The 144,179-nt window shown below is 40.2% G+C and overlaps 7 protein-coding genes across 16 annotated transcripts in view; 4 read left to right on the top strand and 3 right to left on the bottom strand.

Moving 5' to 3' along the window:
* Positions 1 to 9,147: 9,147 nt before the first annotated feature.
* On the top strand, positions 9,148 to 19,161 carry ocm1 (oncomodulin 1). 3 transcript variants are annotated; one of them, XM_031893686.1, is made up of 5 exons: positions 9,148 to 9,167; positions 13,677 to 13,744; positions 15,860 to 15,992; positions 17,919 to 18,028; positions 18,914 to 19,161. In XM_031893686.1, exons 2-5 carry the CDS (start codon positions 13,684 to 13,686, stop codon positions 18,949 to 18,951), a joined length of 342 nt encoding a protein of 113 aa, XP_031749546.1. In that variant the 5' UTR covers positions 9,148 to 9,167; positions 13,677 to 13,683; the 3' UTR covers positions 18,952 to 19,161. The 3 variants fall into 3 exon arrangements, with proteins under 3 accessions (XP_031749546.1, XP_002931997.1, XP_031749545.1); XM_002931951.2 differs by lacking the exon at positions 9,148 to 9,167 and adding an exon at positions 9,851 to 9,935; XM_031893685.1 differs by lacking the exon at positions 9,148 to 9,167 and adding an exon at positions 10,080 to 10,273.
* A 10,863-nt stretch (positions 19,162 to 30,024) lies between these two features.
* Positions 30,025 to 59,068, top strand: ccz1b (CCZ1 homolog B, vacuolar protein trafficking and biogenesis associated). Of its 3 annotated transcripts, none has more exons than XM_012970351.1 (16): positions 30,025 to 30,606; positions 31,750 to 31,840; positions 33,175 to 33,272; positions 35,199 to 35,292; positions 35,520 to 35,594; positions 36,177 to 36,224; positions 36,885 to 36,968; positions 38,171 to 38,346; positions 44,945 to 45,026; positions 45,500 to 45,561; positions 46,741 to 46,852; positions 47,058 to 47,091; positions 48,843 to 48,960; positions 49,576 to 49,734; positions 55,569 to 55,696; positions 58,703 to 59,068. In XM_012970351.1, the coding sequence occupies exons 2-16, from the start codon at positions 31,751 to 31,753 to the stop codon at positions 58,756 to 58,758; spliced, it is 1,416 nt and encodes a 471-aa protein (XP_012825805.1). In that variant the 5' UTR covers positions 30,025 to 30,606; position 31,750; the 3' UTR covers positions 58,759 to 59,068.
* An 8,627-nt stretch (positions 59,069 to 67,695) lies between these two features.
* Positions 67,696 to 88,139, bottom strand: rsph10b (radial spoke head 10 homolog B (Chlamydomonas)). Of its 3 annotated transcripts, none has more exons than XM_004917978.4 (19): positions 88,035 to 88,139; positions 86,833 to 87,120; positions 86,001 to 86,076; positions 85,377 to 85,445; positions 83,936 to 84,109; positions 82,925 to 83,010; positions 82,540 to 82,660; positions 81,776 to 81,952; positions 80,709 to 80,850; positions 78,782 to 78,906; positions 78,233 to 78,422; positions 75,372 to 75,483; positions 75,108 to 75,187; positions 74,871 to 75,019; positions 74,478 to 74,579; positions 73,946 to 74,119; positions 73,482 to 73,575; positions 68,467 to 68,647; positions 67,696 to 68,189 (listed from the first exon to the last, which is right to left on the bottom strand). In XM_004917978.4, the coding sequence occupies exons 2-19, from the start codon at positions 87,078 to 87,080 to the stop codon at positions 67,973 to 67,975; spliced, it is 2,517 nt and encodes an 838-aa protein (XP_004918035.1). In that variant the 5' UTR covers positions 87,081 to 87,120; positions 88,035 to 88,139; the 3' UTR covers positions 67,696 to 67,972. The 3 variants fall into 3 exon arrangements, with proteins under 3 accessions (XP_004918035.1, XP_012826512.1, XP_002932021.2); XM_012971058.3 differs by having other exon boundaries at positions 75,372 to 75,480; XM_002931975.5 differs by having other exon boundaries at positions 67,973 to 68,189; positions 78,782 to 78,903.
* A 165-nt stretch (positions 88,140 to 88,304) lies between these two features.
* Positions 88,305 to 108,479, top strand: eif2ak1 (eukaryotic translation initiation factor 2 alpha kinase 1). Its single transcript, NM_001045573.1, has 15 exons — positions 88,305 to 88,485; positions 94,782 to 94,937; positions 95,492 to 95,628; positions 96,674 to 96,711; positions 96,833 to 96,932; positions 97,218 to 97,298; positions 97,416 to 97,515; positions 99,071 to 99,119; positions 99,345 to 99,696; positions 100,800 to 100,905; positions 101,076 to 101,182; positions 101,554 to 101,674; positions 101,858 to 101,937; positions 102,406 to 102,639; positions 108,271 to 108,479. Exons 1-15 carry the CDS (start codon positions 88,371 to 88,373, stop codon positions 108,388 to 108,390), a joined length of 1,896 nt encoding a protein of 631 aa, NP_001039038.1. The 5' UTR covers positions 88,305 to 88,370; the 3' UTR covers positions 108,391 to 108,479.
* Positions 108,480 to 109,423: 944 nt separating this feature from the next.
* On the bottom strand, positions 109,424 to 119,518 carry aimp2 (aminoacyl tRNA synthetase complex-interacting multifunctional protein 2). Of its 2 annotated transcripts, none has more exon segments than NM_001004804.1 (4): positions 109,424 to 110,316; positions 112,985 to 113,216; positions 114,473 to 114,676; positions 119,122 to 119,262. In NM_001004804.1, coding segments are annotated over 4 exon segments (936 nt in total). In that variant the 5' UTR covers positions 119,236 to 119,262; the 3' UTR covers positions 109,424 to 109,930.
* A 20-nt stretch (positions 119,519 to 119,538) lies between these two features.
* prpf18 (pre-mRNA processing factor 18) lies at positions 119,539 to 128,112 on the top strand. Its single transcript, XM_002931977.5, has 10 exons — positions 119,539 to 119,703; positions 121,521 to 121,598; positions 123,453 to 123,557; positions 123,770 to 123,883; positions 124,625 to 124,771; positions 125,127 to 125,195; positions 125,741 to 125,881; positions 126,423 to 126,494; positions 127,025 to 127,180; positions 127,875 to 128,112. Exons 1-10 carry the CDS (start codon positions 119,638 to 119,640, stop codon positions 127,953 to 127,955), a joined length of 1,029 nt encoding a protein of 342 aa, XP_002932023.2. The 5' UTR covers positions 119,539 to 119,637; the 3' UTR covers positions 127,956 to 128,112.
* Positions 128,113 to 143,048: 14,936 nt separating this feature from the next.
* Positions 143,049 to 144,179, bottom strand: part of aldob (aldolase, fructose-bisphosphate B) — a 7,327-nt gene continuing 6,196 nt past the window's right edge. For all 3 annotated transcript variants that reach the window (XM_012970260.1, XM_012970261.3, NM_203800.1), the window contains exons 7-8: positions 143,968 to 144,167; positions 143,049 to 143,524 (exon numbers count right to left, since the gene is read on the bottom strand). In XM_012970260.1, coding sequence (XP_012825714.1) covers positions 143,429 to 143,524; positions 143,968 to 144,167 — 296 coding nt within the window. In that variant the 3' untranslated portion in view covers positions 143,049 to 143,428. The remainder of the gene's footprint in view (positions 143,525 to 143,967; positions 144,168 to 144,179) is intronic.

Genomic DNA, 144,179 nt, shown 5'->3' with positions numbered 1-144,179 from the left:
ACTTTAATTAACTGCATCTTTATTTCTTTTTCACCATATTTTGAAGCCCTGTGAGTGACCTACTTTATATGAAGTTCTATATTAATTTTTTTGTGGTGTGCACCCAGGCAGGGGTGTATTTAGGTCTGATGCCACCCTAGAGAGAGGGGAGGTCTGGTGCAGCGTGCGTGTGATGTCACTCCCACAGAGTGTCCTGACCCCTCCAGCTCTGTCAACGGATTTCCTGTGGAACTCCGTGGTGGCAGGGGCTCTTTCAGCCCCTGAGCCACCCAAGGCAGTTCCTGCGATGCCACCCCCTCCTCGCTTACCTTTACAGTGCCGGAGAGGGTCCAAGGGGGGGGGTACATCGCTAGTGTAGAGAGCGCAATCAAAAAACGGAAATTCGGCTCTTAAAGTTACCAGGAGTGGCTTTTTGCCACCCCTGGTAACTTTTCGGGCGCTGCTGCCTGAGGCAAGTTTCTCAACTTGCCTCATGGTAGCAGCGCCCCTGCAAGGCAAAGGCTGTGTGCATTTTCTGAACCCAGGCATTTTCTACAATAAGTATGTACAGCTATTTTTTTGCATCCTATATATATATATATGTACGTTGAATTAAACACCATTGTTTTGCTTCATACAAGTCCTGTGAGTGCTGTTTGTTTGTGCTTACTATATATATAGAGAGAGAGAGAGAAAGCGTACCGCATTCTCGGCGACTTGGTGCAAAAGAAAAAAAGTTTATTGAAACTTTCTTATTTGCATTTGTAAATGTGCTCATTTGTTTCAAGTATATCATTTTTACAGCTGAACCGATGAACTTTATTTATATCCACCTTTAGGTGCACTCACCTGTCTCCTAAGCAATCCAAAGGCCCTGCAGGATCATGTGCAGATGGACCAACCATTCAACCATTGTTTGAATTCACAATTAATTCTTTATAATAAGAATAAAGAAAGGGCAAGCAATATAAATTTCTCACTGTCAGTGTTATAACAACCTATACAGCAGATCATGCGGTCACGGGGGACACGGGGCAACCGGGGGGTCTGGACTGCGGGCTCTGCTTTAACGTATTCCAAATTCCTGGCCCCTCTCCTACCTTTAAAGTAGACTGGTGCTGTGTTGCGAGTGGGCCGGAAGGTGGCAGTCAGGGAAGGAGGGACTGTTCACACCAGGCCCCCTAAGATGTTTGTTTGCAGGGGGGGCCAGCAGTTATGCTACTGCTCACTAGCTATATATTTTTCTAGTCAAAATATATTAGTATATCATTTGGGTCATATTTACTAACAGTAGTCACAGTGCTTATTTCCAAAACAAGTACAACTCAGTGCAATATTAACGATAATGCCGATAATCATGAAGCACAGTGAGTTATTTTTGCTGCCCCTAGCAACTTTTCCCATCAGTATATAATTAAGCTCTGAAATACTCTTTATTACAGTTACAAATAAGAGTACACACACTTAGGGGCCCATTTATCAATGTACAATTGAGTACTAAAAACTGTGCGTATTTTCTGCGACTTTTTCGTCAATTTGCACGACTTTTTCATACTTTGCGATCATTTGTGCGACAAAATCGTATTTGTCGCAACGAGTACAAAAGTTTCGGAATTCATTCAAGCTTCGGTATCTTGACTTTCCTTTGGCCAGGTTGGAGCTGCAGAGTGCCATTGAGCCCTATGGGAGACTTTCCTTGGGCCGGGTTGGAGCTGCAGAGTGCCATTGAGCCCTATGGGAGACTTTTCTTGGGACAGGTTGGAGCTGCAGAGTGCCATTGAGCCCTAAGGGAGACTTTCCTTGGGCCAGGTTGGAGCTGCAGAGTGCCATTGAGCCCTATGGGAGACTTTCCTTGGGCCAGGTTGGAGCTGCAGAGTGCCATTGAGCCCTATGGGAGACTTTCCTTGGGCCGGGTTGGAGCTGCAGAGTGCCATTGAGCCCTATGGGAGAGGGAGACTTTCCTTGGGCCGGGTTGGAGCTGCAGAGTGCCATTGAGCCCTATGGGAGACTTTCCTTGGGCCGGGTTGGAGCTGCAGAGTGCCATTGAGCCCTATGGGAGACTTTCCTTGGGCCGGATTGGAGCTGCAGAGTGCCATTGAGCCCTATGGGAGACTTTCCTTGGGCCAGGTTGGAGCTGCAGAGTGCCATTGAGCCCTATGGGAGGCTTCCAAACACATGCACTGAAGGTTCAAAGTCAGAAAGTTTTTCGCGCCTTTTACAATCGTTCGGATACGAAAATTTTGGAACTTTCGGATCGTACCACGATATTTTTGTACGACCACAATCCCAAATTTTCGTACTATAAGCACACATCAGAAAATATCGGATTTAATCCAAATTTTTTGTATCGTACTTTTAGAAGTCCGAAATTTGGACTTTGATAAATGGGCCCCTTAGAATGAACATTTGTTTTATCAATTAAAAATGTATTCTTTTTTTCAAATGTTTCAAGTACATACAGTAATCACGGGCAAAAAAGAATACGTACAGTCTTTCTCAGGTGCCAGTGTCTTGAGTCAGTTAATACATACAGTAAATATTATTACATTTGTTGGCAGAGGAATTTGTAACCAAATATTATAAAGGCAAAATTAATGAACATGCATATCCTATTTCTGGGGTTGCTAAAGTTTTGTTAACCCAATGCCATGTAGTTATACTGAACTGTTTCTGTAACGGAGCCGCACACACAAACATATGCAGTCGGGGAGCATTCCCCATTTATTATGACCACCTTGATACACGGTTTGGGGGGGATACACCCTCCCTTCCTGAGGGTGTATCCCCCCCGAAATGTTGATCAAGGTGGTCATAATAAATGGGGAATGCTCCCCGACTGCATATGTTTGTGTGTGCGGCTCCATTACAGAAACAGTTTGATTGAGGATAAGGACCTGCCAGTCCTGAGGAAGGCTTGCACCACTATTGCAGTGAGTATAGCAACGACAGGTGTGCGGCTTTAACAAGTATGTAGTTATACTGACCCATGAAGGAACTGTATTCAAGAAAATGGGTGGGTTGGATGAGACTCAGACTCTGGTAGCTTAATAAAGCCTCCTACATTTCCTCTCAAATCCACCCAATGGAGCCATAATAGTTCATGGTTTTAGCTGTTGTCCTTTCAGTGTGTATATTTTAATAGTCTTATACTTACCATGGAGATCCTGTGATATTTGGTTTCTAGGTAGGTGTTCAGTCTGCTAATGAAGGCACCAAAACCTCTTCAGAGATGCTATAATAGCTTGTGTGTGTATACATGGGCACTCAGCTTACAAGGGACATCGGGCTATAAATGCCAGGTTTTGGGAAAGGCTACTTAGATCTGTCTAAAGGGTGGCAGAAGGGCTGCTTTCCTTAATAAAAAACAAAACAATGTTGTTGTTATCGTGCTTTTACCAGTGAAGTTAGGACTGGTAGCTGGTAAGTATTTAATGGAAAACTATACCCCCAGAATGAATACTTAACCAACAGATAGTTTAAATCGTATTAGGTAGCCTAATAAAGAATCTCACTAAACTGAAATATATATATTTTATATTAATATTTCCCGTTTACATCTTTACCCTTGAGCCACTATTTTGTGCTCCCTTAAGAGATCACCTGACAGGAAATAATGCAGCTCTAACTTGAACAGGAAGTAGTGTGGGAGTAAAAGACAGAACTTTGTCCATTAATTGGCTGATGTGACCTAACTGTGAAACGTATGATGCCAGGGGGTGGCCCTTAGTAGATAATTTTCTATTTAGGAGTACCCAATGGCACATACTACTAAAAAATTACTTTACATATGAGCTGTCGTATGCAGTATATTTTTATTGAGTCCTACATTGCTTGGGGGTATAGTTTTCCTTTAATGTTATATTTTTAAAGATAGGATGAGGCATTCATTGAGGCCATTTTTCATTATGTGATTTGTTGGGGTCACAAACAGCAAATCCTCACAGACTCACACCTTCTTTAGTGGAACCTAACTAAAACTGTCAATAATTGACAATAGCTGAAAATGAGTACTGAAAATCAAGACTGAAGATCTTCGATGAAGATTCTCTATTCATCCAGGCCATGATATACAGAATCTAGTAGAATTAAGTCTAAAACTAAGACTTTTAGCTCAGAAGTGATGCCAGAAAATGTTAACAGAAATGGCCTCAAATAACCATCATGTTTTTTTGACCCACTGTCCTGGGCACCAATATGAAGCCAAAATTCTTGTTGATGAATAATTTATGCATTCTCATCCTGGGGTGCCAATACCTCTCCACCACCCATCATGGCAGATGTACACTGGGTAGACTTTGTTGGCAGATAGTTACTGGCAGTCAAATTACTATATTTTGTGAAATGGATACATTGGAGATGTGACTAATATACCAAACTGAATAACTGTAATGGAAATCAACACAGCATCTGGTGACTAACATGGGAAGATCTGCATCTTGTGTTTTGGCCACTGTTGCTAAAATGTCAGGTACCCTCATATAAAGAACTTCTCAGCTAAGCACAAAGGGAATGACAGTAATCGTCTACTGTTACCCCCTGTCAGTCAGATCAACTTTCAGCGTGTTCCGTTCTAATGAAGCCAATTCACTATCAACAGGGGAGTGGCTTAGTTGGATTAGAGAGTGACTTTAATGTAGGAAAGCCTGTTCCAATTTCCATTAGCTCTGTATAACCTAAAGCAAGTAACTTTAGATCCTTGATCTTCAGGCATTGGAATTAGATTGCAAGCTCTGTGGAGTAAAGGATCACTGTTTAAAGCGATTCTATTTATTCTGCAGGTCATTGGTCAAAAAACACAAGTTGAGCCAACTATGATTTAAAAAATATACATATAAAAAAGAATACGCTCAGAATGGAACCACATTAGTTGCAAGCAGGAATTTGCAAGGCCATACACGAGCTGACCCCACACAATATTTGACCAACCGGCCTGTGGGCTAAATGCATGGACACTGTATATAGGGCCATAAACAGTATGTGCATCTTTCTATTCACTTGCTTGGTCCAACAGTTGACGGATGCGAACAGGAGGAAGATTTCCTTACATTTTCTTTAATTTTCAAGCCTGCCTTACCAGTATCCAAAGCCATTGTGCCAACATACATGAACTAAAAATTGTACAAAACTATTTTATCTGTACATATACAGTATTACAGGAGAGGACACTCCAGATCAGGCCCCAGAGTCTGAGTGGTTGTAAGGAAATGGTCTTTCTTAGCCAACCACAAAACTTTATATAAATTATCTTTTGGCGAATCTGCGAGAAACTCATTCACTTTCCAATAAGTACCTTATATACTAGAGCAGTGCTGTCCAACTTCTGTGGTACCGAGGGCCGGAATTTTTCTTGCCTACATGGTGGAGGGCCGATAATGGAAGCCAGTTTTGACCACTCCCCTTTTTTAAACCACACCCACTTCAAACTACACCCATGCTATCACAAGAGCTTTTAAGACCATCCCCACATTAATGGTGGCAGCACAGCAAAAACCCAATGGTTGGTGCTCACTGAAGGGATATCACCCTTCATTTATATATGAAAGAATTATATTATGTCATACACTTAAATCGATATGCCACCTCCTCTTCTGTGGATAGCACAGCAACCCCCCAGCATATAATTACACCCCTTGGGGACCATATAATGACAATTTCAAATGCCAAACTCCAGGAACAAACCCCTGCCAGGTTCACCTTCCACAGGCAGCATAGGGCAGGGAGAGTATGGCACACACAGGCAGCATAGGAAAGGCATAGAGCAGGCAGAGTACTGCTTGCCCTACCCCTCCTATGTGTGCCATACTCTGCCTGCCCTCCCCTGCCTATGTGTGCCATACTCTGCCTGCCCTACCCTGCCTGTGTGTGCCATACTCTGCCTGCCCTCCCCTGCCTATGTTTGCCATACTATACTTGCCCTCCCCTGCCTATGTGTGCCATACTATGCTTGCCCTCCCCTGCCTATGTGTGCCATACTATGCCTGCCCCCCCTGCCTATGTGTGCCATACTATTCCTGCCCCACCCCTGCCTATGTGTGCCATACTATTCCTGCCCTCCCCTGCCTATGTGTGCCATACTATGCTTGCCCTCCCCTGCCTATGTGTGCCATACTATGCTTGCCCTCCCCTGCCTATATGTGCCATACTATGCCTGCCCCCCCCGCCTATGTGCGCCATACTATTCCTGCTCACCCCTGCCTATGTGTGCCATACTATTCCTGCCCTCCCCTGCCTATGTGTGCCATACTATGCTTGCCCTCCCCTGCCTATGTGTGCCATACTATGCTTGCCCTCCCCTGCCTATATGTGCCATACTATGCCTGCCCCCCTGCCTATGTGTGCCATACTATGCCTGCCCCCCCCTGCCTATGTGTGCCATACTATTCCTGCCCACCCCTGCCTATGTGTGCCATACTATGCCTGCCCTATTGCACACACAGGCAGCATACAGTGACACAATGCTGGATGTGTCAGAGGTGTGAACAGGGGAACAATGTGGGTGATTACAGCCAGAGCCTGAGGTGTGAACACTGCAGGGGGAAAACAATGAAGGCATTAAGAGGTGTGAACAGTACAGGGGATTACATGATTAAACAATACAGGGGGATTACAGCCTGAATCTGAGGTGTGAACCATGCAGGGGGGCAGTTAATCTCAGTACTGATACCATTTAAAGGTAATACACAAAGGTAAGCCATCAAAGCAGCCAGACAGGTGGGGGGCCACACAGAGGGGGGCCGCCAGTTGGACAGCCCTGTACTAGAGTATAAGCCGATCCGAATATAAGCCGAGGTACCTAATTTTACCTAAGAAAACTGGAAAAACTTACTGACTCGAGTATAAGCCTAGGGTGGGAAATGCAGCAGCTACTGCTAAGTTTTAATAATCAAAATAAATACAGGTATAGGACCCGTTATCCAGAATGCTAGGGACCAAGGGTATTCCGGATAAGGGGTCTTTCCATAATTTGGATCTCCATACCTTAAGTCTACCAAAGAATCAATAAAACTGCAATTAAATCCAATAGGATTGTTTTGCATCCAATAAGGATTATTTGTATCTTAGTTGGGATCAATTAAAAGGTACTGTTTTATTACTACAGAGAAAAGGGAAATCAGTTTTAAAATTCTGAATTATTTGATTAAAATGGAGTCTATGGGAGACGGGCATTCTGTAATTCAGAGCTTTCTGGATAACGGGTTTCCGGATAAGGGATCCCATACCTGTACCAATAAAATTACATTAAATGAGGCATCAGTGGGGTATATGTTTTTAAATATTTATTTCACATAAAAACTGTAAACTAGCTCTGTAATTGGAGGGTCAACAAAAACAATTGTTTTATCAACAATGATACCTTAAGAGTACTCAGCAACCAAGCTAAAACACAAAGAGTTAAAATCCTTCAAAACTATATATAGTTTATATAGAATATAAAGTGAAATGTCTAGTGCAGAATGGGACAGGTGAGGATGGTAGATAAATTTGGGAGCGGGCCAGGGCACTGGAGGGCCTGGTTGCGGGTGGTCTAATTTGCACACAAAGGACAGAGGGTGCTAGTTTGGAGGGACCCATGGCACCCGTCTTGAGTATAAGCGGAGGGTGATTTTTTGAGCACATTTTGGGTGCTGAAAAACTAGGCTTATACTCGAGTATATACAGTATGTGCCATAATGTTAGCTTAATGACATGGGTTATACCTTACATACCTGAACAACCTTGAGCTAATATTTTTAGGATGGGCAAAAATCCCCCATAAACAATGTGCAAATCTGATACATACTTACACCATGCGAATATTTATGCATATAAAATGACATAAAACGATAGGGGTCATTGGGTGCAATCGCACTTTACACACATCCTATACTTGATGCAGAATTGTAGCAGGTCTTTGCAATCCAAAACCTGTGGCTACCCCAATGAATAGGTGCTAAGTGGGGTGAGAAGGGGAAGCACATAGATGTCTGTCCTCTTGCACCCAAGCTTGCACAAAGTAGGCAATGGCAGATGAAGGAGGGCTTGACCTTATAGCCAGCCCTATGGCCAGACTGTGCACTTGACACTGCATTGCACACCTTGTCTGGAAAAAGAGACACAGCATAGTCATTGCCCTGGTCAGAAGTGCTCCGTGGATGAGCACAAAGGGACGTTCTCTTGCACTTCTGCAAACGGCAATAGTATATGACTCCTAATGTCACATGTAACACCTACAACTGTGTTTCAGTGACCTGAAATAAAAAAAGAAAAGACACAGAAAACAACATTTTAGTGAGAGAAAGACTGGATGACGGTATACAGTATATGTATGTATATATATATATATATATACATTTACAAGATCTGGAAGCACTCACTGAGAAAGGGGAACAACCACATCAACGTGTTTTGGTTCTCACTGAAACGTTGTAGGTCTATATATATATAATTTATATTAGAAGTGTTATTTTATTCCATTCACTATGCGCAGCAAATGGAAGAACTTAACACTACTGATAAATTGGTGTGCTGATCCTTCCTACAGATATCTACAAGTGTGGATGCAATATATATGTTCAAGGTGAAGTCTGCACTCTCCAATTTGGGTGCTCAGTCAATTATTAATTATACAAGAAGAGAGAGGATCAGCACCCCATATTACGTGAATAGTAAATATATTTTATTTCACCATCATGCTGTAAATTCCAACATTTCAGTCCCATTGGGGGACCTTTACCTCTACCTATATATAGAACCTTCCCCTGCCCTGTCACAAGTGAAATGATTTATCGTGGCTCCAGCGGGCCCTAAGGGGGTGCAGGCCTGGTAGTTACGCCATAATAATCATGGAACTCCTCTGTAACTTACAATGTCCTTATACTTTACAACAGGGGGTATATTATTCATTATATGTACCTACCTGAAATACCTATCTGTAATATTTGCAGACACATGTAGATCTATATATGGGCTAGATTTAGAATCCTGTTGTTGTGATATGACTGAAACCATTTAGCATGCAGTGTATGATTTAAAAAAGTGTTTAATCAGTTGTTTAAGAACCGGTGTGTTTTGTTTTTGTTTCTCCACGAGAAAACTCCATTGAACCCTGATGAGCGATAGGAGGTGGCGGCGCAGTTCTTTAAAAGTGCTGTGTCCCAGTCTTTCTCTACAGTTGCACTGATACCTCAAGTATTGCCTGAACCTAGCAGGTGAGAAGTGAAGGTGCGGCTATAGCCGCCGGGTTGGGGGGGGGGGGTTAAGACGGACAAAAATGTTGCATGTCCTTGCAGTAAACTAACAATGGTCAGTTAAAGATTTTCAGTTCTAGTTCTAAATCTTAGTTCTAGATTTGGAAAAATAAAATATTTCATTTCAACACCATATTCAGTCATCAGGGCTACATGAGGCATTAGAGATTATCAGCAGAGGCTTCACCTTCAGTGGGGAATGCTTTTTACTATGGTAAGGTATTAAGGCTTTTTCTTAAATAATATTGTGAGGTTGAAAAGTGAAATACTTTACTGCTATTTAGTACCTAGGTACATGCAAAATACTTACAGTAGATTCAATGTTCCAAAAAAAATATTCAGACTTCCTGCTGGCACACATTTGGGTCTGAAAAACTGAATATATTCCGCGTGTAAATGAATAAACGTTCATTGTAAAGGTAGTGTACTGCATAATATTCCCTATAGGTTTCTCTGCATAATAGATGTGTAGATTTGTGACTTTATCTAAAAACTGATATTCTTATGTAAATTCCAGATAGTTAAAAATAGAAGAGGTTGATTAGTTAGGCAAGAAATTTGAGCCGGTCACCAAATAATGCACTTGATCCCTGAATGGGTAACCCAAGTAATGCTTATTGTCACCTTTAAGATGCTATATAAACCGGGCTATTTCACCCCTTGTCACAGCTCTGTCACTTTACATGTCTGCTGCTTTTTCACCTGTACCTTCTTCATCCCCTACTCAAGGTAAGAGCTTGTGGATTCTCATCATTTAGCTTTTGTACACAGTTGGGGGGGGAGGAATTTCAGAATACATCATTTTGCCTCCTGACTAAAAGGTGTAATTAGTCAGACAATTCACAAGATACCGCTCCATTCATGAGGATCCTTGAACAGAGGAAACAGTGGACAGTAAAACCTCTTTCATTATAGAGGTGATAATCTAATAGCCACTAAACCTATATTTTCTCTCCGCTGCAAAATACCTTGTACTGTACATACAGCAGCAGGATAAAAAGAATAAGAATTTTTTGGTAATTTTATAGAAATGATTTAATCATTCAGCTCTGAAGACATCATATTTGGTAAGTTAAATAAGGTAGGAAAGTGGCATATGCTTAATGCTTAGGATCTGTTTGGCCTTGCACTAGCTTCATTTTGCCCTCAGTGTTTTAAAGTAAAATATTACAATTTTATTTGAAATGTGTGGATTTTTAACAGGCACTTAACTGTAGATCTTAAGTTCAAAGCAATATCCGGTCTAATGTTTTTTAGCTTGTGATAATGTAACTAATATAGATAATCATTTCACTACATACATTGACTGATAAGCATCATAATAAGAGCATGCAACATTACATGTTCATGTTAATTTTTTCCAGAGTATTATATATCACAATACTCTATACAGTCTATCCTGTAATGAAAAATTAAATCCCACTGGATTTCAATCTGCTTGATGGTATTAGGACTGAACTTGTTCAAGGAAAAACAAAGGGTATTTAAATGAACAGTAAAAACTGTAATTTATATCAGTATAATATTCAAAGGAACCAGCATTTGCTTGCACTATAGGTCAAGTTAATAATGTTTTATTCAGTGGTTCTTTAATATTAAACAAATAAACAGTGTTGATGAAAATGCTCTATGTGCCATAGCCTTTAAAAGACTCCTATAATTCCTGTACTGGGTCCTAAATAAGCCAGTATTAATTTTATAAGAAATACTTCAACTGTTGTTCCATTAAGCAATATTTGCAGGTTATCTTTATCAAAATGTAAAGCAATATCAGCCTTTCTATGTGTGGTATAAGGACAATATAGGAAGGGCAGATTGCAGATCTACACCAAAGGTTGACTATCCATGATTTAGAATGCTGACCATTCATGGGTAGAACCAGTAGAATCAGAAGTAATCACATACAAAATGAAAAGTGATTATATGATTTACTGTAAGCAATGTATTATATTTCTAGCTTGCCCATTTAGGGTAGCGGGCTTCCCATACCCAGGGTGCTTGTGCCAAGGTAAGCTAAGAAAATTAATGATATCTGCTCCTAGGAATGGCAGGGACAGACCTGAAAAAATAGGACATGCCTTTACTTTCAATAAATGCACTTGTGGGGTACCATTTGAAACCTACCATTGCTGCATAGGCTTTGTTTGGAGGAGGCTCCAGTATTAGGACGTCCAAGCTGTGCTACAACAAATGTTGCTGAACTACAATACTACTATTCTCAGCATCCCACCTAGAGCTGAAGGCTGATGGTTTGCTGGCAGCTGTTCATCAACATTTAATGCCTAAAAATTAGACATCAATAAGTAATAAATACAAATATCAAATGGCATGGGAATTGTGATTTTTATGTGATTTTCTGATTCTCTTTTTTTCATAGTATTCTCATTGCCAGCAATAGAGAGAAGTAGATAGCAATTTTGACACTGCAGGGCTCAGGCTATAAAGCACTAACAATGATTGGAAGGTTGGATACCATACGGGATTTACTACTGTATGGCCACATAAATTGGCACTGCCTACGCTGACACTGGTATTCTCCATAAAAGCCCAGTTCTAAATAGCACACAAAGAATTCCTTGTGCCACTGTCTAATTCATTTTCAGTTTTAGTTCACTCAGTTTGAAATGACTTTCACCTAAGGGTCGTATTCTAACATTTCAGGGAGAGCATAGGAAAGGGCATTGTGTTGCTGTGTCTACAAATTACCCAAAGATTTCCCGATAGTGAGCGCTAAGAAATCTCTTTCCAATCTTATAAACACTGAGTTCTCACAATTAATTGATTCATGACATTTAAGTTGTATATGTAGTTAAACAGGCTTGACAGTCTTGGCCAGAAGATGCCAATATGTTGTTCAGTATGAGCCAAAGACAGAAGTTGTTTTATATAAGTTCTTCTATTGGCAAGCAGATTTTTTTAAATGCATTTTTATGTTGCATGTTTCATCTTAAATGCTTCCTTTATTTACATACCAAACAGTGGAGCATTCTGCTGTATTTTATATACTGAACATTCCCCCGTATGTAACATAGTAACATAGTAACATAGTAAGTTAGGTTGAAAAAAGACGTACGTCAATCACGTTCAACCATAATACCTCTATATAACCTGCCTAACTGCTAGTTGATCCAGAGGAAGGAAAAAAACCCCATCTGAAGCCTCTCTGATTTGCTGCAGAGGGGAAAAAAATCCTTCCTTACTCCAAGATGGCAATCGGACCAGTCCCTGGATCAACAATGTTATAAAAGACACTAAGGGGCATATTTATCATGCTGTGTAAAAAGTGGAGTAAAACAGTACCTGTGATGTTGCTCATAGCAGCCAATCAGATGCTTTGCTTTGGTTTTCTAACTTTTGAAAACTTATTGCTGATTGGATGACCTGGGCAACATCACCGGTAACACTTCACTCCACTTTTTACACAGCATGATAAATATACCCCTAAGTTTGCCCAGTCGCACTAACCCATAGCAACCAATAAGATGTTGGCTTTTAAACAGGTGATCAGTAAATGCTAATTGAATTACTACAGATTACTGCTCCTGGGCAAACTTAGTGCCTTTAATTAGATGTTCAGCACCCCTATCCTTGTCTTCCATTGTATCACAGTAGCTCCCCAACTTATGATCTTGTTAGGCCATCTTTTCAGGGCCAGAGACCCTGCACATGATCAGTTTGTTCTGAGCTGCTGTGGAGAAACTACGGTTTGTGGGAAATCATAACAACCTTAGCAGAATGTGAGGCTACATTTGTTACAGAAGCTACAGGGCTGTTTATTAATCAATTCTAATGAAGAAAACTCCCTTGCCATTGAATGTGAATTGAAATGTATTACAAATCAGCGTTGTATTGTGAATTTGATATTGTATACATACTCTGTCATCAGTATGTGGTTTGTGAGATGAAATAGCATCTTCAGAAGTACAGATTTTTACAGCTAAAGGATTGTGGTCTTGAGAAGCCAAACATGAGATGCTAAAGCGGAAACCTTAGGAGCTAAATTTTTAGCTTGAATCTTTATTGGGCTTTATTCCTCTTTTAAGTGCCTGAGTGCACTGTATTATTGCCCCAGGATAATCTGGTAAAACTTTCCCCACATTACTCAGTAACTGAGAATTCAGGGACATATTGATTGTGCAATGATTGTGAAGTGATTGCATTTTATAAATATAAAAAAGTTGGGGAATAATGTAAGCATGAAAATAATTTCTAGTGGGTGACCAATGAGGGTTGTGATTGGTTATTTGGTAGCCCAATGTGGACTGACAGACTACAGGCCGCTCTGTTTGGCAGTAAACATGGTCGTTATGCCTACAAAAATTGCCTTTAAGTCTGAAATTCAAAAATGCGCTCCTGCTTTGAGGACACTGGGACCAACATCAAAGGGGTTGGGGGGCTCTCGTGAGTAACAGGTTGGGGATAACTGCCTTAATGCAATGTTCTGATGATGGGTTCTGTTTCTATTAACAGCTTCAAGATGAGCATCACAGATGTCCTCAGCGCTGCTGATATAGCTGCTGCTCTGAGGGAGTGCCAAGGTAATGTAACACTTTTTCAACACCCGGCATCATGTGTAACACAACTCACATCACTGGCCACAGTGTGAGCTCTGCAGTTCCTGTCATAGTCTACTGTTTCTTTATCGCAAAAAATAATATCACACATTGGGAGCTTTAGTTGTCTAACAACTCAGTTCAAGGTGGTGACATCCACAATATGCCATCTCTGAACAGCATTAGCCACAAGGAAGCCACAACCAGGCATGCAACCAGAGTGGCCACCACCTTCATCTCAGACTTGGTTCACACTTCACAGGGTGCAGTGTGGTATCAGAACTGCTGTCAGGGGGTCTGTCCATTATTCTAATGTCTAAAGGAACATGAGTTAATCTTTTAACTGACACAATACACATTGCAGCAATCATTGCTGTACACTGTCACACTTCCCTGCTGTGTGTGGCCCAAAAGATTAGATATCCCCTAAGGGCTGTGATAGACAGGGAGATTAGTTGCCGCAAGACAAATCTCCCCGATATGCCATCCCACTGGCTAGAATGTAAATCACCAGTGGGATGGCATACGCTGCACCGCGATTTGCCGAAATTGCTGAAGTTGCCTTGAGAGGAAACCGTTGATTTTGGAGCCGCGTATGCCATCTCACCAGCGATTTACATTCTAGCCAGTGAGATGGCATATCGGGGAGATTAGTCACCCACGACAAGGGAGATTTGTCACGCGGGGACTAATCTCCCCCTCTGTCACAGCCCTAAAAAGGCAGAGAATGGCCACATTCTTAATGAGAAATAACTTGGCCTCACAGCAAAATCATTTTAGTGTCCCACTAAACAAGAAAGCCCCTGCCTTATTTAGGCTGACTTTTTACAAAATGTAGCAGAAAGTCCTGGGGATATATATATGCACAGAAAACTATTCATATGTTTTTTTTTATTTTTATAAATTCCAAAAAAGTGAACCAAGGCTGAATTTTCCAGAAAACAACTGAAAAAGCCAATTGTTAGAGATACTGATACATAAAGATACTGAAGTGAATTCCTCCAATATATAACAAACAGCCAACTACCTACCATAGGAACCTAAAACCATTGCTGCAACTGATCAGATCAGGCCTTCTATGGCCCACCTGTGATTCAGGGCCCACTCTCACAAAATTTAAATGTGGGGCCTAATGTTATAGGCCTTATGTAGGCCTACAAGCTTGCTCTTTATCATTATAGTATGCCATTAGTGGGGAAGGAAATTAAAAATAAACTAGATTGTGTCAACTGTTGGGCCCCCCTCCCCCCAGTGAATAAAATTGCTTAGTTTTTATTCTGGAATTCAGTTCCTCATCATTGAAAAAAACACACTGCCTCAGGGTTCTACCAATATCTAATTTTCTGTCCTTCTCCCAAAGATCCCTTGCACCCACATGCGCAGTCATTTTAGTAAGTTTTCTTTAGCATGCGTACAGCAAGTGATCCCTAGGAGAACTATGATTTCTCTTATCCCCTCCATGTGCCAACAATATCACATTTTTCTAAAAATAGCCATTTCCCTTTCACACATCTTCAGTGACATTTACATTTGCAAACAGCACATGCAATAAAGAATGCAGGCTTACACAGGCAGAACCTACTTTGATAAAAAGTCCTGCTTGGATTGAGGACTGTAATGGTTAAGCAGAGCTCAGGAGAGGAGGTTAAGAGAAAAATATGTTTCTTCATCTCCAGCTTCTATGGAAACCAGCAATGCCATCTCTTTATTAGCTGCTAGACTGGAGGGTTTGTTTGATAACCTGAGTTGATAAAAACTGAGCACGCTCAGTTAGCCAAGAGCCAAAGTTCCTAAGAGAGGGGGCCAAGGAACTTAAAGGGGTAGAATGAATCCCAAGTAATTAAGGGGATGCTGCAGCCTTACTATTAATCTTTGAACAACAGGAGTGGCAGGTATTTAAAGGTTTCAAAGAGGCCGTTCACTGATTACATTTTTTTGGGGGGAAGGGGTTTAAATGTCCTTTAAGTAGCCTTAAGCTATAATGATTACGAAAAACCCCTTACCAAGAGAACCCCAAGTCCCAAACATTCCGAATAATAGATCCCATGCCTGTAACTGGAAAACTGCAATGTGTAAGACTGTTCCATTTTTTTTCTGTAGCTCCTGACACTTTCAATTACAAGAAATTCTTCAAGACTTGTGGTCTAACTAAAAAATCCCCTAATGAAGTGAAACAAGTTTTCGGAGTAATGGATAACGATGAGAGTGGCTATGTTGAAGAAGATGAACTTAAGTAAGATTTTATATCCTGTATGATTATTTCAATATGATGTGGAGAAGGTGTAATGCATTAAATAAAGTTTTATAGAACATTTACATTAAAATGACCTAAAGGTCATTTCTGGTTTCTAGGGATGAACCCTAGCAGTATCCTAGAATTACCCTAGCAACCAGGAAGTGGCAGAGAAGTCAGAATAGAGATGAAATAAATTGCAGGCTCGAATGTAGCAGAGTAATCATTCAAACTAAAAAAATGAATAGCAACTGAAAAATTGGTAAGCTTATTTAAAAGGTAGGCACCCTTAATACACTTGTCGCCAGCATTACAGAGTTATACAGCTGGAGCATATTCCCCAAATAACCTGGAACTGTGCACTCTGCACTGGGTATTATATTCCCAATTTATTTGTGCATCAGGAACATGGAACTCAATACACATAAGTAGCCTGCTTAAACTTGCTTAGTCTGAGCTTTCTTACTTTTATTCTATTTCAGTTAAGAACCAATGTTGGTGGCCCATATTCCAAGCTGCTTTTCTGGCTGTCTGGGAAAGCATTTTTCCTTAAATGGGAATTAAACCCAACCATAAAGCTGTCCCACTGTGCCCCTAGTTCTATATAGAACTATTGGCTTCATTATATTACGCTGTTATCAGACATTGGAAGGAAGGACAGAATTGTTCAGGGCTAGAAAAAAGGCGTCCTTCTGTGTTCCTCTTCGGGGCGTTCTCCAGTGTTCCACCATGGGGGAGTGCAGATAGTATAGAATGCCATTCTTCCGTATGTGCCTATACTCACACAGGTGTAAGCACAGATTGCATGAAATGCAGGAGAACGCCACCACAGGGGAATGTAGAAACAAATGCTTGTGAAGCCCTAAAGCTTTCAACTGAGAATCTCATCGGAGGATTATTTTGCATTTTCATGCAGTTATGGGCCCCGCAGAGCTGCAGAAATGTTTTATTGAGCAATAATGCATTAAAAATATGATCCTGTTGTTGCTAGACTAAACCCCCAGAATGCCTCAACATGGTGGCTGAGGGGGCACTTCTGCCTTGCAACACAGTTTTGTTTCAGCTTGGTCACCATCTAAAATCACTTTGTATGGTCTTCCCATGTGTGTGGGTTTCACTCCAAATACAGGAAGTTTAAAATTAACCAATGTGACCATGTCATTGAATGATAGGCAATCTGTGAAAATGTGCTGGTACTGTATAAATGAGTACTGGTCTATGCATTCTGCACATACACAGTGCAGACCAACTGGAAGATTGGGCTTTGCTCTGCTCCATATAGCTGTACTTGGGCTTTCATGGTATTGCTGTGTCTTTGTTTATATTTACCAATGCTATGATAGCTTTAGACAAAATAGAACACTAAGCATGGTAATGATCTGGGACCCCATTATTCCACTACCACTACACTGCCTTCCGTCAACACATACAAACCTAAAAAGGGGAGACTTCCTTAGGCTTCACATCAAGTTGGATCCATATTGATGGTAGGAAGAGTATGAAAAAGTAGAAAGCAGGACAAGGTTATAAAGTAATACTTTATATCAGTGATGCACAACCTAAGCTTTCAGGTATTAAAGTATAATTCCCAATATTTCAGCAAAAAACTCCCTTTTGTTATGCAGCTATGATTGGGTCTGCTAGCTCTGGTAGGGTTTTAACAATGGGACGTGACCCAGCAGCCTATATGTACTCAATTATGATTCTTGTATATTAATTTGGCACAGCTCAGTAAAAAAATGTTATTGCTGAGATAGTGTTACAATGATTAAAGCAGGCATATTAGAAATGCAGAGAAGGTTCCCATCCAAAGTAGTGTGACCTTTCCAGGGATTGGCTCCAGAAAGGAACTGATAATGTTGTTGGCAATGCACACCCAATATTATGCCAAAAAATGATTATGCCAATGTTTGCCATCCCGCTTAGGTATATTCTTCAGCGCTTTGATCCCTCAGCCAGAGTGCTAACATCCTCTGAGGCAAAGGATTTCATGGCTGGAGTCGATCATGATGGAGATGGGAAAATTGGAGTTGAAGGTAAGTGACAAAGCAAAGTAAACCTCAAGTAAACTCATTATACAGAATCATCACTCTAGCTACTGTCCAACAATTCCACAGGGAAACCAGCAATACAGAAACAAGCTTAATGATAAATCAGTTCTGTAAGCTTCAGACTTAACCATAGGATTAGATGGATTCTTGGCAACTGTGAGAGTGGTTTGGTAGGAGTATACAGTAAATGGTGGTGGTGGTAAGAGGTTTCAATGGCATAGGTGGAACATACACAGGACTTTCAAAATGGGCGCCTATATGCAAAATTAACAAAATTATAACTTGTAAATAAAGCATTTAGGCCAATAGGCAAATCTTGAGAGTGGGGATTCTTTGTCGTTAAGAAAATACATGCCTAAGACATGGCAAAAAAGATTATACAGCCGCTGTGATTTTTCAAGTATCTGTTACATTAATATAAGGCTAATGCCCCCAGCACATGTTGATTTTAGCATGAATCTATACTATTTGGCTGCACATATGGATGCAAAAGGCTGTAAAATAAACTCACTAAAAGCTGCTGGCTGCTCACCCCCTTCCATTATGTACTAACAGAAGTACAGGTATGGGACATGTTATCCAGAATGCTCAGGACCTGGGGTTTTCCGCATAAGGAATCTTTCCGTAATTTGGATCTCCATATCTGCTAAAAAAGCATTTAAACATTAAATAAACCCAATAGGATTTTTTTTTTGCCACCAATAAACATTAATTATATCTTAATTGGGATAAAGTACAAGGCACTGTTTTATTATTAGAGAAAAAAAATAAATATTTTTTAAAAATGTAAATGATTATCCTTCAATGTTTCTACTACATTAACTGCAATGTATATTTTGTCACTTACTGTCTGATGTTTCTTTCACGCAGAGTTTCAAGCAGTGGTTCATACCTGTGCAAGCCAGTGATGAGTAAAGCCTGGTGATATTTTTTTGGCAAACCACATTTTAGACTGAAAAGCCACCCTCAAAACTCAAGTGACATTTATTCCTCATCTTAAAATGTGAATTATTGGGTTTAAAACAATGCACTAGCTGTGGGACCTTCTTAAAATGTGCTGTTTTATGTGCTAACACTGCATGTGTTAATTATCCAATAAACAATAAACCACCAGAAAACTGTGTTTCTTATCTGTATGAAAGGTCATAGATAGAAATAGAAATATAAAAGCTTGTTCTGTAGAAGCATTGCTCAAAAAAGAACAAGCCCATACCTTCACACATTGGAACAAAAGAACAATGATATATACACCAATGCAGAGGGTAAAACTATAAGTCTAAGCCTACAGTTGTACCCTAGCGCATGGATCCACACTTTATCACTTGTGAGCAACATTTAGATATAAAAAGTGTTGGTGAGCCACACAAATATGGAAAAAGTTCTTTGGGGATGCAAAATAAGGTCTGTGATTGGCTATTTGGTAGCCACATGTGGACTGCTGGCCTGCAGGAGGCTCTGCTTGGAGTAATATTGTGTATCTGTGCTCCCAAAATGTGCCTCCAAGCTAGAAATTTAAAAATTGGCACCTACTTTGAGGCCACTAGGAGCAACTTTAGGGGGCAGTGATCAACATGTTGCTCACAAGCCACTGGTTGGGGGTCACTGTCCTAGTGAGTCAAGTCTTGCATGTGGATCAGTGGTTTGTTGCCATAAGGTGACTTAGCTGCCCCACCTTCTATGTCATGTTAGTGAGAATTAGTCTGCACACACAGTACACAGGCAAAGGCAGAAGGGGGTAAAAAAGCATGCCCTTATTTCACCAACAAGCTTGGATTGGATACCAGGAGAACCCCTCGTGGGCACCCAAGCCCTTTAGTCTAACTAGTCAATTCCCTACCAGCAACATGGTTCTCCTCCTTGGGGTGCAGTAAGAGTTTTAAATTTAGACCTTCTGTCCAATAACAGTGTGGTGCTATTAACCTTTTAGGACCCTGCACAGGACACCCTTTCTGAAGGATTCTTGATGTTTCTTTTTTAGAGTGATGGTATATTGTAAAATAACACACCTTGCGTAATTTTTATGGATGCTCTACCCATCATGCAAGTAGGAGTTGGAAAAATAGAGGGCAACAGACAGAGAAAATGAGTGAAGAAGCAAAAGACATAACAGGACTAGGAGCAAGATAAGAGAGAAAAACAATAAGAGAAGACAGGAGGTCAATGAAGAAAAAATGCTAAGGAAGCCTCATATCTAAGACTTTCTCATTTGCCCCTTCCAATCAAACCCAGTCCTAATTTAATAGAAAAACTAAACTTAAATTGTTATTAGTGGGGTCATTTCAGAATTATACAGCTATAGAGATTATAGCAAAAATGTTTATAATGTAATAATACAAAATGAAGCTCCACATCTCTGAGGCTAAATAAACCCACATTAGCGCAAGTTTTAGGATCATTTACAGGATAAACTGTGCCATCAATGACTAATTGCGGCAACCAGCTGAACAAAATGCTTCCACTATATGGGCACTAATTAATAACAGAAAAAAGAGAAAGAGGTACCATGAGCATGGGAGCTCCAATGAATATTTTTAACTGAATTGAGCCATTTTGTGACCAAGTAAGGGAAGAGAATTATGGTACAGTAGAAAAGTCTGCCACACTGGTTAAGCAAAGAAGATACAAGGTGATCTAATTGGGCAACATACAGTGTATAAATAAAAACAGGATTAGGCATTTGCATGCATACAACTTGACCACCATCACTGCCAAGGGTGTGTCAACTTGACGTCAACTTAATATATATATATATATCTCAAGGGTCATCAGTATTGTCCAATCAAGTAATATCCGTATTAGTATGATGCAATAAATTAAACTATGCATGTGACAATTTCCCAAAGATTTATATCTATTTTGAAAAAGATTATATACAGGAATGGGATCCATTATCCAGAAAGCTCAAAACTACACAAAACTAAAGGAAAGCCATCTCTCATAGACAAAATTTTAATCAATTAATTCACATTTTTAAAATGTATTTCCCTTTTCTCTGTAATAATAAAACAGTAGCTTGTACTTGATCTCAACTAAAACATAACCAATCCTTATTGGAAGCAAACCAATCCTATTTCATTTATTTCATGCATAAACATTTTTTTTACTAGAGAAAGGATTGTGATCCAAATTATGGAAAGACCCCTTATCCGTAAAACCCCAGGTCCCAACCATTGGATAACAGCTCCCCTATGTATATTACACTGTATTTGATATACCTATACCCCCCAAATGTAATAAAAGGGGGGGTAGATTGCCCAGGTGCAGCAACCTGTAACCAGTAAATGCTACAGACTAATTGCTGTAGGAGACTAGACCTGTAGTGAACTTTACACCTTTTATTACATAACCTAATTTCTGGCAATTTCTGCTCCCAGTGTTATGGAGAGGTTTGGTTATAAAGAATAGTGTTACAGTGGTATTTACAATGGCAGAACTAAAAGCTATTCGGCACCACAGCATTTTAGGTTGCTCCTAAATTTTAAAACAGATGCCACTGGGTATTGAGGACTTAAATAGTGGTAATGTGTATCTTTAGTTCCAGCCTTGGCTGTGGGGCCAAGTAACATATCATAAAGTCACTATCTGATGCACAACTGAGTTTGTTATGTTGTCTTGTGTTGTTAAGTGTAAGAGATCATTGCCTGGTAGTGAATGTTCTGTCAAAACAGGGTACATAGAGGAGCTTTTCTAATTATAAGGCACTCTGTGTTAAAGGAACAGTAACACCAAAAAATCAAAGTGTATAAAAGTAACTAAAATATAATGTGCTGCTGCCCTGCACTGGTAAAAGTTGTGTGTTTACTTCAGAAAGTCTACTATAATTTATATAAATAAGCTGCTATGTAGCCATGGAGGCAGCCATTCAAAGGAGAAAAGGCACAGGCACATAGCAGATAACAGATAAATCACCATTGTATTCTACAGAACTTATCCGTTATCTGCTATGTAACCTGTGCCTTTTCTCCTTTTTTCCAGCTTGAATGGCTGCCCCCGTGGCTACACAGCAGCTTATTATATAAATTATAGTAGTGTTACTGTAGCAAACACACCAGTTTTACCAGTGCAGGGCAACAGTGCATTATATTTGTATTACTTTAAAGCTTTTTCATTTTTTGGTGTTACTGTTCCTTTAACTTCACTCACCAAAGACTTAAATAGATGGTTTATAACAGGGGTGGGCAAACTACGGCCCGCGGGCCACATCCGGCCCGTTGGCCTTTTTAATCCGGCCCACCGACTCCGGGTCCCTTTAAATAATTTCTGGGCCCTGATTGGTTGCGCTTCGTGCGTGCTGTATACGCAGGGGGCACAACCATAAAAAAGGATGCAGCGGGGAGCCGGGAAACAGACGCAGCCGAACGATGGAGGGAGCCGCAGCAGGTCGGGGAGATGGAGGATGCTGGGGGGGGGGGGAGCTGGTGGGAGGACGTTGGCCCGGCCTGGCCCGCCTGTGAGTCAATGTGGCCCCCGAGCCAAAAACTTTGCCCACCCCTGGTTTAGAATATGTAGCTCTCAAACAGGTTCAGACTACTGGGACGCACAGCCAAAATTTAGCTGAATCCAAGTGCCTGGCCAAACAGAATTGGAACCCTTAAAACCACATACAAAAATTGGCAATTATTTACAGTGCACTTGGCTTGTTGCTCTTCTTATCCACATCCTACAAGTCATTTTAAATTACAGATATGAGAATGCTCAGGATCTGGGGTTTTCTGGATAAGGGGTCTTTCTGTAATTTGGATCTCCACACCCTACGTCTGCTAAAAAATCATTTTGACATTAAATAAAACCAATAGGATTGTTTTGACTCCAATTAGGATTATTTATATCTAAGTTGGGGTCAAGTACAATGTACTGTTTTATTATTACAGAGAAAATTAATTTTGAATTATTTGGTTAAAATTGAGTCTATGAGAGATGGCCTTCCCATAATTCAGAGCTTACTGGATAATGGGTTTCCAGATAACGGATCCCATACCTGTAACAATAGGGCTGAGCCGTGCATACAGACATTGTGCTCTTAGCCAGGCATTGGATTTTTTATCCAGTGCTCAGTGCAGAGCTCAGTATCCTCGGAGGTGCAAGTGCACTAAGGGAATTGCTGCCCCCCTTGGAGGACCAGCATTTAGTCAGGGCCCCTCTTAGGTCATAACAAGATTACAATAAAAGTAATCATTGGTATATATTGACCATTCAGGCTTGGCCTAATAATATATAGAACAGCAAATAAATGTTCACCCCAAAAATTGCCCTCCAGCTGAGTTTTCAGATGTATCTAGGAGAGCAAATGGGCACCTGAATTGTCCTTTAGCCGAAGCCCCCCTGACACTGCTTCAGGCCCCTCATGGGAGCCAGCCCAATGCTGCCTAAGGGGGTTATTGAAATTGCCATTTTACCTTCTACTAGTTTTCATGTTGAACAGCTGCCATTCATAAATTTTGGTAGGCCCTCCATAAATATATCCAGTCAAAGTAACTAAACAGAATTGACTTGCATATATAATACCAGTGTAATTATTTAATATAAAATGACATAAAGGGGCTGCTTTAAAAACATAGGTGCTAAACTGCACCAGTATAGCTGCCAAGAATAATCAATTAGCAATTCTGTGTAGCCTACTACATGCTGGGAAATTAAAGCAAAGCACTGATTAGTTTCTGCCACTGACTAGACTGGTGCTATTTAGCACATCTGTGTATATAGCAAGGTAGAACCAGAAACCAAAGAGAAAGGTAACTTTCTTAGAAAGTTATTGCTGACCCCTATCTTAAGTATATCCCAGACAACAGGCTGTCACTAAGTATCCCTCTATCAGCAAACACTCATGTATATTAAATATGCAAGAACTCTATACAGATTAAATTTACCTCAACAAAGGCAATTTATAGGTTGTTAGGACTTCTCCCTGCAATGAGGTAAAGGGGTAACTCTATGCGGAATAACGGGAACTACAGTATATGAATGTTCACAAAGCAGGTGGAAACTGTTCAATGGGTTTAAATTTCACCCATCTCTTTAATTGTATAGACAGTAACCACACACCATGATATGTTCTGACGCTGCACTTAATTGTTGATTCAGAGAAATGTGACTCTTCTCATCTACATCATACAAACTGACACCACCACACAAAAACCCATTTACATTATTTATAAAGCAGGGAAATCCCTTACATGACCCAAGGAAGCACTGGGTAATTCTGAAAGGCAAAACTCCATCACTCTCCAATAATATACAGGTATAGAACCTGTTATCCAGAAACACTGAAAGCCCTGAATTATGGAAAGGCCATCTCCCATTAACTTAATTTTGATCAAATTTAAAAAAAAACGATTTCCTTTTTCTCTGTAATAACAACACATTACCTTGTACTTGATCCTAACTAAGATATAATGAATTCTTGTTGGGGGCCAAACAATCATTTTGTGTTTATTTAATGGTTACATTTTTTTCTAGTATGGAGACCTGAATTATTAAAAGACCACTTATTTGGAAAACCCAAGGAACCATACCTGTACTCCAGGTTTATCTAGTTGTCTTCCTGGGCTGTTATACTGCACCTTCAAGCACTTACTTACCCATATGCACTCAAGTGTAATTCAGACGGTATACAAGGGGTGGCTAAACTGGGTGGCCACAAGCAGTTTGCCTTTATGAGACCAGAAAAAGATGGCATCAATTCTGGAAAAACCCTTACATCCGGGAAAGTAAAAACACAGTATGAAACAGAAAAGACAGCACCAATTCTGGGAAATCATAACATTCGGGGAAGCAAAAATCTAAAATTCAACCCTTCCAAGTAAACCCATCATGCACAAACCTATACTGATCTATCTATACACTCACACACATAAACTATATATACAAACATTAATACCAACTGTAGATATTAGTATCACAATAGCCTTGGATACTATGCTTGTTCAAGAACTCATCCAGACCCCTTTTAAAGGCATTAAAGGAACAGTAACGCCAAAAAATTAAAGAGTTTTAAAGTAAATGAAATATAATGTACTGTTGCCCTGCACTGGTAAAAGTTGTGTGTTTGCTACAGTAACTCTACTATAGTTTATATAAATAAGCTGCTGTGTAGCCACGGGGGCAGCCATTCAAGCTGGAAAAAAGGAGAAAAGGCACAGGCTACATAGCAGATAACTAATAAGCTCTGTAGAATACAATAGTGTTTTATCTGTTATCTGCTAAGTGCCTGTGCCTTTTCTCCTTTGAATGGCTGTCCTCGGGGCTACATAGCTGCATTCTTTATATAAACCATAGTAGTGTTTCTGAGGCAAACACACCAGTTGTACCAGTGCAGGGCAGCAGTACATTATATTGGAATTTCTTTCATACACTTGAATTTTTTGGTGTTACTGTTCCTTTAACAGAATCTGCCATTACAACATTACTAGGAATGGCATTCCCCAACCTCACTGCCCTCACCTGGAAGCTCCGTTCCTCTAATCTAAAGGGGTGACCTCTGGTGCGTTGATCTTTTTATGGGGAAAAAAGAACATCCCATATCTGCCTATAATCCCCTCTAATGTACTTGTACAGAGTAATCATGTCCCCTCGCAAGCGCCTCTTTCCCAGAGAAAACAACCCCAACCTCGACAGTCTAACCTCATAGCTTAAATCTTCCATCCCCTTTACCAATTTAATTGCAGTCTCTGCTCTCTCTCCAGCTCATTAATATCCTTCTTAAGGACTGGAGCCCAAAAATCCCTTGAGTCAATGCCCTTTTTTATACAAGGCAGCACTTTATTTGCTTTAGTAGCCACCTAATGACACTGCCTGGAATTAGACAACTTCCTTAATGTTTAAGGATACCCCCAATAAATTACCACTTGTTTCTCTTTTATTTATTTATTTTTCACAAAGCAGCAGTTTTGTCATGCCTTATAGTTGTTTTTAAAAGTATTCATACCACAGCACCAGAAGTGCATTAAAAGGGACATTTGGGGATTACAACATCCCTTTTAACATTTGCTATCTTACGTGATGGTCATTAGTATACTGTATTCTAATTTAGGGCGATGACACATGAGGGGAATAGCCCTAAAATTAATATTCTCTAGCAGAGGCGACTAATTTTCAGAAAGGATTTTTTACTGTGAGAGCTGTGAAGTTGTGGAATTTGCTCCAATGAATCATTTGTACTGGCTGATACATTATATAGCTTTAAGAAGGGGTTGGATGGCTTTTTAGCTAGTGAGGGAATACAGGGTTATGGGAAATAGCTCTTAGTACAAGTTGATCCAGGGACTGGTCCGATTGCCATCTTGGAGTCAGAAAGGAATTTTTCCCCTCTGCAGGAAATATTTTGCCTTCCTCTGGATCAACTAGAAGTTAGGCAGGTTATATATAGGCATTATGGTTGAACGTGATGGACGTACGTCTTTTTTTTAACCTAACTTACTATGTTACTATGTTATCTCTGAGAATGTAAACAGCCAGTAGGAAAACATACATGTCGCTTCAGCTTTCCAAAGCTGTTTTCCTACCAGCAATTTACATTCTCGCCGGTAGGAAAGCACCGAGGAGATTAGTTGCCCCCGCTAGACTAATCTCCTTATGTGTCATCGGCCTTATAAAGGATGCAACCCTCAGCCTTGCACACATTACCAACAACTCCCTTAATTTAGAAATGGGATGTGTTGGCACTCCAGTATTGACCCCATAGACACATAACCACGCTTACAAATCTTTTAATAGAGTAGGAAGCGTGTTGCTGCCTTAGAAGACAAAAAAAGAAATGGAATTTACAGGTAACAAATACCCACATTCCTTCTGTCTTCTGGCAACACACTAAGAGAATTATTTAGCAACGGGAGAGAGGAAAAAAAAGAAATTAGTAATATTAAGTAATAACTTTTTGACCAAAAGCAGCTTTCCCTGTTGAAATATCTAGGCCAGTGCTGTCCAACTGGCGGCCCGCGGGCCGCATGCGGCCCGCGACCCCCCTCTGTGTGGCCCCCCACCTGTCTGGCTGCTTTGATGGCTTACCTTTGAGTAAGCATTAAGTGGTATCAGTACTGTGATTAACTGGCCCCCTGCATGGTTCTCACCTCAGATTCAGGCTGTAATCCCTCTGTATTGTTTAAATATGTAATCCCCTGTGTTTTTCACACCTTTTAATACCTGCATTGTTCACCCCCTGCAGTGTTCCCACCTCAGGCTCAGGCTGTAATCACTCCCATTGTTCACTTCTTCACACCTCAGACATAGGTACTGTAGGCAGAGTATGGTACATACAGCCAGCATAGGGCAGGTAGAGTATGGCACACACAGGCAGCATAGGTCAGGGAGGGTATGGCACACACACAGGAAGGGTAGGGCAGGCAGAATATGGCACACAGAGGCAGCATAGGGAAGTCAGAGTATGGCACACACAGGCAGGGTAGGGCAGGCAGAGTATTGCACACACAGGCAGGGTAGGGCAGGCAGAGTATGGCACACAGAGGCAGCATAGGGAAGGCAGAGTATGGCACACACAGGCAGGGTTGGACAGGCAGAGTGCTGCCTGTGTGTGCCATACTCTGCTTGCCCTATGCTGCTTGTGGGAGGTGAACCTGGCAGGGGTTTGTTGTGGGAGTTTGTTAGCAGTTGGAAATAGCCATTAAATGGTCCCTAAGGTGTGTAATTATGTACTGGGGGTTGCTCTGCTATCCACAGGGGAGGAGGAGGCATATGGAATTTAAGGGTATATCTTAATATGACATAATTCTTTCACATATGAATGATGGTTGATATCCCCACAGTAAGGACCAAGCATTTGGGATTTTGCTGTGCTACCACCATTGTGATAAAATAGGTGTGGTTTGAAGTGGGTGTGGTTTCAAAAAGGGGAGTGGTCAAAACTGGCTTCCATTAGCGGCCCTCCACCATGTATGCTAGAGAAATTCCGGCCCTCGGCACCATAGAAGTTGGACAGCACTGATCTAGGCAATTGTTCCTTGCAAATGAACAGACACTTCTCCAGGTGGCTGCCTTGCAAATCTGCTTCACAACAATCTTCACCTTTTCTGGCCAGGAACTTGACAAAGATCTATTTGTATAAGCTTTGATTTCCTCTGGAGGTTGAAACCCAGATGAAGAGTATGCAAGTGAAGTGGTTTGCTTAATCCTCCTGGACAGTGATGGTTTTGAGGCCTTTACTGTGAGCCGAAAGAAGAACCTTGCGTTATAGTCCCGCCCCTAGATTTGCTGATCTAGGTATCAAATCTACTAAGAATCACTTTTTGTATTCTTAAAGCAGAAGAAAAGTTGTAAAAACATAAACACTATGTAGTTTAATCACATTGTTGTCTACTTTGTCCCCTAAAGCTGGCCCCTACTTATGATCTCTATCTTTAAAGAGCAGCCACTTCTTCTACCAGTTCTTTGCTAATGCGCATGCACTAAGCTTTTTTTCCCTGCCCCCTGTCCCTTAGTGATATGAGGGTTGACACACCACCCACGGGTTTACCCTTAGGTCAAATGGGTTAGGGTTGAAATCTGGGTGACCATTGCAGGTTTGGGTTGGGCGCAGGTCAGACTGGAAAGTACATTCTTCATCTGCTCCTGAAGTTTCCCTATCTTGGAACCTAAGCACAAATAGAAGTAGCTTAGAGAGTGAAAAGAAACACAGATTTGGGTTGGGTCCAGGTGCAGTTCCAACAATGGCAACAGTTTGCTAGTTAGGGTCAGGTGCGGATTAAAGTTTTGTGGGTTAGGGTCAGGTTTGGCTCAAGTTTTTTCAACTTGTGTAATCAGCTTCCTATGTTTGCTCTACTCAACAAAGTATGCTTATTAATACAGCTTGGGAATGCAGTGTTGGTCCCAGGCCATCAGGTAAACGAACACAGGTACTTTCAGTGCTAGCAATTTCCTGTTTCTCAGGCAAACTTAGTAGCGCAAAGCTGCACTGGGGGAACATATTCTCCTTTAAAGGCAATTGAAATGACAGAATGGGGACACAAATCCCCTCTAGAGACGACAGTAGTACAGAATTAACACTTGCCCCCTTAAGCTAAAACCAAATATTCCATTCAAATTGTACTGTTGACAACCAGAAAAATTGTCTGGGAGCCTCTAACATCTACAAACTAAAGATTACTGTTGATACCCATTAGATTCTCCTATATTAGCACATATATTGTCCATAGATTGTGAAAAATATTGTCTTAGTCTTCACATAAAACTCAAAAATGCTGTCTGTCTATAGGTAACAGTGTGACAGCCAGTGTGGCCTAACTCCTCTGTGAATTATGGAAAACCCCTTCCAGCACCAGTCTTCACCAAACCCAGGACTTTCTGCTGCGGAACTGAGAGGGAACCTTTACACATCATAGTTATAAACAGAGGAAACAAAGTATAAAAGATTAATTTGGTCAATTTCATCCATTGTCTTCTCTTAAAAAAGCCGTTGTCCTGCCCGTTGCTTACACAAAAATACTGGTACCCTCAAAGTACATAGCAAACTAAAAAAAGGTGTCTTAATTTCACCTGGCCCTAGTTTGCTCAAAAACTTTCCTTTTTAGTCAAATTGGATGAAGAGGCAATAATGACAGGAGGCACTGCTGACAACCAGTCTTTTTACTTATGAAACAGGAGACTAGGGAATTGATCAAGCCCCCTCTCTCTTTTGTATGTTTGTAGACCCTCAGACAGGATGAACAGTGTAACTGCTCCTGCAGCAAAATCTTTTGGGAGGGTCCGGCCTGATCAGTACAGCAGACCCCGTGGTCCAGGCCACCCCTTACCTCAGGGTCTGCCATCTATAAATAGCCATGATTCTGGAAAGGACTACCTGAGGGACACCTGGCCAAAAAATGACATGTCCACTGGCAGGTTTACAAATCGTATCAGGACAGGAAGCGCATCAGCTCATTAAGGCTCATTCTTTCAACACAAACCAATGGTTTGGTCCAATAATCGGGTCAATCCAATATCGCCCAGCTCAATGTAGGCATATTAGAAGCACTCATTTGGCAATGTCGCCAAACCCGTGGCTCTTTCAACATATAGCCAGTTTTTCTCATAGCTCTAAGCAAAAAATATAAATGACTTCAGAAATAAAGAGAACTGAGGTGGAGGGAGACTTTTTTATTTATTTTTTCGTTCTTTAACTGAAGTATAAAGTGCCAGCAGAAAAAAATACAGTGTGGGGCCTCAGCGTCATTAACACCGTGCGCTTGTGTGGGAGACAATCTTTTTTTATTTATTTTTTCGTTCTTTAACCAAAGTATAAGGTGCCAGCAGAAGAAAATACAGTGTGGGGCCTCAGCGTCATTAACACCGTGCGCTTGTGTGGGAGACAATCTTTTTTTATTTATTTTTTCGTTCTTTAATCAAAGTATAAGGTGCCAGCAGAAGAAAATACAGTGTGGTGCCTCCGCGTCATTAACACCGTGCGCTTGTGAGTTACGCCGTGCTTCTCGTCACTCACACAAGCCGGCTACGTGTGCGTCATTACGCTTACGTAAAGTCGTGACGCCCCGGTCTCGCGTGATGAGACTAGTGGCGTCGGGATTTTGTATATGACAGGAAGCGAGGAGCCTGTAGTTGACAGCTTTGCGGGTCGGGTATGTAGCCAAAAGCCGGATTGTTAAGAAATTGGATTAGCTGCCTCCTCTGCTGTCAGTAAGGCGCAGACCTCTGAAGTGTGGTTGGGATTTCCCCTATGCAGTCCCTGTACGTCTCTGCAGAGTCTAAAACTTCTGTGACAGAACAAGCAGTATAGGGAAACTGTATAGGGAAAAGAACATGTAGGCACATTACTTTCCACAATTCACTTGAAGGTTTGCAGTCTCTGGCAGCTAGGGGTCAGGTAATTCAAGTAAATGCAGCGCAGCTGGATTCTCCCATAGAACAACCCCCCCCCCCCCAATACCTGCCCTGTTTCTAATTCTTGCCCCCATTCACAAGGCTTACATGCCCTGCTTCTGTTGAGAGCTGAGATTATTTGTGTCGCTCTGCTTTGTTAATAGGCCCATTAAAGTGATACTGACACTAAAAAAACACTTTTTAAAATATGAATCTACATAAAAAGCTACCTATAGGTCATGTTGATCATTTTTTGCTGATATGGCTGCTTTTGTGGGTAATTGTTACTTGAAATCCCAAAACCTGACTGTTTTGCCAGTCTGACTGTCCCTTCTCAGCCTGTCCGTTATAGCTTCTAATGCTAACGGCCTACTGCTGCACAGATATGGCCGCCCCCTCATAGAGGAACATGGGGGATCAGAGAAGTAATGTAAAAGCTTGGACAAATACTTTTATGGCAAAATTATAAATAGCATGCAAAGACAATGTTATGACAGATGTAAAAAAGGTTTCATTTCTGGTGTCAGTATCTCTTTAAAACTTGTGTGTTCTTGCTGAGGTTATTTTACCTGGTAGAAGCTACTTATGTTTTAGCCTTTTCAGCCTGTGGCTCTCCCAGCATCCCTTAGCATGAGAAAAAGCTTTGAGGCAATCTATTAGTCGGACGCGTACCTAAATGAATGAAAGAAGCACTGTAAGGTGCAGATCTTACAAGCTAAGTTCCCAATCACATACACTACAGTGAGTGTTAGTAGGAGCTAGTTAATGTACCTGTATGATTTGTGGATCCATTTATATTGTTCTATGATCATTTAAGCAGGTGTAATGATGTATATTGCACAGCACTGAGTAGAACTGTTTATCTGACACCTGTATTTATTTTAGCGTTTGTGTGTCTGCAGGATGGCATATGCAGTCCAGGATAAACGGTTTGCTCCATCCTTACTAAGCTTCTTCATATATAACCCAAAGTTTGGCCCACGAGAAGGAGAAGTAAGTGTAACGTTTTATTTGCTTCCTCTTTGAGAGTATTTATGGAAATGTTGGTATTGGAAACGAAAGTAGACTTTAAATTATGTTCTCACTGGTGTAGCTATAGAGGAAGCAGACCCTGTGCTCATTGGGGACCTATAAGGTACCAACATATATACTACAGAGTAGTTGAGGCTGCTGTCTGCTGTTTTTTTATGCTTATGTCACCCTGAAAACTATATTTGTAATGTGAGTTCTCTGTATTCTCCTACATGGATATCATAAAGCTAAGCTAAAATAATTGTAGAAGCAGCCTTTCACTAGGAAAGCCCCAGTTTGCATCCTGAGCATAGGCCAGTACTGCTCCAACACTCTCTTGTTCTACCAGTGCTTACATTTTCCTTAATGTCTGATCAAGCTTTACTCTTTCAGAGACATTGTAGAGATTCTGATGCCTGCTTAAACAAGCCAGATCCTGTGTAGTAGAAGGCATAGTACCTGCTTACTACCTGACCCAATTTTCAGATAAAATATGTAAGTTACTGGTTACTGTGGGTCTGTCCCCCAATGGTGGGCAGCCTGGAGCTGTAGTTAAGGTGTCCAGCTTAAAGACCATTTAGGGTAAGAATAATTAGATTTTGGGTGAATGCCTGTTTTCTGTCCTAGATATTTTTGGAACTATGGCTGGATAAGTGACTAAAGCTGGCCATACACGCACCAATAATATCGTACGAAACCTCGTTTCGTACGATATTCGGTGTGTGTATGGCTGCTCAAGAGGCGACCGATATCGCAAAAGGCTGCGAATATCTGTTTTTCTAAAGAGAGGCCTGGCCAACTGTTGAAATGCAAACAGAGGCTTTAACCAAAAATGTCCAAATACCACTGCTGTAACTTGAGCTATTATGTAGTACCATGCAAACTTCTCTCTGGTATAACATAGCAACCAGTCAAATTTTAACCTATCTTCTGCTACTAATTTGCTTGTTTGTTACTGTAGCTTGGATGAGCTTTGTTACTGTACTTCATAACCCCCAAAACATGTAATTCTATTGAGAAAATAACCTGTGCTACATCTGGCTTATGGAATCAATATCAATTGAGCTTGGTGCCATGTATGAGAGGGAAAGGATCTTGTGCTCTTAACAGTAAGTCAAGTTCATTTGAGGTGTGAGATTTAAAGTAGTAGAGGAAGTAAAGGAAGTAGCCCAATAGGATTACATTGAGATAAGAAGCAAAGTGCCCTTCACATGTGTTTAATGATTCTTAACCTAGCAATATCTGCACTGTACATTAATGTCATGTTCCTTGTTTGTTGCTACAGCCCTGACTTTTATTTTTTTATTTCCATGCAGGAAGAAAAAAAGATTCTCTTTTACCACCCAAATGAAGTAGAAAAAAATGAAAAAATTAGAAATGTCGGCTTATGTGAAGCAATCGTGCAGTTTACCAGGTATTATAGCAGTTGAACCAAACCTTCACTTTGTAGTAACAGTGTTTGTATGAAAATGATTCTTAGGCAAGGTCTAACTAACCAAGAGGATGGGGTGGGAGGGACAGACCACCTATTGTTGCTGGAAGAAACAAAAAAACAAATATTTGCTTTCAGTGCAAATTATAATCAAAGGTGTATGTGCTCCTGTAAGTGCAAAGATATTTTACAAATATTTTTGTATTTGTGGCCTGTTTGCGGAACACAAAGATGGGCGACTTACAGCAGGTTTTTTTTTTTTTAAGAAAAACTATACCTCAGAAAGAATACCTAACCAACAGATAGTTTACATCATATTAAGTGGTCTATTTAAAGGAGAAGGAAAGTCAAAATCACTTGGTGGTGCCAAAATGTTAGGCACCCCCAAGTGACTTCAATCGCTTACCTTCTACTCTGGGCTGGTGCCCCTGTTCAGAGAGAACAGCACCAGCCCGGGGTAGCTGCAGCGCTTCCTCCTTCTTTGTTCGCTGCGCGCACATGCGCAGTAGAGTGAATAGCGGAACTTTAAAGGGACAGTAACACCAAAAAATTAAAGTGTATAAAAGTAATTACTATATAATGTAATACTGCCCTGTTCTGGTACAACTGGTGTGTTTTCCTTAGAAAGACTACTATAGTTTAGTAGCCACGGGGGCAGCCATTTACAGGAGAAAAGGCACAGGTTACTTAGCAGATAACAGATAAAACCCCATTATATTCTACAAAGCTTATCTGTTATCTGCTATGTGCCTGTGCCTTTTCTCCTTTTTCCCAGCTTCAATGGCTGCCCCCGTGTTGACACAGCAGTTCATTTATATAAACTATAGTAGCGTTTCTGTTGCAAACTTACCAGTTTTACCAGCGCAGGGCAACTGTACATTATATTTTAATTACTTTAAAACACTTTCATTTTTTGGTGTTACTGTTCCTTTAACAGAGAAGTCGGCTTTTTCACTCTACTGCGCATGCGCTTGACTCACAGTCAAGGCTTAACGAAGGAGGAAGCGCATCGTCCCAGGTGCCCCGGGCTGGTGCTGTTTTCTCCTAACAGGGGCACCAGCCCGGGGTGCAAGGTAAGTGATTTAAGTCACTTGGGGGTGCCTAACATTTTGGCACCCCCAAGTGACTTTGACTTTCCTTGTCCTTTAAAAAACTGGATTACAGTAGAACCCTGCTTTTATGTAACCAGATTTTACATCTTCCCGCTTTTGATGCCGTTTTTTTTACTGCAGTCCCATGCTGGCAAGCTGCTTTTTTTCCCTCGGGAGGACAGAACTTTGTCCGTTAATTGTCTGACGTGATCATCTTTGTGTGCACTGTGAATCGTATGATCCCAGGGGGTGGCCCTTGTATTTAAAATGGCAATTTTCTTTTTAGGAGTACCCAATGACACATACTACTAAAAAGCATATTTTTAATGAAAATTATCTATTTGTATGACGCAGGGTTTCGCATATGAGCTGTTCTAATACTATTTATTAGTATAAAGACCTGCATTGTTCTGGGGTGTAGTTTTCCTTTAACAAAAATGCCTAAATCTGGGTATATTAGGAATTATAACTTAACTTAAGTGGGAGTTGATAAATTAACAACTTACCTCCTGGCTTAACCAATGGGAAACGTAAGATAGTGGACTTTTGACTGTCAATTTTGTGCAAAAAAATCTCGTATAATGGTTTTTAGTCTGTAGTAGATCTCCAAACATCAACAGCCCTGGTGGTTTCTGACTATTCCTCTGTATTATATTAGTTGAACAAGACATTCTTTAAAGCTATGGTTGCCTTTAGAAGCACTGGTGTGCGGGGCAGTCTTTTCTTACACAACGACAAAGTCAGAAAATAGCAGCCAGGTAAATCATATTAATGATAGGTGCTATTTATTGAACTGTTTGCTTTTTTTTTTTTTAAGGACCTTCAATCCAACAAAACCTGCTAAATCTTTGCATACTCAGAAAAACAGACAGTTTTTTCATGAGCCAGAAGAGGGCTTTTGGATGGTCATGGTAAGTAACTCAAAGTAATAATCTCACACTCTTGCAGAGTTATGCCCATAAATATTATACACCAGTCAACATGTCTTGTCATCCTTCATCCGTCAGATGACTTAATGCACAGCATGGTTAAAGCTTATTTGGTTAAAACAGTGTTCGGGTACAGGTTTGGGGTACTTTTGTAGGCATATGCATGTGCTATCTCTGTTGCTTACACTGGTATTGCCAACCGTCTTTAGGTAGTGAAAAATCCACTTGCAGAAAAGCAAAAAGAAGGCAAGACAGTGTTGGAATACCAAGAAGATGAGTTATTAGTGAGTATGACCTGGTTTTATTTTTTCCTGTGTTACATTTATTATTATTATTTAAGAAGTGTATAGGATTAAGAAAAAGTGTCACATTTACACAAAAGTTTGGTACCATTCTTGCAGCAGGAGAACACTCTCTCCCCCCATATCCTACATCCACCTGACATTATTTTACTCCGTTTTCAGTCTCTGGGACCACCTTTACAATTTAGTGGCTTGAAATTCCTCAGTGACTGTATACTGATTAAGATTTGTAGGTCCCCAAAATGCCTAATACAATTGTAACCCCTACCTCCTTGATGACTACCTTATACATACACAGATTCTATAGGCTCAGATTGTATCAAAGTATGTAGCTTGCTTGTATTACATTTCTGTTAGTGGTGCATGATTGGTGTTCCACTCTACTAACTGTAACTCTCTCAGTTTTAGTTCAGTGTAGTGTCAGAAAAAAAAAGTTTTATATAATTACTGTGACCTCCCATTCATTATTATGTATGAATATAGCAGTTGGTGAAACTGAATATGCACTATTATAAGCACTAGATTGTAATTTGACCTAAATGTTTTTTTTTTTTTCACCTGCAGGATAAAGTTTATTCCTCAGTGCTTCAACAGTGTTACAGAATGTACAAGGTAACTATACTTTGCCCATACTGGGAAAATTTTGCCTCAAACAAATGCTCTTCCATTCTATTCTTTGCATATTGTTAAGAGTTTTGTGCTGTCTGATATATCTTCACACTGCTTTACCACTAAAAGCTAAGAAATCTAGATTATATTCTTTAACATCAAAAATATTCTTCATCAGAATATAAAACTTTGTTATATGCACCTATAGCATTGGCTTGTTGAGATTCAACAGTAAGAGGCCAAATATTTGTAATATATACAAGATATAAACCCTTTGGTATTCTAGGGTATATTAAATAGAACATCTGTCCTGTGAGTTTTTAGATAGCGCTGTCTTAAATGGGTAATTAACAATAAAAAAAAATTACCTTTGTGCCTTCCAGTCTTTTATATTTATCCTTCTGGTGGTCCTTTTACCTGGATTCCTGGCCTAGGTATCACTATCCAGTTTCCAAACAGGGCTTAAAATTCAATTATGAAAAACCCATTATGTAAAGGTCAGTTTCACCAATAAAGCTAGGCCTTGAGGATGCATGCCTTATGTTGAAATCAAGTGAACTGTTTTGCAAATCCTGTTTTAATATTTATTAGATGTAGTCTTTTTTTACCTAAACTGCCATTTCACATCATTCTGCAATGTAATGGTCTCTGTTCTCTGTCTAGCTATTTAATGGCACTTTCAGCAGGGCAATGGAAGTTGGGCAGGTTGAACTGCTTAAGGACAGACTGGAGAAGTTCTTTCATCGGGTCAGTATGTTCGACTATTGTTTTATCTATAACAATTCTGTATAACAAATTATTTTTCTTTCTCTGGCCTTATTTCCTTGTTGACCTCGGTATTTACAGATATTCGCTAATAATATTTATCCTTATGCCAGTTTACCTTGCAGCCATGTTGTTTGCATAATTCTATGCTTTGTTTATAACCAATGCAAATCAGTCTTTCTAATCTGTTACTCAAATCAGTGATGCCTGCTTGAGTACAATTTCTGTTAGTTGCACTGTCATTATAGTTACGGGGTGGTGTTTTTGAAATGCTTTTGTTCAGATAAGGAATATTTGGCATATTTAGTCAGCACATTTTAAAAAAAGGAACAAAGGTTATAAATATCAGATGTGAGATTTTAACCCATGACTCCAGGAAAGAAGGTGTTGTTAATGGTAAACATGCCATGCTTATCACTGTTATTTATCATTCATATACCGTGAAATATGCCGGAAAGTGTTAACTCAGCAATTTTTATGTCCACCAAACGTTCTGTTTTTGCCACTGTATGCTAAGGTACTTTTACTGGAGTATTCTCCATTGAGACTATCCACACAGTGTTCTCCAACTTTATACCCTTCCGTTTAATAGCACCGTCAACCTTGCCTTACTGTGTAAGGTCTATTTTCCTTGACAAATGTTTGTTAAATGAAATCTGTTGAGTTATAAGTCATTGCAGACCAGTTTATAATAATAACTGTGGGTTCTATTTTAAGCACAGAGCAGTTGGATAGAAACCTTGGATGATTTTCCCCATTTTGTTAATAAATGCAGAAAAAGCATCCTGTCACATTAAGTTGTCGGTAATACTTTATTATAATACTTTATTTGCAGCCCCACAGTATGCCTGAGGGATTTAAAAAAAAAATCCTTTTTAAGCAATGACCCACAGAGATGCTGCAGGTTCAAGAGCCACATTGTTAAATAGGGCCTAAGGCAGCACCCAGTAGACTAATGTAAATCCCCTGAAAACTGCTTTTTTCAGTTATTTTTGGGCAATAGTAGCCTGGAAATATATATATATATATGCTTCATATCACCAGACAAGTGCCAACAGAAGGCATACAGTTTTATTCTGGTTACTGCCACAATCTCCCATAACTTGTAATGCTTTACTTATTATCTTTGTTGTAGGTAGTACCCTGGATCAGATTTAATGCCATTTTCTATCTTCCTCCCTCAGTATTTGCAGACATTACATTTGCATTCCTGTGACCTTCTCGATGTTTTTGGCGGCATCAGCTTCTTTCCACTGGACAAGATGACATACCTAAAAATCCAGTCTTTTATTAACAGAATAGAAGAGAGTCTGAACATAGTGAAATACACAGCTTTTTTATACAACGACCAGCTTATATGGTAGGTACCAACTAGCAGTGCAAATCTACTTATAATGTGTAATTTGTGGAACAGTATTCCTTGCAGAAGGCATTTAACCTCCGGGTCCATAGAGTTTACAGTCTAATTTTGGAGACTAAAGCTCTGGAAAATATGTTTTCATGGTGCCATCAGAGAAATCAAGCGATGCATTACAGCCTGAGTTCACTGCTTAGGCTAAATATAAGACTTCTAACAGACTTCTAAACAGGTTTTGGCACAGTGTAAAAGAATACAGTGTTCTGTACATAAGTGTGCAAACACGTTACGGTATTCATTCAACTGCCATGGTATGATAAGTGTTTTAGTGCAACTGTAGCAGTTTTCTTTCTCAATCTTTTTGCTGAGTAAGTGTATATATTGTGGGAAAGAACACTAGGAAGTTTTAGCATTAATCGATGCCAGCCTAACACTGACAAACTTGCTCCCTGCTGTGGAGGTAGTTGTGTAAACCGCTGTAGAGTATATAAGATAACCAACTAGTTGCTTCTAGAACTTTTTAAAAATTTAATTATTTGATTAAAATGGAGTCTGTGGGAGATGGCCTTCCTGGCTTTTGTAAACCTATTATCCAGAAGTCTCTGAATTAAGGGAAGGCTATCTCCCATAGACCACATTTTAATCAAATAATTCAAATTGTTTTAAAGAAATTCCTTTTTGACTGTAATAATAAAACAGTACCTTGTACATGATGGTATCTAAGATATACTTAATCCTTATTGGATGCAAAAGAATCCTATTGGGTTTATTTAATGTTTAAATGTTTTTTTTAGTAGACAAAGTATGGAGGTTAAAATTATAAAAAGACCTTTAACTGGAAAACCCCGGGTCCTAGATAACAGGTCCCATACCTGTAATAATAATAATAGCTTTTTGTGCCATACATCACACTTCAATTGGTTTTAATGCAATGCAATCTTCATCAAAAATGTTGATAAATGCATGATCACAGTGTTTATTTATGAATGTGTGATGGAAAGCTGCTGAGAATTGTAATTTCTTTCATAATGCAAAATAATGTTTTTGGGTTTGCATCCCCTTTAACAAAGTGAAATCACATATTTGGGCACCCTTGGCTGACTCAGAGCAGTGCTGGGGGCCTTAACTCAAAGTACTTTTTTGGCTTTAGCCTTTTAGACAAGTACCTCTGACTTCTAGAGTCTAAACAAGGTTACCTGGCAGCTCACCCTGTAATTTACATTGTCAGGAGAACGTTAAAAAATCAGTTTATAATGTTGCTATATATCGACAGCCCTCAATCCAGCACTAGGTGCTCATGTAATTTTCTGAAGTACCTGCCTGATCAGACCAGAAATATCAGCCTTTGCTTATCAGGGGAGATCAGTCAAGTCAAGAGACAAGTCACCCAGGTCTTGTGCCGGTCAAAAAATTACATGTGTAATATGTGTGACTTCTTCAGGGCCTTTTACTATGCACAGATTTCTTGTTGAATCCAAGAGATAGCAATTTCAGTGGCTATAAAGGCTAAACTGAATTTAGTAAATAACTGCTAAGAGGAGTCTGTCCTTCCATTAAAGGGAAACTACAATTTATCAGTAAGTGTGTTCTGTTTGTTGACTTTTAAGGAAAAACTACACCTTCAGAATCAGTACAGAGTGGCCTATTAAATAATGTTACCATACTGGAATATATATATCAGGAAATAATGCAGCTCTAACTGTAACAGGAAGAAGTGTGGAAGTAAAAGACAGAACTTTGCCCATTAATCGGCTGATGTGACCTAACATGTATGTGTGCCCTTGGTTTGTTTGTGTGCACTGTGAATCCTATGATCCCAGGGGTGGCCCATAGTACTTAAAAATAGGATTACCCAATGGCATATACTGCTAAAAAAGTATATTTTTATGAAAATTGTTTAATTAGATAAAGCAGGGTTTTACATATGAGTTGTTTTATGCAATATATGTTTATACAGACCTACATTGTATGGGAAAATAGTTTTCCTTTAAATGATTGGTGCATATTTCATGTTTGCACAGAAGATTTTTGAAAATGGAATTATTTCTGTCAAAATGGCACTTAAAGTAAACCTGAAAAATGACTTTATTCTGTGATAGCAACATATCCCTGATGGCTGTTCCCTGTGAAGCCAGTGAAATTGTGCCAGCTGGACAGTTTCTTGCCAAGGGTGAGCCTGACATCACTTGGGAATGCTCAGAACATGGTCTGTGACTGATTTTCTTAATCATCATAAGCCAATCATCCCTAACATGAAGCTGGCTGGCTATGGAGGGGATCGTGAGGTTGGCATTGCCAGCCAACTTGCCTAGTTTGTGATATTTCACTATGAGACTTCCAAAATGCCTTCCCTGGCAGGAATGAACTGAAGCCATTGTTTTTCCAGTCAGCTACCAAATCCTCCCACAACAAAACTGGCCTAATACCAAAACAAATCCTTTGCCTATTGAAGTATTCAGAAACAGGGGCAAATTCATTCAAATTTGAAATTGGGAGAGTGCCAGGATTCAGAGAAACTGCAGTGTAAAATAGCAATCTAGACTTTTCAAATTGTCAGTGTAAAATGGGTTTTCAGCAATCAAGCAAGTTGTTCATTGTCATATATATTTGCAGTTTATTTTCCACCATTGCATTTTTTTGGCACTTTTTGCCATCATTATGCTTTTTTTTTTTTTTTTTTTAACCTGATAACTCTACTCTTAATAAAAGCACCCCGTAAGGATTTAGCTTCGGCATCAGTTAACTTTTAGCATGTTATAAATTTGCCAATTCTAAGCAATTTTTTTTTCATTTTTTTTTTTTTCATAGTTTTTGATCTATTTGCCTTTTTATTTAAACTCTTTGCAGATTTCAAAGGGGGGACACTGACCCCAGCAGCAAAAATGCTATTGCTCAACAAGGCTACAGTTTTATTTTTATTCTTATTTTTTATAACTTGTTTTTCTGTTCAGGTCTTCTCCTAGTTATTTACTATCCCCCTCATTCAAACTGCTCCCTCGCTAAGGTAATTTGGGCCCTAGCAACCAGATAGCTGCTGAAACTCCAAACTGCAGAGCTGCTGAACAAGAAGTGAAATAAATAATAAACTAAAAATGAAGACCAGTTGCAAATTGTCTCAGAATATTACTTTTTACATCATACTAAAAGTTAACTCAAAGGTGAACAACCCCTTAAAAAGTGCTGAGATGTGTCAGGATCCCAGACCAAATCCTGTATTACTGGATTTTTTTATTCTCTTGTTATTGTTTAGTAAAACATATGATTGTTAATCATTCTGCTGATAATGAATGTGTATTTATATGCAGGGGTTGATTTCCAACAAGGCTTCCTCTGCCAAAGTCAATTACCATGCAAACTGCAAAGATACAGCACCCCCTAGTGGGCAAATGTCATGAAAACTTATTGAATACTTCCCGCAGTTTTACTGTTTAACCTTTGGTTAATTTAAATATTATTTTTAAAATGCAGTTTTTCAGTGAAGTAATTGTTTTGGTAAAAAAAAAAGAATGAAAATATTATGGAACCTCTGTGTCTAGATACACCATAAGCCATGCTCAATAATTTATGTTTAAGGGAAATGAAATTAAAGGCAAACTGTACTCATGAATAGGTAATATGTTCTCACAGTAAATGCAATGGTTTATTTACATTACTGTAGAGGGATCACAAGGGCACCAGCTTTTTAAAACCTTAAACCAACATGGTGGGCCTATCTGACTCGCTTACCCACTCATATAAAGACACTGAAAACCATGAGCTAAATATATAGGAATCAGAAAATGTTTTAGAGTTTGGTAACTTTAATATGTTTAATTGTTCAGGTAATATTGAGAAAAATTTGCCCATTTTCTTATACAGGTATGGGATCCCTTATCCGGAAACCCGTTATCCAGAAAGCTCCGAATTACAGAAAGCCCATCTCCCATAGACTCCATTTTAATCAAATAATTCAGAATTTTAAAACCGATTTCCCTTTTCTCTGTAATAATAAAACAGTACCTTGTAATTGATCCCAACTAAGATATAAATAATCCTTGTTGGATGCAAAACAATCCTGTTGGGTATAATTAATTTTTTATTTATTTTTTAGTAGATTTAAGGCATGGAGATCCAAATTACGGAAAGACCCTTTATCCGGAATACCCTTGGTCCAGAGCATTCTGGATAAGAGGTCCTATACCTGTACTGCATTGTCCCCCCCTGCTGGTGTTATGGTTTATTCTAGGTTTTCTTCCAGGAAGTAAAATGCTCTTTTCAAGATGGCTTCCTACAATGGGGAAAAAAAGACAAATTACAATTTGCTAGCAATGTGTAAATATTCACACAATATATCTGTTAGTGAGGTTTTTAAATAGATGAGTAAGATGTTTTTAAGCATTCCTTTCAGAGGGGAATGTTCAAGATGTGATTTGTGTTGTTTTGTTTCCTGTGGTAACGGTGCAGGTCACTCAGTGGGAATGTACGTTTGTGCATGCTAATCTCTTTTCTTGCAGGCTAAGAAATAATAAGGAAACTTGTCCTTGTGTCCCTGCCTGTCACTCCTGTCATCACAAGCCACTTCATTCTCCCGCTCCCTGTTAACACTCCACAGGATGGCAGTGCGCAGCTTCAGTTTCACGTTGTAGAGATCCTCCTCAGATTACAGCACACGCTACAGAGTAGCTCAGTTACATGCTGCACTTGGATATAAATAAAGTCCCAAACTGCTGGCCTTGTTTGAGGAAAACATCTCCCCCCCCCCCCCCCCCCCCCCCACTAACCCTATGGGGGCCCTTTCAGATTTTCTGATAAATGTCAGACATTCGTGGAAGTCAGTTTATTCAAATTTTTAAAAATTAAAAAATGAGAAAAGTTAGAGTTTTAGTAAATCTGCCCCATGAGCTACAATACAGTTTCCCATCTATGCTTTTAACACATTCTTTATCTGCACCAGGCTTATTCACTTTTCTGCGATGACTGCAGGCTTTTGTACCCGCTGCTTCTGCCATTGCATGCCTCATTTTATCTTAATAACCCCCAATGAACTTATCATAGATAGTAATTTAAATATAACACTAATGTACTTTACTCTCTACATACAATTTTTAATTGATACCAGGCATGTAATAGATGTAACTTTCAGCTGTTGCAGTTAAATTTTCTTATTAAGCAAATTAAGAAGTAAAAAAAAAAGTTACTCATTAAAGGGGAAATTCAAAATGGTTTCAGAGTCTCTTTCCTCAGCAGCAAAAACAGCAGTGTGTGTGTGTATATATATATATATATATTTAAAAAAATGTTTTATACCTTTGGAATGGGAGTGCTGTTTCCTATTCCAATATATATTTATTGTTTGTGGTGCAAGAATTATTTTTTTTTCTACATTGTTATATTCCTGTTTTTGAAAAAAAGCTGATTATTTTTACACCATGCATGTATTTAATTTAACGAGCATTTGGATTGCTAAATGCAGAAAAGAATATCCCTGCTTGGCACGGCAGTGGAAACTGTACCTAAAACAATAACCAAAAAGCCATCTTTATTATCTGCATAGGGCACATAATTCCTCACTGTCCATGGGGATTTTCTGCATGTTCAATTTTGCCATGTCTCCCTGGTGGCTATTTTAAATCGCTGTTCAGTCACTGGATACTTGCACAGAGCAACGCGGGGTCAGAATGTTAGCTGTGTTTAATATACATTTCATCTAAAGTGCAATCAATCAAGTTTGCATTGAAGAGACCGTTTTACCAGACTGCATTTTTGACATAAAGAATCCATTGAGTTTGCTGCACCAATGTAATTTAAGATGGATTCACAGCAGTTTTTCTGTGGAGAATCTGACTAGACGCAGCTGTATCTGGCTTAATATTTCCTTCACATGCAGATAGCAGGCAGTACCTCTATTTAGGGAAAAAAAACAAAAACTTCTTAGCTACATTTTTGAAAATTGGCTTAAAGAGAGATATACATCTAAACATATTTATGCCATTGTTAAACCTTCTGCTGAGGAAAAGCAATACAGCTTCTTGCACATATATGTATAATTGCAAATATTGATATTATGAGCTCCCCTTGTATTTGTCTAGCAGAAATAATAATCCGGGCTACTTAGTTATGGTTTATATTTCATGACCAAATAGAAACAATTGCAGTCTGCAGCATGAATCGTAGCTGATTAGTAATGGACCTTGCAGCAATGGGGATTGTAGTAGTTATTTGATTCAAAATAGATACAAAAAAATACCATTTTGGAGCACAGAGATCTGTGGACTGTGATCTAAATGGAACACTGCCTGTGTTAGGTAGCACTCCAGTCAAGAGTGGCAGGGGGATTTCACTGAGCCCGAAGGTCCAGTGCTTTTATACAGGTCATAAAACTCTGAGGTGACTGATATCCTCATATTTTGCAACAGAAGGTGAATTATTTATTATAATACAAGTTTTAGTGAGTCATGTGACGTCACTAAGCACCGATTATAACTGATAACATCACGTAGCCTCATTTATAAGGATATCATTTACTGGATATTCATGGCTCTTGTGTATTTTATATATTTCCTTGTATTATCATTTGGTTTTTAATCCATTTCTAGAAGTAAAGGGCTATTTTTTTTTTCAGGAGCGGGTTAGAACAAGAAGATATGAGAATCCTTTATAAATACCTCACTACTACCCTTTTCCCTAGGTATACGGAACCAGAGGTAAAGTTTTTTTCCAACCTCTTTTGGCTTTGTAGATGGTTTGGTGGGGGCTTATATAAAGAGATGCTTCTGTTGCATTTTAGAAACTGAATTATTTATTTGCCAGTTTGTGTGGATAGTTGTGTGGATAGTTGTCACCTTCAGATACAATTTGTGTGTTCAAGTATTTAAAGACAATTGTGGGGGATTACTTGGCTGAGCACTTGATAGCTCCGGGAGCAAAATGCTGATAATTGGTGGCGATATTTTGGACCCTCAGTGCACTTGTGGGTCATCCACCCTTCCAAAAATGCGAGTTGGTGCAGGTTGGCATACTCTATTTTAACTTTGAGTGTGTGTAAGTCCCACATGTTTGAAGTGCATGAGGGGGAGGGCCAGCATTTAAGATGGAGCTAAATTATGTTGACTAAAGAAACAGCCATTGAACATGGAGAAACACTAATGTTTTTTTTTTCTCTTCGTCCCTATTTTAGCTAGCAGGTAGAGATTCACCCATACGCCCTGAAATGCCTGGCAATTTACAGCATTATGGAAGGTACGCTAGATATTTTCAATTGCACAACAAAACTGCTTTATGTTATGGGATCAGTTATCTGGAAACCTGTTATCCAGAAAGCTCTGAATTACTGGAAGGCCATCTCCCATAGACTCAAAATAAAAATTTCTTAAAAAAAAGATGACCTTTTTCTCTGTAGTAATAAAACAGTACATTGTACTTGATCCAAACTGAAATATAATTAATCCTTATTGGAGGCAAACAATCCTGTTGGATTTATTTAATGTTTAAATTATTTTTTTTAGACCTAAAGTATCATGATCCTAATTACGGAAAGATTCCTTATCGGGAAAACCCCATGTCCTGAGCATTCTGGATAACAGATCCCATGCCTGTATGTGATTTTAAATTTTTAGTAGCCCAACACTAATGGGAAATAGGATGAGATGATTTTATTTTTGCTTTAATTAAGCACTTTTGGCAGGGCCACCATCAGTCATTATTGGGCTCCATACTAATAAGTTAAGTGGGCCCTTGCAAAGTCACCTCCAATTATTAGGTCATTAGTCACCCGGTGAGTGGACCCTGGAATTAAGTAGAATCGGACCCCAAAGAAAATAAAAATTCCCAACTTTGTCATGTTCATTATCTGACCAAATCCTGCACACTTCCCTGCAGGCCCTCTCTTTGCCACCCTTAGATAACACTTTCCTGTCTCTGGAGGCCCCCCAATCTGCCTTGGGCCCCTGACTGAGTACTGCCTGTATCCCCCGATAGTTTAATGGTGTAGTACCCTTCCTCTTTAAGGATTCCCATTTTACATCCTGTCTACCTGAGATCTTCCAATTAATACACCAATATTATTATTATGGGCATTTCCACTATTAGATATCATTACAGGCCCAATCTCCTTATGTGTTCATTTAATCTTCAGTAGGTATTTGCTTACAACAAAAACTTGTGCAGCTATGAATATGCACCATTATCAGCCATATTTCATCTAAGTAAAGCAGTATGGCATCATCCATTACATTGTATGGATTCAAAGAGGTCAGTATTAGATTTTCTCCACATTTTTGGAAATAGCACTGTAGAAGTACTAGGCTTGTTAGTGACATGTAACTGAAAAGGTGTCATTGCTAAAAGCATCTTTTAAAGCATTTATTAGAAATCATTAATAAGATCAGGCTCTGAACTGTTGTTCTCAATGTTTTTTAGGTTTCTCACTGGACCCTTGAATCTCAGTGATCCCGAAGTCAAATTTAGGTTTCCAAAAATATTTGTGAATACAGAGGACTCTTATGAGGAACTTTATCTGATTGTTTACAAGGTGACCTCTTGATAAGTGATCCGTGCTGCTGAGCCTAAACTGTTGTTACCCAAATGGATGTGTTCTATAATATTGATTTGTCATGATCGATGTTTTGGCTCACATATCATATCATCCTATATCTTCTAGGAGACCACTACAGTACTAAAGTAATACTTCTCTTCTAATTGTTCTGCTTACATGACAACTTTTTGTTTATTTTTAGGCCATGAGTGCCTCTGTGTGCTTCATGATTGACGGTGAGTATTGTCTGTCACTGAAAAGTAATGGGGAGAGATGTGTGTGTCTGTGTATGTGTGTGTATATATATATATATATACCGTATATACTCGAGTATAAGCCGATCCAAATATAAGCCGAGGTACCTAAGAAAACTGGAAAAGCCTATTGACTCGAGTATAAGCCTAGGGTTATTTGATCATTAAATCAATTTCAGAGCATGATTATTGAGACTGACTCGCGGGAGCCAATTTGATATATTTACACTATATATATATATATATATATATATATATATATATATATATATATATATATATATATATATATATATATATATATATATATATATATATATATATATATATATATACACAATCAGGGGAGTCTTAAATAGTCACATTCAGTATGTATATGCTTATGGAGGAGGGACACTGGTGTTAGATACAGGGGATGGTCGTTATAATTAATACTACTGTACGGAATTAAATTATTCATGGATAAATTGTGCACATAAACATAGTGCACTCGATCATTGGGAGAGAAGAGACAAAGGGCCGCATTATTGAGTGGTGCAGACTCAAAGGATGCGGGACGTACCTTTAATCCAATGCTGTTGCTGATTTAAGTCCCAGAGCGCAAGCTCCTCTCCCTGACCGCCACCCCACCGCTGATGCCGTCTATTAACAAGGGGGCTGCCCGTTGCACTTCAGTGTCCACTGCAGCCGCTTCTACTTCCCCAGCTAGACACCGGGGCTAAGGGCTCTCTCTCCACCCTCCCCATTACACACATAGATAACGTAGCAGAGAGCGTGTAACGGCACTTCGTCACACGCAAGGAGCCAGGAAGGAGCGGCGCACAGGGAATCGGGTAGCAGAGGTTCCTAGCTGGTGGGACTCGAGTATAAGCCGAGGGTTAATTTTTCAGCACATTTTGGGAGCTGAAAAACTCGGCTTATACTCGAGTATATACAAAGGCCCAAGATGGGGGCCGAAACGTTGACCTATTTCTCCATGTATTAAGTTTTATATAGTTCAATAAAAGCTAACTTTTAAAGGATTCCCAGTGTGCACCGCTATACCTGTGGACTATATATATATATATATATATATATCTATAAACTATAGACCAGCACACCATTTCAAGGTCCTTGATAAAGGTCCCAGGAGGGGGACCGAAGAGAATTGCTGTGAAATGGTGTGCTGGTCCTGTTTATAGGAATTTACATATTTTGACTTCAGCACCCATCTGGTTTAGAGTGCGGACACACAGCTTGACTTATATATATGAGGCTTAGCTTCAATATTGCTTGCTTTATCTGTGTTCTCCATACACAGTGAGGTAATGTCAGACTCTATCGATTCAATTTGCTTATTCTCACTAAGCAGCAGCCTAAAGTAGATTAGGGATAACTTTAGGAATAAGTGCTTTCTATTTTCTGTACCAAGACCAAGATTTATATTTTGTTTAGTTTGGCAGTAAGAATCAGTATTACATTTGTCTTCCAAGGAGGGAAATGACAAGCTGAGTCTGCGGTTCTGCTGAAGATATAGATATGTGTAAGGGAACATTTATGTTGCTTGCTTTTTCTTAGATATTATTGTGTAAAGGAAGGTAAGCAATATAGCAGCTTCCTCACATTTATCTGTATCAGAGGTTCCCAAGTTCAGTCCTTGTGAGCCACAAATAGCCCAGATTTTCTAAAAATGTTTATAGTTTGCACTGTATTTAACCAGTGGCACAGTCCATATTAATTCAATGCTATCTTAGCGTCTGTGCAGCTAACAGTGGATTTTTGTCGAAAATTGGACAGCCTTGTTGGACCTCAGCTTACAGTGCTGGCGTCGGATATATGTGAGCAATTTAATATCAACCGACGGATATCAGGGTGAGTGACATTCACCATTCTGTTGTATGCAGCTGCATGGAGACATTGTACGTTCTGTTAATGTTAACATAAAGATAAAACGCTGCAGGTCATTCTTGAGGAGCATTGTGATGTGTTGTGGTTGCCATGTGCGGCTTTTCTAATTTAGAAAGACAGCACTCCTATGTTTCATACCTACATGGCTCAAAGGATATTGCTTGGTATGGTAAATATACTGTCTGCCATTTTAATTGACAATTTGCCAACTGTGGGCCTCTTATTCATTGGAGTCTGTAAATTATATTTCACATTACCTTGCCGGCAGTCAGTGCAGAAGCGATTTTTCTTCATACCTAATTAGTTGGTGGCCTAGTAACTAGACTAAGTAAATTAGAGTTGATATCACCATTTGATTCAGACTATGTCTGTGTATACAACATCATGCAAAGTACAATAATATAGCCTGTCTTTTCGCTAGCCAGATAATTTTCATTCAAATGACGCTCTTTATTGATTCATGCTAAATCACAAGCTTCTAAATAAAGTTTCCTGTTCACAGACTTATAGATCGTACGCCATAATCTACAAAATGGAAATATGGTAATGCACTGGTATCTGCTCTGCTTTTCCTTTTAGGTCTGAAAAGGAACCCCAATTTAAATTTATTTATTTCAACCATATGAATCTAGCAGAGAAAAGTACAATCCACCTGCGGAAAACGCCAAGTATGTCCCTGACCTCAGTGCAGCCTGAACTAATGAAGATTCTAGGAGACATCAACGGTGATTTTACAAGGTGATTTTATCCCATATTCCAAAGAGAACTTCTGGAGAGCTGCTGATCCCAGCATCCACTGTTTGTAGAGTTTCTCTAAAAGCTGGAGTGCCTAAGGTTTTCTTATCCTTCTTTTATAACCGTTATGTTATGACAAGGAATAATGGTATTAGAAATTTGCCAGATTTGCTCCCACATTTCACGATCTAAAACAAAAAAACATTCACAGGCCCTGATCAGATACCAGTTGGCAGCTAATTAAGTTAAGAGGTATATTGGCAGCCAGTGTCTGCCCATGCATGGGTGCCTTAAGCCCTATTATATTTATCTGCTTTTTAACACTAGGGACATAGGGTGGGCTTCCATGCCAACTTTGTGGCTGCATTCTATGCACTGTATGTGGTGCCCTCCACTTGTCTGGCCTTGATGATTTCAAGATGAGATGATTTCTAAGCAATTTTCTGTATCCATTAAAATGCTCAAACAACTTGCTCTCATACACGCACACAGACACAAATTGATTTGCAACTCTATGGGGGGAATTCACAAAAGTGATGATATTGAGACAAAATAAAAGTGGAGATAGATTTGTCGGATTTACCACCTAATTCACAAATCTCTATTTCCACTTTTGTGACTTTGTCTTTTAAACAGTTTTCAGATTTTGTCATTTTACCGACATTTTTTTATGAATTGCCTTAGTTCTTAGTAAATGCCTAGCTCTTAGTAAATCTGTCAGTGTGCCACCAAACCCAGTCCCACAGCTACATGAGCCTAAGAATAATGATTTTACCAGCAGGGTTTTGCATTTCATTTGCCATTTCACTTTAGGGGCATTTCCTGAAGGGTTATTTTACTTTGCTAAGGAAATCTATACATCATTTTTTTTTAGGACAAGCTGGGCTTTCTGTTGTCTATACAGGTATTGGACCCCTTATCCGGAAACCCGTTATCCATAAAGCTCCGAATTACGGAAAGTCCGTCTCTCATAGACTCCATTTTAATCAAATAATCCAGAATTTTAAAACTGATTTCTTTTTTCTCCGTAGTAATAAAACAGTATCTTGTAACTGATCCCAACTAAGATATAAATAATCCTTATTGGATGCAAAACAATCCTATTGGGGTTAATTAATGTTTTATTGATTTTTTAGCAGACTTAAGGTATGGAGATCCAAATTATGGAAAGATCCCTTATCTGGAATACCCTTGGTCCCGAGCATTCTGGATAATGTTTTAAAAATAAAAGAATTTTCTTCTATTTTACATTATTTTACAAGGTTCAGTGCATTGTTAAAATTTATGGTATATGTCCCCTTTAAAGAGGGGGCACTGATGCTAAAACTAAAATTTTGCCTTGGAGGCTTTAATTTTCCTTGAATGAATGAATATATTCACTCAAAATGTTATCAAAATGTTGTTATTGCCTCATTCATTAAGCTGAAACTACCATATGTTTCAAATGTGAGGTAAAAAACTTTTTTTATATAAAACATATCAGTTCAACTTTTTGTTTAATCAGTGTTTTACTTGTTTATAAAATGTCAATAAGGCTTTTTGCGCCTATTGTTCTAAGGTTAGAAAGAGACCCCCCCCCCCCCCCGGGGCTTACTTATCAACTTTCTCAGAGAATGTTGATAAATGGAGGATTCATTCTCCCTACTTATTAAACAGTCCCCCTAGTTATATAGGTCTTGAGCAAACAGCAGGCTTTAACTCTGAATGTTTCATTCACTCAGTTAGGATACACCAACTGCCACTATGTAGCAAATAAAAAACAGCCTAAAAGTGGGAGGAGGAAGGATAGCCTAGTGGTTAGGGAGACCACCCTGTGACAACAGGGTTAGGGTTCGATTACCTCCACCAGGGTCCGCCTCATGACTGCCCTGGGCACAGTCATATAACCTCTCAACGTTGCAATGATATCAGCCTTTAGAAATGGGCTGGTTGAGCGTTGTCCAGATTTTTTTTCAGTGGCTGCATTTACATTTCCCCACAAATCCTCTCTTTGCATTTTCAATGGCAGCTGAAAGCAACTGTCACGAGAAAAATGTGTTTCTTATCACTGGCAATAAGAAGCCAATTGATAGGTGAGCTGAGCTACAGCACAGGGGCAATGGGGCCACCAATGCCGCTAAAATCAGCAAGTGCATTTTAGGGTTATTTTTGGGAATTTGATTAGGATATATGGAAATAATCATAGAACAGAATCTACACTGGGGAGAGTAATGGAGATATTCTCTGAGCCGTATAATAGTGCCCAGCTGGTATGCGATACAGGAGATATCCTGTGAGCGCTACTGTTATCCCCTGCTGGTATATGGTACAGGAGATTCCCCCACTTCTATGCATCAGTAACTCTTCAGCCAGTATATAGTTCAGCAGGGGGTACGCCAAATTTGTCTTTTAAGCAGACCATTTTCAGATTTTGTCATTTTCCCGACTTTTTTTTTATGAATTTGCCTTTAGCTCTTAGTAAATTTGTCAGTGCCTTCAAACCCAGTCCCAAATCTACATGAACCTTGGAATAAGGATTTTACCAGCAGGATTTTGCATTTCATATGCCATTTCACTTTGGGGGCATTTCCTGAGGTATAGTTTCCCTGTGCAAACTAAAATTACCCATCATTTTTTTTCAGGACAATCTATAATTCTTTTCTATACAGTGGTGTGAAAAACTATTTGCCCCCTTTCTGATTTCTTATTCTTTTGCATGTTTGTCACACAAAATGTTTCTGATCATCAAACACATTTAACTATTAGTCAAAGATAACACAAGTAAACACAAAATGCAGTTTTTAAATGAGGGTTTTTATTATTTCGGGAGAAAAAAAATCCAAACCTACATGGCCCTGTGTGAAAAAGTAATTGCCCCCTGAACCTAATAACTGGTTGGGCCACCCTTAGCAGCAATAACTGCAATCAAGCGTTTGCGATAACTTGCAACGACTCTTTTACAGCGCTCTGGAGGAATTTTGGCCCACTCATCTTTGCAGAATTGTTGTAATTCAGCTTTATTTGAGGGTTTTCTAGCATGAACCGCCTTTTTAAGGTCATGCCACAACATCTCAATAGGATTCAGGTCAGGACTTTGACTAGGCCACTCCAAAGTCTTCATTTTGTTTTTCTTCAGCCATTCAGAGGTGGATTTGCTGGTGTGTTTTGGGTCATTGTCCTGCTGCAGCACCCAAGATCGCTTCAGCTTGAGTTGACGAACAGATGGCCGGACATTCTCCTTCAGGATTTTTTGGTAGACAGTAGAATTCATGGTTCCATCTATCACAGCAAGCCTTCCAGGTCCTGAAGCAGCAAAACAACCCCAGACCATCACACTACCGCCACCATATTTTACTGTTGGTATGATGTTCTTTTTCTGAAATGCTGTGTTACTTTTACGCCAGATGTAACGGGACACGCACCTTCCAAAAAGTTCAACTTTTGTCTCGTCGGTCCACAAGATATTTTCCCAAAAGTCTTGGCAATCATTGAGATGTTTTTTAGCAAAATTGAGACGAGCCATAATGTTCTTTTTGCTTAAAAGTGGTTTGCGCCTTGGAAATCTGCCATGCAGGCCGTTTTTGCCCAGTCTCTTTCTTATGGTGGAGTCGTGAACACTGACCTTAATTGAGGCAAGTGAGGCCTGCAGTTCTTTAGATGTTGTCCTGGGGTCTTTTGTGGCCTCTCGAATGAGTTGTCTCTGCACTCTTGGGGTAATTTTGGTCGGCCGGCCACTCCTGGGAAGGTTCACCACTGTTCCATGTTTTTGCCATTTGTGGATAATGGCTCTCACTGTGGTTCGCTGGAGTCCCAAAGCTTTAGAAATGGCTTTATAACCTTTACCGGACTGATAGATCTCAATTACTTTTGTTCTCATTTGTTCCTGAATTTCTTTGGATCTTGGCATGATGTCTAGCTTTTGAGGTGCTTTTGGTCTACTTCTCTGTGTCAGGTAGCTCCTATTTAAGTGATTTCTTGATTGAAACAGGTGTGGCAGTAATCAGGCCTGGGGGTGACTACAGAAATTGATATTGAAATTGAAAATTGAAATTGATAAACCACAGTTAAGTTATTTTTTAACAAGGGGGGCAATCACTTTTTCACACAGGGCCATGTAGATTTGGAGTTTTTTTTCTCCCTTAATAACGTAAACCTTCATTTAAAAACTGCATTTTGTGTTCAATTATGTTATCTTTGACTAATAGTTAACGGTTTTTGATGAGCAGAAACATTTAAGTGTGACAAACATGCAAAAGAATAAGAAATCAGGAAGGGGGCAAATAGTTTTTCACACCACTGTATTTCTGTGTAATTCCACTTCTGTAACAAGATTTAAGGGTCTAAATACAGTCTTCTCTAGCCCCTACTCATTACTGGGCAGCAGCAATCCGGCCCCCATACCAACATGCCCGGTGAATAGAGCTCCAACAGGACTAGGGCCCACCGGGTTTTATCCAGTGCCCTGTTGGGGCCAGTCCAACCTTGTACCCCAATATGCCAGTTTGGGTGCCAGTGTGCCTGTGCTGCTTGCTGAGCCCCAAGATGGCTGCTAGGAACAGGTTGGGACCAATGCCGTCAAGCAGCTCTGTAGTTCAGGACATGCTATGGGGGCACAGATAAGTTGCGGAAAGTGTCAGTGAAGTGATTAAAGAGGGGGCACTGCTGCTGCTAAAACTAAAAATTTGCCTGGGAGGCTTTACTTTTCCTTTTAATAAAAATGTTTACAATATATTCACACAAAATGTTATTATTGCCTCATTCATTAAGCTAAAATGTGCATAATTATGTAAATGTGAGGTAAAAACTTTTTATATATATATAAATATAAATAACATATTATAAAAGTTAACTTTTTAGATATAAATTGAACTTTTTTTAATCAGTGTTTTACTTGTTTATAAAATGTTAATGAGGCTTTTTGCACCTATTGTTCTAGGGTGAGACAGAAACTTGTCCCCTAACAATGAGTCTGCTAATCCCCATTAATATGTTAACGATCCCCCAATGGGGCCTAGTGCTGGGCGGTATACCGGTATAAACCGAACACCGTTTTTTTTAAAAAAATGATATAAATTTTTAACTTACCGGCATACCGGTGTGCGCGCCTCCTGGCAATTTTTCTTACTATTTCCGGGTTGTGCGCGCTGACGTCACGTGCGCGCTGACGTCATGCGCACAACCCGGAAATAGTAAGAAAAATTGCCAGGAGGCTCTACAAAAGCGCCGTCGCTAGGACGCATACCAATGTGAGCTGTCGGGGGTGCCTGCGGCTGCCTGGCAAGTCATTTATATTTATGTGAAGGGGATGGGGGGGTGTTTGGGGTGGGGGGTGCGGATGGGGGGGTGTTTGGGGTTGGGGGGGGGTGTTTGGGGTGGTCACCTAATCATGCATGGGGAAAAAAAAATACCGTCAAATACCGTGATACCGATAAAATTTTGAAAAATACCGTGATATAAATTTTTGGTCATACCGCCCAGCACTAATGGGGCCCCCTACCTTAGGCCTGAAATGGAGACTGGGTGAAACAAAACAGAAGAGCTTAGAATTGATCTAACAGAGTTACAACTGAGCTTTACTCCATTTTGAAAATGTCTGGAAAAAATGTCGTTAAAACGTTGTATAAATGTTGTTTAAACGACAAATTCACAAAAGTGTCTGTAAAGTGTCTTTCTTTCACCAAAAACGGAAAAGTGGCGGTTGAGTTGGAATTTAGGCGGATTTCTGTTTGTGAATCTGGAGAAAGTGTTTTCCACCAGTTTTTCCACCACTTTTTTCCAAAAAAGGACTCTCTCCACTTTTGTGAATTCCCCCTTATATATTTGCCTTCAGTTTTCTTAACTGACTGATGTTGTTCTAGAGTGGATGAAGACGAGGAGATCATTGTAAAAGCTATGAGCGATTACTGGGTTGTTGGCAAAAAGTCTGATCAGCGAGAATTGTACGTTATATTAAACCAGAAGAACTCCAATCTAATTGAAGTAAATGGTAAGTCCTTGGATCACCTTCTTCAGAAATGTTACCTGTACATGTTACCTGCCCATGGCAGCACCAGAAATCATACTTCCCTGTGGAACAGCTTCACAGTATCCAAAATGTGAATATTGTGTGATGCTTGTATATCGGCAACTAATTATTGAGGGCTAATTAAAATTTATAAAGGACAGTGTGACCATTTACATGTCTAATCATGCTCCAGCTGTGCCACAAAGTAAATTCTATAGCCCTTCGGTACCTCTGCATACCTGCTGTTGGAGCACCTATGGTCAAAAAATACAACCACATAGCAAACTGCATTTTAATGTCAATTTTAGAAGGAGATAATGGAATTACTTGTGGGATAAGGTTAGCAAGATAAAAATTCTATGTGCCTCAGACAAGAAATACAGCACACATTATTGAAGTAAGTGGGGCAACACAACGAAAATTGTTGAAGGTTCAGTCATGGAGAATAGGAAGCTCTCCTGAATTTGCTTTCCAAGGAGATGATGTTTGTGTTCCTATGTAGTGCATGCAACTTTAAAAGTTGTACTTTATGGTTGATTGCCAGTCCTAGCCTGGGGTGAACTTTTCAGATCCCCCTTGGACTTCACTAAAGTTTTATTTGTACGCATTTATACTTGCTGCACTGGTAGAAGAAGGATGAGATGCCACCTATCGAGCACTGGCAACCAACAGCTTGCAGATAAGAGTAAACACTATGGGGCACATTTACTAATCCACGAATCCGAATCCCGAACAGCAAAAATTCGTATTGGAAACGAAAATTTCTGAACTTTTTCGTCGCCTTCACGACTTTTTCGTATTTTTCACGACTTTTCGTCACAAATTTTTCATATTGAACGATCGTAAACGCCGGGAAAACCTTTCTGACTTTGATCCTTCAATGCATGTCTGCATGGGCTCGATCAGTACACTTGCGCACGAAAGAACGTTCGTTGTGCAACGAACGTTCTTTCGTAAAATCTGAAAATTTCGGTAAGGTGACGAAAAGTCGGGGAAAATACGAAAAAGTCGTGACGGAGACGAAAAAGTTGCAAAAATACCGATCATTACGAAAAAAACGCATTCGGACGCCTTCGGAGCGTTCGTGGATTAGTAAATGTGCCCCTATATGTTGGTGCTATAGGAAATGGGTTCCCCCTTCATAGTTAACCCCTTGTTAAAGTGCACATTTGTATACGTTGCCTTTTCTGACCAACAGAAGCAAGGAGTCATTGCAAACACTGATAATGCTAAGTGCTCAGAACCTTTCCTTTATTTATTTGTTGTCCTTGCAAAATGCCCTTTGATATATTGCCTTCCTATATTTTCATATTTATCCCCTGCCATGACTGACTGATGGGCACACTCTCATTTTTGTCTCAATGCAATTTGTTGCTCCTCCATTACCTTTGCACCATTTAGGTGCCCGGATAGTTATCTGTCTATATGTCAGGGGCAAAGCAACCTCTTTGTGTTTCTCCTAATCTCTTGTGTCAGGTCATGTTGCTTTTAAGGTGTCTTGTTTCGGTTCCATAGTAAAGTTTGGAACAAGTCCGAGACGGCATCAATATTCAGCCCCTCTTTTTTTTCAGCGAATTGTCTTAATAATTAAAGTGTAACCACTATCTTGCACCTAGCCATTAATAGCATTCCTGCGGGTGGGCCTCATTTCCCATTTCTATTACAATGAGTTAATGGCCTCCTCAGAGAGCAGCTGCCATTATTAATGCCTTAAGTGTTAACATTTACATTGCAATATTACCAGCTGCCGGTGATCTTGTAGCGACAGCTCGTATCATCACGTTAATAGAAAAGGTGTGCAAGTGATTGGAAAAACCGTGCAGCGGCAGCATGTCCACCTTAAGAAGAATCAAATTTTAGAAGAACAGGAAAACTACAGTACTATGTAGCCCTGGGACCTTGCTGCAGGGTTAAGACAGAACCGATGAAGTGTGAAACATTATATAGATTGGCTTTCTCATTGTTTGCTTATGCCAAGCTCTGATATAATCTTCATATGCAGTTATGTACTGACATAGCTCCCAGCTGTCTGAATGTCACCCAGCAATAAAGTAAAGCCGTAACAGGAAACAACAGGTTGCCAGTGTATAGTCTGGGCCAAAGGCCATTGGAATGCAGTTGAACATAGCGCATTATATTATTTTGGCTGAAAAATGTAACTCAGTGTTTCCTTTTTAAGGGTCTTTTTGTGCACCTTTGCAGAATGGAATGTGAACAACCCTTTGCACTAATACTATTTACACAGTAGCAGTAAAAAGAAAGGAAGTAATTAAAGTTGTGTTATTATGGCCTATTGTTTCCTATAGGGCAGGAGAAATCATGCTGGATCCAAATTGTGGGATCCTGTTTGCCTGTTAAAGGAGAAGGAAAAGTACAGTCACTGGGGGGTGTCAAAATATTAGGTACCCCCCAGGTGAAATTACCTTTCCTTTTCCTTTAATGAGCAACATCCTGGGGGGAATTCACAAGAGTGGAGAAAGCAAAGCATGGGGCCTTATTTGTTTAAAAGGCAGTGCACAACATTTTAGGGTGACAACCCTTCTTTAGGTAAAAATATAAGAGGAATTTATAGTCTTAGTCTTAGCACCATGTTTCAGGCACAAGGTCCCCTCCCCAACCACATCACTAACACTTGCCCCAACATATCTGTCCACTACATTTTTGCTGCCACCTTCCATCACGCAGTTACATTTAGATGTGACCTTGGCTACTGTGTATACTTCTGGTTGTGATCCATGCTGGGACAGGACATTACGTGGTCAAAGGTGCCGGTTTAGCTCTTACTTGAGGACAACTGGCCCTCCTCCTTCCTCGTGTCCATTGAATGAAGAGAGGATATAAACTATAACTGGACAAAACATGTTGGCTAGGCTTTGTTAAATCATGCAAAAGTTCTAACCTTTATATAAGATTAAAATACCATGGCAATATCTAGAATAATGGAGGCACGTTTTAATCTATACCTTGTTTTTTTTGTTTTGTTTACAGAAGAAATCAAGAAACTCTGTGCAACCCAGTTCAGTAATATATTTTTCCTGGATTAACCTGCATGTGTTCAGCAGCAGGGTGGCATGCAGCATTTTCAAAAATGGCCCGCATCAGCCTTTTTGTGTTCCATGGACAGAATATTGGTCATATTATTGACTGGAATGACTGTTGTAAGGCAATACTTGCCTTGTAAGACTCGCATTTCTATCCTTAGGTTCAACGAGCAGACTGTTTTAGATTTTAATTATTTATGTGAAATGTCGCAGAAGTCTCCACGCTAAAACGGCTGTACCATTCCATTTCTGTTACTTTAATACATGACTGGAAAAAATAAATCCACTAACTGTTGTTATACTTTTAACCAGACTTCATGATCTTCTGTATCTTCTGTGCCATGTTTCATACATCAAAGATTTACGTATTGACCTGTGTGTGCTGAGTACTGATGGGCCGAGGTATCTCTACTGAAATGCTGCCGAAGATAAATGACATCCAGTGAAGACAGGCGATTCCACCCTCATCAGAGCTTTTTGCTGTAAGGCCAGTCACGATAAAGAACAAGGTTCAAGATCATATTTTCTTATGTAATTCAGTTGTGACTAAAAACATATCTTGAATTTTTTTCTAATTTGAGTATTGCGATCTCAAATTATCAGGATTTGTCAGTCAAAAACTTCTGAAAATTTGACCTGGTGAGCTTCTGTAGAAGGGGGAGTGTGGTTTCAACATTCAAGCTGTTTTATTTTTTGGATTTGATTTTAAACAATTGGGGTTAAACAAACAAATTCATTTTTCCACTAGTTTTTTGCAAATGTGCTAGCCATTGAGCAAGAAATAATTGCCCCGTTCTGGAACCCACTATTCTTTATTGTTGGCAATGATTTTTCTTTGCTAGGTTAATGACTTCGCTGTATTTATATTTTGCCAGTTGGTGAGTATCTCAGTCTTACTGATGCCAAGTGCAGTGGAGCCTGTACTGATGCCATGCAACATCACTGGGCACTTACGCAGTTTACGTAACTTATGCAAAAACTTGCAGCACCTTCAAAGAAACTTACTTATAAACTACACTGACCCCCTAATTAAAATACTTATTAGCACATTCATTATTTTTAATATTGACTGAATACTGACTAGTTATTTGGCCCCACAGCAATATTACTTGGCCCCTAAATTTACGCAGTTTACGTTACTTATGCAAAAACTTACATAACTGCCATATAAAGCAGAGCAGGGGCAGGTAGATGAGAAGGGGTTAAAATTTGGGCAAAGTCCGCTTACACCCAATAAACTGACTGACTTATTAGCACATTAATCAGTGGAACTCTTTATATGACCGGCTTATTATAGAGTAACCTCAGCTGTTCATATTGCACACACGGGGTGTAGCTACATTTTTGGTACTGTGCGCTTGTGTTCATGGGGGGCCCATATAAATAACTTGTACAGGGCCACGAAGTCTCTGACACACATTCCCAGTCCATAGTGTGAGCATTACCATAATTGTAACAACTGAGAACATTCGTTCTCAGTTTGTTACTAACAATGAGCAATGATACACACTAAATGAGAGCAAATATATGCAAACTTCCATGTATCTGTATATATTTCATCAAAAGTGAGTTGTGTTGAAAGATTAATTTGACTTTTCCTTTGAAAGGCTCAGTGAAACGGCAGCTGGCAGCTAAGTGTCCTCTTGAGACTGAATGGTATTTTATTGGAGTTTAATGACTTTTCTCCAGAGCTTCTCTTCCATAGTAGCTAGCAGCCCTGGCGGGGAAGAGGAAGGTCCATTTTAAGGTATCAGCTGGACCTGGGGAAAATTTTAATGGTGGGCCCCCACTGCCCCAAGAAATTTGTAATAGAATAACCCTCAAGTACTTAAAGTTCAATATAGTAATGCAGGCAGTGAGGAAATGTTCTGCGCTTACTGAAGTAGACTTCATCCCCACGTGTGCTGTTCTGGAGCAACAGCCCTGGGAGCAGAAAAATAAAGAAATGGCAATGAAATGAAAATAACCATACTGTAGAGCTCTTCTGGTTGATTAAAATGAGGAGTCTGCCATCTCTGCCAAAAGTTATCCCAGGTGAAGGTGCGCTATCCTGGTGGGTTCTGGGCAAATGCCTCTTTTGCCCATTTATTAAAATGGAACTGACCCCAACCTAAGAAACCTGAACCTAAAATGGCCAGTGGATATTCCTGAGGATAGAAGTGATGTTGCTGGTTGAATTTGGCAAGGCGTTGATTAAACGCCTGGTTTGTGACAGTTACCCCAGTTGAGGGTAGGTTTTCTATCCCTCCCTCTTCGCTGTGGGAGCTGTCTATTGCTTCCACCAATGTATTTAATTAGTGGTAGTTGTATGCAATAGTGGTTCACAGTAAAGACTCTAATGTTCCAAGAACATAATAGAGTTGTTACAGTAAGGGGAATCTAGAATGCATTACAATGTATGGGCACACAGGAACCCACACCAGGTTTGACTGTGGTGTATGGAGGCTTCATTGCAATACATAAGCGTGAGTTGTGACCAATCACCCGAATATTCCTGCTGGAGCAGATAAAACTACTTGCTGACATCTGTAACCTTAACTGTAATTTCAGTAGTGACATTTTAGATGGATGAGGCCTTGCTGCTGACTATTATAAGCATGGGAGGCCTTGGAGGGGGTGGCGGAAACCACTGAAGTCTGAAGTGCCATCTGCGAGAAAATCTGCCACTGGCCACACTCTTACTCTTAATAAGCCTGCATTAGGAAAAAGTTGTTTTGTTTTTTTGAAATCCCAAAGTATTAAAGAATATCTGAATTGGACTTCTTTGTCCTTTTAGCAAATTCTTTTATAATATTTATTTTAACAGGGATCTAAACCCCTCCCCTCCAAATTGTGCCTCTGAACGTAACCAAAAGCAATTATAGATGCAAGAGAATGCACCAATGAATTTTGATCCGTCACACATACACACAGTGGCATAACTATGGAGAAAACAGGGTCTTTAGCCACTTTCTAGCCCCTGAAAATTTGTGCATCTATTGCAAACTATCTGCAGTGGGCGGGGGTAGTAAGAGGGGGGTGGGTAAGTTGCCAGTAGTTGGGCCCCTGGCAATCAGTGGATTCTGGCAAATACCAGAGGGGCTGCTGTAAGATGCCATAGACAGTCACTATTTATTACAGCACTTCTGCATTCCTTCTGCCTTGCAGTGCTAAAGTATATGTTCAAAACACTATTGCAATCTACTTGTATTTTCTACTTTTAGTGGTGGCTAAGATATTAGCAGTTTCTGACTGCTAATACCAGGCTTTGGGCTTAACTGGTCAGTATCAGCAACTGAAAATAGGAAATGAATGTAAAAGTGCCCTGATTCAGCTTCTCTGGGCTTTGATCCCCTTTACAGCCTTATGGTTGAAACCATGCCTCCCTGCTGTGCTTTTAGGTTTTTTTTTCTTCTGCGTTGTCCAACAATTACGTGTGAGCTGGGCACGCACAAGTGCTGTGAATATTTTACTAACTGACAAGGTGAAAGCAGATCTGCATCTAAGGACGCCCTGCACTCCTGCAAATTGTGCCATTCCTTATGGGAAAGATATAGTGGTTAGAAGGAAAAGTCCCAAACTGTAGTTGTCCCTTATTTAAAGAGACCTGCAGCTGACAGTTATACACAGGCCCGGACTGGCAATCTGCGGATTCTGGCAAATGCCAGAGGGGCTGTTTGGGCCTCTGTGCACATGAAATTTGGGGTCTCAGCCTGGACCTGGTTATACAAGAGGCAGTCCCACTATAGCCCTTGTGCATGTAGCAGATTATTTTATAAGCAGTGTTGCTTTTCCAGGTGTTTATTACCTCATTTTCCAAATACACTTCATACATTTATATGCCCCTGGCTCCCCCCCTCTCCCCCCAGTCTTTCAGTAAACGGCGGTAATGTGTAAAATAGCTGCGCTGTGTATTTTGTGTTAATCCTTGGTCAGCAGATCTGTAGCCAGGCAGCTGCTTCTCTTGGCTATTTTGGCAGCTGTTACCCTTCTGGTGTTCCAAGCGCGCTGATGAAAATGTTACTATGTTCAGCCCCCCACGCCCGTGGCCCATTTATAGAGTCTGGATATTTCACAAGACTTGCATAACTGCTGATAAGTTCATTACGAAATACAATTCACTGGTATCGCCTTTTTCTTCCTGAACTTAGAACCTGCTCAGGTGATGCGCCGCTCCACTTCTATCATTCTGTCATTTGGGTGGCGGAAGTGATGCACCTTGGGAAAAAAAACATTTCATTTGGAACAAGTTGCTCAGAGCTGTGCTTGCAGGGCCCAACTCCAATCTACACCCCCAAAATTACAGTTAAGTCTTATTTATCAAATTTGTGAATTGTAGAAGTTTTTTTTCAATTTGAATAAAATGTTACCAAACGCAAAGTCGTCTTATTTTTAAAAAAATGTTAATACAGGTATGTGACCTGTTATCCAGAATTCTCTCAATCTGGGTTTTTCTGGATAAGGCATCTTTCTGTAATTATAAGTTTACTAAAAAAATGTTTATACATGAAATAAATGATTCTGCCCCCAATAAGGAATAAGTATATCTTAGTTGGGATCAAGTACAGGTTCTGTTTTATTATTACAGAGAAAAGGGAATCATTTAACCATTAAATAAACCCAATAGAGCTGTTCTGCCCCCAATAAGGGGTAATTATATCTTAGTTGGGATCAAGTACAGGTACTGTTTTATTATTACAGAGAAAAGGGAATCATTTAACCATTAAATAAACCCAATAGAGCTGTTCTGCCCCCAATAAGGGGTAATTATATCTTAGTTGGGATCAAGTACAGGTACTGTTTTATTATTACAGAGAAAAGGGAATCATTTAACCATTAAATAAACCCAATAGAGCTGTTCTGCCCCCAATAAGGGGTAATTATATCTTAGTTGGGATCAAGTACAGGTACTGTTTTATTATTACAGAGAAAAGGGAATCATTTAACCATTAAATAAACCCAATAGGGCTGTTCTGCCCCCAATAAGGGGTAATTATATCTTAGTTGGGATCAAGTACAGGTACTGTTTTATTATTACAGAGAAAAGGGAATAATTTAACCATTAAATAAACCCAATAGGGCTGTTCTGCCCCCAATAAGGGGTAATTATATCTTAGTTGGGATCAAGTACAGGTACTGTTTTATTATTACAGAGAAAAGGGAATCATTTAACCATTAAATAAACCCAATAGGGCTGTTCTGCCCCCAATAAGGGGTAATTATATCTTAGTTGGGATCAAGTACAGGTACTGTTTTATTATTACAGAGAAAAGGGAATCATTTAACCATTAAATAAACCCAATAGGGCTGTTCTGCCCCCAATAAGGGGTAATTATATCTTAGTTGGGATCAAGTACAGGTACTGTTTTATTATTACAGAGAAAAGGGAATCATTTAACCATTAAATAAACCCAATAGGGCTGTTCTGCCCCCAATAAGGGGTAATTATATCTTAGTTGGGATCAAGTACAGGTACTGTTTTATTATTACAGAGAAAAGGGAATCATTTAACCATTAAATAAACCCAATAGGGCTGTTCTGCCCCCAATAAGGGGTAATTATATCTTAGTTGGGATCAAGTACAGGTACTGTTTTATTATTACAGAGAAAAGGGAATCATTTAACCATTAAATAAACCCAATAGGACTGTTCTGCCCCCAATAAGGGGTAATTATATCTTAGTTGGGATCAAGTACAGGTACTGTTTTATTATTACAGAGAAAAGGGAATCATTTAACCATTAAATAAACCCAATAGGACTGTTTTGCCCCCAATAAGGGGTAATTATATCTTAGTTGGGATTAAGTACAAGGTACTGTTTTATTATTACAGAGAAAAAGGAAATCATTTCTAATAATTTTAATTATTCGATTAAAATGAAACACATGGGAGATGGCGAGGCCTGGGACTAAGGCGGCAGAAATTAAAGGGCAGCATGCCGCCCAGCTGCGGTGGTATTTTGCCCGCATACGGAGCATTGGGGATCGGACGCGCAGAAACATTAGCGCATCTGCTCCACGATGCTCCGTATGAGTTAAGTGACGCACGCGCACGAGGGATGCGGGTTGGTCAAGGTGGGTGGGAGGGTGGCAAAAGGGGCAGCCTCGGGGGGCCCTATTCAGAAATCCGGCCCTGGAGATGGCCTTTCCATAATTTGGAGCTGTCTGAATTTATACTAAATAACAGAATTCCAAATAACGGATCCCATACCTGTACAAAAAAAATTGATCGAATTAAACTGTGTGAAAGAAACAAACTCGAATACATGGGGATATATATTCTGCTCTACCAAAAAAGATTCCATTCAAAAAAACCACATAAATTTTTCCAAACTAAATATTAGTCATACTACAATATTGTTAAAGTTTGACAACTGTCATTTTATGTTATTTTATTAATATATGTGCTTTTTTTTGCTTTTTTTTATGTAAATATATTTACCCTTTATTTTCTTTCTTTATTTCTGTATCCTTTAAATACCTGTTGAAAAAACAATAAAAAGTAAATTGCCTATTACAACTCACATTGACATTGAGTTTTAGCCCCTAAAAATTCAAATTGTGGCAATAATTTAAATGTAAGTGTTGATAATTCACCCCGTTAGAGTATTTTCTTAAGGGTAAGGACCCACGGAGCAGATAAGTTGCCCGCATTAGATCTGCCCTTTGGATTGCTTCCGTAAAATCAAAGTGATGTGAAGGGCTTTCCACTGGTGACCCCTATTGTTGCCAGTGGAATTTTAGAATTTACTAACTAATCTACCGATCTACTGACCAATTGTAGAATTTGTTTCAAACGGCTTGGTCAGTGACACAGGGGCGGTGCATGCTTTCTAAGCTATTGTTTACTACGGATGAAATCTCCCCTATTTTCCCATTAAAATATATTTATAATAAAACTAATTGCAAGGGCTTGAATGAGTATCCAGCTCCCACCCTCTCCAGAATCAGGAGCTATAAGCCATGTCCAAGTGAGGTTGATTCCATCTGTACTGCCTGATCGTATGGGCATGTGTGGCACCTTGCAGGGCCAGTTGGACAACTCACGTGGCCCGTCCATACTGAAAATGTGCCTCTTTCTGGCAAGTAAATTGAGCATTAGCACGACTGGAAGTGAGCAGAGTCCTTAATTTGACTCCATTCATATAAGTTATCAGCCTAAATGAACTGGACAATGCTATTTGGCCATCCAGTGGGAATACATAGAACATGCACATTTCTTTTTGGAGGAACTTCTTGTATTAAGAGGGCTGCTGGCCCTGGGGAGCTGGCTAACAGGTGAATTAGACAGCTTTATAATCTGACTCTGCTGTTGGAAGCTGTAGTAGAGCAAGAGCATGGCAGCAGAAAAATAAATGTTGAATTCTTATTTATAATATTTTTTTTTGTCCAGCCCAGGTGAGCCCTAGGAAAAAAACTACTTGTCAGTAACAAGGTGGCAAGTTTTTATCCCAAAGTGGCCTGCCCAGATCACATTGTAGCATTAGAACCACATGCTGATCTGGAATAACCACAGCGCCATCTGTCCAAAATTCAGTGGCATGACACTATCCTAGCACAATTACTTGTTGCAGAGGTGAATTACTGGGGCTGAGTTACTAACATAGATTTTAATTGGCACCAGTGTAGTGCTGTGCGGCTGGCCCGAGACCTGTGGGTCAGGGTTGGCAAATACCCCCTGTAGCGGGTAGTGAGGTCTTCCCCACTGATGACATCACTCCAGTGTCCCAGTTCTTCTAGTGATGTTGTCCTACCCTACCCAGCCACTGAGGCTGTCCACATAGCTAACACCTTTGTACAATATTACCAACAGCTCTATACCAGTAATGCCAACTATACCCCTCTCATACTATATGGACTCTGTGCCCATCCCTAAACTGCCCCCCTTATTTATGGCCCAACTCAATAGCCCCATCACACTACAGGAGGTGCAGGAGGCACTCACTCCAACCTAACAAAGCGCCAGGATCAGATGGACTTCCAGTCAACTGGTACATGGCATCCACTGAACTCCTCTCCCCCTGGCTTCACAAAACTCTGCTTGATGCGACAGAGAACAACTGACCACCTCCCTCCTTTAACACTGCTCCTAAATGTGGATACAAAATTTTTGTGAAACTCCTCTGTAACAGATTGAAACTAGTAACTGAGGAATTAATTGGGCTCGTCAGACAGGCTTCAGGCCAAATAGGTCCACCAATATAAAGATCCATAGGTTATTTACTAATATCCATTCAAACCATACCAACAAAGGCTTTGAATGGCCCAATCGCCTGAAACTACTAGAGAAGTTTGGCCTTGGCGAGCAGTTCATCAAATGGGTGGGAATGTTGTAAGGAGCACCAGCAGCAAGAGTCAATGTAAATGGCCATCTCTCTCCAGAGTTTTCTTTATCCAAGGCTGCCCATTATCACCTGACTCCCTTATGGCTACACCGCACGGGAGATTTGTCTCGTTGCCCCAAGGCCAATCTAATATGGCTATGCCCCCAAGTATACCATTTCTGGGAACAGGTTATAGACGATATATCAAAATATCCATCCCTAAAATACATGCCCATGGTATGCCTATTTAGGATTGTGGATTAAATTGTTTTTGACTCTGCAACACGTATCCTTTTCTGAACCTTACTGTTCTACGCCAGGAAGTGTATCCTCCACCAACGGATGGCACACCCGATACTTACCAGGTGGGTCAACAAACTCAGAGCCCTTTTCCCACTGATACAACTACCTTACACGGCAAGGGGGTGTCCCCAAAAATATGACAAGGTGTGGGGAGAATGGGCTGGAGCTATAGACTAACATTATCTTGACACCCCTCTGAGAATATGACCCCTCCCTCAATTGGGAACCCCAAAGTCCCCCATCTTTTCGAGCGGCAGTTGAATAGCAATCCGAGTAGGGAGTCTCCGACTGATTAATATTGGTGTACTTGATGTAACAGGAATGAAACACGTTTGTAGAACCAATGCTGTTCTGTTTATTGTTGATTATATGTTATAAATGCAAAATAAAAACCTTTGGAAAAAAAATAATAAGGTAAAGTAATCAGAATCCTGGTTCATACAAAAAATGCACCAAATGATCCCGGTTCCCAGTGTTGTACCATAAGCAGGATAAGGGGCGGCTAAGAAAGGACTTAATCCCCACACGGGGTAAAATTTCTATATATGCATATATATATATTATGTATAACATTTTATATTTTAGGTGCTCTAGAGCCATAATTTGAAAGCCTTATTTTCTCTTCTTTTTGCTTGCAGTTGCAGTCTTTGTGCCAGATGGTGGTGGGATAATGATAGCGTCATCATGAGGAGTGACTGGAGGCTGAGGACTTTTCTGTTCTTCTTCTTGTGCCTTTGCTGCCTGTTCTGCTTCCATTGCAGCCATGGCCTTTTCCAACAACTCCTGTTCAACCCTTTTGGCCTCTTCTGCCTCCCTTTCTGCTTTAAGCCTAAGCATAATCAAACAGGGAAAAGGAAGAAACATGGATTGACATGATTTTTCCATGTGGGTGTATTCTGCAACCAGGGTGGGACTGGCCTGTCAGAATACCAGAGGATCTACCAGTAGGTCCCAGTCTGGGATGGTTTCCATTAGCCCTTTCCTAGTTCCACCATGAATCTATATAAACTGTATGTGCCATCTGCCATTAAGTCCATCTGGGTGTAAGGTTCTTTGGTGGGCCCTAGGAGACCTCTACCAATACCAAATACCTAGTAATATCATACCTTGCTTCTTCCTCTTCTCTAATCTGCTGTCGTCTGGCTTCTTCAGCCTGCTTCTCCCTGATTTTGGGAATTTCTTCCTTCAGTCGTTCTTTGTGTTCATGTGCTGGAAAGAACTTCTTCAGGAAAAATATGTCAGTCTGATGGAACCACTTCTCTGCCCTGGCCTCTCTCTGCTGCTTCTCTGCAACAAAACAGTCACTGCTATTGTAGGAAAATACTATTTAGGCCCTTGGGGAGGGTTCGATGTGGCTTCTCTTGTTCTCCCTCGTGTCTCAATTCACAACTATGCAGAATTAGGGAACCAACCTGTGTTTGGTAAGATGATCTTTATACCAGGCTCCAGTCTACAACAAGAGTCATTCTACTGAAAAGCTTCAAGTATACCATATCAGCAAGAGACATATTTACAGGGTAGATATGGCATTCTGCTGTGTGTATAGGAAAGAGTATATATGGAAAGAACCTATCTCAATGTCACCAGCTTAATCAGACTCTGTCTTCTGCCCATGATATTGCAGATCAGTCCCATACATATCCCTGCAACCATTGCTGAAAGAGCAGAAAAATAATGTAATTTTTAATTATGAGCATTACCACTGCCAGCGAGCAGGGTCTAAGAGGGGAAAAGCACCCCTTAGCAATATGGTGAGTTTGTTTCTGCATGAAGTGATATGACAGCCCCATTATATAATAGAAAGTTGGAATTAGGTCAGAACTGGGGCAGAAATGAGCTGTAAGTTTTATGGGAGGTACAGAACCTGCAATGGGTCAGCAAGTGCTGTAACTGTGAGTACTGGGACTACAGGGAGAGGTGTTGGTGCCAAGGTCCTAACTTCTATAATAAATCAAGAGCTTCCAAATATCAGTCATCCTGCTTTGGTTGTACTATAACTCCCCTAATACCCCGAGCTAGCCAGGAGCTGAGGATAGGTAGCTTAAAACTTGCAAATTCTAATGGGATACAGGTCTGTGGAACTGGTGACTTTTCTGTTTCTGCTGCCCTCCAGTGGTGAATATAAATAGGAATAAAAGACGACCAAGAACAGACTGTCACAACATGCCGCACTGTAAATGCAAGATGAGCCTATAAATTCCTATATATATATATATATATATATATATATTCCAGATTAACCTCCATATTTAATAAAAGCCACTAAGTTTGCCCAAGAGCAGTAACACATAGCAATCAATAAGATGTTTGGTTTAAAACATGTGACTGGTAAATGCTTCCTGCTGATTTGTTGCTATGGGGTTACTGTTCTTGGGCAAAGTTAGTATCCTTTATTACATAACTGCTTAAATCCATTACATGTTGGACCTGGCAACACTAGATGGACCAGGTTCCATTAGTCACTGGACATAGATCAATCTTATCAATGCTAATATTTTGAGCAGAGCCTTCTTTACCTCCTATATCGGATAATATTTGTGTGTAATCTGTATACTTGATTTGTATAGTGCTGTGGAATATGATTGTATATTCTAAATGTTACAATGGTGCAAAGTATATTCAGCATTACTTCTATTCACTGAACTAATTTTGAACAATGCGCTATACTGCCCCTTTAACCAACTTGTGATTGTATTATAATGCCCCCTAATGTTAGAACCTTGGTACTTATATGCATTAATAGCCAAGTATGAATATATTGCATCCAAACACTGTAACTGTTAAGTATAAAGTACATGTGCTACATATGGGGGAGACTAGGCATGTAACATCAATGGCTGCTAGGGAGTTCACGTCCCAACAAAATATGTTATCCACATATCTGAATACAGAGTTTATTTCTGAGCCAGAAGAGAGATCTTACAACGGGCAGTGTTTGCTGTATGACAGTTATGGTTTATGCAGTTTATATGGATGGAGTTTGGAGTGGTAGGGAACGCAGAATACTATAGCCTACAATAGCTGTGTCAGGGTCAAATATCAGTGCTAATTAACATTTACTCAAATACACTAGAGGTTATTGATGGGGAAGCTGGGCTAGCACCAGATATTGTAGGAGAATATATACACGCTGGAGAAAAAATTCTGACAGCCAGGCAGCTTGTTGCTGTTGAAAGAGGGAGTAAAGATTTAATGGTGATAATTAAGGAGGTATGATAACTAGGTCAGTCCCTGACATGTTCACATTCTGTTTGTCACTCTGCCGCCCAGGCTAAAATTACCACAAGACAATTTGTAACCTGAGAATGAGCTGAAGGTGACCTGTCGGTCAGGTGTGGGGAGTTGGGTGTCATCTGCGTACAGATGTTATTATGAGCCAAATCAACTAATGAGTTTGCTAATGGAGCGTCAGGTTTAGGAACATGAGAATAACCCCAGGACTGAGTATTGGCAGGGGGAGAGGTCACTACTGGAGGAAAAAGGACTCTGTGGGGCCTTTAATGTTACACAATATATTAGGACAGAAGTCTAAAAGGACAAGCAAGAATCCATTTCAGAAGCAAAGTACTGGAGTGGATGTAATGGGACAGATAACTACCATACTGAAGTGTGGAATGTTCAAACAGGGGTCCTGCCTTATGGCTACAAGTATGGCAGCCTCCCTATTTAGCTTTGGCACAGCTCCCCCCCACGGCTTCTACCCTGCTCCCACCTACAGTTGTGTCTGAAACTTCTGCTCCTCTGCTGGATGCAGATCTGCCCATAGCGTTTCATTACCAGTCAACAGAGGTTCTAATCTTTCTCTCCCGATTTTTAAAGCTGGGTATCTGGTTCTGTAGCCAAAGGGATAGGGATAAGGCTAATGGCACACAGTGTATTTAGGCACCTGCCGTACATTGAAAAACTGTGGTGCACAAAACACCACATGTGCCATTAGCCTAAGCACTGAATTCAGAATAACAGGTCTATCCTTATTTCTATCCTTATTCAGCATTCTATCCATTTATATACTCACCCACAGGGAAGCACAGTTTGAATACAACCACACTTTTACATAGAGCAGTACTGAACTCATGCTGTACCCAGATTATACTGTTTGTGCCTGGGATACATCAACATTTCTCAGCTTTAAAGACAGTATGCTGTACGTTCCTTTTCAACATGAGCTCAATGAATATGGCTTGTGGTTAACTTTTTGCCTATTGGTTTAATTGAGGTTGAGGTTGTTTTCTCTGGAAAAGAGGCGCTTGCGAGGGGACATGATTACTCTGTACAAGTACATTAGAGGGGATTATAGGCAGATGGGGGGTGTTCTTTTTTCCCATAAAAACAATCAACGCACCAGAGGTCACCCCTATAGATTAGAGGAACAGAGCTTCCATTTGAAGCAGCGTAGGGGGTTTTTCACGGTGAGGGCAGTGAGGTTGGGGAATGCCCTTCCTAGTGATGGGGTAATGGCAGATTCTGTTAATGCCTATAAGAGGGGCCTGGATGAGTTCTTGAACAATCAGAATATCCAAGGCTATTGTGATACTAATATCTACAGTTAGTATTAGTGGTTGTATTTATAGTTTATGTATGTGAGTGTATAGATTGGTAGGTGTGGGTTAGGTGTGCTGGGTTTACTTGGATGGGTTGAACTTGATGGACACTGGTCTTTTTTCAACCCTATGTAACTATGTAACTATGTAATTAAGAAATAACTATGTTTTTTTTTTTTATTTCTGGCACTAAACAAGAATACGAAACCAGTTTTACTTTAGCACTTCCTGTCACTTCCTAATCCACCAGAACTTCAAAGAAGCTGATAAAACCAATCACCTGTCCACTGAAAAGCTTCTGATAATGAGCTGCTCAAAGGCTGGTGCTTAGAGAATGGAGGGGTTTGTATGTTGAAAGGTAGATAGAAAGCTCTGAACTGCCCTGTTTATAAAGTAGGGGTGATAAGTTCAATGAAAATAGCCCAACTTTTAAATGATTACTCTATGATGGCAAAAAAATAGAGAAATGTGGATTTTCCAAATTAAAACTATAGGCAGAATGTGATTTAACACAAGGCCTTTTAACAAATGTGTTTAAGGGCAAGGTCACATGAGGTGGATTGTCAGATCAGATGCGGATAAGCACAGACTGACAATCTGCCCCTAATATGTTTTAATTGTGCCTGCACCAGGAAGCATTGAAGCCACCCAGGTACAGTTATACACAGCCGATATCCACCAACAAATGCAAGACTTGGTTAGTTGGTGGATTTTGGCAGCGTGTGCCTGCACCCGGCAGATTCAGTTCTTCTGGGTGGAGGCACAACAAGAAAATCAACAAGTGTAGGGGCAGATTGTAGGCCTTTGCTTATCCACAGGCTGACAATCCACCTTGTGTAACCTTGCCCTTAGGTGTATACTGTCCATTTAAAGGAACAGTAACACCAAAATATGAAAGTGTTTAAAAGTAATAACAATATAATGTACTGTTGCCCTGCATTGCTGCAACTGGTGTGTTTGCCTCAGAAAGACTACTATAGTTTATATAAGTAAGCTGCTGTGTAGCCATGGGGGCAGCCATTTAAAGGAGAAAAGGCACAGGTTACTTAGCAGATAACAGATAAACCCTCATTATATGGGGCTTATCTACTAGTTATCTGCTATGTAACCTGTGCCTTTTCTCCTTTTTTCCAGCTTGAATGGCTGCCCCCATGGCTACACAGCAGCTTATTTATATAGTAGCTTTTCTGTAGCAAAAACACCAGTTTTTTGCAGAGCAACAGCACATTATATTTTAATTACTTTAAAACACTTAAATTTTTTGATGTTACTTTTCCTTTAATAGTAACAGTGAATCTGCTGTATTCAGGCCTAGAAAGGTCTGGGAATGGTCTATACACTGTACACATTTACCCACTGGCACACTTTCATACTGTACATGTCTGTGCATGGCCACAACAACACTTCCATACTTCTGTGATGAATGCAATTGTATCTGGAAACTATTTGGATCTCCCCAAAACAGTGGATTGCTTATGGCAAGTATGGGCTTGCTTATACTGAAAACAGCATTAATAAATGAGCTCAGCACTGCTATGTGTTATTGGAACTGGAAATGCGACTGTGTCATGAAAACTCACTTATAGAAGAGACTGGAATAGGTGGGCTCTGTCTCTTATCCTTAAGGTTCATGGAGCTTCTCAGAAAGAGGTCCTGCGGTATGTCAGCTTGGGGCTGGTTAAATGAATAAGAATAAAATGACAGCTATTAGTCACATTTTATCTTAAACTGGACAGTGTAAGGCGGATTTTTTTTTCAAAATGCCGCAGGCCTCTTCATTCCATTTTGGAGCACAAAGACCTGCCACTTTTCCCTTGAATAAAGCACTGACGGTGTTAGACAGCTCTGTCTTTAACAAGAATCAAAACCAAAAATGTTCCTAAGGATGTTCCTTTTCCAAAATTCTAGAACTATAGCCTTAGATATATTATTATAAACACTTTGTGAGGCATTGGTTCTTTGATGACAACTGCTAAATGAAGTTCAAAAACTGGACAAGGAATAAGGAGATATAAGTTTTATGGCACCATTTGACAGCACTAACCTGAAAAGCATGCTCTGGTTGGCCTTCTTTTAGATAAGCTGTGACTTCCCCAATCGAGCTCCCCTGAGACTCTTCTCTCTTCAACAATTCGCTCTCTGACTGCTTTATCTGCTCTTCAGTAACACATATGGAAGCACAGCCAAGGAGCGCCTCAAAGAACTCGAGAAACGTTAGCTAAATATTAAAGAACAAAGTCATTTAGATGGCTGTTTATAACAATGGTCAGAGACTTGCGGCTGCCACTAGAATCATATCATGCAGTGATCAAACCCGATACCAATGTCAATTTATTAGAATGTGTTTGGCTGCTCTGAGCATTCAAATGCCATTCTGATCTATGGGGAGGCAGTGCTGTCCAAATTATTTTCCACACTAGTTCCCATTAGTTCCAGTACAGCAAATAGTCTGCTGAATCTGGAACCCTCAGTACTGGCTTACTGAGCAGTAGCTAGTGATATTACTTGGTAATCAAACCTTTATTTTTAAAAGATCTGTCTGCTTTGTCATAAGTTTCTTTTAATGTAACTATTACCTCCAATTCCAGGTTCACTTCCTGGTCAATACGCACACATGGGTCATCTGCTGCCAAAATGTCAACAATATTTGTAGCTGTCAGTCCTGTGATTTTTAAATCCTGTTTTCATAAAACAAGCAGACACAGCATCCAAAAGGAATGCATTAGTACAATCCTGAGCTGGCATAGTCTTGTGACACAAATTACATCCACTCTAGGTAATGATATGACTAAACATTTATAGGATATAAATGTTTAGAATAATCATGGCTTTCTCACTCTCTCTCTCACACTCTCTCTCTCTCTCTCTCTCTCTCTCTCTCTCTCTCTCTCTCTCTCTCTATATATATATATATATATGTTCAAGGACAAGTTCAGGAGGAAAATTACACAGCATTAATAAATAGTTACATTCATTAGCAACAGAAAGTGCCTCATTTTCATGGTCGGTTCATAGGGGTGGAAAGTGTTTGGCATGCAGTAGATTCTGTAGATATGCCAAGACTTTTCAATATAAGAAATGGCGTAGGAAGCCTTCTGAGCATCAGGAAATAGAAACCCTATCAAAGAAAACAGATGAGAAAAGTGAATTCAGTTAATGTAATGACAAAAGGATTATTACACAGAGAAGCCCACTGAAGCACAAACCTTTGATATTAGTTGCATGGGGAAGTATATTCTGCACCATGACTTTAGTAAAGCAGTCAGCAAGGGACATGTTCTTCTCTCTACGGAGGATAAGGTGGTTGGTCAGTGCTTTTATAACAGTGCATAGGCTGGCATATAATAATGGATGTCTACTTAATAATCTATGGCCACCTCCACATGCTTGGTTAAGTGGACGCATTGGTGTCTAGCAAGCTTGGCCCAAGGCCCAGTAGCACCTACTGTAACGGAGGTTTAGGTACTTACTGGTTTTCTGTTTGACAGATGTGGTATGCCAAGTAGATAATATTAGTCAAAAAGGTTCGAAGAAGCATTGTGGAATGGGGCGAATGAACCTCTTCAGCATCAGTATTCTCTACTGTAAAAAAATATATATTTTATTTGTAATCCAGTTCCTATGCAAACAACCAGGTCAAACCAGTAGAAAGCTAACTGCTGATTAGCTGCAATACATTATTATAAGCCAAAACCATTTAAGATTTTACCATTATAACTTCATAGTCCTTATTTTCCCATGTTGAGCAGACAATCATTGGCTTTTTAAATACTGTTATCATTTATAACCTTAACTGGTAAAAAAGACAACAACCAAGCTAAAAAGCTTGGGCCGCATTTCTAACCCTATCGTGACAACCTAAGTGGGTCACAAAGTGGTTGCTGCCATTGTATTTGCCAGTCACACTGCTCTTGTAGCTGCTCCAGTAACTGACCATTTAATGAAAAGCATCAAAGTACAACAGCACCTCATTCATTCCTACACCCTTTTATACTGTGATATATATTTACATATTACAAAATTGCCAAAGCAAAAAAAATATAATGTGGCTATAGCCTCCCTGTATGTAAATGTATATATGTATATGTATAATGGTTGCTCTCCTTTGTGCCTTTATATCTGTGCTGTTCAACCAGAGGCCCAGTAAGGAGTGGAGCAGTGGGGAAGGCAGTATATTGCTGGTTGGCTCATTAGTCTAAATCTATGTGCAAGCATCACAAGCATGGAACATCGGCCCAGAATATTTTTTCTGCTGGGGCCCACAATGTTACACCCCTGTATTCAACCTTCTAAATGAAGTGAAACAATTCATCTTTTTCAAGGGCAGATTATATTAAAATATCATAAAGAGAGGTCTAAGGAGCCCTTGAGTGTACTGGGGGCCATAAAAATCTCTTGGAGGCCTACATCCAGCCAGTGGACCTCATTGGGTAGCTCTGCTTAATATAAAGAAGGAAATAAAGGATCATGTTGGGGCATATTTAAAACTGACTAAAGGGTACCTGTACTAAAAATTAACATCATCTGGAGGAAAATGTTAAAGGAACAGTAACACCAAAAAATTCAAGTGTATGAAAGAAATTCCAATATAATGTACTGTTGCCCTGCATTGGTACAACTGGTATGTTTGCCTCAGAAACACTACTTTGGTTTATATAAAGAATGCAGCTATGTAGCCATGGAGGCAGCCATTCAAAGGAGAAAAGGCACAGGCACATAGCATATAACAGATAAAACACTATTGTATTCTACACAGCTTATCTGTTATCTGCTATGTAACCTGTGCCTTTTCTCCTTTTTTCCAGCTTGAATGGCTGCCCCCGTGGCTACACAGCAGCTTATTTATATAAACTATAGTAGTGTTACTGTAGCAAACACAAAACTTTTACCAGTGCAGGGCAGCAGTATATTATATTTCATTTACTTTAAAACTCTTTAATTTTTTTGTGTTACTGTTCCTTTAACAAAATTGCATTAAAGTAAAAACCTAAGCATTTTTTTTCATGCACAGAAGAGCTCTGCTACTTAATCCCCACAACATGCTTTCCTGTACAATAGTGCTGTCCAACTGTAGTGGGCCAGGCATTCCCTATCCCACATGTTCAGGGACAAGATTGTTATATGATGATGGCAATGTCATCCAAAAAGATCACTCAAGCTCTCGAGCAGTGTGAGGGCCATAATAATCTCTTGGAGAGTCACATCCAGCCTGCACACCTCCGAAATGAGCAAAACTAGGCAGGTGCCTGGTTAAACTTTATGTACCAGATGTTTAATGATGTGTATATTCTGAGAAGTTTTCTTTAAAGAAGGAAAGGTAAAAACTAAGTAAGCTTTATCACAAAGGTCTATGTAAATACAGCCATAAGCACTCACAGAAACGCTGCACTGACTTTTCTGTCAAAAGATTTCTTGTGTCTGTAATTCATGTGCCAGAGACACGCAGCTTTCTGCTGTCTCCTCTCTGCTGCTCCCCCCTCCCTCAAGAATGCTAAGAACTCACTCCTCCCCCTTAGGAATGTGGATCTGAGCCAATCAGCAGGAAGCTTCCTCATAGTCTTACAAACTGAGCATGTTCACTTGGTCTGGGTGTCTGTGCAGGAGTGAGGCATTATGGGAACTTTCTTTACACAGCTCAGCATTTTTTCTTACTGTTTGGCTTCTGATCATCTGAACAGGAAATATGGGGAGACTTAAGGGCACTATTGAGACAACTGAAGGTATGCCTGCAGCTTGAGATTAATTTTAACTCTTTATTAGCCTTTCCTTCTCCTTTAAAGGAGAAGGAAAGGTAAAAACTAAGTAAGCTTTATGAGACAGGTCTATGTAAATACAGCCATAAGCAGTCACAGAAATGCTGCACTGAGTCCTCTATCAATAGAAACACACAATTTCCTGTCTCCTGTTTTGTAAACATGTTCTATGGTATTAGATTTCCTCTCTCAGAAAAATGCTTCATTCCCAGAGCCGGAGTCTGCACAGTTCTCTCCTCTCCCTTCTCCTGCTCCCCGCTCCCATAAGAATTCAAAATAATTCACTCCCCCTCCCATCAGAATGTGTGATCTGAGCTACCAACGGCTAGAGCTGCAGCAAGAAGCTACGGAGACCAAGCTAAAATGGCAGCTGCAATCTTAACAAATGGAGGGAGCTTCTAGGGTTCAGATATGGTAAAGCTTTCTGCAGAATAAATATAGTGTTATAGGTGGCACTGTAATGAATCTATTGGCAGTAAAATGTCAAAATGACTTTGTGCATGTGCATCTGTGTTAATGCTTTGTATACCCACCATCTTACAGTGCCAGGTCTTATAAATATATATATATAAACTAACCGGTTAGGATACGGTCCATTTCCGAAAGTGTGATACTGTAGTGATGAAACTTGCAATCCTTCAGAAACCTCCAGAACTGCAGCTTTGTCATGAGAAGGGTATTGTCAGGGGAGCCATCACTTCCCAGCTGGCTGTACAATTTGTAGATCTTACGCAGGACAGTGAGGTTCCGTAGAACGGCATATTCCACCTGAGTTATTGCACATAATGCAATGTACAAGCATTTACCAGAAGTCATTTAAATGACACAAACATATTTTTGTACACAACCTATGCAAAAAAGGCAGATAAACTCAATAATGATGGATTATTTTAAAGGAGCTAAAAATAGTAGCTATCCTGAACCTCTATGTTATTGTGTAAACCCTATCCTTATTGCACTTACCATAGCACTATACTCTGGTCAGAAATCACATGTGCACCATTTGTTTTCCTTCTGTGCATTTGTGTTTCTACATGCACTGCAGTATATGTAACCAATACAATAGGCAGTAGCAGACTGGTGTAAGAGAGTTACTTTTCAAGGAATTTACAAAAACACACATATACCTGCTTCAGTTCTTCTTGCCTGTCCTCCTCCGGGAATGAGTATAATAGTGCTGATAAGTCAAGCTCAATATAAGACCCTGCTAAACTTGGAATGCCAGTATTGTATCTGGATGTACTACTTCCTGCTGAGAAAAAAACAAAGGTACCACTGAGTTAGGTAAACAGAAGAGAAATTCAGCCTGCGCCTTATTATGGGTTGATTAAAGTTGTAGTACAACAATATTAGTGTTTTTATAATAAGTACTGTCCATAATGCTCCCTATTGGCTTATTGGATGCATTTTGGGATGCTGCCACCACTGCAGTTTTTCTACACATGAAAATTACTAGAAGTAATTTACTACCCCTGGGGCAAAAATGCAAGAGTACTAAGGAGCACAAGAGTTCTTAGTGCTCACTTTCAGATAACTTGGATCCCTGTTGCTGGGTTGCTATTCTCTGTGCCAGATAAAAAATCAGGCGCTTGGTGCAGATGTCGCCAAGCGAGCGGATCTTCCCCCGATATCCCCACCTACGGGTGGGCGATATCGGGTAATATCGGGTGGGGCCAAACGATCGGATTACATTTGCGGCCATGGGGCAGTCGGTTCGGGGACCGCATCGAGCCAATGCGGTCCCCGATCCGACTGGATTTTCTAACCTGGCCAGGCCAGATATCGGTCGGCCAGGCCGCTCGGTTCTGCCCATACACAGGCCGATTAGCTGCCGAATCGGTCCAAGGGACTGATATCGGCAGCTATAATCCGCCCGTGTATGGGGACCTTAACACTGTCAGTGCTCCAAAAAATGAGGCACAGACGCATGCGTCCATCCTTCACATGCTCCAAACAGTGTGCAAAGTGCAAAAAAATGGTTAATTTGGGCCTTTTTGTGAGAGGGGCTAAACTAAGGGAACTATCTGCAAGTAGATGATATGTTTCCTCTATGTGGCATATTTATCAAATGGTAAAACTATAGCTCACAACAGTTCACCATATTTATAAATGGGTGAAAGTTAGAGTTCACCATTTGATAAATACGCTTCTAAAAATCCCATAAGAATGAAAAGAGAGTGGGTGAATTTTTCTGTGGTGAGCTCAAATTTCACACTTTGATAAAGCTGCCCCATAGAGACACATATTAACTCCATTAAGATATTGTCCTAAAGAGAACTGAACCCTGGACCCCATTGCTGCAACTGTGTGCATCATAGTTAAGATGTTCTTTCTATTGTGTTGCTAGAGCTTACTGAGCCATAGTAGGGCTCATTTACACGCAATGTGTATAGTGCAAATAAGGTCCCACCAACTGGCCTGACAAAATGTGATGAGCACAGTTTCAACAATAGTTTCACTATTTAATTAATATGCACATTTGTTTCCACAAAAACAGACAGGATAACTGAAGCGGTTTGAAGCTGACCTTACTTGGGGTGTGATAGGGACTTTAGATTGTAAGCTTGACTGGGACATGATCTGAATGAAGAACAATTTCTTTATATACTTTCTTTTATACACTTTTTTTTATACACAATTTTTTGGTGTTACTGTTCCTTTAAAGAAAAGGTGAAATCACTGGGGGTGTCAAAAGTTAGGCAACCCCCCAGTGATTGTAATTACGTACCTGATACGGCTGGTGCTCCTGTTAGTAGAAAACTGCCGTGGCCTGGGTGATCCTCTAGTCTACACCAAAGAACCAAAAAGCAGCAAAAGAGGATCACTCCATGGTGCTTGCTGAGAAGTATCCCAGGTCAGTTTCCTGCTAACATGGCACTGACCTGGGGTATCAGGTAAATAAATACAAGTCCCGCCCCCCAGTGATTTCAACCTTTCCTTCTCGTTTAAGAGAACTGTTATATGAACTGCTGTTTGGTTGCTATTGCAGACATTTCAAAGGATAGCTGGAAACTAAATGTGTATTCCTGGCCTAATGCTGCCTACTTGAATTACCCAAATTCATGGAACTCTGTGTCCGGATGCCACTTAGATCTGGAGTATTCACTCGATCGTACTTGAAATTCGGATACTCGGCTATCTGATCCTCCACAAACTCTCCAACATAAATCTGCCCATTCTTAAACACAAACTTTCCCTAGAAGAAAAAATGATCACTGAATTTAAGAAAACACAGATGTAAAGACAACTTTTAATAATGTTTATTGAGAGCCTGCAAAAATTATATAGAATATTATAGAAGTTTATTAGGGAAGTTTTGCATTCAATAATAAGGTATTATTTACCCCCATAAGCCTAACTATGGGCACAAACTAGAGGCCACATCTTTAGCTGGACATACACAGGCAAATCCACCAAGCATGCAAAATAATCAACTGGCCAGTCTGGCAGCATAGATGATGTTTGTTTGACAAAGGGTTTGTGGAGCTCAAAACATGTTGCCCTAAAGTAATTCTTGCTGTTAACTATTCTCTTTATGTGCTTCTCATAAGTGATCCAGCACACATGGTGGCCCAGAGGACCAATATATGCTATTCCGTCTGATAGATTTCCAGAAGATTCAGATTGTTTTAAGGCCAACACACATGCAGGCAGATGTCAGGCAAGTTTGGTAGAAAGTGCTGAGCTGGATGATATTATCTGTCCAGAAATCAGAAAAGGATTGGAACTCATATAATGCCCTTCCAACTTACCTTGGGTATATACAGAAAGATAAATAGAGTTGAACCAGAGCCTTTTTATATAGAATGTTAGCTAGAAAGTCCAAGTGGGAGTAATCTAACCAACACTGACAAATGCTTCAGTAATAAATGGTCTTAAGTTTGCTTCTTGTCTAGTAACCTATAGCAACCAATAAGCAGGTAGCATTTACTGGTTACCTGGTCAAACATCTAATTGGTTACTTTTAATCACATTATGCCCTTCATGTCTATCCAGTGGTGCTTGACCTGAGCCATGCTAATGGTCTGTTTTTAACTCATGCAGGTTGCAGCAAGTTATTTATATGGCTATCAAGTTCCTTTCTCCTATGGATAAGTGTTCAGCAATAGAGCTAAACTTACCAGTCCGTGTTTCTTGTTATTCTTCCACTCTCCATCATACATAGCACCATTTGCATAATAAAACTGCCCCTGCCCTTGGCGTATGCCATTGACAAAGTTTCCAACATATTCATTCCTCAGCGAGTACTGTGTACCTGGAATCCTCCGTAAAAACCAAGTGTGGGTACCAGAGCCGTTCTGCACAATAAGCAATTAAAAATACAGTGAGATATACTGCTGAGAATAGAAGGTATCACTAATAGAAAAATAAATAAATATTTCCATTAAAGTATGAGAAGTTGTAGAATATTCATATTCTATCATGATTCAGTAAATGGAAACAGGAAGGGTGACTCACGAGCAACATGTTGCTCCCCAACCCCTTTAATGTTGCTCTCAGTGCTCCCAAACCAGGTAGTTATTTTTGAATTCCTGACTTGGTGGCAAGTTTTTGTTGAATAAGAACAAGATTTACTACCAAATAAAGCCTCCTGTAAGCTGATAGTGTGTATTGAAGCCACCTTATAGCCAATCACAGCCCTTATTTGGCAACCCCATGAACTTTAAAGATGCTTGTGTTGCTCTCCAAGTCTTTTGACACTTGACTGTGGCTCAGGATTAACAAAGGTTGGGGACCCCTGGATTAGGGTATTGTTATATGTACATTAAGCTCTTCTTACTGACCTTACATCCTATTCAAGTGCAGGAAGAATACAGCACCCTGCAAATAAGAGGAACCCTACTATCTCACTGCAAGACTGCTGCTTTTGTTTAGTAAATCCTACCTGGATGCCGTTTTCCCACTGCCCTGCATACTCTTCGTTTGATGTCAGCCATCTCATTTTCCCCATCCCATGAAATATATTGTTTTTCCATTGACCTTCATAAATGTTGCCAGAGATAAAGCTGTAAAAATAACAATATTTACAAAGAAATAGACATAAAAAATGTTCTTCTCTTAGAAGCAATGAAAGTATATACATTAGATATGTTACTATATTTTGGTTGTAAGACAAGCACATTTGGTTTAGATTTCTGGCAAGAATTTCCATAGGAAGGCCATGACCTGTTTAATAACCATAATGTAAATAAAATGGGATATCTTGGAGTAGCTGTATGTGCACACCTAAGTGCAGCACAAGCTGTTCCAATACCCTGTATAGTACATACCACTGCACTCCCCAGCCCTCCTTCTTGTTAGATATCCAGTCTCCTTCGTACCATGAGGTTCCCTCTTTATTATAGTAAATAACTCCCTGCAAGTACAAAAAAAAAATCAAATAGATTTGTGGTTAGTGATTTGCAGATGTCAATGCCCCCTCTCTCTGCCTGTATACCCATTCCCAACATCCTGCATTAGGATAACAGATAATAGAAATAGTTCAAGATATATGAATATGAGTAAACTTGTTATTTATGATTTGCTAAAAGGTTTCAACTTTTCCTCAAACCTATTTATTGTACCTATCAGTAGGAGTGCTTTGGGAAGTGTAATCTACAATATTCTGTTGTCATTGTGAAGGCCCCTTTTAATGTCTAAATATCAGTAGTTCCTTTTAATCACAGTGAAACACTCTGTAGCCTCTAAAATGAGAGTGTATTATCTATAACTTTTCACTGATTGTTTTCCCCACTACAATTTACTTGAGGGTGAATATCTCAATTGCAAGTTTATTTATGCCACACCTACTACTAACCCATATTCTCCAACATGCATATGCAAGAGTAATATGGGTTGGTAGTAGACATAGCATTAAAAAACTTGTAAATGAGATTTGTTTTTAGGCAGTAACCAAAGACTCATCAGGGAATTCTTAAAGGGCACCTATCACCCCTATATTGTTTCCCCCACCAGAGGTGCAGGCTAATAGAGCCCACACTCCAGATAGGGCAAACCATAGTTTTTTCTTTTAAAAAAAAAAAAGCCCCTTCCAGCACATGCGCATAGTAAGCTAGTGGATAGATCTGCTTATTATGCACATGCACGCCAACCAACATGGCCGTCCACACTGGAAGCTCCCTCCCGCTATGGTTAGCCCAGCGCTGGCTGTCTCCCCCAACCGGAGTGCTGGCCCTATTAGCCCACACCCCTGGTGGGGGAAACAATATAGGTGTGATGCTATAATAACCCAATCCGAGAGCAGCAATCAAGTTTCCGACCAGAGAGCAACAATCCTTTACCTTCCCATGCCGAGTGCCTTTATGCCAGTCTCCAACATACGAAACCTTCTGATTACTGGATGTGAAAATGCCATGCCCATGTCTTATTGCCTTATACACTTCTCCTTCATATTGGCTGCCATCAGACCATTTATATATACCGTGTCCCATGGGAAAGTTCATGTAAAAGTCTCCCTAGAATAACAAATGCACACTTTGGTTAAAGTTGTAGTGAATGATGACCATAAGTTCTTTGATAGAACGAAAATAGTAAGTTAGCATTTATGATGATATTTTATTTTACACTAAGGGGCCCATTTACTTACTCACGAACGGGCCGAATGCGTCCGATTGCGTTTTTTTCGTAATGATCGGTATTTTGCGATTTTTTTGGAAAATTATCGCGACTTTTTCGTTACCAATACGATTTTTGCGGAAAAACTCGAGATTTTCGTAGCCATTCCAAAAGTTGCGATTTTTTTGTAGCGTTAAAACTTGCGCAAAAAGTTGCGATTTTTTCGTAGTGTTAAAACTTGCGCAAAATGTCGCGCCTTTTAAGTTTTAACGCTACGAAAAAAGCGCAACTTTTCGCGCAAGTTTTAACGCTACGAAAAAATCGCAACTTTCGGAATGGCTACGAAAAACTCGCGTTTTTTCGCGCAAATCGTATTGGTAACGAAAAAGTCGCGATAATTTCCGAAAAGTCGTAAAGGCGCCGAAAAAATCGCAAAAAATACGAAAAAGTCGCAAAATGTTCGTTTTCCAATCGGAATTTTTCCAATTCAGATTCGAATTCGTGGGTTTGTAAATCAGCCCCTAAGGGGGCATTTATAACATTCGTATTTCTTTTTTTCACAATTCGTGTTTTTTTTGCATGGAAACTAATTTTTCGTGAAAAAACTCTGTTTATCTTCCATTTATTATGCATTAATATTGCGATAAACCGAAAAGTAAAAAGAATTACAGAAAGGCCATCTTTTATAGACTCTTTCATAGACATTTTACTCAAATAATTCAAATTGTTGAAAATGATTTCCTTTTTCTCTGTAATAATAAAACAGTAGCTTGTACTTGATCCCAACTAAGATATAATTAAGAACAGCCCTACTATGTTTATTTAATGTTTAAATTATTTTGTGGTAGGCTTAACTTATTAAGATCCAAATTACAGAAAGATCCATTATCTGGAAAACCCCAGGTCCCGAGAATTCTAGATAACAGATCCCGTACCTAGGTCTATAACAGGGTAACCATTATCACCCTATTTACATACATCTGTAGCCATGTTAAGGCTAAGGCAGTGGTCTGTCTTCATTTTGGCCCATAAAGGAGTTCATGCATAGAAAGGCTAAAGTCAGGTTTATGGGAGTTGACGCTGATGTATTAATGAGGGACTGTATTATCGTTTTTTTTTAGATCTTGAGCTCTACTACCTGTCCATGGAGTGAAACTAGAATCTTACCTCATATGTCAGTCCATCTTTCCATGTGTATTTTCCTTTGCCATGCATCATCCCTTCAGAAAACATTCCCTGCATACATAAAGAAGCAAAAGTTATTGTCACAACATGGAATCGCACTTATTCAATGAGCTGTAAGTCAGTAGTATATATATATATATATCAAAATAAAACAGCCAGCACCAAGGGTCTTTGTGTTTCAAAAAATCTCTCGTGTATTATAATTGCATGTACAACCGACGTTTCGGTCCCTTTTGGGACCTTTTTCAAGGTATCAAGATATTCAAGAGATTTTTTGAAACACAAAGACCCTTGGTGCTGGCTGTTTTATTTTGATATTTATATGATATCCCGTGCACAGGGGCAACTGCAGAGCAGCAGATTTTGGAGTGTGGTGCTGTGGTGTGGACTGTTTTATATATATATATATAATACACAAACGCCATAAATATCCTGTAAATTATATCATTATGGTAAGGTCATCAGTTACAATCGGTGCTTAGTGAAGTAATTTCTGTCACATGGCTCAATTAAACTTGTGCATTATAATAAATAATGTACCCCTGTTGTAAAATATGAGGATATTATAATAAGATATTAGTTTCCATTATGGAATGATATACTTACTCTATAAATATTTCCATCTTTAAAATATGCAACACCTTCCCCTTCATACAATCCATTTAGCAATTCTCCTTCATATCTAAGAAATTAATAAAAATACAGTCACAAATTTTTACTTATATCTTTTTGTTACAAAATGACCAAGTCAGTGGAGTAATTACACCCATTAATGCTGTTTTGTTGAATCAATGGTGTTGCTTGACTCCACCCCAAACTTATAGATTGATCTGCTTCTGTTTCAAACATAAATGATTATTTAATCACTGCATAAAGTATTTCTTTAAACACCCAACTGGTGGTTCTACAGTAAAGATTCAACACAATACACCTTATACTCATGATGGGGGGCTCCAAGCTGCCTGCAGGAAAGGTAGCAGGGGGCAGTTGGGAACTTTAACTTTAGACAGTCTATTGGCTGGACTCCCCCTGTCAGTAGAGCTTCACTAGAATTAAACCAGCATGTACCATGCAACTAAGGGCACCATTATCTATACAGTCTTGGATAATAATGTCTTTATTCATATTCAGCACAATGCTGTAATCTTAGTACTTTTTCAGGTGTCAAGTGCTAAACAGTCTATAGACCCGCCTGCCGGGGTTAATGCCTTGATAAAGGGCCCAGTTTGGCCCGAAAATTTGCCAGAATTGGTGTCATGTTTACCTTCTAAGTAAGTCTTAGTTGCTTAGCAATAGGCATAGTGGTGCCCACCCTATTTCCTTGCATTTCTCATACATGGGATTTAAGGAGTGGTACCTATGGGCAGGTTCAAGAGGATGCGCTACCCTGAAAGCTGCAGCTGTTACTGATAGGGAAAGCACAAACTATTTGACATACTTTTCAACAATAAGTTGAGTTAGCACAGGTTCTTCATACACATCTGTTGCAGGAGTCACAACAGGAGGTTCAGTCTGCTTCATGTGTTCTTCCTGGGGAATGGATTTCATGGAAGAGGAATGGGAATGTTGTTCTTCAGATGGAGTGATGGAAACTGGAGATAACTTAAAGCTGCATTCCTCAGGGGTGTCTTGTGCAGATCTCTCCCTCTCTCCCTTTTTGCTGTCTTTTTTCTTCATTTTTCCCATACTACCGCAGCGGTATTACACAGACAACTGGGAACACATGCTGAAGTATGGAAGAGAAGCGTAACTACTACACAATAGTGTAACTACTACATAACAGTGTAACTACTACATAACAGTGCAACTACTACATAACAGTGCAACTACTACATAACAGTGCAACTACTACACAATAGTGTAACTACTACATAACAGTGTAACTACTACATAACAGTGCAACTACTACATAACAGTGCAACTACTACATAACAGTGTAACTACTACACAATAGTGTAACTACTACATAACAGTGTAACTACTACATAACAGTGCAACTACTACATAACAGTGCAACTACTACATAACAGTGCAACTACTACATAAAAGTGTAACTACTACACAATAGTGTAACTACTACATAACAGTGTAACTACTACAATGTCAAATAAATATATATTCTATAGCCTGAGAAATACCAGACATTTAATGAGCTGCAGTAGACAAATCATAATCTTCCTGTGACAAAATTCACAAGTGCACACCTTCCGTAAATTCCACAAACAGGCTGCAGGACAGTGGTACTATCATATATATTACATTCTAGCAATTCTAGGAATCCCCATTTATATATATATAGAAAGGGGGCTTTAAAACCAATGTAGCAGTCAGTTCTCCACCAGGTCTGTTAATCTTACCCTACATTGTGTCAGGGGTCAGAACAAGTAGTGCACAAAATAGACAGCCTGACAGATACTGCCCCAAAGTACAAATACATTTCACTGAAACTATGTAATACACAAGACTGTTGTTTAAAATTCCATTTTCTATCACTACAAAAATAGGGGGTCGAGTTCCCCTTTAAAGCATTGCCCAAAGTCTTAACTACATACTAGGTCTCCACTTGCGAAACCCCAATGACCTGTGCATGCAATGAGATGTAAAGAACTGAAATCAGAACGATTCCGCACAAGAAATTACCTAGTGGAAAGTTCATCAGCACCAAAAGCGTCTCGGAAAAGGCTGCGCATCCATGGTAACGGATAATCACGTGATCGTGCTGTAATATTTAACGTAATTCTCACCGCCATGTTGTGATTGGCGCTTTTTCTCCGAGTCTCATTGGCTTTCCTCTCTTTGGCACGACACTAGGGGCGCTGGTGTGTTTAAACATGGGATAGGGGCGGTGTCAGACGCTCTGTTTATGCGCTTGTACTCTATGGCGTAACAAAATCGTTCTCATGTGTAGGGGAACGTAATGAGTGCTTGTAATGAGTGAGAGTTCCTAACATTGGCCGGCCATAGTAACCGAGAGCTATGGCAGGCAGCCCGCGAATGGCAGCCGGCGGAGAACATGGGAACAAAGTCATGAAGAAGTCAGAGGGAATGCCCGAGTTCGAGTTCCCTGCGGAGGGCGACCTGGGGTTTGACGGTACGTAATACTGAGGCAATAGAGTGCAATAGCGTTCAGTACTAGCTCGGGCATGTCCTGAGCCTGCGGACATTCCTTGCCTATATATGTCCCACAGCTGCACTGTCTGCCTATGGCTGTCACTCACCGCTCCCAGCATCCCCTCACAGCCAAAGCCTGCTCACTTATATCATCTGGCCGCACAAGCAAATATTCCCAAATAGCATTAAAACTGTTATATATGTAATATGAATGTATTGGAAAGTTGCTTAAACTTAAATATTAAGAAATTAATAAGAATTAAGAAATATTTTATTTTTGGGTTTACATCCCCAGCCTAGCTGGCAGTATCTTCCTGTCTGAAACGTAAATGGCTGAATGTATTTGGCCTGAAGCCTTTTATTGATATGTTTAATAAGGTTTGCATGTTCCAGTGAAACTACTATTAACTACTAATGTCTGACTTGTGTAATTCTCGCCCAGGCAGGGTTGCCAGATATTTTAACAAACTAGCCAAAGTCAGTTCTAAAACCAGCCCAAAACTAGCCAAACGCTACTTTCAAAGTAGCCCAAAAATAGGCCAATATGTGCAATGAAAAAAATTCTAAAAAAATAAAAGTTTATATGGTAAAACCTGCCTTTTTAAAGCATATAATCACTACCCAGTTACTGGGATGGCTGATAATTCCCTGCCCTCTGTGCCCAGTCCAGCTGGGAAGCCACTACAGAAATAGATTCAGAATGTTGCATTAACCCCAGACATGATATACATATGGGTGCGCTGAACTACAACTATAACAGTGCCAAGAGTTATAGCTTAATGATCAACTGCAGAACTGCCCCCACATCCCAGTAGAAAGTAACGGTACAATCACATACCCTATAGAGCAGGGAGCAGGGTGTAGAACTGCCCCCACATCACAGTAGAAAGTAACGGTACAATCACATACCCTATAGAGCAGGGAGCAGAGTGTAGAACTGCCCCCACATCACAGTAGAAAGTAACGGTACAATCACATACCCTATAGAGCAGGGTGTAGAACTGCCCCCACATCACAGTAGAAAGTAACGGTACAATCACATACCCTATAGAGCAGGGAGCAGGGTGTAGAACTGCCCCACATCACAGTAGAAAGTAACGGTACAATCACATACCCTATAGAGCAGGTTGCAGAACATACAAGTTGAGCCTGAAAGAGCAAAAAGGAATAGAAAACAGAGCCTCCGTCTATACTGTCCAATTGCATGCTGGGTATTGTAGTTTTATATTAATTCTAGCTGTAGGCTAATTGTTAGATACAAACTACATAACCCAGCATGCAGAGGAACAGGCACACTAGAGGGAAAAAACTTTGGCTAGTTTCCAAACTACAAACCCACCAAAGCTCCAAAAAATAGCCCAAAACTGTACCTTGGCGGGTTTGTACTTTGTAAAGCTGCCAGGGCTTTAAATTAGTAGCCCAATTTGGCGGAAAAAACGCCAACCTGGCAACCCTGCACTCAGGACTAGAATGGAATTCAAAATTGCCCCCCCACCAGTAGTGACTGTCTATGGCAGGGGTGTCAAACTCAATCACATAAGGGGGCCGAAATCTAAAACACAGGCTAAGTCGCCGGCCAAATTTTTTTATTAATATACTTAGTAAGATACTATGGGGTATATTTATCACAATGTGTAAAAAGTGGAGTAAGGCATTACCGGTGATGTTGCTCATAGCAGCCAATAGATGCTTTGCTACTGTTGAAATCTGATTACTGATTGGTTGCCTTGGGCAACATTACTGGTAATGCTTCACTCCACTTTTTACACAGCAGGATAAATATACCCCTTAGTCTTAGTTACTATGTGAGGAAAATGGAAATTGATCAGGCTGGATGGTCAGACACACTCACCAAGGGCCACATAAAACAGCCAGGTGGGCCGGATTTGGCCCCCGGGCCTTGTGTTTGACATATATGGTCTATGGGATCTTATAGCAGCCCCTCTGGCATTTGCCAGAACCCACAGATTGCCAGTCTGGGCCCACTCACAGTGAATTGTTTTTAATTTAAAAAGTCACAGTTGTTTCCTGTCTTTTTTTTCCTGGACATACATGTATAGATCAGTGTTTATGGTAGTCAAGATTGTGGGCCACAGCATTTGAAATGGTTCTATATTACATATTTAAAGGGCCAGATGAAAAGCCATTGCTTTGAGATGCTACAGTTTTATTGTTATTTTTTAATTACATACATTTCTCCTCTGTCACTCTCCTGTTTATCTTCCAGTTTTGCTTTTCAAACCACAGTCTGGTTGCCAGCTGCAATCCTGGGGCTGTTGCCGCCCTGTCTTTCCCGCTTGGCATTTATACTTTTAGCATTGGAGCAGGTACGAGAGGCGGCTTTGTGCCACCCCTGGTAAATGGCTGCTCCCTGCTGCCAGAGGCAAGTTTCTCACCTTGCCTAATGGCAGGAGTGACTGCTGATTGCTAGTGTAAATAGAACCTTAGCAACCAGATCGCTGCCGAAATTCCAAAATGGAGAGATGCAGAACAAAAAGTTAAATGATTGCAAAATCACAAAGAAGTCCAACTGCACAGTTTGTCAGACTGTCACCATCTACATCATATTAAATGTAAAGGCGAATGGCCCCTTTTAAGAGAGTTGCTATGTTATTTAGCAGCTGAGTTGTGTCTTCTAAAATCTAACTATAGATACATTTAGTTGCAGTATTAAAATAGTTTATTATGAAAACCTAGAAATATTTGGTCACACACATTTATAATCAGTCATTTTTTTTTTCATACAGCTGCAGGTTAAACAATGCAAACAAACATGTTATTGGTTGCTATCAGTTACTGCCAAGGTGCAAATTTTCCCAGTGTTTATAAATGACCTCTGCTCAGGTTTACCAACTATCAATTTTAATATCTTTTGTATTTTTAACCAGGGTAGGGCAAACTGAGGGAGGGAGTGGTAGGGCTGAGCTTGAAATACCACATGTGCATTTCATGGCAGTTTATCAAGTTTCCATTTTCAATTTAACAAAGGCTGAAAAATCACAGAATAATCATGTTTCTCCTGCTGTTTTTTTTTTTACATTTTTATTGCTGCTCATGATGTCTTACCAGTGTATTTTTGTACCACAATTTTCAGGAAATCAGATCAGGCCGAGTGCAGCCTCACGGAGCAGATTTCAGCACTAAAACATGCAGTATGGATTTATACACCAAAATCCACTCCGTGTGCCTGACCCAAACTGACACATAGGTTCCAGGTGCAAGCCACATTAAAGTGCTGATTTGGGCTGATCCTTGGCTTGTGTTTATCCGCAGGCTGAGAATCAGCCCAGTGTGCCCATGGCCTAAATGGGTGGGTAAAATTACAGACACAAATAGGAGTATAGTAAGTGCTGCAGGTTATAGTAGTTGCCACTGCACTATTAGTGCCAGTCTTTGACCTTATATTTGAATAGAAACCTTTTTGTCACTTCACATACCGGAGAATTTTCAAGATTTCTTTGGTTGCTTAACCATTAAAATCCAAGGGAATGATGTGCAATATAAACATTAAATTGCAGTTTGGCATGTTTACTCTGCTGATATGCTAAATACCAGAGAATGATAAAATCCTGTGTAAGCTGGGCCGATAGAAAGTAAGAAGAATGTTGATAAATGTCCTCCTTTGTGATTATGATGATATAAGGCAAAATATACAAACCTGAATATACTCCGAGATGGATCCCCTTTTAGATAGGATCGGTTATTCAGGAACCCGTTATCCAGAAAGCTATAAATTACGGGTACGCCAGCTCCCATAAACTACATTTGAATCCAATAATTCACATTTTTAAAAATGACTACTTTTTTCTCTGTAATAATAAAACAGGTTAATTAATAGGATATAATGAATCCTTATGGTAGGCAAAACAATCCTATTGGGTTTTATGTAATGTTTAAATTATTTTTTTTTTCTTAAAGTATTGTAATACAAATTATGGAAAACCCCAGGTCCAGAGCATTTTGGATAACAGGTCCCATACCTGTACTATGTTTTACTGAATTGCAGTACATGTGCATGTCTCCTTTAAATTTGGGAGTGAAGCTGTTCTACCCTTCTGCCCAACCTCTGCTTCAAACAGCCGCCCTTTCCCAGAATGTTGCAGCCTATAGATATCTGCTATCTGCATTGTTGCACAGGCTGGCTGGTAAGCATGGGACATACAGTGTGGCACAAAAAAACACTGAGCTTCTCTATGTTTTCTCCTGCACTTGTTCTGCTTTGATCTCATTAAAGGGAACAAATGATCTGTAAGCTGTGAGCCTCTTCCTGGTGTCCTTGTGACACACGGGGAGATTAGTTACGCCGCGACAAGGCTCCGTTGTCTCCCCACAATGCCATCCCACCGGCTAGAATGTAAATCGCTAGTGGGATGGCGTATGCGGCGCCACGATTTGCCGAAGTTGCCTTGAGAGGCAAATTGCGGCGCCGCGTATGCCATCCCACTGGCGATTTACATTCTAGCCGGTGGGATGACATTGTCATCACGCCGCAACTAATCTCCCCATGTGTCACGGCCCTTAAGGTGGCCATACACGTGGCGATCCGACGATGTTTCGTACGACCATCGGTCGCACGAAACATCGTAAGATCCGCCACACACCATTCAGGGCTGAATCGGCAGGTAAGGAGGTAGAAACAATAGGATTTCTACCTCCTTCTGCCGATTCAGCTCTGAAGGGAGAATTTTGGTCAGGCGCCTTCTATGGCGCCCGATCAAAATTTTCAAACTTGTCCGATCGGCGAGTCGTCCGATATCGGCAGCTTCCTGCGATATCGGTCGACTCGCCGACATGCCATACACGCACCGATTATAATATCGGTGCGTGTATGGCCACCTTTAGGGTGAAGACACACAGAGCTACTAGTAAAAGCTACTTGTCGTGGATACAGAAACAGACAATGCTGATCATTTAGTGATAACTGTCTCTATGTGTGTTTTAGCAAAGGCAATTCTCGGTATTGTCTATGGCAGGGGATTTTGTGGCATTTAGTAGTTGTGACAAGTAGCTGCTGCTAAGTAGCTCCTTGTGTCTTCACCATTCACTATTCACTATGGGTAAACTCCACCTTTTAAGCAACTTTCCAACATACACACTGATGTTAAAGTTATGTCTAAAGGTCATTGCTACTGACAGCAGTGTTTTGTTTATCCCTTGCTGTTTTCTGGTGCTGGCACTTGGAACAATAGCAGAAGTCCGTTCCCTTTTGGGTTTGTTAATGAGCTGGCTTCTGCTACATTATTTCTAGAGTCAGAATCAGCTGGGCAGAGGATAGAAAGAGGCAGACAGACACTGCTTTGTTACAATTACAAATACATTTTAAAAACAACTGGAAAGTTGCTTACAATGACATTTATTTCCACTAAACAAAAATAGTTTTCAGACGGACTTTCCCTTTAGTAACTGGAAGATATGCGGTATTTCCTGCTCTGAAGAATGACACTACACCACATGAAACGTTTCTACCTATGACCTAATAAATATAAGTAAACTCACTGCCTTAATATAATTAATCAAACAAAGACGTTTTGGGTATGGATAAAGTGATGTGAGTGATTGTTTTGCCTTCAATATGGATTCATGCAACTTAGTTTGGACCAACTACAACAGGGGTGGGCAAACTACGGCCCGCGGGCCACATCCGGCCCCTTGGCCTTTTTAATCCAGCCCGCCGACGACGCTAAGTCTCATCACGCGAGACTTGGTGTCATTGGCGGGCCGGAATTAAACAGACTAAGGGGGCGTAACGCTGGCCTGGCCCTGCCCAAGTGACTTTAATCGCTTACCTTGTACCCCGGGCTGGTGCCCCTGTTAGGAGAAAACAGCACCAGCCCGGGGTAGCTGGAGCCCTTCCTCCTTCTGCCTGCGTTTTGGAATGACTTAAGACAGGCGCATGCACAGTAGAGTGAAAAGCCGACTTCTCTGTTAATGTTCGGCTTTTCACTCTACTGCGCATGCGCGCGCACTGGAGTAGGAAGGAGGAAGTGCTGCAGGTACCCTGGGCTGGTGCTGTTCTCTCCATACAGGGGCACCAGCCTGGGGTACGAGGTAAGCGATTAAAGTCACTTGGGGGTGCTTAACATTTCGGCGCCCCCAAGTGACTTTGCTTTTCCTTCTCTTGTAAATTATTTTTTGGAAGATGTGGATCCAAATTACAGAACAAACCTTTACCTGGAAACCCCAGGTTCCAAACATTTTGCATAATGGGTTCTATATCTGTGCTGTGAAACCTAACCATTTGCTTCACAAATGCTTAATCTGTTTTCTCTTGCACAGAATCTGATTCTCCTTCTGAATTGAAAGTGCTAAAAGGCCAACGACGGTTCCCAAATGTGACAACAGTCCCCAACCAGCTCCTTCTTGTGTCCCTGGTTGAACACCTGTGCTATGTTCATGAGCAGAATCCCCAGCGTGCCAAGCACCTATTTAAATGTAAGTGTACATAGTGTAGTGTATGAATTAACCGCTATGAAAGGGATATTGTCATCTCTTGTTAAAAGGGATTTGCTTGAGCATTAGCAGAAATAGATTAGCTGCTTGGATGAATGCTTTCTCTGTGCAAGCTGTCTCTTACCCACAGACCAATGTGTTCATTTTCTATGTGAAAAGCACTCTTAAATACTGATGACTATACAGTAGGATTTACATGCAAGAAGTTGTCTTACATTTTTAAAATTAGCACTATAGGGCAGTTTCAGATTCTTTGGGTTCCGGTCCAATATATGGTTATAATTTTAAAAAAAGCTTAGAAAAAAATAGCTTTTCTAGGATCATCTTGGTCCTTAAATAAGCATTTCCCCAAATCTCACCCTGTGCTCAGTGGTGCTTTGTGTGTGACCCCAATCACTTTCTTGGAGCCCCACAAGAGAGGGCAGGGTCGCAGTACAGAAGCCTAGCTCTAAATAACTTTAAATGACTACACTGGAAAGTGAGTTTTTCTGTGATTCTCTGTCTGAGCCTTGATTTGCCATATTCTGTCTTTTTAGTGTTATGCCACACTTTCACCAGAATGGGCCTGTTAACCCCTTTTGCCTTCAGCGATGAGTTCAGCACAGTGAGACTGCAGCACAGCACGGCTGTCACTGAACTGCTTAAGGCAGCCAAACGTCACATGTACACAGAGGTAGGTGATGCCTTTATCCTTTTATCTACAGTGCGCAGCTGGCTCTGCCGTGTAGTAATGTAACTGCATGCTTACTCGGCACTAATGCACAGCACTGTTTACTTGCCAAAAAACGCTTGCCTAGCAAATGTCTCTCACTGGCAGACTGCAGTATAAAAGTCTAATTATCCTGATTGCAATAGAACGTATGGATTATATCCACTTAATGAAATATGTATTTTACCAAGTAGCACTCTTGGTATTTGATATTCTTCCATTAAGGAAACTATCTCTGCTTTTTTTTTTTTTTTTTTTTTTTTTTTTTGTAGGCTGATTGAATCGTATCTGCTCCCTTATGCAGCTCTGTATAACTGCACTGAAAAGTACAGCTTAACCCAAGTGCAGGTACACAGAGAGGAATGGATGTCAGCCTGAAAACACACTCAGGCAAAAGCTTGCTTTTCAGTGCAGGTATATGGAGCCGCATAAGCCAGTGGATCTGTTTCTCTCTGCCTGAAGAAAGAACGCAGGCTGAGAGATGCCAACCAAATGCTCTGTTTTCTCAGGTCCTTATGGTGGCCATACACGAGCAGATCCGCTCGCTTGGCGATGTGGATCTTCACCTGATATCCCCACCTACAGGTGGGCGATATCGGGGAGCATTTAGGTAAAAAAAAAAAACGATCGTATTATGTGGGCGGCAATGGGGCAGTCGGTTCGGGGACCGCATCAACGAGCCGATGCGGTCCCCGATCAGACTGGATTTTCTAACCTGGCCGATTGATATCTGGCCAATTTCAGGCCAGATAACGGTCGGCCAGGCCCCTCCACGGACCGATAAGCTGCCGAATCGGTCCAAGGGACTGATATTAATTACATTACATTAATTTACATCATCTTTTGCCATTTTTCAACTTTCAAGTCGGGGTCACTGACCCCAGGACATAATTAAAGTAACAAAAAATTGCAAGATTTAATGGGAAATTGATATTGATGGAAGATCAATGTGTAAATAATCAAGAAATAATCCTGTGTGTTAAACATGTGTTACTTTCTATATTTACAGGAAATAACCAACGGGGATTTGAGTTTTCACATAAGCAGGTATGTGGCAATGGATAAACCAGAGTGTAGAACCATAATAATAATGTGTTTCGTATCTGTTGCTGGAGATATTTTATACACCTAATGGCTGTTTTTTTTGTTTGTTTTTTAAAAAAAAAAGGGCTAAGAAAATGCTTTCAGAAACCCAAACTTCTCGCTACCTCAATGAGTTTGATGAAATTGCTCAACTTGGGAAAGGAGGATACGGGAAAGTTTATAAGGTGATTGTCTTTACATTTATACTTCATGGCTGTTAACGCTCCGAAAGCTGGTGGCCTTGGTGGCAAGACTGATATCTGGCTGAAAATCATATAGATATCTATCTGGCACTGGTCCCCTCCTGGCAGGTCTTAATTGACTCCTATTGTGGCCTGATTGTTGGCCACCTCTGCAACCAAATGGATTTTGTGTAAGAGATGCCATTTTGCTTCCTCATGGTCCCACCTAATGGCTAGTGTTGTGATCACTGACAGACCCATAATAACCTCATGCTATTTCTACCTCAGGTGAGAAACAAACTTGATGGGCAGTTTTATGCAATCAAAAAAATACTCATTAAGAAAGTGTCCCGCCGAGACTGCAGAAAGGTACGTTTTTATGTTTAGTCTTGTTAACATTAAATAGATTCTGTTAGATGCTGTTGCTTATCCATTGTTGCAATGCCTCCAGTCATGCACTGAATAAGACATTCTATATGTACCCAGGTACTTCGTGAAGTAAAGGTCTTGGCAGGATTGCAGCACCCAAACATTGTTGGTTACCATACAGCTTGGATGGAACATGTTCAGCCTCCAAATTCACAATGTACGTGCATTCTCACACATCACTGACAGTTCATACAACTTCTTGAAAAACTACAGTTCATGTGTCATGGCCTTTTTGATTGAGTTATATTACTAGGAAAATAAAAACAGTAGAACCCCAATTTTTACATTCCCAAATTTTGGGCCCCATTCAATTAAGAGAGAAAAAAGTTTATCGTGTGAAGTTTATCAGGTGGAGATTCAGTTTGAGATTTAATATAGAGAAACTTATGTCACTGGTTATAATGTAAAAAGTCTATTGGGGAAAAAAGCTGGAATTGAAATAGGAAATTTTTTTTTCTCCTTGAATTAAATCTCGTTCATAAGTTTTCACGTAATCATAATATAAGTTTTTTTCACTGAATAGAATCTGGCCCTTTATTTTTCCGGAATCGACACCATTTTTCCATACAGGCAAGCTGTGTTTTTGTTTCCATATTTAATGTTTTTTCACAATTCCCGTAATTTGGCACTGCCCCCTCGGAATCGTAAAATATATTCTAAATATTTTATAATATATTCTATAATAATATTCTATAAAAATATTCTAAATATTTTTCTTGGCCTTTTAGGTATTGCTATTTAAACTAATCTAAGTTAAATTCAAGAAACCTTTGGGTAGGCTTATAGTTCCTGAATGAATACAAGGCTGTCAGAGCTTTGAGTTTATGAAACTGTCATTGATCAGGCATTGTAAGGACGCAGGTGATTTCAGAAGCCAAGCGAGTAACTTAAAGGGGTAGTTCACCTTTTACATTTAGTATTTTTAGCAAGTTTTAAGTTGAACTTAAGGTTAAATTATACCTTTAAAAAGACAATGTAAAATTGCTCAGTATGCTTTCTAAACAATTTTGCAGTTTTTATTCTTTTTTTTTTTTTCAGTTTCAGAGCTATTTAGGTTTTTATTAGCTGCTAATATGATGAATTCGGTTTGTAACAGCAGCAACAACTGCTGGTCAGTTCCTCTAATTTTAAGCCAAAAAGATACATTCAGAATAAAACAGCAGTGTTCTGATGTTGCTGTGCTCAGGAGAGAGATCAGAAGCCTGAGATTCCCTTTGCCATCTCCCTCCTGAGTTAAGCAATATGTTAGCATGTCTCTGGTTCCTTCTGAAGGTTTATTTTTCTGACTGCAGTTACAGGAGCTGACCAGTAGGTTGTGCTGTTATAAAATTAATTCTATTGGCAGGTATTAAAACTTTAAATAGACCTTAAACTTAAAATATAATTACTGTAAATCACAAGTGCTTAGCAAAGCACCTCTCCACCTCTTTTCAACTTTCAAACTGGGTCGCGGGTCATCCCAGCACCCATATTATTGAGGCAACCTTTCTATTGTCATTTGGTTCCTTTTAATATCTGTCTTTCTATTCAGACCCTCTCCTGTTCATCTTCCAGTCTCTCGTCCCCATCCAGATAGCTTTTGAAATTTCAGACTAGAGAGCTGCTGAATAGAAAGCCAAATCGTTTCGTTTATATACAGTGAAGGCTTTGAGGAATGTTTGCTCACAAATTAGGTTTCCTTAATGCTTATTTATATGTGTTTCTTTTGGTAGGCAAGCTGCTGAAGGCTGTTAAAGGTTCTCCCAATAACAAAGCTGAACAGTAAGTAATAATAAACACAGCACCTCTTCATCTTGCATATCTGTATGTTCCCCTTTGTTTTTTTTGTGTATATTTTAACTGTTATTTTCTATCTTGATAATGATAATTAGCTAGAATGTATAAACTGCCTGTCAAAGAGAAGAAAGCTGCATGGCTTGACCCAGCCTCGCTTGTGAGACACTTGGCTTCTGTTATAAATACGATCATTTTGTTCTTTTTGCCCAGGGACATGAAAGAGGTACGAAGTGTTGAGAGCAGCGGCTCCTTTATTATGTTTGAGGATTCTGCCCACCAAGATCCCAGTGCGCAGTCTGTTTCGGAAAGTGTTAATATGTCTGTGTCCTCACCTGATAAGCCGGACCACTGCATTGAAAATGCTGGGAACAACTACAAAAAAGACTCAAATGCAAACGTTGCCAAGAAAACAAAGGCTTGTAGTAAAAGTTACCAAAGCCAAGGCCTTGTCTGTCAGCGCGATAAGTGTCCCTTCAGTTCAGAGGACGATGTTGATAAAAGCGATTCATCGTGTGATGAAGAATGCCCACAGAAGGACTTGTGCTTGCACAGGCATTTTGAGGTAACTTGCAGGCCATTTTCTTTCTATGCCTTAATATTTTTGTGTATCGTGCCAACCATAAAAACTCAACCTTTATCCCCTCTCCATTCAATTTATTCATTCTCTTCTCCAAGTCTTTCTTCTTGACATACTTTGATTTATCCTTCCCTCCATTCCTCTACTTTGGTATAATAAGGAAATTGGGAAAGGCTGGGTACTTCGCCTACTGCATGGGGCATTGGTGCCAATAGCCACAAACTTGAGCACAGAGACCTGTAGTTTGGGAGGCCTGTATTTTACAGGGGCGACAGGGGGGGATGGCACATAAATGTCTTCCCCTCCCGCCCCTAACTTGCCTCCTATTATGCACACTGGAAGTGGTCTGTACCCATTCCCAGTGAGTTGCAGCAACTGCTGTTTGGCAGAAAGGCCAAGGAATACAACAAGCCAGTCAGCCATCTGGTGTGACCCTAAAGCTGCTTATACACAGGGACAATCTGATGGATATCATTTGTTTTATATTACTATATGCCCACTCACATCAAAAGTCTAGTCACTAGTGTGAACTAGTCCACGGTCTTATCAGTCAGATTTATTGTAGGGGTAGAGTGCAGGCTTCTGTGGTTCTGGGTTGACTGATGCCCATATACCTATGCTAAATCCGGTCATCAGTTGGTCTGGTTCTCCATTAATAGATCAATGTAACTAAAGCAAAGATGTATTGACCAAATGAATCAATATTAAGGAGGGGAATGGACATGATTTGGCCAGATTGTGGGCATTCTCTGGTGTGGTGGATTGGGGGCATGGACAGGCATGGTATTTAGTTGCCCATTTTTATAACTGAGGCCCCATTTTTCTTAGCTGTCAGGTCCCCCTGCCCATGTGGCAGTTGGTGGACTAATTGAGGATCCCCATGATTTCTGATGGCAGCCCTGATCTCTGTTGCTGATTGGCTGTCATAGTGAGTTTTCATTGATATGCATTATTCAGAAACCTCAGAAATAGGCTGTGAGGTGATTTATTGCCCTATCCACTGTCGCTATGTTTTACTGTGTGTTTAGTTGTTAATGGAAGACTATCTGTGACTAAGCACATATTTATTAAATTAACTCTTCCACTAGATACAATATCATCTCATGCTTCACATCCAGATGAAACTCTGTGAAAAATCTTTATGGGACTGGATTGTAGAAAGAAATAATCATTTCCAGGAAAGTGGGAATTCAAGTAAGTGATTTAAATGCAATAGCAAAATGTCTTTCATATATATATATATATATATATATATATATATATATATATATATATATATATAATACTGTGTGTGTGTGTGTGTGTGTGTGTGTATATATATATATATATAATATATATACTAATCCAGTGCAATTTGTTCACAGACCCATATGATTTTGTGGATGTCCGGATCACAACAAGGATACTGTATCAGATCTTAGAAGGGGTCCGTTATATTCATTCCATGGAGGTCCTGCACAGAGATCTTAAGGTAAATTGGTACTATTACAGATAATAGATAAAAAATGCCAATGATTGGCAGTGTCAGGGGTTTTGAATTCTAGTCCGTTGATCTGCTATGTGCATAGGCGAAAATTGTGTACATGCCGTATTTAGTTGTGCCACTATCATGGCCTGTGTGCCAGTTTGCAGTATGATGTAGATAGTGCTATTCTCTGACATTTTGCAATTGGTCCAGTGGGCGTTTTTGTTTTGTGTTATTTTTGTCCCTCAGATTTAAATAGTTGCTAAAGCAAACTGTAAGTGTATGATGATTCCTTTATGAACTATGGCGCAGCGTGTCCCCTCCATACATTTTTTCACAGTCTAATTAAGGTTAATTTCCTCCCCCCAACCTTGAAGCCAAGAAATGTTTTCTTGCATGGCGCAGACCTGCATGTACGCATCGGAGATTTTGGACTTGCGTGTAGAGACATATTTCAACAATCGAGAGACTCCTGGCTACAAAAAGACAGATCCAATGGTAAGTGCATTCTATCCTTATTGGTGTTTTGTCCCCAAAAGCAAAGCACATCACTCATTAGATCCCCTTTACAAAGTCAGAATATGGTTTACCCAGCCTAGGTTTTACTGTCTGTGGAAAACTACTTATAGCCACCCTTTCATTGGCTGAAACGTAATTTGGTTTTCTTTGAACTTGTTTTAGGATTGACGCACACAACAGGGGTAGGAACTTGCCTCTATGCGGCACCTGAACAACTAAAAGGCTCTCACTATGACTTCAAGGTAATAACCTGCTTACTAAAAAAAATGCTATAGTACATTGTACCTTAGTTGTATAGCATGGCACTGTTCCCTTTCCAATACTAACACTTCTTAATGGGGAACTCCACCCAAACACAACTTGAGCTTTTTGAATAGTAAACATGATTTCAAGCAACTTTACAATATACATAATTTACAAATATTGATGTACATTAAATAATGTCATGATTTTTAAAGTAATAATATGGTTTGGAACAGTTACCTAAGCCGGGCCCCCTGTTCTACTGCTGATCCCCTGCACGTGTAATGTCAATAAGGAAGGGAACATCACAGTACAATGCATTGTGCCATCAATTTTTGGACATTCTAACTCACCTGATCCAAGTGGCAGCATAGAAAGTTCCCTTGTGACAAAAACTGTGAGGCTCCTGTACTTTACCTTTTTAGAATACCTGCAAACTGCTACCTGTTTTTTGTTTTTTCTTGCAGTCTGACATGTACAGTATTGGCATTATTCTGTTGGAGCTCTTCCAGCCGTTTGGAACAGAGATGGAAAGAACCCAGGTCCTAACGGCCTTGAGAAACGGAACTGTCCCCTGCTCCTATGAGAGGCAATGGCCTGTGCAAAGTAATTTTGTAAAACTGCTGACCAGCTCTGAATGTTCAGAACGCCCATCGGCTTCTCAGATGTTGGAAAGTCAACTTTTCCACCAAAAGGAGAATGTAAGGGCCTTGCCAGCTGTATTGGGCTGAATGCTGTTCTGTGCAGAGATTTTAGCAGCTGCTTCCCCTTTGCCTGAATAGGACATGTGCACAATGAGATTGCTCAGTAATGCTAGTGTCTTCCTGTCAAGTAGAACTATCCTTGTTATAGCTTGTTGGGTGTGTCAAGGAAAAACTGTTGGATAGGCCAGTTTGATTGTAGCTACATTTTATTCGTACGTACGAAGGCAGTATCCAGACATTCTTAAATGAGAATTGTCTCTGAGCTGATACTACTTTGAATAACCCAAAGCATGTTTGTCTTATAGTCCTGAAACAGTCTTATCAGTAGTTACCTTTGTTATCTCTAAGAACAGAACAGGCAAAGAGGCCCAGTTGACTAACACCCAACACACCCAATATGCCTCTTTCCACAAGATTGCGGACTAATCATAAATGTTTTTACAACAGCAAACAGAAACATTCTTACACAATGTATTTCACAACCCCTCTAATATTAAATGATATGAACAAGATGGAGAAAAGAAACAAGATGGTTTCTTTTTTCTCTAACATTCCTCCCTGTTGTTCAAAATCTTGAACATATATATTCTTCTTACCCAGAACTCTATTCCGCTCACCTATAAAAGGTTAAGTGGCAGTACTGAGTTGCCTATCAGGGTTCCCATCTAAATCAGCAATTTCTTCCTTACCCTATTCATACAGGAATGGGATCCTGCTATGGATAAGGTTGGCCAAACACAGAAGGTTCCTGATCAGAAGAGGCTGTTGTATATTTGATCTAGGAGCTAAATGGGTGAGCACCCTCCCTTCAGCTGCCCCTCCATGTAACCTCTGGATGAAATACTGTATTTGCAACAACACAAAATCAACCTTGATATAATATAAACCACAAGGCCTATTGCAATCCCACACATTCAGTACCAGAAAAACTTTTAAACATTTGATAACCAAATCCTTATGATTCCCATAAATGAGAAAGGGTTCTGTAGGGCTCAACTGGGTCATGTGAGTCCCCAATCCAGGTACAACTCTCCTTACCTGTGATTGTATAAACCCCACCCTCATCTATTAGTAGGTAATCTAGGACCATTCTATTCTATAATGCCATCTTCCTGACTTATTTCTCATTTATTATTTTGATGGAACTTATAGTTTCATTTATTATACCATCCCTTATACTAGTATACTTAATTAATCTATTGACTAATTCTATTCCCCATCCTATCAAGGCAGGGAACCACATCCATCCTTTATCTGAGGTGGAAAATAATTCCTTTTTTTGTTTATTACTATGGAATGAATACCTTGATTGTCTATGTATGAGATGTTCAGATATTGTCTGATAGTAGGTACAACTCTTCCAATGGTACAATTTCCCTACGCTCCCATAGGGAGCCATGAGTAAGCTTAGTTTCCAAATATAATATAGTTCTTATCTAAGTACCCTAGGAACGATTGTACCCTAATACCCCAGGCAATATATGAAACCATCTCATATTATCTGTCACCTTAAACTTAAAACTCTTATCTTCATCTTCTCCTCGGTCAGGGCAGGAACACCTCGGGACATAAGAAGTATACATTTTTCCCAAGCCAACATAATCATTACAATTACCCTGCATCTTATCACATTTCTTTCCCATATAATACATGTAGAAATTCAGAATAGCATTTTCACAATCTGTGTTTCCCACATGAATCTTATTTAAGTACATTAAGTGATTGTATGATTAGCAAACATGGATCCTACACATATGGTGGGTGTATCTAGTAACCCTGTTATTTCCAAATATGTTCCCCAATCACTAATTGCATTTTGATACTTATAATTTGTGTCTATTGCAACTTCATAGCTATAATCTGTAAGAATAAGATCATTGATAGAGATAGATATCCCTACTAAAGGTATCCCCTTGTGGTTGATGGAACGTGTGAACATCTCCAGCAGTCAGTAGTATGTAACTGCTTTGTAGCCTGCTGGTGTAAGAACCATATAGAATTTGCCAATCCCCCTTTACTGGTGTAAAGCAATGATAAGGACCTTTACCCAGAATAACAAACACAGAGTCATTATTTTATAAAAGTCCTTTTCTTCCTGATGGTGATCCTCTTCACCCAAAGTAGGCCCACGCTTAGTGTCAAAACCTGTTGGTTAACAGACTAGTGGGATTATTATTACCACTCTCGTCTGACTTTAAAGATGCTTTTTATCCTCTTGATTCTGGAAGGACTGAATCATTCTCCTTAGTTGTCTTTCTGTTGATGTGATCTCGTTGGGGGGGTTGAGTGTAGGGACAGGCTCAGACTGTCACTGGAGATAACACTCTGCTCAGGCTCTCAGTCACTGGAGATAGCGCTCTGCTCTGACTATCAGCAGGACTTTGTATGGGAAATACCTTCTTACAGTGTCAGATGTGTATTCAGTTTGGCTCACAAATCTCTTTATCACCGCCCAATCTCCTGATTGGAGAGAGTGAGTTCCAAATACAGTCTCTGAATCTGATAAAGAATATAACACTTTTCCATACAAGTTAGTTAGCTGCTTAAACAATTGCTTAACATAGTCAATAAGAGAAACATATTGTTCCTACCAATATTTGAATAAACAACCCAATATTTGGTGGTCTACCAAAAGCAACATAAAGGAAATAACTGTTGGGGACCCTTAGGGGTGTCTCATAGATGACAATGCAAGGGTTAAAGCTTGTACCCAAGTTCACTTTACCTGTTATTAGTTCTGTGGCTTTTGTTACTGGCCATGCCTCAAATCACCCTAAAACATATCTATGCATACAAATACATAAAAACATTTAAATAGGTGAATACAATCTATCTGTAACCTTTGAAACTGATAGAATGGTTTAACCAGGTGTTATAAATATGATTTTTTTCACAAATCCAAAAGCAACCCATAATTTGTTTACCATAAATATAATTCCCCCCTTTTGGAAACATGAGATGGGAGGTGCAAAGTGTTTTACTAACAAATTAAATAAACGGGAGGTGCACACAAACAACCATAGTCATGTTTCCAAATATCATCTTATCTCTTATAACATTTACTGGTCCATTTAATATGGACTTGTGCTCCAGCCTTACTTTTGCAGCGTTTTAAAAATTACTAAAGTCACTGGTGTATGTGGCTGTCAGTTGGTGTATGTGGCTGTCAGTTGGTGTCCCTGTTAGAACCATACAAGCAGCCTGTTTGTCAGCAGCTTTATCTGCCTTATCATTCCCTGCAGTAATGTTATCTTTCCCTTTGAATATGCTTACAGCCTTTTCTAACAATTACTTAAAGTGACAGTAACACCTTTAATTTTGTGAATCTATACTTACTTTGATAGCAATAAAAACTGTTATCCACAAAATCACTGACAAACATACCAGTTTAGCAATATATATATATATATATACCCATACATACACTTTCCCCTTTATATGGGTGTCTATATTTCCCTTTAACCAACTGAGTGTTAAAGTTTATCCCACTTAGCCCTCAATCTGGTTCTTAAAGCTGCTACTACTACTGACAGAACTACTCCCTTTATTTCTCTCATTTGGTCATAACCCTCTACTTCTCCCTCACTCCGTGTCTTCCTAATCTTAGTTACATTGATCCCTACTGTGTGTCCCAATTCTAATATAATTTCAGCATCCATCTGTTCCAATAAACTTTGACTGAATTTGTATAGGGTATCCCATTTGAGTGTACACCATCACATGGGATAGCCATACCGGTCTGTCTTGTTAATTTAGCCCATTTGTCTATTTAGCCACTTACCCACTGGCCATCTTTCATCACTGCCTCCCGGTGACAGTGATGACTCAGGAGCTCCTATTCTCTCTGTTCCCGGAACAGAAAAAAATCACAAGTCGGGGTCTGGCCACCCCTCGGTTTTGGGTAAAATGTTCCCCATATGGAACTGGGCTGGAGACGATCACGCTCCCCCCTTTTACACAAAACAAAAATCTATATATTCCCAATATACAGATTTTCACAAAAGTGGGTTTCGGTGGCTAAAATTCACATACAGGTTAACCCTTCATTTGTTCCCGCCAAAATTTCCAGAACAGATAGATACAAACAAATCCCATAAGAACTGTTAAAACTAATTTCATTTATATAACCATAACCAATGACTACACTCTATATCTGATGGTAGGCAATCCTTACTAGTATCATTCTACAGTAAATCCTTATTAATATAGTTACACAGTGAGAGATTAATTAAAGAACAATTATCCCATAAAGGGCAGAGAGAGAGTTCTTATCATTAAACAAAAAACACTTTCACTGACACATTAGTACATTCACAGTTACCTAAACATGAACACAACATGTAACGGATTATGCACATCTGTTACACTAACTTACAAGGGTTAGACACAGACTAACAAAGAGACAAACAAACAACTTACGGCTGGCCTATCCAAGGTTCGTAGAGCGGGTTACTCTTGTAGATACAGCCAAGCGAGGGAATGAAAGTGATAGCGAGAGCTTATCAGAGACAAATCTTTGGTCTCACCTTTATTGGCGCCTAAGGTCTCGGTATCCAATCATCTCCTCCTGTATGGCTGTCCTCCAATTTCTCCACTCCCGGGTTTACTTCGGCACCAAAGCTGTCAAGGAAAAACTGTTGGATAGGCCAGTTTGATTGTAGCTACATTTTATTCGTACGTACGAAGGCAGTATCCAGACATTCTTAAATGAGAATTGTCTCTGAGCTGATACTACTTTGAATAACCCAAAGCATGTTTGTCTTATAGTCCTGAAACAGTCTTATCAGTAGTTACCTTTGTTATCTCTAAGAACAGAACAGGCAAAGAGGCCCAGTTGACTAAAGCTGGCCATACACGTGGCGATCCGACGATGTTTCGTACGACCATCGGTCGCACGAAACATCGTCAGATCCGCCACACACCATTCAGGGCTGAATCGGCAGGTAAGGAGGTAGAAACAATAGGATTTCTACCTCCTTCTGCCGATTCAGCTCTGAAGGGAGAATTTTGGTCAGGCGCCTTCTATGGCGCCCGATCAAAATTTTCTAACTTGGCCGATCAGCGAGCCGACCGATTTCAGCAGCTTCCTGCGATATCGGTCGGCTCGCTGACATGCCATACACGCACCGATTATCGTACGAAACGAGGTTTCGTACGATAATATCGGTGCGTGTATGGCCACCTTAACACCCAACACACCCAATATGCCTCTTTCCACAAGATTGCGGACTAATCATAAATGTTTTTACAACAGCAAACAGAAACATTCTTACACAATGTATTTCACAACCCCTCTAATATTAAATGATATGAACAAGATGGAGAAAAGAAACAAGATGGTTTCTTTTTTCTCTAACAGGTGCCATCAGCTGGCATGTAGCTTGGGCTTCCAGGAATATCAGTACAGTAAAGACATTCTTTTATATATCGCCCTATTTGGTCTGTTTGGGTTTCCTAGGCCTAAGGGATTAGCAGCAACTTTTTGAAACTATGGGCTGACCTTATTTTGTTTAGGCTTAAATTAAGGCATTTATTGTCAAGTATTGGCATCCAATTTGTTTTGGCATGTATTGTAAATCTAGTTTAAATGTTATTAAAGGGGTTTATTTATTTATTTTTAAATTGCAGCTTGTACAGGACCTTCAGAAGAAAGTGCTGTATCTAGAGGAGGAAAATGAGAGGTTGAAGAGGAGTTTGCAGAAATTACAGGAACAATTTTCAGGAACAGAGGAAAGTCCTGCCTCCTGAGTCATGTTTTACTTGCCCCATTGGACACTATGCCTATCTGCTAAATTATCTTTCAGATTGTTACAGTTTAATAAAGTGTATTTATATAATATGTTTGTGCCATTCATTTAATAGATCAGATGGTCTGGGGGGGTGGTAACATTGGGATGGGGCCCTAGGATGGAGAGGGCATTTCACAATGGAAATCTAAAGATGCTCTGCAATGCACTTCCCCACTTATCTGGGATACCGACTAGGTGTGTCTGTATGGAGAAACAGTTTTACAGATTTTCTTTTTAGTGCAGCAGAATTCGCTACACACAGACAAAGCCCCTCCCCCTGGAACTTCAGTGTGTGGAGCAGACTATGACTTTGCTTGTATAAAGTAGAAATAGGTGCTACACTACCATGTCAGAGTGATGTAGGTACAACTAAACACTGCTTCTTTAAACAATGCACATCACTGATAGTAGCATATTGGAAGCAAAAGAATAAGTAGAAAGGAGTATGGTATGTGAAACCTAAATACTTCCAGAAAGGTTCTAGGTTATATTTAAAGAAGCCTAAATATATACTAAGCCCTAGATTGAGTTTCAGTTGGGAATTAGCAGTTTGCCTGAAGGCTCAAATACCTAAGTAGCTCAGTATGCAAAGCCCTAGCTACTGGCACAAGCAGCCATGTTTGTTTTACTAGGAATGGGTAGAATTAAGGACCTGACTAAATTCCAGCACTTCTGGCAGAACAATGGACAAAGCAATGGTACAATTTGAGTTATCTGAATGAATATGTATATTAGCGTTTCAAATCATATTCAAAAATTGTTTGGTGCATCCCTATTTTTTACCCACAAAACAGACTTTCCCAAAATAATAGAATAGAATTTGCCATTGCTAATCTACATGATTTCCCCACATAGCAGCACCTACCCTATGTGAATCTAGCCAGCCACTTACTGTCTGCCCACTAAGCATTTTTCCTATAAAAATATAGGATATTTGAGCGTTTGAGTAAATAACTGCAAAGAGAAAACGGATGTAAAACTTCTTTATTTTAAATGTCTATGATTTAATTTAAGATTTTTAGTACATGGACAAATAACTTGCCTTTGATTCCCCCTTAAGGCAGCAGCATTCCATTATTGGTCTCAGACTATGTATTTAAACATGCTCGGGCTTCTTGACAGTAAAAAAAAAATGGTTTCTTTTAAGTAACCGCCAAGTACAACTTTAAAGTCAGATTATACCCACCACAAAAACAGGCTTAGATAACACAGAACCCCCCTCCTTCAGATGCTTGAGAAAGAAAAACCACATCATCCCTGGGAGCTGAAAATCCTTAGAACTACAGCATATATGGTCCAGTGGCGAAGCACCCTAAGTGGCATATGTGTGCCAGTATTGGTATACATTTAAACAGTTGGCCAGCTAAAATTCACTAGGGCACAGCAAGACCTGCATCTGATGATATTACGAGGGTTGTGTGTCAAATAAACCTTTTTTTTTGGGGTGGGTGGCTATGACTGACTTTAAAAGCAGCAACTCCTGTTTACCGCCATCTTTGTCACTTCAAAAACCTGAGCACACTTTTAAAGGAAGCAAGGTTCTCGCATGATTTCATCCACTTCTGAACACTGGGCGGGACGGCGGTGGAGTTGCCGCACTGCTGAACGGCACACCAGCTCACAATGTCGGCTACTGTCAGTTCATTTCCCACCAGCCACGGGGACTTGCCAAGAGCAGTGTTCATGGCTTTCAGAACAGCCGCTTTCTCCTTACTGCTCCCTTCTCGAAGTTGGAAAATGGCGGTGTCGACCCAACCGTCTATCAGCGTCGCATTGATTGCATTAAACTTACATCCTAACAGCGAGAACAGGAATCTGGCAATGTTTCCTTCTCCTTCAATTGGACACATGTTTTGAATGCTGAACTTCATTTGCGGTTTGGGCACTGAGAGCAAAATAAGAAGCTGATTAATAACAAACACTTTAATTAGTAAGTATAGCGGTTCTAACATAGAAGCAGGCAGCCATAGGGAAGCTTATATAGATATACACAGTGGCTTGCAAAAGTATTCGGCCCCCTTGAACTTTTCCGCATTTTGTCACATTACAGCCACAAACATGAATCAATTTTATTGGAATTCCACGTGAAAGACCAATACAAAGTGGTGTACACGTGAGAAGTGGAACGAAAATCATACATGATTCCAAACATTTTTTACAAATAAATAACTGCAAAGTGGGGTGTGCGTAATTATTCAGCCCCCTTTGGTCTGAGTGCAGTCAGTTGCCCATAGACATTGCCTGATGAGTGCTAATGACTAAATAGAGTGCACCTGTGTGTAATCTAATGTCAGTACAAATACAGTTGCTCTGTGACGGCCTCAGAGGTTGTCTAAGAGAATATTGGGAGCAACAACACCATGAAGTCCAAAGAACACACCAGACAGGTCAGGGATAAAGTTATTGAGAAATTTAAAGCAGGCTTAGGCTACAAAAAGATTTCCAAAGCCTTGAACATCCCACGGAGCACAGTTCAAGCGATCATTCAGAAATGGAAGGAGTATGGCACAACTGTAACCCTACCAAGACAAGGCCGTCCACCTAAACTCACAGGCCGAACAAGGAGAGCGCTGATCAGAAATGCAGCCAAGAGGCCCATGGTGACTCTGGGGGAGCTGAGATCTACAGCTCAGGTGGGGGAATCTGTCCATAGGACAACTATTAGTCGTGCACTGCACAAAGTTGGCCTTTATGGAAGAGTGGCAAGAAGAAAGCCATTGTTAACAGAAAACCATAAGAAGTCCCGTTTGCAGTTTGCCACAAGCCATGTGGGGGACACAGCAAACATGTGGAAGAAGGTGCTCTGGTCAGATGAGACCAAAATGGAACTTTTTGGACAAAATGCAAAACGCTATGTGTGGCGGAAAACTAACACTGCACATCACTCTGAACACACCATCCCCACTGTCACATATGGGGGTGGCAGCATCATGCTCTGGGGGTGCTTCTCTTCAGCAGGGACAGGGAAGCTGGTCAGAGTTGATGGGAAGATGGATGGAGCCAAATACAGGGCAGTCTTGGAAGAAAACCTCTTGGAGTCTGCAAAAGACTTGAGACTGGGGCGGAGGTTCACCTTCCAGCAGGACAACGACCATAAACATAAAGCCAGGGCAACAATGGAATGGTTTAAAACAAAACATATCCATGTGTTAGAATGGCCCAGTCACAGTCCAGATCTAAATCCAATCAAGAATCTGTGGCAAGATCTGAAAACTGCTATTCACAAACGCTGTCCATCTAATCTGACTGAGCTGGAGCTGTTTTGCAAAGAAGAATGGGCAAGGATTTCAGTCTGTAGATGTGCAAAGCTGGTAGAGACATACCCTAAAGACTGGCAGCTGGAATTGCAGCAAAAGGGGGTTCTACAAAGTATTGACTCAGGGGGCTGAATAATTACGCACACCCCACTTTGCAGTTATTTATTTGTAAAAAATGTTTGGAATCATGTATGATTTTCCTTCCACTTCTCACGTGTACACCACTTTGTATTGGTCTTTCACGTGGAATTCCAATAAAATTGATTCATGTTTGTGGCTGTAATGTGACAAAATGCGGAAAAAAGTTCAAGGGGGCCGAATACTTTTGCAAGCCACTGTATATATCCTCAGTGGTTACTGAAATTCCTTTTTATGGTTTAGGTTAAAAATATAAGTGGATAAAAGTAAAATGCATAAATATCAAAACAAAAACATTGTGCACAATGCTGGAGTGCTCTGTTATCTCACTACCTTGTCAGGTGCTTAACATTTTATAAACCCACCTCCCCAGGGTCAGAACAAAACACTGATCTGTTATTGGGATTCCATAAAGTGGTAAATTGGTATAATAACTAGACATCAATTCTGGCAAATGTTTTGAGCCACTATCATGCCTGAATTTTACACACTTAGCACTGGGTTAAATAGTGTAACCAGGAAGTAGAGAGATGGCTGGGGGTGGAGGAAGAGTAGGGGAATGGAGGGGGCAGGGTGAATGCCATAACATATGTTCGGTAATAATCACATATACATGCCATTGTGAAAAGTTCTTATCTTGCCGTATACAAAGTCTCTGATAAGGGCCCTTTGATTTGTGTATTTAAAATTCATGTATATACAAAAAGTTCCATGACCTTCATTTAATACGTTTGGTTACAAGTATCTATGCATTATTACACTCCTTACATCTCAGAAAAAAAAAGTTGTTAGTAATATTAGATAAATCTAAGATGCATTAGTACCCGTCATACAGTACCCATTTGGGTTTCCTGAAGGCACCTTGTGGTATGCCGATGGTAGCTGAGAATTCACCCCTACACTTGAATCAGCGCTCTTCTATGTCTACACTCGAAGCCACTGTGATGGCTCTGAAATGTGTGAGTTTGCCTTTTTGTGCAGAAATCTGCTCTGTGTCCCCGCACCTGGGTCGACACAGTGGTGCAGGCACAGAAGAGTGCTGATTCAAGTGCAGGATTCTTGGCCTGTGTAGATTCTCTGCCCTGTGTGGCATTAGCTAAGTGAGTTGCATTATTAAAACACCTAAAATCAGTTGCCCTTAACCCAAAAAACACTCACCGTCTTTCCAGATGAGGGTAAATCCAAGCTGGTACTGGTGCCGAGGCTTCATTTTAAGCTGGTCGCCAAAGCATTTCATCAGAGGCTCTGGGATGCTGGCGATAGATGAATGGGTGTGCACCGCAGACAAGACTTGGTAGCGCTCACACAACAAGCTGTGCAATATCAGCAGGGACAGTGGAGGCAAAGAAGGGTTTGCATTGATCACAATGTCCCTGAGAGCTCCATATTCCTACATAGAGGGGGGAGAAATAAAGACTATTAGATGATTGGGAATCTCTAACAGTTTACATGTCAATTCCTTTTGTTCTTCCAGTAACAAATAAATCTTAATGCTTAAACAGGCTTATCCCATAAAAAACAATCTCATACCTTAGGCTAAGGTGAGGAGTCCATATTTAAGTAATACAGCATATAGCTAGGGGGCTATCAATTTAGTTCTGTTTTATTCATGATATGGCGCTGTATCCTCAGGTATACTTGCTTATTTGTTTTTTTTGCAGAAATAAAGCCAGTTTGCACTGACTTTAGTTTTTACTGTTAACATCTCATTGGGGAAGGAAGACACTTCCTTCTCTTTGTATCTGTTTTGATGCATATATTGTATGGGCCTAGGTGTCCATGCACTCCCTCTGAAAGGATGTCATTAGTTAACACTCACTAGTGAGTTCCAAACTGCAGAGGCAATGTCATAATAGCATTTCACCATCTGGAGGTCTAACAGTACAGTTTGGAGGAAACAGGCTGGGTTCTTTTCCTGTTTCAGCACAACTGTTCCTCCACATACAAAGCCAGGTCCATACACTATAGGTGTGCAGAGACAGTAGAGGAAAAACAGGACTGGCCTGCACAGAGCTCTGACCTCAACCCAACTGAACACAATAAATTAGTGAGCCAACTGTTAGCCAGGTCTGATCCCCAATATCAGTGGCCAACCTCACTAATGCTCTAAGGATGAATTGGAGCAAATCCCACCACAAACATTGCAACATCTAATGAAAAGCTGCAACAGTAGAGGCTATTATTGCAGCAAAAGTGGGTGCCCTTGGTTTGGGGAGGAGATATTTGAGACAGGTCTCCAGATACTATATATGTGTGTGTATAATGTAAGAGCATATGTTACCTGCCTCCCCTCTAATACTCTGCACAAACAGCTAAACAACTATTGCCCTAGCGGCCATTGAAAACAATTGGAGTTGAAATTCAAAGCCAATAATAGTCAAATATTTATTTGTTAACAGATAACAAGCATAAAAATGGCACCCATGTGCAGGGTGTATTTCTCGAGGAATGGCTGCATGGCACGGCTGAACTTGGCTAGCTGATGAGAAGGCCCATATCCTGGGTTGCCTTTCCAAGGTAATTTTGATCAGTGTGACTTACTAGGACTCACCTAGGGATCATAATCAGATACAGTCTGCCTACTTGGGGAGCAAACTTTAATCTTCCATCCTCCTTAATCTGTTGTATCTAAAATGAATGAATTACCTTCCCAAGTACAGAGTCCAGATCTGCAACCACAGGTCCCGGAGCCGACTGCTCATCTGTCTGAATAATATCTGTCACATCAAGATCTGCATCAGGGGTCTGAATCATCTTTGACAGTCCATCTACAGCAGCTTTCAATTCATACAGTCTCTTTAGGATATCCTCTTGTCTGGATTCCAGCGCCTGGATTGCTGGGTCAGCAGCCTGAAAGAAAAAAATATATATATTTGTTTTGCATAAAATATCTACATTGAAGAACAAACATGGCGTATGTGTGCTGACTAAAAGGGTAATTGCCATACATTATTTGGTTTAAGGGATTTTTTTTCCATAGAACCTCTGTAACTGTAAATAACACATAGGCATTTACAGCAGAAAGTGACAAACGCAACTTGCTTAGCCAGGGGAGAGATGTGAAACAACATGGCAGCTGTCCTAAAGCTCCTAATTACAATACAGAAGATATTTCATAAGCATTGGTTTTATCAGTGCTCACTACTTACTAGAACTAGAAAAATTGTTTGCATGATAAAAGGGACAACAAACCCCATAGAGTAAACAAAAGAGTTATTATGAGACCAAAATCGCAAGGGGGACTAAATTTTCCCAACCTACTTAACTATTGGAAAGCAGCACAATTAGCCCAGATGGTTAAAATGCATTGTCCACCTACAGCTGTTAGATGGGTCGCCTTAGAAACACAACTGCTAGCTCCCCAAACACCGAGATCCATACTCTGGATCACACGGAGCTCTAGACCACAAACCACCCTGACCAACCCGATACTTAGGCACACAATTAGACTCTGGGATAAACTACTAGTAAAACATAAAGCTTGGATCAGCTCAGACCCCTCCCCTCTTGTCCCGATTGTAAATAACCCCGACTTCCCTCCAGGTACAGATTCCGGAACATTCCATTGGTGGACAACAAACCAATATATAGACATTGGCAGTCTTACCCCACTAGGCAGTCTTCTGACATGGGACGATTTAAAACAAAAAAAGGCAATCCCTAACAGAGAGTTCTTCCGATATGCACAGATCAAACATTTCATTCAAGCAAAGCTGGGAAAGTCGAACAGACAAAAAACAATTTTTGAACGACTAAGCTATCACCCACACCACAAACAACAAATAACATGGTTCTACAACGAACTTAACACCCACAAAGTACCGAACAAAACAAAGCATATGGTACGATGGGAACAGAGACTAAATGTGACTATAGAGGATGATCAATGGCAGTCAATTCTAGAACACATCAAAAAAGCTTCCATCAACACCATAATCAAGGAAAACGCCTACAAAATATTGTACGACTGGTACCTCACGCCACAGAAACTAAACAAAATATACAAATCAGACCCTACCTGCTATAGAGGATGCGGAGAAATAGGAGATGAGCTACATATCTGGTGGACATGCCCCCAAATTACAACACTCTGGAAGGAGGTCTTCAGATTCATAAGCTAGCTCTCCTACTCAACAAACCAGACCATCTGACCAGAGCCGAGTTCAAACTATGCTCCCAAATTTGCCTAGCGACCAGGTGTGGAATAGCAAAAAAATGGAAGTCGACTCCACCACAACTCCCTGAAATAACAGCTAAAATCTGGTGGACATCCACAATGGAAAAACTGACCGCACTCATTCACCACAAAATGGACATATATGATAAAATATGGACACCCTGGATCACATGGACCGAAAATCAAAATAACCAACCAACTAACCAGACCTAAAAATGGACAATGCTAAAAGAAGATCTCAAACGCCAACCTGAGAACTAAATAAAAGGAAAGAACAAAAAGACTACCTGGATAAAAATGGCTAGGCGAGAGTCCAACCCCCCCCTCCCTTCCTTTACCCTCAACCCCCTATCTAACTCCTACTTTACTTTCTTTAACCCCCCTTGTTCTACATACTTTACAAGCATTTTACTTTGTTGTAAAAACACTAATAAAAACAAAGTTATAAAAAAAAAAAATTGTTTGCATGAGGGAAATAAGGATTGTGGCTCTAAGTTATAAAGAGAGGAAGAGAACATGGTCGGATGGATGATTTATAGACATTGGAAAGGTTACCCAGAAAAACAGGTGTCGGAAGCCTGGAATAGATCAGCAGAGGAAGTACTAGGGGCAGCCATAGTATCATCTGTCAGGGAATCAGTCTATCAATGGTCATGTCTAGTATTATAAATGTTTTTTGTTTTCAAAAATGTGTGTTTAACTCCTTAGAAAGGGAGTGCTATAAACACACAAGCATAAGCCATAAGCGTACTTACATACACATAGTGCACAGCAAACGTATGCAGACCCTTGAATAATACTTTAATTTTATGGAAGAAATCCTCTAATACAATTGTGCTTTTTACTTCTTCAAGTACCCTTAACCCTCTGTCTTTTCCACTTTATCCCCTCACCCAGTTATTCTTATATTCCAATTCCCTTGATTTATTTCAGGCTCCCTTTTTCTTTCTCCTGTCCTTGTTTCTCTTCCATTCTGATGTTGGGGATCAGGCCTGGCTTGCAGTCAAGGTTCCAATTCATCCCACAGGTGTTCAGTTGATTTGAGGTGCTCCATACAGACCACAGGGCTATGGAGGTGGTACCCAGGTAGCCAAAATAAATCCCAACTCCACAAATCTGACTCCACAGCCCTCCAGATGGTGAAGCACAACCCATCACTCCAGAGATAGCTTTTACTGCTGTTCCCAAGTCCAATGGCAGTGAGATTTAAAAAGAGAACTAAACCCTAAAAATGAATATGGCTTAAAATACCATATTTAATATCCTGAACTTACACCGGTCTAACATTTCAGCATCTCAATAGCAGCAATGATCCAGGACTTCAAACTTGTCACAGGAGCTCCCCATCTTGTAAAGTGTCTGCAACACGCACATGCTCAGTGTGTACATACTGTACAACATTTCTAGCCTACTTCTTTAGTTAAGCTTTATTTCTCCTCTAAACCATTCCAGACAACACTTGGCATTGTGATGTTAGACTTGAGTACATCAGCTCTTAAAGAAAAAACTACATTCCCCCTAACAAACAGCTCTTGTGCAGCAGGTTCCCAGCTCCTGCTCTTATGCCAGCCCCCTCTGTGCCACAGTCCTACCAGACTCAACTTCTCCAGTGATGCATCTGCAATAGCCTGCCAATGTCTGACATCTTCAGAGTGGGGCAGGTCAAACATGGATTTAAAGGAACAGTAACACCAAAAAATAAAAGAGCTTTAAAGTAATAAAAATATTATGCACTGTTGCCCTGCACTGGTAAAACTGGTGTGTTTGCTACAGTAACACTACTATAATTTATATAATACCCTGCTGTGTAGCCACGGGGGCAGCCATTCAAGCTGGAAAAAAGGAGAAAAGGCACAGGTTACATAGCAGATAACAGATAAGCTCTGTGGAATACAATAGTGTTTTATCTGTTATCTGCTATGTGCCTGTGCCTTTTCTCCTTTGAATGGCTGCCTCCATGGCTACACAGCAGCTTATTTATATAAATTATAGTAGACTTTCTGAAGTAAACACACAACTTTTACCAGTGCAGCGCAGCAGCACATTATATTTTAGTTACTTTTATTTTTTGTTGTTACTGTTCCTTTAAAAACCAGTGGGGAATATCCGGTAAATCTGTATGTTCTAGATATTAAATCCAAAGGTGTCAGGTGGAGGCTGCCAATTGGCCGACCAAGGCTGTTTTAATAAATAGGCAAAAGGGGTATTGCCCAGCACCCACTAGCAAACTTTTCATCTAGGATAACTTATAGCAGAAGGATCTTGCAGAGAACGGCAGACACCTTAACGTAATCAACTTGAAGAGTTCTACAGTATAGTTATTTTCAATTTATTTTTTTGCTTTTTTTCTTGTGGTAGCGCCATTTTGTAATTTTTCTGCTCCCAGGGCTGTAGGTCCATGTCGGCACACCTGGAAATCATTTCTTCTTTAGTAAGTACAGACCATTTCTTCACTGCCTCCATTACTATACTGCATTTTATGTGCCTGAGTGTTATTCTATCACAGACTTCTTGGAGCAGTGGGTGCCCACCAATGATATTTTGCCCAGGACCCACTGGTACCTTAAAGCGGCCGATCCATGTGTTAGCGCTATAGGAAGAACTGTGTTGATCAAAGTTAGCTTTTCTTTCATGTGAATGAGGAATGCCATGCCCATGCTAGCAGTGTCGTCACTGTGTAGAGGAAAGGGTTCCAAGAGACCTTACCTGACAGTGCTTGTGTTGAATGGGAAGTCGCTGCCAACAGGCATGGGCCCATGTCTGCCAAACAGTGTTTGGGCGCAATGAGCCTATGGGCATGATATGGCAGGTGTGGGAAAAATTCCTTTTATTGATCAACTCCTGTGCCTGAGAGAAGCTCCACGGAAGGTATGTTAGCAATCCATACTAACGTTCTCTCTCTTCTCCCCTCTGGCTATATCAGTATCCTTAGGCACAGCAAGCACTATGGCAGCCCCCGCACATGTTAATAAATACAAACCTGCACTGAAATAACATTATGTGCGCAGCTCAGCCTATAAGCATACACTTCACTGGGCATTCACAGGAAAATAAAGGTAAAATGAAGCCTCTATATAAATAGGAAGCATGTGCCCATTAACCCTCTCCCCTACTGTACCTGCTCAAGGTTTTCCGACACGGCCTGATGCACATTGGGCAACCTATACATGCATGTGGGCAAGTCCACCTGGATCTCCCCACCACAATAGGGCTGCATTCTGTACATGGGCATTTTCACAAGTCACCCTAGCCAGCCACGCCGCACAATGCGCCAGTCCAGTCCCGAGAAGTTACGTCACTCTATTGCGTTTCAAGCCTCCTTGTGAAAAAAGAGCCCTCCCCCTACTAGTATGCCAACAAAATAGTACAGATATGTCGATTGACGTACACTTATGTTACTTCCCAGCTCTAGATGGACGCTGAAGTGCCATTATATCTCTTGCTGACAAAAGTTAGCGCGCCTAAAAGTTCCCAATCGGAATGAACTTGGCCGCTTTCACTGGTTGCTAGGGGCGGCGACATGTAGTGACGTCATTAGTAGGTTCTTGTGGGGCTAGGGGCGGTCGCATGGTAGTGACGTCACTAGCAGGTTCTTGTGGTGCGTAAGGGTCTGGGTTGTTTTGGTGGTGGCAAGATGGATATTCTGAAAGCGGAGATAGCGCGGAAGAGGAAGCAACTGGAGGCGAAGGAGCTGCTTGGGGTGAGCTTGGCCGCGGTGCTTCAGTGCTGAATATTTCTGGGTAGTTTGAACAGTCTAGGGCCTCTCCCTGGGGCAACTGTACATATTGTGCCCCAGCCATGTATGTAACCAGGGGGTAGTGACTAATTCCTGCCCTGTAGATGTTCCCGAATTCTAGCAACACTCCATATGCTGCGGGCTCGCCACTGTGACTAAAGGGTAAATACGGGCAGAGTACTTATTCTAGATACACCTGGAAACCAAGTGTGGGACTGCAGCTTAGTTTTACAGTTAGCGGTAGAAAAAGTCTCAAAAAGCCACTGAAAAGTTAATTTTATTTCAATCCATTAAAAATATAAATAACCCCCTACAGTTATGGCCTAATGCGTTTCATTCTAAACCAGCACTTAATCAGGCTTTTCAGTGGCTTTTTGAGACTTTTTCTTAGTTGCTATGTCCCTCAGTGATCACTAGGGGGTGCTCTCTACATGCCACATATTATAATGCAGGGGTGGCCAAAAACATTTATTGCAGTCGACCAGTCGATCCCACCATGGATTTTTGGTGGATCGCAACTAAGCGGGGAAATTCGTAAGTGCATGGCTTTTATTGGGGATGCTTACGTACGCTGCGTTGCAGCACCCCTGTTATAGTGTTTTCTTTCTTCTTTAGGAAATTTCCCTTTTTGGAATCTATAAGTTAAAGGGCATGTCAACCCCCCAAAATATTTTTTTGCATAATGAAAGAAAACATAATTCTAAGCATCTTTTCAATATGAGATAATTAAAAATTTGTAGCGTTTTAAAAGTAATTTGTAAATGTAATTGCTGAACTCCTGGTTGTTACATTTTAAACAATGTTGCAAAGGTCAGTCTCCTCCAGCAAGTCAGGTCTGTCAGGCTGCTGCCTTGTGTTACATTGTTTCAACAGTCTGAGCCACTAGGGCAGAGAATAGAAAAGGACAGACGAACACTGCTTCTAGTAGCAATTATATATAAAAGTAACTCGAAAACCATTACAAACTTGTAATAAATGTATATTGAAAAGCTGCTTAGCATTTTGGTTTCTTTTATTAGGCAAAAAATTATATTTTGCGTTGCCTTGTCCTTTAAAGGGGAGATATTGGATAAATGGGAAAACCCTAATTTTGTAGGCAATTATGAATAATATAAGGTGCTGGTTTCCCTTTGGGCTAAACATTAATCCTATCTGTAACAATGGCCCCTTTACTGGAGCTCCCTGTAGATCCTATCACTTCTCTGACCAAGTTTGAAATGAAGAGTGGGCGTGTCCTAACGGTCCCTGCAAGAAGCACAGTAGGAGGGGGAGAGCCAATCACAGCCCTGCACTCACACAAGCACAGACAGGCTTCAGGTCCCTATCAGGTCAGCCTAGCTGCTGATTGGTTCCTATCCTACAGTGCAGTGTACGAGGGCCGCCGGCTCCCCAGCTCATCCAGAGAATTCAGCCAGCAGGAAGTGGAACAGATGGGCGGGGCTAGTGGGGTTTTTGTGGATTCTCTCAATTAAACAGTCAGAAACACAACTTTTTAAGCACATTCCTTCTATATCTAGAGGAGTATAATTCACTGGTACATTCTTAAATTTTATAGGATATGTCTCCTTTAAAGGCTGCCATACACAGGCCATCCAAATACCCTCTCTGCCCAATAGTCCTGCTTTGTTGCTGATAACTGAATGTGAAAAGTAACTTTGCCCCCAGCCTTTGAGTTATGGGATGCCTGAGCAGCTGTTGTACGTATTGCTGTGCATGACTGGGGGCTGTTGGGAAGAATTAAAGAACTCTGTCGATTTATAATACGTTGTTTATTTTCACAGGGGGAAAAAAAGTACTTTAAACGCAGCGAACTCGCAGAAAAAGAAAGGGAGGCATATTTTGAGCGATGTGGCTACAAGGTACTGAATCCTACGGTGCAGGGTCCTTTCTGTATTTTGTTCTGCAAAGGGAAACTAACTGTTTCTTTATTTAATCTACTACACACAATAGCCTCTAAATGCGAAGCCACCAGGAAAGGTATGAGTTCCCAGCATCAGACATGCATGCTTTTTTTAGAGGCATGATTTCAAAATGGTCTATTTATTAGAACATTTACCTATGATTAAAGGCAGAATCATTTAATAAATACATAAAGACACCTCTAATCATTAGCTTAAAAAAAAAATTTTTTACTCCCCTATGTAGAATAAACCCTGATTACCATGTCTAAATAGAGTGCATCCCAAGTAAGAGATGCCTTTAGTAGCCTCAATTCTAGGACTGATTCTCACAGATCTAATTTAGCACTGGTTTAACAAACCCAACATTTTGCATGGACTTTTTTTTCACCTAAGGAGATGAAAAACATGCTAAGCTGTTATATCTTTATATATATATATAGGCAGTAGTATGGTAGCACCATTGCTATGTGATGTATCATAGATTTTTTTTGCATGCATGCATGCATTTTTTTCATTATAGCTAAGAATAAACATCTGAAGAAAATCTGTCTGTCTGCCCAGGACCCTGCCTAGTGTTTGCATGTTATTTCTGTCTTTATGAGTTTATTAAAGGGGCCTTAATAGGTGGTGTAAAATAAATCCATTTTGAAAGACAAGTTTGAGTGCTATTACTTGTGCTGTCATCCAGTGTATGGAGCAAAGTAAGGAATGGCTTGGTGTGTCCAGCTCTGATTGCTTGAAAAACCAAAGGAAAAATGAAGCCGGCAGAACCCAGACCCCAGTATTGATGATGAAGCAGAAAGTTAACAGGATGTACATGCCAAAACCCAACACAAACAAGCCGTATTCATGTTGTGCTTATAGAGGGTATGTTATCATAGGCTAATTTAGAATTCCTGTTAAACTTGTTTTCATGCTGCATCATCTATAAAGGGGTCTAGTTTTGTTGCCAGCCTCTATTTTATGGTTGTTTTTCTGGCTTCTCCCTACGCTGAAGGTCTGGGGCATGTGCACCTGGAGCCCTGCTGCTTTTGTACTGAGATTAGAATTCTAATATGACTGGTTTATCTATTGAACCACTTGCTTAACTACTGAATCTGCCCCCTGAAAATGTTTAAAGGGATTCTGTCCTTTATGGTGTACTTTTTTATTTCTAAATTACGCTGTTTACATAGGAAATAATTCACTCTACCATTTTAAATGTTATTCTTGAACCAACAAATGTATTTTTTTCTAAGCTGTAATATCGGTGTGTAGGCGCCATCTCAGTGCATTGTGCCTGAGTCTGACCTTTCAAAAGGAGCCGGCGCTACACATTAGACCTTACATGTATGTGTGCCCTTGCATTTATTTGTGTGCACAGTGAATCGTATGAAGGGGGGTAAAGTTTTCCTTTAAATGCTCTCTTTATGCTTTAAAAACATTACACTATTGCAGGATGTCATCTTTCCTTGTTCCATGTAATCCAGTTTGTGTAAGATCCAGTGCCTTCAAGTGCATTGCATTGCTTTTACATATATAGCATGACTATAGTCTCTCTATTTAAACAGCAGCTTGAGTGCAAAGGGAAAATATGCCATATATAGAAAATACGGTGACAAGTATGAATGAATGTCCAGCAAAGTTAGGAATGTTTTACTAAGGAGAAATTAAAGGAACTTGATAAACATGTCATAAACTAGGTATGTTCTCCCTTTAGTGAATGGATTGATGAGTTGATACCTTTATTTTGAACCTAGTTTAAACCTAACTAGTGCTTTCTTCACTACTTGTGGCTCAGAGCAATATAAATGACATTCCTTTTCGTACTAGACGCAGATGGAAGGAGAGGAAGAGAAGCCTTCCTCATCAAGTAATCCTGTTTTGGAATTAGAGCTGGCAGAAGAAAAATTGCCTATGACTCTCTCTAGGCAGGAGGTAAGGTCATTGTGTATTTATGTCTTCATATAATAACCATTTATGTGATATATCTTTAGTTATGCGGGGCTGTAGCTGAACTAAAGCTATTAAAATCCCTGCATGAGCTGTTTGCTCTTTATTTTGTGCATAAAGAGAAATAGGAACCTTTTCCCCTTTGTATACTTAAAATGTAATTGCTGAAAGGGTAATCCTGCTTCCTTGTTGTTTAGGTAATCCGGAGGCTGAGAGAAAGGGCAGAGCCCATCAGGCTTTTTGGAGAAACAGATTATGAATCCTTTCAGCGGCTCCGAAAAATAGAAATTCTTGCGCCTGAAGTCAATAAGGTATTTGGAACAACAAAAACAGTTATCATTGAATTTTTAGGCTCTGCCACTTCATAGTAATCTGAAGTCACTTAAAGTGTGCTGTTAAAGCTAGGAGCTAATGGATGCTGTTGCCTTTGCAATACAAGGAATTAGCTGCAGGCAAGCATTCCCTTGGACTTTACTGCTGAAGTTTTGTCTGGTTCTAATGTGGCCTAATGTTGTTTGTGAGCACATAGACCTCAAGCTGTAATGAGCAGGCTGGAAATTTCGAACAACATAACAACTGCAACTAAGATGCAACCTATGTTCCAGACTCATCACATTCCACTTTATTAATTATGTCTATGATATACAGGAACTCACCCATCTACCCGATTGCTCTAAATTACATTGAAGCTTATTGGTGTTCTCAGGGGAACATATTCAATATTACTATTCTTTTGTAGAACACTTATTATGGTGTACATTAAGGTGCGGAAATAGTCAAAGTTCACACTTTCTGCCCCTTGTGGGACACTGCACCATATTTGTAGTGGTCTGATTAGATGCTTCGCTTCATATTTCTGGGCTGGGTTATGATGAACTCATACAGCAGTCTATAGAGCTAATAGGCAGACAGGGGACTAAAAAACACCTTGGAGAGCCACATCTTGGCTGTTCTACTACATCAAAGTGTAAGTAGAGACTAAGTTCTGATTGTTGTAAAAAAGAGTGTTCTGACAAGTTATCATAAGCACAGTTCCTTTTGATGTTTAACAGGGTTTAAGAAATGACCTGAAGGCTGCCCTGGATAAGATTGACCAGCAGTATCTCAATGAACTTGTAGCTGGCCAGGAAACAACAGAGGAGGATACACAGAATGACTTGAAAGTCCATGAAGAGAACACCACAATTGAAGAGCTTGAGGTGTGTATCTTACAACTGTAGGGTTATGGAAAGCCATTATATATCTTATAGAGATTAGATACCCACAGAATATAAGCAGTGTTAAGGTGGCCATACGTGGGCCTAGATGTGTTTTCATGTGAGCTGGTCTCTGAGTCACTGGGGGTTAGGGTTTAAACATTGGCATATGCCCATGGCAATTTAATTTTAGTTTTGCGTTACCTAGACAAATCAGTTTGCAAAGCAGAAGAGCTCAGCATCTCAGAGTGGTCCCTCCAGACTGAGTCAGCTTATTGGCCCTTGTATGAAGCCCACTGACAATATAGTGTGACCAATATCTAGCTGATCTAATTGTAATGTATTCATTTTATTTCAGGCTTTGGGGGAATGCCTAGGACAAGGGAATGACAACAAAGATATGGATATCATTAACAAGGTTCTTAAGGTAACTGTGTGTTTTTTATTTTATTTTTTTTCTTCAATAATCTAATGCTAGCAGTTAATCTTTAGTAAGTGATAAATTTGCTTGTATAATTAACACTTAAGTCCATTAAGGTGTCAGCCTAGAGCATTTGCTTTGTTTATATGAGGACTCAGAATTATGCCTTGGCACAAATATACACGCTGGGTACATTTATCTGGTTGTTCATCTGTCCCTTAGTTTTCGCTGGTCCATTATTTCATATCCGCATATGAGATAATTTCTGTCATTGTTTTGATTCAATCTTTTTTTTTTTCTGATTGGTTGCTAATGGTTATTCAGCTGAAGCAACATTTGCCCATGTTGTTTGTGTGTTATTACATAACTATATAATGAGCTTCATGTATCTAGAATTTAGCCTTTATTGTAAGTTGATTATAAATATTGTGTTTAAATGGCTAGAATGGTTATGCACAGTAAAAGTCTTATTAGTTTTTAATAAATGATTGTCATTTTCTTATGTTTTTTCTTTTTATTGATGGCTTCAATGCATTTTCCACATTTTCCAGTTTCTATTAGGAGTTTGGGCCAAAGAGCTCAACGCTAGGGAAGATTATGTGAAACGCAGTGTTCATGGGAAACTTGCAAGTGCTACACAGAAGCAAACAGAATCTTACTTGAAACCTTTATTCCGAAAACTTAGAAAAAAGGTGAGGCCAGTTTCCAGTATATACATATGATCACAGAATTGTTTTTCTAGTAAATAAGGGCCATTGTTTGGCGATTTCATATGTTCTAAATGTTCTAGCATCAGATTGTGGTATTTGTGTGATATTATGCAGTGTCTTTGTGGCTGTAAGGGCTAAGACACGTGGGACGATTAGTCGCTGCAACTTTTAATTAAGACATTCGCGGTGACTTTTCACCCATTGACTCTAATGCCCGTTGTGGTGACTAATTGTGCAAGCAATTTTGAGGGAAGGCCACAATACATCTTTGCAGGGATGCCTTTAAGAAACATGATGTAAGTTCAGGGAAAGTAAAGGCAGTTGCCATTTAAGTCATAGAATGATCCAGTGAAAACTGTGCATTAGGCTAAAGGAAAAGTGGTTATCGATTATTTAGTTCTGTTTGATTTAATCTTATATGGAACTATCGGCTAACACCAGAATTATTCTACCTTTATGTATGAGCTCACACAGTTGAACTCTACAGAACTAAAATCTTGTTATTTATTATTTGGCTTTACAGAACCTGCCTGCTGACATCAAAGAATCCATTACAGATATCATAAAATTCATGTTACAAAGGGAGTATGTCAAGGTAAGCTGAGGTTGGTTACCGTACCGCTTCTTGGTGTTACTTGCTCTTTAAAATGAGTATAGCCTTAGTGTAGGAAAGTATCATTGTAACTTTCTACGAGGGCTCATTTGCAAATGCAGATACTACCCCATTTAGTATAGAAGTAGTTAAGTTTGCAAAGTGATTTAGTTTTATTTTAAGCCTGTGGATAGAAAATGGAGACTGCTTTGGGCTTGCTGTACATGTAGCACTTTGTCCACCAATAATTGTCCAAACCCAGCTGTGCTACCTTTCACTGGGAATTCTGCCTGGCACCACTGGTACAGATGAATTCAACCCAAAACTGTGTTTTTTTTTTATTTTTTTTTTTTGTATAAAAAAAAAAAAAGAAACAAGCTCAGAAATCACCACATGCCCCACAAGCCTTGGGGGATTGCTTAGAAGCCCCCTATTGTTCCTCTTATAGTGCTACTCACTCATGCGGAATGAAAGGTGGTCAGGAAACTTCCCACCTCTTAGACATTGTGTAATATATATATTCCTATGTGCAGGCAAACGATGCTTATTTGCAGATGGCTATAGGCAATGCTCCTTGGCCTATTGGTGTCACCATGGTTGGTATCCATGCTCGTACTGGTCGGGAGAAGATTTTTTCCAAGCATGTGGCCCATGTACTGAATGACGAAACTCAGCGGAAATACATTCAGGTAACATTTAATAAATGGTGATAATACCCAATAATGCAAGCTGTAACTGTTAGTGAGAACCTAATCCCTCCTGTAATAAATGCCTTTTATATTAACAGTCTAGCAACAGTCTTTTCAAACCATACTCCCCCCACTGCCATCTCCCTTCTGAACCTTTTTCTATCTTTCTACTCCTTACATTTGGAATTCCATTATTATTATTATGGCAGTGTAATACTTTAAAAGGGTAGTTCATCTTTAAATTAACAGTTAGTGTGATGTAGTGATATTAAACAACAAATTGAAATTATTTTTGTGAATTTTTAGCTCTCTGTTCAGCAGCTTTTCAGTTTGGCATTACAGCAACTGTCTGGTTGCTATAGACCTGTTTACCATAGAAACCAGGAAGCATTTTAAGTGAGATACTGTCAGGTCTATTAAGAAATATTACGTAAAAATGTTGGCCATAAATGTAAAGATCTGCTTGTTTGGTGAGGTTGCCTAACAAACAAATCTTTCCCTGATATGCCCAATATCAGCCTGATCTAATTGTTTGGTCCTCAGGGCAAAGCATATAAATCAATTAAAAAGTTGCTAAAACAGAACATTCTGTGATAGACTAAGACTTAAAGGTGAACTACCTCTTTTAATTAAAACATTAAAATAAGCAATTTTGTTCCCTGCATTTAATCCAATATTTTTTTTTGTCCTTCAGGGCTTGAAGAGGTTAATGACAGTTTGTCAGAAATACTTTTCCACGGATCCATCCAAGTGTGTGGAGTACAATGCATTGTGACAAGGACCTATTATACTGTTCTCATATAGATTTTTATGCTGTTAGCAATCCCAGCCAAAGTGTACAGATACTCATTAAAGCACACACTGGCGTTTCTGTTTTATAGAAATGTGTGTGTGCCAGAATGCTATATTTAATAAAGGATGATGGGAATACATTTTGTTGTATCCAGGCCCTAATTTGCTGAGTGCTGCAGTGATTCAGGAATACTGTAATTGCTGCTGGAGTGAGTATTATAGCAGTTTCCCAGTGTATTAAGCCCAGTATAGAATATACAATAATTGCAATTTTGACCCACCCCCAGCTCATTCTGGATAGGATTTTCAGGAAGGAATCCGGTCTCTACATGTGCCCCCAGGGTACGAAAGTGACAATTTTTGCCAGCATGTGATGTAACTTCCGCTGTCTGATGCCCCTCGCCCAATTTACTCCGCCAGATTTACAAGACAAGTCTTCGGTGGCTTTTTTTTTTTTTAATGAATCTATTATAAATAGAATAGAATATCACCAAACTGGAATATACATTGTAATTATTGCCCTTTTACATCCTTTCCCTTGAGCTGCCATTTAGTGATGGGCTGTGTGCTCCCTCAGAGATCACCTAACCAGAAATAATGCGACTTTAACTGTAGCAGGAAGTAGTGTGGGAGTAAAAGGCAGAACTCTGTCCATTAATTGGCTGATGGGGCCTAGCTTGTTTGTGTGCACCGTGAATCCTATGATTCCAGGGGTGGCCCTTAATTCTTAAAATGGCAATTTTCTATTTAGTAGTACCCAATAGCACATACTACTAGTATATTTTTATTTTAAAAAAATGGTTTATTTAGATGAAGCAGGGCTTTACATTTGAGCTTGTAAATACAATATATTTATATAGAGACCTACATTGTTTGGGGGTATAGTTTTCCTTTAAGGTAGCCAAGCTCTAATAGGTGGGCCTTCAAAACTGGGTGTGGTCTTAAAATGTGTATGGTTGGATTTTTGCAGTTGCATGTGTATTGCACACCGTCCTTTCCGTGACTCCTAGAGACAAAAACCTCTGCCTATGATCTAGCTCCCATCTCCTATAAATAATAGTAACAGTAGTTTTTGCTTATTACTCTTGAATGGGACCTAAAGGCATAATTACAATCTTCATAACTAATTGTTTGCAAATTATCTATGTTACACAGCACTAAAGCCTGTGGTCATCTTAGTACACTTGGGCCACTTGGGAACTCCACAATTTTATATTCACTTGTATAGAGACTTTTTAGTGGCATAGAAAAGAGTATTTGAGCTGAATAATAAAGTTACTTAAATATTCCACAAGAGGGCAGTGTGTGCTTACCTGTATTTCCCAGCTGATTCTTATTATGTATTTTTATCTACTCAAGTACAAAATAAGCCCTGCAGCATCCAACCAGATATTATTATCTGCTACAGACCCGTTTACTAACATTTTACAGCCACTTAGGAGGTAATATAATATTAGATACCTATAATATCTTACCATGCAATGAGCTGGTGTTTACAGTTTTCCCCCCTAATTGTAGTTTGCTAGAAGTATCTATGCAGGATTCCCAGGACCAGAGCCATCTAGACGTTTCTGCCTACTCAGCCTGAATTATTACCTTTGGTTCTTCCCATAGTGGCAGCTTAATAAAAATAAAAAAAGACTCCACGAACCATAGCCTTACACATTCCACCTAACATAATATTTTCTTGTTACTCAGCCTGGCTTTGCACTATGCATTTTATTTTTCACTATTCCTTTAATATATATATATATTATATATATACACATATAACTAAGCTGATTCATATGAAGGGAAGGTGTGGACCCACAAACTCCAAATTCAGCTGATTGACTACCACACTACCCCATAAGCCAATGGAAGGAATCAGCAGCATGCATTTTATGACTAAACAGGCCATCGACATCCAAAAAGACCCCACAAGGAGCACTGGTCTTGGGACTTTACCAAAAGTAGGGTTGCCAACCATTTTGTAATGAATTACCGGCCTTCATGTGAGGGAGAAGGAGGAAATGTCACACGGGCAGGGAAATGGGCAGACTGAGCCTGGGGCCGCATAAATGAAGGGTTGGCATGCTGCCCAGCCGCACCTAAAGCTTGCTTACATCAGGAGTACTAGCGACCAGGCACGCAGGAGATTTTGCCTGTTATTTGAATAATAACAGGAACAGAGAGCAGCAGTGGGCCTTGGCTACCCCAAACCAACTTTGGACTGAAGTGACATCCATGCGCATGTGCATACACTGGCTTTGCAACCTGGCTGGTAGTCCCCAGCCTTGCCTGTAAAAATGATGCTTGATGCCAACATTATTAATAGGTAAAAGCACAAAAATATAAGAAGGCCAGTATTTTTTTCAGAAAAGGTGACAAGCACAGTATGCACTCTTCTGAAGGCACTAAATGCTCACTCTGCGTGTGTAAAAGTTCCTTCTGTCATCACAAAATGTTGGAAAAAACTAGGCAATGATCTATTGAGATAGAAGACTAGGAAAGGGGTCCAACCAGGTAACTCCTGGGGGAGTTGACAGGTCTGCACAGGGGCAGGGATTGGTGTCAATGAAGAACATCTCTAAAAATAGGTCTGGTGCTGACCAGAGGCCTACCTGCAAGGAGTGTTGTTTCTGTATCCATTCAGGTTTCCTCTCAGGTCGATTGATTGGCTGCTTATGAACCTTGAGTGAAACTGTACTGAAAAGGTAAACGTGGGGGATTTGGGAGGGCGGCATTTCAAAGCCTGTCTTGGGGTAGTACACACGCCTGGACCACCCCTGGAAATTGTAGACCATACGATGGAAGTATTTATTTGGACAATGTGCAAGCACAGCACTATAAAGGTCTAGTCCTGTGGCACTGGCTTCTACTGTATATATACTTATATCATTGCCCCAGTTGAGATGAGTAAGATTTCATGTCACTCACACTTTGGGGGTAAGAGATCAATATGCACATAGATATCCAATTGGTTGGGTTAACATAATAGTGGCCACCTTACTTTTAACAGATTTTTGCTATTGCCAACATGTTGTTTTAATGGTAATGCATAAATATAAGGTTTTATTTATACCATTTATATAATATATTGTTGGGCTGTAGTTGATTGTGTGATCAGCTATCCAGTTTAATGTTCTTGTGAAACTCTTGACCTTTCTTGTCAACCTGTTTCTGTATTTGCAAAACAGAATAGGGAAGGAGATTTGGGTAAGGTGAAAAAATCATCACTTATTTCCCAAGTTTCTTTACCCTCAATTTAATTTTTTCCCATGAACTCCAGCACCCAACTCCAGACAGGAGAAAATTAATTATGTCACTAAATTTGTATAACTGCTGATCCCTTAGATCACTGTTGCTAATTTACCCACAAATGTTGGTTAGACTAGAGCAGACTGTAACAAGGGTCAGTTAACTTCTAGGTGCCTTAAATATTACAATAAGAAGTTAATTGTCATGACCTTTTATTCTTGAACATTATAGACAGCTACTTCCAGTATCCAAGAGGACTATTTATCTCTCCCCAATTGCCATTGAGGCGACTGCCACTAAGGGGTGCTGCAGCAGCAATAATAACTGCCTGTTTGTGCTGCCTCGGTTTTTTTTCTTGTGAGTGAAGACTTCCCAATATATTATACAGTTTGTGATGTGTCCAAGTATTTGTATGACTAGCATAGAAGGACAGCATCTTGAGTGATACACTGTGGCACCAACAAAAATGAAATTCTTCTTAAGGTGGCCATACAAATTAAGATCTGCTTGTTTGGCACTGTTCTTTCTCCCGATATGCCCACCTAATGTGGGTGATATTGGGCTAATTTAATAATTTGGCCCTGGGGCCAAAACATCAAATAACAAGGGTGGATATAGGATCCGTCAGAGCGAGGACCACATCAGTGAACCAATGGGTCCCTATACAATGGGAAAATCAATCCTGATCTACACCTTGCCAATTTTGGGCCAGATGTCGGTCGGAGAGGCCCATTAGAGGTCCCCATACACAGACAGATAAGCTGCCAAATTGGTCTAAATGACTTGAATCTGTGTATCCCACGTTTATAGGTGAAATCCAAAAGAGTACTGCTTCAGAGGAAGCCATGATCTGCTTAAAATAACTGGTATGACAATTCAAATACTTCATTCAAGGGTTGCTGTGCCTGTATTACAACAAAGGTACATAACATATTATTAAGGATTAAAACATGCCAAGAGCTGTAGTCCAGCAACATTACGGTTGTATTCTTAAGACAATATTGCTCAATAAAACTTTTCCCCAGATCTCCAAAGCCAGACACTGCATTAAAATGCAAAAAAAACCCTCCAATGAGAATCTCACATGATCTGTGTATTTTCTTCTCCTCATGTTTGACCACAGTGGTCTTCTGTAGAGAACTAGGTTAGGGAGGCTTAGGAAGAACTCCCCTCAAAAAACAGTAAATTGTAGGTTTTAACTGTGCACAGATTAATATGGCTAGATGTGCTTTATATCATTATGGACCCAGAAGGCTGGAATTAGAACCAGGGTGACCAACAGCTTATCAAGCTTTTCAAAAGAATTACAGATATTACAATTCGATAGCTCTCTTATTAATAGGCATGCTAACACCAAGCCTCAGTTTAGGTGCAGCTGACCAGGCTCTCATACTGTTTCTCAACAGCGCTGACCTGACCTTGTGGAAAAGTCTATTTAGAAAGTTATAGAAAGCCAGAAAAACAAGCGACTCCTGCAGCACAGGCCTTGACTTGCTACTACTGTCATTATCACTGCTGTTTGACACGTACAGGCCATAACCCCTGAACTTTCCCCCTTAGGGTAGCATGGAAATTATAGTGTGTATATATTGTGGCCAACAACATCTGGGGTAGTGTTTATTTCTCTACTTTAGCCATGTACATATGGCACTAGATGTTATCTGTCTGTGTGTGTATTCCTGAGGTTTTTTTAAATGAACACATTGGGCTAATTCTCCATGTGTCTATACCTGGGCTGATGCAGTGGCTTCAGGTTCAGGCAGATAGGAAGGCTGTCTGGAGTAAAATGGCTGATTCTCATGTGGCTGTAGCCAAAACCACAGAAGGGCAGCGCTACAAATGGACAAGTATTCTACTTGTGTAAGTAAGACTAACAAAAAAAGCCCTTTGTGTTCTCAGCTATTTACCTACAGACAACTGTGTAGTTACACATGGTAATATCTTAAGTGCCAATAAATATGAGGCAGGGCTCATAAACTAATGGGGGCTAAGTCATTTTTAACTTCCAGAATGCAGCATTTTTCAAAGAATTCTATTTCAAGTTGTGTTCATATTTTGTGCAGGAGCAAAATGTCCGATATGTTGCATCTGTGTCATTGTGGGTATCAGCTAGGCAAAGCATGGGCACCACACCCTCCAAATGTGTCATTATGGGTAGAAATAAGGATTGATTGCAAGATTAGCACACATATGGGACCCTGTGTGTGGGGTTCTATTGTGCTTTATATTACGCACTGTGTCTTGTTTCTAATTTCCTAATAAAAGGTGATACAGATAAATAAGGTGCTGCATAAACAAGGAGGAACATGTATGGTGCTTTAATGCATTTGAATTTGCACAAGAGTCCTGCAGGGGGTGGGTACCCGTGGAATATCAGTAAAGTGCTCAGGACTAGGTCAGAGGACCTGCAAGAATGTGGGTAAGTAGGTGCAGGTCGAGTTGGGGTAATCAGGTCTGGGTTGGGCTTGGGTCTGCTAAAATGGACCCAGGTTTCTCTATCCTAGGGCCCCCAGAGAACCTATCACTGATACAAAAAGTAGGAAATGGGGTCATGGTGGAAATAAGGGCATATTGTCCTAGGCTGGGGCCCCAGGTAATCTATACATCATTTTTTAGGACAATCTGGGCTTTCTAATGTTGTCTATACTATATTTCTGTGTAATTCCACTTCTGTAATGAGAAGTAAGGGTCTAAATACCTTCGAGGGGAAAAAGTGAATCGGCCCACACACCAACATGCCCGGCAAAAAGGGGCCCAACAGGACTAGGGGGGCCCACTGGGTTTTTATCCAATGCCCTGTTGGGGCCAGTCCAACCTTGTACCCCAGAGTGCATGCGCTGCTTACCAAGATGGCGGCTGGGAACAGAAGGGGAACAGCTAAAGGTGGGGGCCAATGCTGTCACGCACCTCTGTAGTTCAGGACATGCGATAGGGGCACAGGTTAGTTGCGACAAGTGTCAGTGAAGTGATTAAAGGAGACATATTATATAAAGTTCATATTCAATTATAATATTCATCCTCCCTCAAACTGTGAAATGATGCAGAAAGAAAGATTTTTTGAAAGTTTTTTACCTCCTAAAACTGTTATTATATGAGAGCTGCATACACAACCTCTCTATTCAGAAGCCAGAGCAAAATGAAAGATGGGAGTGTCCTTCAGTCTCCCACAGGAAGTGGTCACAGCACTGACTGACAGGCTTTACTCAACAGCAGCAGGGAAACCCCTCCCAGTTTCCTCCTTCTGTGTCTCTCTGCTTGTGCTGCTGGGGGGGGGGGAGGGGGGAGAGGGGAGAGGAGGGAGTAGAGCAGGAAGTGACTGCCTGTGACATTGCAAAGCCCCTCCCACTCTATGAATATTCACTGCACTTTAAGTAGCTCTGCTTAAGTCTATGAGGGCCAGGGCCCCAGCCACATACTGAAGAGTCTAAACCAGAAGTGGCAAAAGGTCTGGGTAATTGAACCCAAAGGTATTAAAATAAAAGCATTTACTTCTATTTTACATTATTTTACAAGGTTCAGTGCATTGTTAACATTTATGGTTTAAAGAGGGGGCACTGCTGCTGCTAAAACTAAAATTTTGCCTGGGAGGCTTTAATTTTCCTTTAAATAAAAATGAATATATTCACTCAAAATGTTATTATTGCCTCATTCATTAAGCTGAAACTAGCATAACAATGCAAATGTCAGGTAAAAACCTTTTTATATAAAACATATCAGTTCAACTTTTTGTTTAATCAGTGTTTTACTTGTTTATAAAATATAAAATGTCAATAAGGCTTTTTGCGCCTATTGTTCTAAGGTTAGAAAGAGACCCCCCCCCCCCAGGGGCTCACTTATCAACTTTCTCAGAGAATGTTGATAAATGGAGGATTCATTCTCCCTACTTATTAAACAGTCCCCCTAGTTATATAGGTCTTGAGCAAACAGCAGGCTTTAACCCTGAATGTTTCATTCACTCAGTTAGGATACACCAACTGCCACTGTGTAGCAAATAAAAAACAGCCTATAAGTGGGAGGAGGAAGGATAGCCTAGTGGTTAGGGAGACCGCCCTGTGACGTCACCCAAACTGGGATATTGGGGTACAAGGTTGGACTGGCCCAACAGGGCATTAAATAAAAACCCAGTGGGCCCTAGTCCTGTTGAAGCTCTATTCGCTGGGCATGTTGGTATGGAGGCCGGATTGCTGCTGCCCAGTAATGAGTAGGGCCTAGAGAATAAGGTATTTAGACCCTTAAATCTTGTTACAGGAGTGGAATTACACAGAAATATAGAAAACACTAGAAAGCCCAGATTGTTCTGAAAAAAATGATGTATAGTTTCCCTGGGCAAACTAATATTACCCCCCAGGAAATGCCCCTAAAGTGAAATGGCATGTGAAATGCAAAATCCTGCTGGTAAAATCCTTATTCCAAGGTTCATGTAGATGTGGGACTGGCAAATTCATAAAAAATGTCGGGAAAACAACAAAATCTGAAAACTGTCTGTTTAAAAGACAAATTCACAAAAGTGGAGATAGAGGTTGGTGAATTAGGTGGTAAATCCGACAAATCTATCTCCACTTTTATTTTGTCTCAATATCATCACTTTTGTGAATTCCCCCCATAGAGTTGTTTATTCTGTATCACTGTTCAATACTAGTGCTGGTAATGCATTTAGGACTATAGGACACAGGTTGTTTTGTCCACTGATGCCACAAAAAGTGGTGCAATGAAAATGACATTCTCCAGCTGTTGTCACCCCGTGTGATGCACATGGAGTGGTGACAGGCAGAAGTGCAGCCTCAGGTAGTTGGTGTTCCCATCCAAGCAGAGAGTCATCAATCACCCCACACATGCCTATTTAGTTACACAACACTAGGGATTCACCAAATGCACTATTTTGGGATTCGGCCAAATCCTGAATCCTTCGTGAAAGATTTGCCCGAATACTGAACCGAATCTGAACCGTGTGCGCAAAATTTTTCAAACATTTTCAACTTACATGTTTATGTGACAGCCAGGATTCGTATTCGGTTCAGCCAGGGCAAAATCTCAATCCAGCCGAATAAGGCCGAATCTTGCACGACTCCCTAACTGAATCCTGGGTTCAGTTCATTCCTACACATGACTGAGAACCACAAAAGATATATACAGAACATTTTCCAACATTGTGGCCTATTTCTCCTAAAGCAAAACAAAAAGAGATGTTGATATTTCTAATCACTATTTATCTGGGTTCAGACAAGTGCATCTAAATATCCAATATAAGTTTTTATTTATACACTGGTCACACAGTAGGTCAGTAGAAGCCATAGCTACTCATTTGGCAGCCGCCCAAACCAAAGCACTTAGTGGCAGATACTATATGCACATTGATATCATTATTACCCAGATATATTCAATAAGAGAAGCATTGTGGTGTAACATTTGCTAACTCAGTCTGCTCTGTGTGTACTCAGCAATACACAGCACACAAAACACTTTGCTCTGTCAGTGTACTTATCAGCTACCAATAACCTCTAAGAGACCATGCAAACATTCCTTTCAGGCATGCAGGGAAAATAACAATACAACAATAAAGTAACTGCATCAGTCGTAGGGGTGTGTTTATTCTGGGTGGAGACTGTCTGTGTTTTTGTCTCTTTTATGTGACATTTAAATAGATTTAAAGGGATACTTTCATGATTTTCATGGTATACTTTTTATTTCTTAAATTTACATAGCAAATAATTCACTCTACCATTTAAAATGTTATTCTTGAACCAACAAATGTATTTTTTTAGCTGTAATATTGGTGAGTAGGCGCCATCTCAGTGCATTGTGCCTGAGTCTGAGCTTTCAGAAGGAGCCAGCGCTACACATTAGAACTGCTTTCAGGTAACCTATAGTTTCTCCTACTCCCATGTAACTGGAGGAGTCCCAAGCTGGATTTCTTACTATTGAGTGTTATTCTGATACCTACTGGGAGCTGCTATCTTGCTCCCTTCCCATTGTTTTGCTCATTGGCTGCTGGGAGGGGGGGTGATATCACTCCAATTTGCAGCTCAGCAGTAAAGTGTGACTAAAGTTTATCAGAGCACAGGTCACATGGCTGTGGCACCCTGGGAAATGAAGAATATGGCTAGCCCCATGAGAAATTTAAACATTGAATATAAAAAACATATTTGCATTTTTGAAAACAGATTACAATGCAGAATTCTGCTGGAGAAGCTCTATTAACTGATGTGTTTGGAAAATAACATGTTTTCCCATGACAGTATTCTTTTAATCTTTCAGCTTCTGCAATTGTGTGATATAATTTAGCCTTGCTCTGCCACGTTTGTCATTAAAGGTCAATTGAGTTCAGTTTTAGAGGCCTATTGTACCTGAAATGCCCAATGTCAGACTGGGTGTCCGAGACCCACCAGGGCTTCTGCCCCAGGGGCCCCACACCCGCATAGGGGCCCGCGCTGACCACTGACCGCTGCGCACACCTTGGGGGGAATACACAAAAGTGGATATAGCCCTTTTTAGTCCAGTTTTTCCTGAAAAAAATGATGTATAGTTTCCTAGGCAAACTGAAATTACCCTTCAGGACATGCCCCTAAAGTGAAATGACAAATGGCAAATGAAATTGGAAATGTTTAGTCCAAGGCTCATGTAGCTGTGGGACTGGGTTTGATGGCACACCGACAGATTTAACGAGAGCTAAAGACAAATTCATAGATTGTAAGCTCTACGGGGCAGGGACCTCCTTCCTACTGTGTCTCATACCACATGGCTACAAATATGTATTTATTGTATTTATTTATTATATCACTTGTCCTCCCTGTGTATAATTTTGTATTTTGTAAGACTGTACAGCGCTGCGTACCCTTGTGGCGCTTTATAAATAAAGTTATACATACATACATACATACATACATAAAAAATTATTTGTAAAATTACATCTAAAAGACAAAATCTGCAAACTGTCTGTTTAAAAGACAAATTAACAAACGTGGAGATAGAATTTTGTTGGGATTTGTGAATAAGGTGGAAAATCCAACAAATCTCCATTTTATTTTGTCTCAATATCGCCACTTTTTGTGAATTCCCCCCCTAGAATCAGCACATTTTTACATCTTTAATACTATTATGGGGACCTGGGGCAAGGGGGGGGGACAAGAGCTCCCCTTCACCCCTTACTGTGGCCACATATGCCCATGGGATCTATACCTAGTGGGAAGTACCTGAGAGAAATAAAATGGACAACCTACCCCACCCCCTTCTGTTCTGACATTGTCCAAGCTTCCTAAAGACATAACTTTATATGAAGGTTGCAGTGATGTACACTTAAGCTTTTATGGCATGTTTTAGAAGAAGTTGAGCAGTGTAAACACTTTGATTGACAGAAGATAAATAAGCTATTTTAAAAACAGACAGCTTGAAGAAATTGGTCAAAGGTAAATACAAGTAGAACAACAGATTCAGGGACAAGCCAGAGGCCAGCAGTGGTTAAACTGGAATTTACACAGAGTAAGAATGCTGATGACATAGCAAATAATATCATTAATAGGGCTCATTGGCTAATGGTAGGCAAAGTCCAGCATGTAAAAACAGACGTAAAAGACCTTTTGGTTCTGCCAACAATGTGTCTTTGTTCATGCTATTTGTGGTGTGAAAAGTGCACAGTGTAACTTTCACCTGCCATGTAAGGTACAGCACATTGGGGCCCATGGGTGTCCACATATACACTCCTTACTAGCACGCTAGAGCACCCTCGGGAGTATTGGGGGCTCCCTCACTAATAGTGGTAAACAAATAACCTTTGGGCAATAGTAAAAATATAGCTTGTAGTCTATGTATGTATATAGCACCCCCGGTAACTTGTGGGGCGCTGCTACCCAGGGATGCTGCTGCCATGAGGCAAAATTCAAGCTGAATTTTGAGTTTTTAAAAAGTTTGTCTCTGCTAGTCTGCAATTGCGCTCTCTACACTTGCAATTCGGACCCCTCTGGACCCCTCCGGCGCTGTAAAGGTAAGTGCATGGGGGGCAGCATCAGAGGAGCTGCCTCAGGCGGCTCAGAGTCTGGAAACGTCCCTGCTGCCACCTGAGCTTCTTTTGTATCATCCTACTATTACTGAGCAGGGACGGACTGGGGGGTTAGGGCCCCTGGGGCGGGAGCCCCTGCCGGCCGCATCCCCCCCAGAGGCCCCTTAACCCCCCACAGGGTCCCCACCCAATGTCTTCCCTGAGTGCGCATAAATTTAAAGCATCAGGGGAGGAACAGTCGGGCAGGGGGAGCACCGACAAGGGTTGGACCGACCCTGTTTTCCCGTTACTGAGAAAAAACAAATCAGGAAAATATGAACACCTGTTAAATTGGATGCTATGGGAAATTGTATTGCTGTATTTAGGAGCTTTCTGGATAATGTGCAGCTAAATAACAGATCCCATACCCAGTCATTGTGAGTATTTTTGTACATCATACTATTTAAACTGAATACTGTAGCTAGATAGGCTACATACTTATATAGGTATTTATATACCTGGAACAAATGCAAGATAAAAATAAATGCAAACTAAAGAAAATGTCTTTGCTGTAGTCTATAGGATTAGGTGTTGTGAACAGACAGTAAAGGGCTCTGCCACACAGGGAGACTAGTCGCCCGCAACAAATTTCCCTTGTCGCGGGCAACTAATCTCCCCAAAATGCCATCCCACCGGCGAGAATGTAAATCACCAGTGGGATGGCATACGCAGCATACGAAGTTGCCTTGAGAGGAAACTTCCACGATTTCGGGGAAATCGCCACGTATGCCATCCCACCGGTGATTTACATTTTCGCCGGTGGGATGGTATTTCAGGGAGATTAGTTGTACGCGACAAGGGAGATTTTTTGCGGGCGACTAGTCTCCCCGTGTGCCAGAGCCCTTAAGCTGGTCATTTATGGAGCATTTGTTTGGCCAGGAATCTCTTCGTATGTGTGGCCCCTCAGGTGGCAAGTTTAATAGACAATCATGGCAACCCTTTGCAGTGGTGGACCAATCCAGCTCTGACCCATTGGATTACAGTTTCTCTGTCTGAAAAACTCTATTTGGCAAGCCATTACCATGTATGGGATAGGTTATCTGTTAGCTCAGATGTAAAAAAGGCTGTCTCTCTCTCTTCATTTACAATGCATGTGCAATTTAGTCATAGACTTGTTTGGCAAAAGGCATAAGGCCTCCAAGCTCAGATCATTATAAGACGTATGCAGGGTGACCATGTGTGTCTCTCACTGTGTTCCCTTTACCTCAGGCCGTAGATTATTACAAATTAACTATGGACTTTACCTCTCTGTAGCAAACATTTACATAAACATTAACCAGTATCTACAGGCCTTCGAGTCTCATTAAATCCTTTATACATACTCTGTTAGAGGAGTGCAAGGTTCTAACAAACTCTGCGCTGTTACTTTTGTAACATTTAAAAATGTGCCTCGCCTTATGGGACACAAGAGAGCTTTAAAGCCACAACCTTATGGGTCTGTTACATAAAGTATTGACTTCCTCTGACTCAGTGGTGCCTGGTAACGCTGCACAGAGTAATGGAACTCAGAAGCAGGCATACACTGAGGGGGAGCATACAAAAAGGATGGGGTGAGTAACAAATTGTTATACTCCCCTAGTGATTACAAATGCTAACCCAGGAAAATACACCTGCACCCCCCGCATTTGGATTTTACTCAGTTCTGATTTAGGGTGAAGACACACTGAGCTAATAGTAGCAGCTTCTTTTTCATGGATACTGAACCCCAGAAAATACCCTGCCATTGACAATACTGAGAATTGTCTCTGCTAAAACACACATAGAGACAATTATCTGTAAATGATCAGCATTGTCTATTTTAGTAGTCACGACAAGTAGCTGCTACTAGTAGCTCTGTGTGTCTTCACCCTTACAAATGGCAGCACAGCTCTCAACAAGTAGCACCTAGGGCCAGTAAATGTGTCTGCTACTAAGGGCTGAACATTTTTCAGCAAAAAGGAGCGGCAGCCTGGGGCCTGAGGTAAGCGATTATAATGACTGGAGAGCGCCTAACAAATTGCCACCCCAAGGTGATTTAACACTTTCCTTGTTTTTTAAGATTAAAAAGAAACTACTCAGTGTATATTCACATTTACAAAAATGTTTCATCCTAAAATGTAAAAAGGCTTTTGTTTACAGAAAGAGCTGTGAAATTCTCACGCTAAAGTGGTTCTACTGGCAGATACATTAGGTAGGGTCACATGGCTTTTTAGCAAGGAAAAAAATAGGGATAGAAGATATAGTTAAAGTAGGATTGTGCTTTTATTCATGGGAGATCTAAATACCCTTATATTTATCAGTAGGGAGTAAAAATCTATGTCTTCCATAAGGTTTTATAGAACTGTGTAAAGGTTCACCGATAGTAGAGAGAAGTTGGAGGGCCACTGCCCCACACTGTTTGCGTTTTACTTATGATAAAATAAATCACAGGTTTATAGCAGCCTGTTGAGGATATGGATTTCAATTGGATACCTGTAACAGCAGGACTGCCTATCTGGAAGCATAATCCTGCCAAGGACTAGTACCTTGTTAAGCTAATGGCTACCAGACTTTGTGGTGCTCTTTGTACATGAAAAGAGAACTGGATGAAAGATCATGCACAGTAGAAATAGTAAATCTTCTTACCAGTCAAGTTTTTAAAGAATAAATAAAGTTTTTGCAAATTCTGAACTTTTGTTCTATTGCGGAGGTGCCTGGCTTTCTCCCCAATCATCACTAACTGCTTGCCTAGGTCAACTGTTCCTCTGTAGTGCCAAGATAAATGTACACACTGGTCCTGAACCACAGGTCAGATCCCAATGCACATCTGCTCCACAATCACTGAGACCAAGGCAAGGAACAGAAGTGATGTGTATAGAATACAAAATATTTCTGATATCTCTATATTATGATAAATCGTTAATGTATTCCATCGTTACTCCCAAAGGCATTTAAGAATATTTAGCGGAAACCACAGGGGAACGGGGTGTGTGTGTCTTCTTTTAAACTCAATTTCACGAGTGAAATATATATTTATATTTCTAATGTCATGACAGTTGTCAAATGTAAGCATATATTAAACAATATGGTTGCAAGTTTTACATATTCTGTAAAAAAGATTCAGTTATAGAAATGACTATGACCAGAGAATTGAAGACACAGTATTCCCTTGTGTGCATGATAAACCAGATAAACACGGCCTGTAGAAAGATTGGATCCTGGCTATAAAATACCATTTTATCTGTCCTTAAGGTGGCCATACAATAAAAGATCTACTCATTTTATGATGTTGCCAAACAAGCAGATCTTTCTCCAATATGCAGACCTTTAGGTTGGTCTGATCGGTTGGCCCTTGGGCACTATGTAGGCCATCATGCATCAACATGCACAGTCAGTCCTCAATCCAACGGGAAAATCAATATCTGGCTGGCTGATATTCAGGGAGATTAATTTCCCGTGGTAGCCAAGATTTAACCACAGGCAACTAATTTCCCTGTGTGCTATTAGCCATATTCCCTTGCCATCAGCATAATTACTTTAAATGGAGATAACCAGCTCTCCTGCCCTTCCATAATTGCTGCAAGTTTGTCAGACTTAAAGTTAAGAGGGAGCTCATTATACAGATCAGGAATAAGCACCTTTTCCTCATTCCACAGTTGTTCAGATACCAAGCCGAAAACATACATTTTTCAGTGTCATTATTTGTTGCAGTAAACAGTGCAGAACAATGAAAACAATAAATTACATACTGCCCAACACAAGTCCTTTTCATTGTCCTCATTTTGATTACAGGTATATATTGCCCCTTAAGCAGACATTATGGTAAAACACAAAAGTACAACTATGGTATGTAAAGATCAATTTTAATGTGGCAGAAATACATTTTGGAATAATACAAGAAGTAAAAAGGTCAAACTGATGTGATTTTGTTGCACACTAAATATTATTTATGAATTTGTATACAGTATTTATCTCTTGCTCAAATGTTGGAACTACTTTGAGTACAAAGAGGGCTGAAATAAAATTGAAATATACAGATTTTGGCCCATACCAGTAAAAACCTATGGTACTTAAACAATTGGCATACAAATAATCTCATTCTTTAGAAAATACTATTTGGAATGTTGGTAAATCTGTCATTAGGGCATGGATTGGAGACTGGTCACCAAATGCAGATTTTGGTATTTTGTGCTTTTAACAACTGGAATAGATCACAGACAGGCTGTTTAATAGGTGTAACTAGGCTGAAACAGAGACTGAGATGAAGCAGAATCTGAAGATCCAGATGGAACATATTTTCCAAGAGTTGCCAAACCATTAATCTGCAAAGAAATAAAAGTGAAAGGTTATCTAAGTGCTATAAAAAGTGTGAAAATCAGACATCTCTTGAGCATTTATGGATGGATGAAGGTATGCAAGAACATATCTTAGTGGCCACAAGTCATATTGACCTAGTCGGTAGCTTATTGTGTGCTATATGGGGGCCTCCCAATGGCCTGCCCAGTCAATATCAGGCAAGATCTTCAGATCTTAAACAGCTTTATAAATGCTGTTAGGCCAGGATCACCTTGGGCTTCTGTAAGAATGTAGCAATATTTGGTACCCAAGTCAATATCAGTTTAGGACATGGGTGGCCATATTGGGCAGAAATCATTACCCAGTTTAGCGCAGCACATTGGTGGCTGAATTGGGTAGAGATCCACTTACTTGGTGACTTACTTTCTAAGATACAATTTGCAAGTAAAACAATGGGAGAAATCCTGACCTTTGCCCTCTTAACAAAGGCTTCCTGGGCAGCTTTCTCATTCTCACTCTTCCCAACCCAGGCAGAGAGTGCTGATGCCTGTAGAGCACGACCGTATGAGAAAGACACACGCCATGGGCGATTAAGACTGCAGCAATTCATAGCATTCAGGTTAAGGGAGGCCTCTTCTTCACTTTGACCTCCTGAGAGGAAGCAGATACCTGCAAGACACA

The sequence above is a fragment of the Xenopus tropicalis genome, chromosome 9 (assembly GCF_000004195.4).
Source record: "Xenopus tropicalis strain Nigerian chromosome 9, UCB_Xtro_10.0, whole genome shotgun sequence".
NCBI lineage: Eukaryota > Metazoa > Chordata > Amphibia > Anura > Pipidae > Xenopus > Xenopus tropicalis.
This window is presented reverse-complemented; position numbering and strand designations above follow the sequence as displayed.

Excerpts from the sequence above, each read along its gene's own strand:
- ocm1 (XM_031893686.1), top strand. The coding sequence starts at position 13,684 with ATGAGCATCACAGATGTCCTCAGCGCTGCTGATATAGCTGCTGCTCTG. Across the intron at positions 15,993-17,918 it reads GTTGAAGAAGATGAACTTAA|GTATATTCTTCAGCGCTTTG; the intron begins GTAAGATTTTAT and ends CATCCCGCTTAG. Across the intron at positions 18,029-18,913 it reads TGGGAAAATTGGAGTTGAAG|AGTTTCAAGCAGTGGTTCAT; the intron begins GTAAGTGACAAA and ends TCTTTCACGCAG.
- ccz1b (XM_018097092.1), top strand. Across the intron at positions 36,225-36,884 it reads AGTGTTACAGAATGTACAAG|CTATTTAATGGCACTTTCAG; the intron begins GTAACTATACTT and ends TTCTCTGTCTAG. Across the intron at positions 45,562-46,740 it reads AATTTACAGCATTATGGAAG|GTTTCTCACTGGACCCTTGA; the intron begins GTACGCTAGATA and ends AATGTTTTTTAG.
- rsph10b (XM_004917978.4), bottom strand. The coding sequence starts at position 87,080 with ATGGGAAAAATGAAGAAAAAAGACAGCAAAAAGGGAGAGAGGGAGAGA. Across the intron at positions 74,580-74,870 it reads ACTTTCTGTTGCTAATGAAT|GATTTAAAAATCACAGGACT; the intron begins GTAACTATTTAT and ends TTATGAAAACAG. Across the intron at positions 74,120-74,477 it reads AAGTGAACCTGGAATTGGAG|CTAACGTTTCTCGAGTTCTT; the intron begins GTAATAGTTACA and ends TTTAATATTTAG.
- eif2ak1 (NM_001045573.1), top strand. The coding sequence starts at position 88,371 with ATGGCAGGCAGCCCGCGAATGGCAGCCGGCGGAGAACATGGGAACAAA. Across the intron at positions 97,299-97,415 it reads CCCGCCGAGACTGCAGAAAG|GTACTTCGTGAAGTAAAGGT; the intron begins GTACGTTTTTAT and ends ATATGTACCCAG. Across the intron at positions 101,675-101,857 it reads ACAAAAAGACAGATCCAATG|GATTGACGCACACAACAGGG; the intron begins GTAAGTGCATTC and ends AACTTGTTTTAG.
- aimp2 (XM_018097076.2), bottom strand. The coding sequence starts at position 114,580 with ATGATTCAGACCCCTGATGCAGATCTTGATGTGACAGATATTATTCAG. Across the intron at positions 113,217-114,472 it reads TGGACTCTGTACTTGGGAAG|GAATATGGAGCTCTCAGGGA; the intron begins GTAATTCATTCA and ends CCCTCTATGTAG. Across the intron at positions 110,317-112,984 it reads TACCCTCATCTGGAAAGACG|TGCCCAAACCGCAAATGAAG; the intron begins GTGAGTGTTTTT and ends TTTTGCTCTCAG.
- prpf18 (XM_002931977.5), top strand. The coding sequence starts at position 119,638 with ATGGATATTCTGAAAGCGGAGATAGCGCGGAAGAGGAAGCAACTGGAG. Across the intron at positions 125,196-125,740 it reads TCATTAACAAGGTTCTTAAG|TTTCTATTAGGAGTTTGGGC; the intron begins GTAACTGTGTGT and ends CACATTTTCCAG. Across the intron at positions 126,495-127,024 it reads TACAAAGGGAGTATGTCAAG|GCAAACGATGCTTATTTGCA; the intron begins GTAAGCTGAGGT and ends TCCTATGTGCAG.